General features: G+C 42.8%; 1 protein-coding gene across 1 annotated transcript; it reads right to left on the bottom strand.

The window, feature by feature from the left end:
• Positions 1 to 28126: 28126 nt before the first annotated feature.
• HUNK (hormonally up-regulated Neu-associated kinase) lies at positions 28127 to 116298 on the bottom strand. The gene is made up of 10 exons (XM_074970776.1): positions 116041 to 116298; positions 84750 to 85042; positions 75011 to 75066; positions 69241 to 69376; positions 64223 to 64350; positions 50570 to 50705; positions 44479 to 44647; positions 42158 to 42241; positions 35066 to 35246; positions 28127 to 31258 (listed from the first exon to the last, which is right to left on the bottom strand). The coding sequence occupies exons 1-10, from the start codon at positions 116296 to 116298 to the stop codon at positions 30591 to 30593; spliced, it is 2109 nt and encodes a 702-aa protein (XP_074826877.1). The 3' UTR covers positions 28127 to 30590.
• Positions 116299 to 144179: the final 27881 nt, after the last annotated feature.

Here is a 144179-nt window from a genome sequence, read left to right on the forward strand (position 1 = left end):
TTTCCCCTTTCGCGTGTTTTCCATAGAAGGGCATAATGATACTGATCCACCAAGCACTTAAGTACATGCTTAACTTTAAGTGTATGAGTGTAATGGGACAACTCACTGATTAAAGTAAAACAGTGATTTGCTTGATCAAAATCAATCTGGTCCTTAGCTAGTTTGTAAATGGCAGCATTATGCTGCTTAGGAGGATTTAGACCTCTCACGGGACATATTACAGACATGCACTAAGGTTTTACACTGTCCTCACTTTTTGCAGAATTTGAACAAAAAGCATGGTGCTGGGATGTGGCTCTTTCACTTCAAATTACTCAAAGATTGTTGCAACAGTTCTCAGGGTACCCAAGATTGTGAGTCATCTTGCTACCCCCTGCCTGCAGTGTGAGGGAGTCTTGCTTGTGGTAACTGAGTGTTAGCTCCCTAACATCACCAGCCTTGCAAACGTTCAAGCACTCTCCCCCCAGGCAGGGCGGGCAACAGGGAAAATGGCACCCTGGGTGAACTTGTATTTTGGCAACCCCCCCCATCCCTGGCCCCCATGGGCTCCCTGGGCTCCCTCCCCATCCGGGCCCTGCTGCTTCCCCCCGGTGCTTAATTTGTACTGAAAGAGGTGCCAGAGCTCCAGGGCCGTCCATAGCTATTCTGGGGCCTTACACAGCCCTCCCGCGGGAGGAGGGGGAGGGGCCTCTGTGGGGGAGGGAGGACTGGCCCCAGACCTCTGCGGGGGGAGGGGCAGGGCTGGCTTGGGGGATGGGGGGAACAACCCCCCACCACTCACCACTGGCGTGGCTGGGAATGGGCCGCTGCACTTCCCGCCACTGGTGAGTGCAGGCCCAGCCCTGCTGCACTCCTCAGGGGAGTGGGAGCAGGGCAGAGGTGGAGAAGGGGAGGGAAGAGACAGGGCTGGGGCGGAGCAGGGGCGGGGGCTCTGGGGAAGAGGTGGGGCAGGGGCTGAAGCAGCAGGCAGCCGCGCAGGGCACCAGGAAATTTGGTGCGCCAGATTTCCTGGTGCCCTACACAGCTGCATACTTTGCATATGGGTAAGGACAGCTGTGCAGAGTTCTGCCCCAGCACAAATTAAGCACTGGCTGGGCAGCCTGATAGCGACGGCTGCTGGCCAGGCGCCCAGCTCTGAGGGTATTGCCACTCTTACTTCTGCGCTGCTGATGTGGCTCATGGTGCCTAGCGCTCATCCTGTTGCTCAAGGCAGGCTTTGCACTGTCCCTTGGGGGGGGTGCATCTTGCCAAAGCCCATGGCCCTCCAGCCACTCCTGGCTCACCAGGAGCACCATTTCAGATTCTGGGGAGGTGAGGCGCAACTTTAACTGTGATTCCAGGGGGGCTACTTAGGCACCTGAAAACTCTAGGGTTTTTTTCTGCTAATAACTTAGGAATTAGCTGACTGTAGCTCTGTATCTAATTCCTATATAAAGAAATAAAAAGTATATACAAACTCCAATTAAAGCTACATTTTAAGTTTATATGTAAATTTAAAACAATCAGGAGATAATGTAACAAGATATTCCCAATCCCAAACCTTGAGGTATCACTTCTGGAGCTTTAACATAGATATCAGAAATAAAAGTTTGATACTTCGTACACTATGTTTAGTAGAGTGTTACCAGATTTGCCCGTTACTTCGGGGTACGCTCATTTATTAGGGTTACTCTTCTCGGGGGGGGAGGTCTGTAATTCTATCAACGTACTGCTTGTGTCACTTGTGTTCTCATGCAGAGCTCTACTTCTCCCTTCTGCAAGTTCCCTCCCAGTGGAGCTATCCTGTAGGACCTAGGTTCCCCAGGACTGCGTTCCTCCAGCCCCAGAATCAGACGAACCCACACACACATTAACAGAGCGCGTCTGAGAGGACCGGGTTAATCAGCACGCCCAGGCTGACCCGTTATATATCCCTGGACTCAGCCGGCTGGGTCAAGCAGCACCTCCACGCTGTCACCCTCATATGTCATGGGCACCGCACCAGAATAGAGTACACCTGAGCAGGCTGGGTCAAGCAGCACTTTCAAGCTGCCACCCTCGTATGCCCCTAACGCTAGATTTGTTTATGAGTAAACTGGTGGCTCAAGGGAGTATACCAAAGTTGTTTTGTTCAGGCTAGACAATGGGAGCTGATCATTCCTGGCTATGGGTGATGTTCGTTCGCGGGAGCTCACAGTGCAATTAGGCAGCTTCAGTATTTTGGATACCAATAAAGGATTTATTACTAGAATTGGTCTGATAACTACTGCCGGTGTGGGCTCGCTAACATCTGGAGCAGAGAGCAGTGCTTCCCTGCTTTTCCGGTCCCAGAGTTCAGTGCAGTTCTTGCCTTGGAATCTTTGTTCTCCATTCTGTACGCTAATGGAGATGCCTCCCTGTCCCATCTTTGATGCAAGTGAGGCTAGGGGAGTTGCCTTAATCCTGTCACCCTTGTCCGGAGGGGTTGAGGTGTGTCTCCTACTGCCTTTTCATTGCTTTTTGTAAGTCTTTCTTTTGAACGGCTTTGATTCAAGCAGAGACTGGGGGCAGGGGGAGCCAGGGAGGTCTTTTGTGAGTCAGACAGGCTGGGTACTGCAGCCTGGTTCCCCAAGAACACAGAGCTGATAGGTAACAAGCGATAAATAAAAATGAATAAAAACTGCTTACTTTTTCTAACAGACACACTCTGTGTTACTGTCATTATCTACTCTCTTTTAGTCGATTGTTTTTTACCACACTAAAAATGTATTTACTTAATTTTTTCTCTTTTATTAAGAATAGGAATTTATTTTTCTAATTATTTTGGCATTTATGTTTACCGATCACAATCATGTACGTGACTCACTAACATTTGACTCCGTCATTGCTATTAGTATCATACTTGGAACCACATTTATTTTCATACAAATTTTAAGTTAATTTACAGATATAACTTAAAATACAATTTGAAAATAAGCGACCTTCATCTGCACAGTGTGTAACGTTACGTGGTTTTTTTTTAAACTGGCACTGCTAAGGTAAGTACAAGCTAAATTTACATTCTAAAAGGATACTGTTATTTGATTGTACCATTTTAAATAATGAATGACAAAGCACAAGATGGTAATAAAAGTAATAATGATAATTACTCCAGCCAAGACAGGTTAAGCATTTTAGAACTCACTACTCAAGAATTAAATTTAAACGTAAGAGAGAAATAAAATTATGAAATGAGGGAGTGTGAGAGACACAGTGTGTGTGCTGGGGGAATGTGAGAGAGACAGAGTGCGAGTGTGTGTATGTGTGTGTGTGCGAGAGACAGAGAGAAAGAGAGTGGGTGTGTTGGGGGAGTGTGAGAGACAGCGCGCTCTCTTTAAGCATGGCAACACTAGTCTGAAGGCTTGTTCAGTCCAGCAGCACTGCCAGCTGCTCCCACTCGTGACCCAGAGGCAGCAGCACAGACTCTTGTCCCCTTACCCCAGTTCAGTGGTACACAGGTGGGGGGATGGGGATAAACCAACATCAGCCCCCGACCCAGCTCTGCACAGCAGACAGCAAGCTCCCGGGAGCAGCTTGGCCAGGGGCGACTCCAAGCTGGTGGGAAGGGGCAGGAGCAGCGGCTCCTGCAGATGGCCACAGAGCAGCGGTGGAAAGTGACAGGACACCCATGCTCCAGAGGTGCCCCCCTCAGCAAGGCACTCTGGGTGGTCATCCAGCCCATCCACCCCTAAGGCTGGCCCTGCCCCCCAGCTATGCCAGCCCTATCTTTGCCTTGCAGGTTAACAATAGCTGCACCCCAGTTCCTGAGTCTTTATGAAGCGTTCCCCTGTGGTATCCAACCCCTGACCCTGGCTACTTACAGAAATCCCAGATCCTCTGGCCCCAGAGATGCACTATACCCCAGTTTACTGGTTTTACCTAAAACTACTTTGGTCTCTATTCCTAGACAGGGCAATCCTCTGTCTCTTGAAATGGTCCTTGTTTACCTCCAAGTGGTTCTGATTGTTTGCTGTTGTCTTCGATGGTTTTCTCTTGACTTGTATGTAACAGGACAACAGTAGACAATTGAGCCTTGCATTACATCATCAGCTAACCAGGTAGGGGTGGCAACTCCCTCCTGCATGAGTAGGCCATCACCAAATATTATCACTTCCTGGTGACTCCTCTTAACCTTAAAACCATATGGACATAAGCTTCAATATAATTCCTTTATTTCTTAATATTACCCCTATATACATCACACCATGAATATGAACATCAATACATTTCCAGCTTTCAATAGAGACCATCAGGTTACCTTTTATGGACAAATATCCTGTAAGATGTGTTTGAGGTAATGAGTTTGTCAGGCCTAAGATGAGAGTTGTTTGCAAAGAACAAGGGATCCTTTGCCAAGGGGCCTATGTGTCACAGGTGTATCTCCCACCTGCAAATATGTGAGCATCTCAGGAAATTTACCATGAACCTGAGCAATAGATGATAAACAAGAAAGAAGAATCATTAAAATACTTAGCATTTCTGTAGGTAGCGCTTCACATCTATCTCCCAGGCATTGTACAAAGATTACTAATTTTCGCCATGAATTCGGAGGTAGGTGAGTATTATCATTATTCTCCAGATGAAAAAGCTGAGACACTCAGTGCCGATGCTAGCCCACTGGGGGCCCTAAGCAAGAATATTTTGAGGGGTCCCCAAAACAACACATACTAATAATTAATAGGGGACCCTCTTTAGCTGCTTGGGACCCTAAGCAGTTGCTAGTCTGCTCATGCCTAGCACTGGCTCTGACTGAAAGAGGTTAAAGGCTTGATTTTCAGAGTTGATGTGTGCCCAAAACTTCTCTTTAAGTCAACTGCTGGTCAACACCTTTGAAAAACAGCTCCTAAAGACCTGATCCAACGCCCAATGAAGTCAGTGGGGGATCAACTGGGTCAGATCCTAAGTGACTTGTACAAAACCAAACATGGAGCCACAGTGTTTCAAATGCGTTATAGCTGGCCTTAGGCAGCTTTAATAGCATGACCATTACCTACTCAGTATGTGGCCCTCAGCTTTGCTGTCCTTGTTCTTGAACAAATTCTAAAGAATGTTAGATACATAGCTTTTCTTTCCCATCAGCTACACGTGTCTTCCCCTTCAGTTTGCTTCAGCACAAATAGTTATTGTGGGCCTACAAGAGAACTCTGACTGTCTCTTAATGTTTAATAGAGCTGGTTGAAAATTTTCAAATGGAAGATTTTTCCATCAAAAAATACTATTTTATTAAATCAAAACATCTTGTGGAAACTTATCGATTTGGTTGAAATTTTGAATGGGAAATTATTGAAATGTTTCTTTTGGATAGGGCCAAACTATATTGTTTCAACTTTGTCATTTAAATTTTATATTGTATTATAATTTACAGTGTAACATAAAACCCTTAACAAATATATAATATAATAAGTCAAAATTATAATATTAAAACAAAATTTCTCAACTCAATTAAACCAAAACATTTCAATCAGGTCAAAATTTTGGAATATGATGTTATGAAAATAAGAATAAAATAAGAATAATAAAGGCAGAGATCTCTACTTTTCATCCAGATGCAGCATGAAATGAAATCTTGGAATTTCCCGCGGAATGGGAATTCCATTTTTTAAGACACTCTAATATTTAGGTTCCCTTATGTTCCCCTTATAGTATCCACAGAGTATGATGATGGAAAATAGATTCATGTATTTTATTTATTCATGTTTTAGGAGCCCTGGTGTTCGAAAGATCAGTGCCATGGAGTAGCTGAGAGTGTCAGGGAGAGTTGTTATCTGGGGAGTTGGAGTAATTTGCATTCCTCATTATGCAATCTCTGAGCATTTTACAAGTGTGATGAATATAATTGGCTGAATAACTGATTAATTCAAGTTCACAGGAAAATGAGCCAGAGGCCCCTCACACTGAAAATCACATACCTTTTGGCAATTCAGAGTCTCCTAGGCTTTCCCAGCAAATACTAAAACATATTTGTGGGGAATGGGATACTTAACACAATTTATTGTCATAGATCAGGAAATGAGGGTAAGCCAATTATTATTACCCTAGGCAAGCATTTACGGCCAGCTTGTCACAGGCCCTTACACAGATGCATGAGGGTGACAAGAAGTGGGGTGGGGGACAGATACAAGAAGTCTGTTCCCCTTGCACAGCCCATTCAAGCACCCATCTCAATAGCATCGCCGTGTGTGGTGGAGCACAGGAACTGCTCCTTTCGAGCACCCCAAAAGTGGGGGTGGGGAGGTGGCAGGGCCACAGCCTTGTCCCCCCTTCGCGTCAACCCATGGACTGGGCCTGTGCACAGCAAGGAGCAGGTTGCACCATCCAGAGACAGCCTGCGCACCAGGCTGCTAAGGGAGGGATAGTGACTCCCTGAGACCCAACCCCTTCCAGAGCCCCTCTTGGGGGTTGGGGCTGACACAGCTCCAAACTATGCCTCACTCAGACCAGAGCAGAAACAGCACAATATGGCCTATACATTTACCAAGCCTTCTTAGGCAGTGGGTATAAGAGGCCAGGGGAGGCTAAGCCTCCCCAAACAGTGGGCCCACTGCCTTTGGAACATGCCACCATTGAAAGGGTGGGCGTCCCAGCCATGGCCCTGCCCATGCTCCACCCCAAGGCCCCACTCCTGTTCATCCTCTTCTCCTTGAGACCCTGTCCTCCCTCCACCTCTTCCCATCCCCGCTCCGCCTGCATGGGGGCCTCAGGGAGGGGCGAAGAGGCGCAGGTGGGGGGGGCTTTGGGGAGGAGGCTGAGCGGAACTGGAGGTCGAGCGTGGGGAGGGCTTTGGTGAGGAGGAGGCCGAGTGGAGCGGGCCTTGGGGCAGGGCCACAGTCCGGGTGCACCCAGCCTCCCCAAATGAAGGAGTTACTTGCTACCCATGCCAGCCTTTTACAATCCTAGAAAAGCCACGCTCCTTGCCCAGAAGAGCATGCAAATCCATATAAGACAAAAGAAACAAACAAGACACAGGTCTAGGAGAGAGGGGCCTGAGGATGACTGATGAGGGGTGGGAGGGAGGAGGGATTGCTTGAAGAGGGAGGTATGACCTAATAGAACACAATGGGACAATTTTTTATCCATCTATGCTGCTGCTTTGCGTGACCTGTGGCAAATCCATTCAGCCCTGTCTGTGCCTCTGGAAAATGGGAATAACAATACATAGATGTCTGTGGAAACCTTGGTAATTCTCAGATGAAAGGTTCTCTGTTAGCATCAGTATCATCATTTATTGTTATTAGCATGGTAAGAAATCCATCACCTAGCAACAGAACAGTAACTCTCCTCTCCCTCCTCCACGCTCCCAAGTACTCGCCCTCATCTCAGCTTTCCAGCAATCTTTTCAGCTGGGGCAAGTTTGCAGCTCATGACTGTTGGTGATATTACCCCAAACCTACCCTGTCCTGGACATTCACAGCTGGTGCCATTTCACTCCCTTCCTCCTCCCCCACTCTCCCCCCGCATCATTGTTATCTTCTTGCAGTTCTTTCTTTCCCTTTTCCCTTTTCTCCTTCACTTCTCCCCTCCTCCATTTCCTGCTTTATCTCCCTTTGTTCCCAAGCAATTGTGCATTGAGGCTCATGACCCCCAAGTCCCAACCCTTTGGTTAGGTGGTGGGATTGTGACATCAATAGTCATTCAGCCAGTCACCACACACAACAGTTTTACGCAGTGTAGATGTAGCAGTATTGGTCCTAGGATATCAAAGAGACACAAGGTGGGTGCGGTAATATCTTTTATTGGACCAACTTCTGTTGGTGAGAGAGACAAGATTACGAACTGAAATTGGTCCAATAAAAGATACCCGCCTTGTCTCATACACAACAGCTGACATTTGATCCTGTTGGATAAAGTGCCAAAAATGTCTTCAATCTTTTTTTTTAATCAACTAAATCTGTGGTCCGAATTTTTTATTTTGCATGTATTTATTTTAGATTACAGGAACAGCTGCCAAAATATACTATTTAGGTGACATCTCACTCACCTAAATCCAATCAGATCTGTAGGAGTAGCTGGCTTCATATATGTGCAGTACATCCAGACAAACAGCTGGACATTATTTTTATAAGCTAGGGAAAAGATTTGTCTTTATTTTACAACTAGTGTCAGGATAGTCAAATTACTCATTATTATGATTTTGGCAATTCCATTAACCAGCATGGTGCTTTAGACATATACAAGGACAATGACCCTACTCTGCAGGAGCTCACAATGTAAATTAAACAGATAAAATATCAAATAATGACAACAGACCAAGGTCAAGGGAGAGAAGGAAGGAAAGGAGACAACCAAAAGACATGAATAAAGAGAAAACTACTCTTTATTTTACATGGTCAGCAATTCCTTGCATCTGTTCTTTTAGCAATGTACCTTTTATCTGTCTATTCTTGTATCTAATCTAGTTGGTTTCTTGTTTTGTTTCTTTAGGGGAGGGAACAAATCAGAACCTCATATCCCAGTCAAGCCCAGAATTTGGAGAAGTTTGGATTTTGTACTGATTCTGAATCCAAATGTTGAAATCCCAACCTATTTCTATGGGTAGATCCCCAGCACGTGTAAACCAGCATTGTTCCATTAAAGTCAATTGAAACAGCAATTGCCGCCTTGTGAAATAATGGGTGTCATTCCTTATGGACAGATTTTCAACTAGTGTAAACTGGGGTCATTCCATTGACTTCAATAGAGCAACACGAGTTTACACCAGCTGAGGATCTGGCTACAGTGTTTTTGTTACTTTAATTTTTTTGTAATGATCAGACACACACACACACAAACCCCAAAGCCTGATTTTAAGGAGGATGTACCTACAGTCTAAAAGAAAGAGAGTCCTGCTCTCTTGCTTGTTATTCCAAAATGCTGGAGGGAGCAAGGACTTGGACTCTTCTACTCTTTGGGAGAAGGTTTCTTTTGCTAGCTTTGGCTTCATTGCTGGAGAAGGGCAGCTCATCACCAATAAACCAGAATGGTCCCTATAACTTCTCTGCTGATGTGCGGAGGCTGACACTTGACAGGAGAATAATGCATAAACTGGACATTTATTGCACAGTAAAACCCATGCTGCTCCCTTAAATAGTCATTAAAGGGGGGATTGTTGGAAATCAGCATTCAATACATGTCCAGCCAGCCCCCACGTAAAGGACAGTGAGGGAGCAGTCATGCATTGCAAATGTTTCTTGGGCACAACACCATGAAGCAAACCCACCCTTTCTGCCACACAAATGATCTCTGGGGGGTGGAGGGGCAGGGAACACTCACAGAGCTACTGATGTATCTGTCCATTGTGAAAAATCTGTATAGAGAATGTTTTGTTTTATCCTTTCCAGGAAAAAATTTTCTTCCCTTTTGTTAATTATCCTGGTCACATGCAGGAAAACAGGCTCTTTATTTTATTTACATAGTTATATCAACATTTTTCAATATTTCCTTTCTATGTTCTTAGATGGCATCCATCAATCTTAAAGATATTACTGCTGTGCTGTATATCTTTGGTTAGAAGCCACGCTTGGTTAGTGGCTACACTCTTGTTTGGTGCTCTGGCAATGTCCAGATCCTCATCACATTCTTTCATCCCCACCTTCTGCATCAAATGTAATATCCCCCACTCCTCACCCTTACAACCCTCAACAGTTTAGCTCCAGTCTGTATTCACTCTTATCCCTTGTCACCATTACCCCACCCTCAGGTTCTTTGCTCCACCCAAGCCAGAGAATTACCCCCACCCCTCTCCACACACTCTCCTCCCTATATCCTTCCTTCTCAGACAATCCCCTTCCCTGAGCCTGTCTGTCATGCTTCTATCCACTTCTCCATGTCACAACTCAAAGGAGACTTCTCCCAGAAGACCTATAAACCCCAGCACCCCTTTTCCCTTACTCATCACCAGATAGATTATAGGAAATATTGCTGAAAAAAACCCAAATTGTGTAACGAGCAAGACTCATGCAAAGCTTCACTGCTTACTCACATTGCTCTTTCGTGCATCCCTTCCCATCATCTTCCATTCATACATTAAAAAAAAAAAAAAAAAAAAAAGAAAAGGAGTACTTGTGGCACCTTAGAGACTAACCAGTTTATTTGAGCATGAGCTTTCGTGAGCTACAGCTCACTTCATCCGATGAACCTCTGGGGTTGAGAAGAGGTGTTTGCCCTCCAGATAGTAAATCAAACCTGCAAAGGTGAAACTGGAGTAGAATCCAGGCCTTCAAAGGCAAAGTCAGCACCATAATGAACTCTCTTGGTGCAATATAGACCCAGCCCATGCAGAGTAGGTCTTTCTCAGTGTTAACAGGGTTGTCACTGAGTTGTATTTATCCACATGAAATCAAGTATTGCTGGGGGACGGGAAGACAAGTCTTGAGGGGCTTGAGGGAAGCTGAGGGAGAAGACAATTGTGACTCATTCGGGTGCCTGGAGTTAAAGGAGGTGGTTTTGAGACTTGAGAGTAGTGGTTGGAAGACTGGGAAATGCTGATGGTTGGTGATGAGAGCTAGAATTTGCACTTGGTTGATGGAAATTAATATATAATATTCTATGGTCATGGAAAGTGTGAGGAAGTGGAAATCAGGACCCACTGCATGGAGCCTGGTGAAGGAGGTGTGTGGGTGAGTATTGGTACCAGACTGAAAAATGCTGATGAAAGGAAATTGGGATTTGAAGGGTATCTGGAGAAGCATGGACTTTAGACTTGCCAGGAAAAGGGAATCAATCTGAACTGGGGTATGGGAAGTCCTGGGAGAATAGGTAGAGAGCCAGAAAGTTTGAAAATGTTTACTGATTGAAGCTTAAATGTGAATACAATATAAAAATAGTTGAAAACCTGCATGCTTGCACTTGGGTGACACACCAGCCATCTTGGGTGACACACCAAGGATTGAAGCAAGTATCTCCAGAGCCAAAAGCATGAATTGCTGTAGCTTGAGTTAAAGCTTGCTAGTTGGGGCTGCAGCTAGGGTTCCCAACCCCCCAGGATTGTCCTGGAGTCTCCAGGAGTTAAAGATTGCTCTTTAATTAAAGATTATACCAAGATTATATAGCGATTTTCTCAGTCCCTGGAAAAATCATGGAGCAGGTCCTCAAGGAATCAATTCTGAAGCACTTAGAGGAGAGGAAAGTGACCAGGAACAGTCAGCATGGATTCACCAAGGGCAAGTCATGCCTGACTAATCTAATTGCCTTCTATGACGAGATAACTGGCTCTCTGGATGAGGGGAAAGCAGTGGATGTATTGTTTCTTGACTTTAGCAAAGCTTTTGACACGGTCTCCCACAGTATTCTTGCCAGCAAGTTAAAGAAGTATGGGCTGGATGAATGCATTATAAGGTGAGTAGAAAATTGGCTAGATTGTCAGGCTCAACGGGTAGTGATCAATGGCTCCATGTCTAGTTGGCAGCCAGTATCAAGTGGAGTGCCCCAAGGGTCGGTCCTGGGCTGGTTTTGTTCAATATCTTCATTAATGATCTGGAGGATGGTGTGGATTGCACCCTCAGCAAGTTTGCAGATGACACTAAACTGGGAGGAGTGGTAGATACGCTGGAGGGTAGGGATAGGATACAGAGGGACCTAGACAAATTGGAGGATTGGGCCAAAAGAAATCTGATGACGTTCAAAAAGGACAAATGCAGAGTCCTGCACTTAGGATGGAAGAATCCCATGCACCGCGACAGGCTAGGGACCGACTGGCTAAGCAGCAGGTCTGCAGAAAAGGAACTAGGGGTTACAGTGGATGAGAAGCTGGATATGAGTCAACAGTGTGCCCTTAGCCAAGAAAGCTAACGGCATTTTGGGCTGTATAAGTAGGGGCATTGCCAGCAGATCGAGGGACATGATCGTTCCCCTCTATTTGACATTGGTGAGGCCTCATCTGGAGTACTGTGTCCAGTTTTGGGCCCCACACTACAAGAAGGATGTGAAAAAATTGGAAAGCGTCCAGCGGAGGGCAACAAAAATGATTAGGGGACTGGAACACATGACTTATGAGGAGAGGATGAGGGAACTGGGATTGTTTAGTCTGCAGAAGAGAAGATTGAGGGCAGATTTGATAGCTGCTTTCAACTACCTGAAAGGGGGTTCCAAAGAGGCTGGATCTAGACTGTTCTCAGTGGTAGCTGACAGAACAAGGAGTAATGGTCTCAAGTTGCAGTGTGGGAGGTTTAGGATGGATATTAGGAAAAGCTTTTTCACTAGGAGGGTGGTGAAGTGCTGGAATGCGTTACCTAGGGAGGTGGTGGAATCTCCTTTCTTTGAGGTTTTCAAGGTCAAGCTTGACAAAGCCCTGGCTGGGATGATTTAGTTGGGAACTGGTCCTGCTTTGAGCAGGGGGTTGGACTAGTTGACCTCCTGAGGTCCCTTCCAACCCTGATATTCTATGATTCTATGATCATGTGATGAAACCTCCAGGAATATGTCCAGCCAAAACTGGCAACTCTAGCTGCAGCATGCAGGGAGACCTCTAACACACTCTCACCAGTGGGTTACAGTAATATGTACCAAAAAAATGCCAGACAATCAATTGGGCTTTAGCATCATTGAAGCCATGGTAGCAGCTCCAATGTATCAATTACTTTGTCTTTAAAAGAACACAAACACACATTATCCTTCCAGCTAGCTATATGAACATAGGACCTGCCAGCATGTTGCTACATGGGAATCAGGAAGGACCAAGACACCAACAAGTCTGCTCTTATTTCCACCAAAAAATATAATCACAACAATAGACTTGTATAGTTTTGGAGAGATAAATTTTGATCTGAAAACCGATTTTGTTTAAATTCTCAGGGATTTATTAGTAAGAAAGCTTAGTGTAAAAACATTTAAAAGAGTATTTCAAGGATGTCAGTGTCCCTTTAACTAGAACCACAGTATAATCCTCTATAATCACAGTATAACCCACACTTCTACAGGGGAAGCACAAGTAACTAATTGGTTTTATAATCTGGCTGTATGCTGAGGATTTGATTTCTTCATACAAAAAGTGTCAAAGGTAACTGAATAAGGACTTAACTGGACTTATCAAAAATGACACTTTTCTAACAGGCTACATCCTAGAAGCCACAATTTGAGCCGAAATGGGAAATACTTAATCAAAATGTAGTGGAAGGCAGCTGTCAAAATAAGCAGACCCTATGCTTTCCCAGATAGTCCACAAAGATACAGATTTAAGATACTTCTTTGCTTTCTAACAGATCTCGTGGCTATTGATTTACTGTCCTTCAGTCATCTTAATGAAGTGCTCATCATAGCAAGACAAAACCACTAATTGACCAGTGGACCTAGGTGGGCTTCAAGCCCTTACTTTCTAGAATGAAGTTTAAACTTCTCCTTCAGTACCTGCTAGAAAGCCTAGTCTCTTCCTGAGTTGCCAGTCTCAGCCTTTTCATTACTGAATCTTTTGGTACAGGTACAGTAGACTTGAAAGATGGCTCAAGTGTCACCTTCTGTGACGTCAGTACCTCAAGGTGTGAAGAAAGTTTCCATGGCAGTGTCAGACTTTTTTTTTTTTAACACTTTGACAGTCTCCACCAAATTCAAGATGGACAAATCGAAGAAGAATGAAAATGAAATACAGTGTGATTCCACAAAGACTACAGAATGTCCTGTCTCTGACAGGGGGATACCCATCTCCAGATCTTTATATCCTAGGGTTGTACTCCGACTTTTTATTGACCTGTCCAAGTCATAATCCTCTGTTTGTGATATTTCAGTGAATTGCTATGGAGATTATTGCAATGTCACAAACAGAGGACAAGGGCTTCAACTTGCTAATACGCCGCCCAGAGGCGCTCTTAGGAAACAAGAATATTGCTTTCATGCAGGTGATCTTAGTAATAACAAATGAAGGGAGAAATTCTCTCTTCCCTTCCCCATCACCTTGAAAATATGTGCACAGGCAGAATCATTTCTGTGAGGCATTAGCGGCTCATTCAAGGCCTGATCTCAAATGGTGCAGAAGTCAGTGTGGGTTGGAAGTATGCAGCACTTCCCTGGATCTAGTTTAAAGTCCAAAATGCAAGGATACAATCTTTCCCTAGAAAAACACTGAGAAGGTTGGTCTCCTGGTTGTCTTTTACGCACATGACTGTACAGTCAGCACCATCCCATTTAAATTATAACTTCAGACCACCAGCTAGCCTACCTCTTAACTCAGGGGCTGGGGCAGGAACATCTTTTATCTCTCCACCTACAGCTAGGAGAATGAGTTTTCTCGTGAAAGGAATCTAAACTACAAAGCTTGATGTGAACATACTTTTGTATTACAGAGAACTGAGATTAGAATTTAACTTTGAAATTGACTTATTTCCTGCAGACTCAGCCTGAGCAATAAGTCAGCCTGTTGCCAATGAGTGCACACTGCAAAACAGTAATCAGCTCCAAGCAGTTTAAACTGTCCTTCTGGAGACTAAAGCTAAATGTGTCGTCTTTTCCATTTGGACAAGAAGGCTCATGTCTGAGCTAAAGAAAATGCTGAACATCCACAGGATTTACAAGATTAGTGACTTACTGTGCCAATAAATTTTAAACTTCATGCTAAACACACTAGGAAGTCCTCCACCTCCCCATCCCCCTCTATATAAGTAAATCTGACATATGACCCGCAGGAGTGGGAGAGCTCTAGATATGCATTACAGTGTATGAAAAGCAGATGAGTCCCCTCTGCACTACAGCAGTCTCTGAACAGCTGAAACTACAGTCTGACAGGCAAGGGTGATGAATAAATGCATCCAAAGGCCCCATGGCTATGTAAGTCAAACATTTCATAAGCAGGTGCTTCTGATTTAAAGCCATCATCACTATAACATATGGAACTTACAGCATTGTCAGCAATTGGGATACTTATCCAACCAGTTTAAAGATACAGAAGGGTCCAGATAAATTCAGGGATGCAATGTTTACATAGATTACTATGAAAGGGGCTATTGAAGTCTGTTAATGAACTAGCCTTATACTATTGAAGACACTGAGCCTCATTCAGCACATGGGCCTCATTCAATCCTTGGATAATTTCGCCACTGTAGAAGAATTTCCCCCAGTGTGGCAGAGACTCCACCATATCGACATATCAGCTTTGAATGTAAAGGGGCATGGTCAGAGCACTGCTGAGGTCTGGCTATGCTGAGCTCTGGTTGCTGTAAAGGCCCCTTGGGGCATATACAGCCAGGCACAAGTTAGAGCGGCCCCAAGGTGTCTCTAACTTGTGTAGGGGCTGAATCAGTCACTGGGCAATCCCAGACTAAAGTAAATGTAAAGGAGGTGTAAAACAACCTTTGCCTCCCATCCTTTTGGGTCCTGCATCAAGTTCAATGTGAGTCTACTAATGAAACTGGCCCATTGTCTTTATTCGGCAATAGGCAGCAAACCTCAACAGCTTTGATGGTTCAGAAGAGCACCCAAAATGTAGATGTTTATCCAGACTCTTATAATCTTGTGTGTCTGAAATATGACGTCCCACCCCTTCATGGTATTTGAACACTTCCTGCACATGCAGAGGCACAACATTAAAATCATCAACCGAACATTTTCAAATCTCAGAAGAGGTTAGGGTTGGAGCAGGTTGAAGATCTGGGTCGGTTCTGATTTTATCTGAGTCCCTTCACCCAAACTTGGTTTCAGTCCTACGGTAGGTCACCAACAAAAATAAGTTACGTAATAATTTTTGAATCCCTAGTCTATGCCACAAACTAGCCTAAATATAAAGGAATAATATGATCAACAGTCTTGGTTTAAGAGAAACTGAGGAAAAGGATAGCAGCGGGGCTGCAGGTGAAGATGGAGATCAACTTTCTTTCACTCTGTTATCTATATTGTGACACATGCAAACATGCATGTTTTCCATTTCTATTTGGCTTGTGGCCATTTTGGCTTAGCTCCTCAAGGTATTAGGTGCCTAAATCAATGGAAGTCAGGTGCCTAAATACCTTTGAGGTTCTGGGCCTTTATGCTTTCTTTATTCTGGTTGTACTGGGGTGGCAAACAGAATGATGTTGCCCATCTGAATTATAAGAAAGAGAATGATTAAACTGGAATATGGCCTAAAAAAAAATTCTGCGCTGGTTTACACCCCATGCATTTCCATTGACTACAGTGGAGCTGAACAATTTGTGAATCAGAGTGCAATTTGTTCCAGTGTCTTTATAATGGGGATCCTTTTCCTGTGCTGTGCTTAAAGTGGTCTGAAAAAGGTGGTAGGGCCTATCATAACCTGGAGGCAGCAACTTTGGTAAGAGAGTGCTTAAAGTGAGTCCTTGAGCAACCCAGCTTGATTTCTTTTCTGAGTCTGCAACCCCTTTCACTTTAAGCCCTGGGTTTTTCTCACAGTCTAAACATTAAATCCTTTCCCCTGTGCACAGCTCACCTAAGTGAACATATTTTGCACAGGGGAACTCTGTGGGTGAGAGGATTCCCAGTTGACGTCATTCTGCAGCCTCTATTACAGCCTCAGAACTCCCGTAATTTTAATGGCACCTATACTCCCTAATCTCACACATGGAAGATTTTTAGTCGGTGGAACTTCATAATTTCTGATCCATACCTTTACCCGGCCCTAAATCCGCCCCCCTCCTCATCCCATATTACTATACTTTTAGCATCAAATGAAGCACTGCTTCATTGCAGACAAGGTACGTGGATCCCTTTGCTCAGGCTGTCTCTGCTTCCTAACTCCCCAGCACAGTGGCTCCACATAGTTTTGCTACCTTTAGGGCCATGTGCACCCAGGCAGGGTTGGGCAAGATTTGCCCATAAGGCTGAACAATTGGTACTAAAATGAGCAATAATGACCCAGTGAGACAGCATTATCTGGAAGATAATGACTGGCTGGGAAAGTTCAATGCCCAAGGCAAAGCGGAGAAATCTTACCCAAACCACTTCTTAACTGTCAGGAAAACCGCAAATTGGAGGAGGCAAATCCCATAAAATATTATTTTCCTTTCTTCTATCTGTTGTTCTGACTGCTGCTGTGGATGTGAAGGGTTTCTCTGTTAATGACACCAATCTTTTTCTACAAATTAATAGCCAGTACAGTAAACAGTGGGAAAGCAGAACTTGCATCTTCTGCTGGGTTTATAATACAGTAACTCCCCACTTAACGTCCTCTCACTTAACGTTGTTTCGATTTTACATCCCGGCTCCCTTACAGAACATGTCCGTTTAAAGTTGTGCAATGCTCCCCGAGAATGTCGTTTGGCCTGCTTTGTCCACTGCTGGCAGCCCCCCCTATCAGCTCCACTATGCCCCCCCAGCATCTCCCGCCCTCCGGTGGACCCCGCGGATCAGCGCCTTCCCCCTGCTTCCCCTGCCTCCTGCCCACAGCAGTCAGCTGTCTTGCGGTGTTCAGGAGTCTGGGGGGAGAAGCGAGGATGCAGCGCGCAGCCTCCCCCCTCTCTCCCCTGCCCGCAGCAATCAGCTGGGTTGTGATGTTCAGGAGTGTGGAGGTGGGAGGAGCGAGGACGGGGCGTGTGGAGCAAAGGGGGAGGAGGTGGAGCGGGGGAGGAGAAGAGGCAGGGTAAGGGTGGGGGCTTGGGGGAAGGGGTGGAGCGGCTGGGCCGAGGGTTGAGCCCCCCCTGGCAAAGTCAGTGCTCTGCTTGGGAAGCTGCCGCTGCTGCTGCGCAAGGTGCTTCTCCGAGCCGATGGCACCTTCAGCCTCCTTGCCTGCCTCATCGTCTGCAGTGCCAGTGGGCGGTGCCTGTGTGGGGTAAGGCGAGGGCACCTCCCAACGATAGTACAGTACCTGTATTAAATTGCTCCTTTAAAATTGTTTAAAATGTATATAATGCCTTTTGTCTGGCAAAAAAAAAATTCCCTGGAACCTAACCCCCCCATTTACATTAATTCTTATGGGGAAATTGGATTCGCTTAACATCGTTTTGCTTAAAGTCGCATTTTTCAGGAACGTAACTACAATGTTAAGCGAGGAGTTACTGTATGCCTTAAGATGGATCCTGCTGTGCCTTTGATTTACGTAGCCACAACCAAGATATATGGACCTGCCCAGCAAAGCCTGTCATAGGATGGGTTAAAATTAGATCTTCCCACTTAGCACACAGAAAATAAGCCCAAACCAGACAGAGCTACTTCTCCCTTTGCTAATAAAGTCATCAACTAGCAGTGATCGCAGAGCAGGAGGTCATATCCTTATATCATTTACACTCAACAATAAATGAACAGGTTTTTTCTTTCCCCTTGAACACCTGCCTCTCTGGGAGGTGTTACTCATTAACTTTTCTCTGCTGGCCTCCATTTCTCCCTTAGGCAGTACTGATACTGTTAATGTGATGGGTGACTCTTGGTGAGTTACTGACAAGTATGCACACCGTGCCATCTGCTTAAAGTGTGGTTCTACTCTAGAAAGAGTCTGTAAAAACGGCACCTTCTTACTCATCAGATCAGCTCCTTTGTGTATTCAGAGTCATATGTGCTGCCTTCAGGGACAATTAAATGTTTACTCCCATTGAACTTGTAGAGCTAACTGCTAAGAGTGAGAGTTAGCTGGAGTCTAATCCTTATGTTGCATCATCAGTAAAATTGGCCCTGCCATTGGAATTGGGCAGCCCATTGAAGTCAAGGAGGTTGCTGCATAGATGTAAGAGCTTGGACTGAGGGACCTTTATTACTGCTGCTAATACATAAGGAGGAAAGAATTCAGTTGGACTTTCAGATTTCAGGCTGAGTTTGCAAGGCTGGCTGTACGGAAGTACATGTAAACAGTGCAGAGTTCGCATGGAAATTATTGAGATACATATATAAAACTTGCTTGCCACAATGCCAGTTTTAGTCACTGCACAGAGCACTAGAGATCACTGGTACCGACCACCACCCAACAGAACAAAACCTTCAGGTCACAATTGGACCTTGCCTCCAATCCAGCCTCCAACCTGATCTCAAATGGTCCAGGAACCCTGCCTGCATGAAGAACTAGCCCCACAGTCAGCTGAAAGCTAACCCCCCACCTAACAATAGAAGAGACACCTATTCTTTCTTCCTTCTCTCATTGCCAAATGGAGTTGATAAAACTAACAGCTGGGTAAGTTAGAATGTCGGTTGCAACCCCATCAACATCATCTAACAAAAAGGATTTAAAATAAAAGCTGGTTTTGTAACTTGTAATTTTGCTGAATGCCTAAGTTACCAAATAAGAAGGCTTATGTCATGCGTGTGGTTATTAAGAAGTTAAGCCTTAAACCGTAAGTAAAAAGCCTGAAGATTTTAGCAGTAGCCATGGGGTTCCAAGTAAAATCTAATTAATCCATAAATCACAGCAAATTGGTGGCTTCTACTGGGACAAGTGATTTAAGCAATTTACTTTTGGGGTGGCTGACTTCTCACTATGGAAAGCACGCTGTGAGAAAGTATGTGTTTCACTTCTATGAAACTGTTTTGCACTATTGTTTTTCTAACTTGGTCTTTGGAATGTGGTAATTGGTCAAGTGCGAGAAAGAAGCTGGGAGAGTGATGATGAAGGCCCTAATTAAAACATTAGCGTTGATGACTGTCCCATGTCCATTAAAATATTCTCTGGAGTTTATTCCATATAATCTTCATGGGACAGCTAGAATTCCAGTCTTCTATTTCCTGGGCTTTTAAAGGGACACTGCACCTATTTTCTTCAAACTAATATATTGATCTTTCAAATGAAAAAAAATACCTCGCAGTAGACTCTTTCTAACACCCATTGAAGTTACTTGGGAGTCTTTCTATAGACTGCAGCTGGTATTGGATCAGACTCAGTCAGATCAACTCAGAAATGGATTTGAAAACCCATTTGATCTAATCATTTGAAAAGTAATACTTCTCAAATGAGCAAAATCTCTTACCCAGTTTTCACTTAATTGTTTTCCACTACCATGTCAGAGATACCAAGAGAGAGGAAATTGTTTATCTTTAGGGCTGTCAATTAATCACAGTTAACTCACGCGATTAACTCAAAAAAAAATCACAGTTTTAATAGCACTGTTAAACAATAAAATACCAATTGAAATTTATTAAATATTTTGGATGTTTTTCTACATTTTCATATATATTGTATTCTGTGTTGTAATTGAAATCAAAGTGTATATTGTTTTTGATTATAAATATTTGCACTGTAAAAATGATAAACAAAAGAAATTGTATTTTTCAATTCGTCTCATACAAGTACTGCAGTGCACTCTCTTTGTCGTGAAAATGCAACTTACAAACGTAGATTTTTTTTTGGTTACATAACTACACTGAAAACCAAAACAATGTAAAACTTCAGAGCCTACAAGTCCACTCAGTCCTACTTCTTGTTCAGTCAATCACTAAGACAAACAGGTTTGTTTACATTTACAGGAGATAATGCTACCTACCCTCTTCTTATTTACAATGTCTCCAGAAAGTGAGAACAGGCATTTGCATGGCACTTTTGTAGCAGGCATTGCGAGGTATTTATGTGCCAGATGTGCTAAACATTTGTATGCCCCTTCATGCTTTGGCCACCATTCCAGAGGACATGCTTCCATGCTGATGACGCTCGTTAAAAAAATAATGCATTAATTAAATTTGCTACTGAACTTTCTGTGGGAGAATTGTATGTCCCCTGCTGTTTTACCTGCATTCTGCCATATATTTCATGTTACAGCACTCTCGGATGATGACCCAGCACATGTTGTTCATTTTTAAAAACACTTTCATTGCAGATTTGACAAAATGCAAAGAAGGTACCAAGGTGAGATTTCTAAAGATAGCTACAGCACTCGACCCAAGGTTTAAGAATCTGAAGTGCCTTCCAAAATTTGAGAGGGACAAGATGTGGAGCATGCTTTCAGAAGACTTAAAAAAGCAACACTCCAGTGTGGAAACTACAGAATCCGAGCCACCAAAAAAGAAAATCAACCTTCTGCTAGTGGCATCTGACGCAGATAATGAAAATGAGCATGCGTGGGTCCGCACTGCTTTGGATTGTTATTGAGCAGAACCAGTCATCAGCATGGACGCATCTCCCCTGGAATGGTGGTTGAAGCATGGAGGGACATATGAATTTTTAGCGCGTCTGGCATGTAAATATCTTGTGACACCAGCTACAACAGTGCCATGACAACACCTGTTCTCATATTCAGGTGACATCGTGAACAAGAAGCGGGCAGCATTATCTCCTGCAAATGTAAACAAACTTGTTTGTCTGAGTGATTGGCTGAACAAGAAGTAGGACTGAGTGGATTTGCAGGCTCTAAAATTTTACATTGTTTTATTTTTGAATGCAGGTTTATTTTATACATAATTCTACATTTGTAACTCAACTCTCATGATAAAGAGATTGCACTACAGTACTTGTATTAGGTGAATTTAAAAATACTATTTCTTTTGGGTTTTTACAGTGCAAATACTTGTAATCAAAAATAAATATAAAGTGAGCACTGTACACTTTGTATTCTGAAATCAATATATTTGAAAATGTAGGAATAAATTGTATTCTATTATTGTTTAACAGTGCAATTAATTGCAATTAATTTTTTTAATTGCTTGACAACCCTATTTATCTTACATATATGTGGGGATTGCTGCAGCATATACAATATTACATGCACACGCTCACACACAACCCCCTGTATTAAAAGAACACTATTAAGGTTGAAAAGTCAAGCACTCAAAAATTAGGAAATGCCAGAATTAAGATTGCCTGTACAACCTCAGTCCCCTTGTGTGTATGTATTATGGTACAGTCTTTAATTACATGATCACATACTATTTTTTCCACAGGACCCCTGCTTCATTCAGATTTTGATATTCAAATACAAATTTTGAAATATATTTCTTTATGAACTAAGTCTGCACAATCATTCTGGTACTGCTTAGGATCTTAACCTTATTTTCTTAAACAAGCTTTGCAGCTCACCTTTAATCAAGGCAGTTTTCCTTATTCCTTCTCTCGGGGGCATACCATTGCCAAAGCATTAGCAAGCCACAGCAGAGAAAGTCAAATTAATTGCTGGTCATATTTTGCATTCTATTCTTCTGTCCCTTGAAATTGTGTTAATTGTCTGTACCTAAATAATAGAATGTATAATATTAAAAGTTTCTTTTACTGCTAAATATTTAAAGGACTCCAAGTGATCTAACCTATCTCCCGCCCACTGTGAGTCTGCAAGTCATTATAGTGAAAGACAATTGTGTGTAATGAAACCATGTCCATGGAAAGATGTGCAAATGATAACCCATTTGTCTTTCAAATCAAATGCTTAAGAAGCTCTGTTGCAGAAAAACTGCTACAAATAATACACTCATTTACTGCTGAGGGAGCACGTTTTTCTCATTGAAAAGAGATATTAAATGAACCAGCTCCCAGGATTCCTCTGAATTATCCTTACTGAGTCATCAGTGTGAGAGAAGGAAAACAAATAGTATAAGCAGGGGGGACTTACAGACCATAGAAGTCACAAGTACTTTATGATTTTGCCACACATTGTTATATTTCTGCATACCAAGTGATTTATATGTTTTATTCCAAAGAACTATGATGACTGTTTAGTAGGAAAAACACGTGTCTGCAGTGTACTCAGTAGTTTCATTGTGCTCTGGAGTTGAGATGGGGGGAAGGAAAACTGACCAGATGAGGAAACTAAGCCCTGGTCTACACTAGGAGTTGAAGTCGAATTTAGCAGTGTTAAATCAATTTAACCCTGCACCCATCCACATGACGAAGCCCTTTTTTTCGACTTAAAGGGCTCTTAAAATCGATTTCCTTACTCCACCCCCAACAAAGGGATTAGCGCTGAAATTGGCCTTGCTTGGTCGAATTTGGGGTACTGTGGACGCAATTAGATGGTATTGGCCTCCGGGAGCTATCCCAGAGTGCTCCATTGTGACCGCTCTGGACAGCACTCTCAACTCAGATGCACTGGCCAGGTAGACAGGAAAAGGCCCGCGAACTTTTGAATTTCAATTTCCTGTTTGGCCAGCGTGGCAAGCTGCAGGTGACCATGCAGAGCTCATCAGCAGAGGTGACCATGATGGAGTCCCAGAATCGCAAAAGAGCTCCAGCCTGGACCAAATGGGAGGTACGGGATCTGATTGCTGTATGGGGAGAGGAATCCGTGCTATCAGAACTCCTTTCCAGTTTTCAAAATGCCAAAACATTTGTCAAAATCTCCCAGGGCATGAAGGACGGAGGCCATAACAGGGACCCGAAGCAGTGCCATGTGAAATTTAAGGAGCTGAGGCAAGCCTACCAGAAAACCAGAGAGGCAAACGGCCGCTCCCGGTCCGAGCCCCAAACATGCCGCTTCTATGATGAGCGGCATGCCATTTTAGGGGGTTCAGCCACCACTACCCCGGCCGTGTTGTTTGACTCCTTCAATGGAGATGGAGGCAACACCAGGTTTTGGGGACGAGGAAGATGATGATGATGGGGTTGTAGATAGCTCACAGCAAGCAAGGGGAGAAACCGGTTTTCCCAACAGTCAGGAACCACCCTGGACCTGGAGCCAGTACCCCCCGAACCCACCCAAGGCTGCCTCCCGGACCCACCAGGCAGAGAAGGGACCTCTGGTGAGTGTAGCTTTTAAAATACTATACATGGTTTAAAAGCAAGCATGTTTAATGATTAATTTGCCCTGGCATTCATGGCTCTCCTGGATATACTCCCAAAGCCTTTGCAAAAGGTTTCTGGGGAGGGCAGCCTTATTCCATCCACCATGGTAGGACACTTTACCACTCCAGGCCAGTAGCACGTACTCAGGAATCATTGTAGAACAAAGCATTGCAGTGTATGTTTGCTGGCGTTCAAACATCCGTTCTTTATCTCTGTGTTATCCTCAGGAGAGTGATATCATTCATGGTCACCTGGTTGAAATAGGGTGCTTTTCTTAAGGGGACATTCAGAGGTGCCCATTCCTGCTGGGCTGTTTGCCTGTGGCTGAACAGAAATGTTCCCCGCTGTTAGCCATGGGGAGGGGGTAGAGAGGAGGGGCTAGCCACACGCTGGGGGGAGGCAAAATGCGACCTTGTAACGAAAGCACATGTGCTATGTATGTAATGTTAACAGCAAGGTTTACCGTGAAAGAGTGTACACATTGTTCTATAAAATGTGTCTTTTTAAATACCACTGTCCCTTTTTTTCCCTCCACCAGCTGCATGTGTTTCAAGGATCACAGGATCTTCTCCTTCCCAGAGGCTAGTGAAGATTAGAAGGTGAAAAAAACACACTCGCGATGAAATGTTCTCTGAGCTCATGCTGTCCTCCCACACTGACAGAGCACCGTCGAATGCGTGGAGGCAGACAATGTCAGAGTGCAGGAAAGCACAAAATGACTGGGACAAGAGGTGGCGGGCTGAAGAGAGGGCTGAAGCTGAAAGGTGGCGGCAGCGTGATGAGAGGAGGCAGGATTCAATGCTGAGGCTGCTGGAGGATCAAACCCATATGCTCCAGCATATGGTTGACCTGCAGGAAAGGCAGCAGGAGCACAGACTGCCGCTACAGCTCCTGTGTAACCAACCGCCCTCCTCCCCAAGTTCCATAGCCTCCACACCCAGACGCCCAAGAATGCGGTGGGGGGGCCTCCGGCCACCCAGCCACTCCACCCCAGAGGATTGTCCAAGCAACAGAAGGCTGGCATTCAATAAGTTTTAAAGTTTTAAACTTTTAAAGTGCTGTGTGGCCTTGTCCTTCCCTCCTCCACCACTTCTCCCGGTGCTTCTCTCCTCCACCACCCCTCCTGGGCTACCTCCTGGTCTATTTGTGTGATGAATTAATAAAGAATGCATGAATGTGAAGCAACAACGACTTTATTGCCTCTGCAAGCGGTGATCGAAGGGAGGAGGGGAGGGTGGTTAGCTTACAGGGAAGTAGAGTGAACAAAGGGGAGGGGGGTTTCATCAAGGAGAAACAAACAGAACTTTCACACCGTAGCCTGGCCAGTCATGAAACTGGTTTTCAAAGCTTCTCTGATGCACACTGCACCCTCCTGTGCTCTTCTAACCGCCCTGGTGTCTGGCTGTGCATAACCAGCAGCCAGGCGATTTGCCTCAACCTCCCACCCTGCCATAAATGTCTCCCCCTTACTCTCACAGATATTGTGAAGCGCACAGCAAGCAGAAATAACAGTGAGAATATTGGTTTTGCTGAGGTCTAACCGAGTCAGTAAACTGCTCCAGCGTGCTTTCAAACGTCCAAATGCACATTCTTCCACCATTCTGCACTTGCTCAGCCTGTAGTTGAACAGCTCCTGACTACTGTCCAGGCTGCCTGTGTACGGCTTCATGAGCCATGGCATTAAGGGGTAGGCTGGGTCCCCAAGGATAACTATAGGCATTTCAACATCCCCAATGGTTATTTTCTGGTCTGGGAATAAAGTCCCTTCCTGCAGCTTTTGAAACAGACCAGAGTTCCTGAAGATGTGAGCGTCATGTACCTTTCCCGGCCATCCCACGTTGATGTTGGTAAAACGTCCCTTGTGATCCACCAGTGCTTGCAGCACTATTGAAAAATACCCCTTGTGGTTTATGTACTCGCCGGCTTGGTGCTCCGGTGCCAAGATAGGGATATGGGTTCCGTCTATGGCCCCACCACAGTTAGGGAATCCCATTGCAGCAAAGCCATCCACTATGACCTGCACATTTCCCAGGGTCACTATCCTTGATATCAGCAGATCTTTGATTGTGTTGGCTACTTGCATCACAGCAGCCCCCACAGTAGATTTGCCCACTCCAAATTGATTCCCAACTGACCGGTAGCTGTCTGGCATTGCAAGCTTCCACAGGGCTATTGCCACTCGCTTCTCAACTGTGAGGGCTGCTCTCATCTTGGTATTCATGCGCTTCAGGACAGGGCAAGTCACAAAGTTCCATGAAAGTGCCCTTACGCATGCGAAAGTTTCGCAGCGACTGGGAATCGTCCCAGACCTGCAACACTATGCGGTCCCACCAGTCTGTGCTTGTTTCCCGGGCCCAGAATTGGTGTTCCACCGCATGAACCTGCCCCATTAGCACCATGATGCCCACATTGGCAGGGCCCATGCTTTGACAGAAGTCTGTGTCCATGTCCTCATCACTCACGTGACCGCGCTGACGTCGCCTCCTCGCCCGGTATCGCTTTGCCAGGTTCTGGTGCTGCATATACTGCTGGATAATGCGTGTGGTGTTTAATGTGCTCCTAATTGCCAAAGTGATCTGAGCGGGCTCCATGCTTGCCGTGGTATGGCGTCTGCACAGAAAAAAGGCGCGGAACGATTGTCTGCCGTTGCCCTGACGGAGGGAGGGGCGACTGACGACATGGCTTACAGGGTTGGCTTACAGGGAATTAAAATCAACAAAGGGGGTGACTTTGCGAGAAACTGAATGGCCCCCTCAAGGATAGAACTCAAAACTGGGTTTAACAGGCTGTTGATTTCACAGAGGGAGGGAGGGAGGAGAAAATGAATACAAAACAAATCTGGTCTATTTCTTGTTTTGAGCCACTTAATCTATCTTTATACATCTTGCTGGCAGCAGACTGTGCAGTACGACTGCTAGCCATCGTCAACACCTGGGTGCTCGGCAGAAGACGGTGCAGTATGACTACTGGCCATAGTCTTCTGCTAGCTGCAGATTAAAAGACAGTGCACTGCCGGTAAGACTGAATCACCATGAGACAAAACAAGGGAAATGACCTGGCTGAGTCACTCCCATGTTTGCCCAGGCGCCCGGTTAAAAGAGCACCCAGGACTACGTCGACGACGGCTACCAGTCATACTGCACTGTCTGCTGCCAAAAGGCAATAAACTGCTGCTGTGTAGCAATGCAGTTGTCTGTGTCAAGGAGCTAGTTACAGCTCCCTGATCCTAAGTCACAGCTCCTGCCCCAATACGAGGAAGCAGCAATAAGATGTGACACTGACATTAGGTCTTTAATGGCCCCCATGCTAAGTGGAGGCCTAACATTGTGGAACTATGCTCTGCCCTACCCTGGCCTTACCCTTTTCCTCCACAAAAAGGCTCCCGTTACCAGCCATAGGTGCAGATCCTGCTGTGTGTTGGGAATCTGAAGGAAGATTACCTTAGTGGTGCACAAGGGCCATGACCTCTGGCCCACAGATTGAAATCATTCTTTTAATTTGCATTATGCCATATTATGTGAAGGATAAAGTCTGGAACATCAAGTGTGGAAGTATGGAGGCAATGTTGACTTTAACAGCAGCATTTCCTTTAGCACTCATGTTCCCTAGTATTTTACAATTCATTCCTGGGAGAAAGTGAAGACCAAGTCCCTTAGAAACAGATGCTAAACAGCCTTCTCTGCCTTGCCGAATAAATCTGACATTTATTGTTATAGGTTAGGCGAATCTGGACAAAGTCACCATACTGTATATTTTCAGCTATTGTGCCAGTTCATTATGGACTTGATGAAAATCCCTTTGAAGTCAATGGAAAGTTTTCAACTGATTTCAAAGGGCTCTGGATCAGGCCCTATGACAAAAAAAAAAATGTTGTGGGAATAACAACCAAAGAAATATTCTGAATGAAATACTAAGTTTGACAGCCAGGCTGTATGGACCAATCCAGCAAAGCATTAAGCTTACACTAACTTTAAGTATGTGAGTAATCCCACTTACTTACTGTCAATGACGCCATGCTCACAGTAGATGCTGATCCAGCAAAGTGGATCAGCACACATGCCTAAGTTTAAATCAACAAGACTACCTATGTCCTTCAAGTTAAGCATGTGCTTAATTCGCTTCTTAGTTGAATCAGGGCCTATACGCACCAGTCAACTGCAGGATTTAAAGCAACAGCTTTTGATGGGTGAAGTTAATGTAAGTGATAATCATCTAGATCCCTTCATTTTTTGTGTAGTGTAGACATTTGCAATGTAAACATTTAGGTACATATGCTGCTGGGTGGCCTGGCACACAAAATCAGCATTCCATTGAGATCTCATTTAAAAAGCACATATATTTAATAACGATAGTAAATACATTCTTTGCTAAAAAATGAGAAAATGGATCAGTTGTTTTTTCCTGGAATTTACACTACTATAGTTCTGTAACTTTCTTCTGTGGTTACTGCAGACTGATGGTAAATAGCTGCTGGCTAAATTGGATACATATTTATGCTTACCAATGTAATACTCATATATTCTATATAAATATAATAAAATAATAAAAAGATTTAACATTTTTTGTTTTCATTCTGTTACTTACATATATTTACTGTGAGTTCACAAAAATACACTTCTCTTTCCTGTCTCCCCCAATCTTCTATTGGGTACCAAAGAAACCTGAGTTTATAGTTCAAGTTAGTATTTGCAACATATTTAGGTACACAACTCTGAAGCATGCAAAGGATTCTTCTCACTACACTGGACTTGAATGCAAGCATTTTCATGTTCTTAGTGTAAGTATGTTGTTGTTGTTGTTTTTAAAAAAAGATACCTGATGGTTTACACAAATGGCAGCGGTAAAATGGACCCAGAAGATGCACAGGTGCTTGATGCAAATAAAATAGGACACTTTGAAACCCAAAAATGTGTAAAAATGTTTTTAGTTATATTTAAAAATACCATTTGAACTATTTGGGGGACATTATATATCTATATATTTTCTAGTGCTGGTCTGACAGCCCCAGAGACTTGAACCCTCTGTACATCAAACAGAGCAAGGCTCCCTATACTGACCTACCACATAACTTTAGCTGTGACCTGAACGGCTCATCTCCAGGGGTAAGAAGGTGTTTCCTCCTCCATGCCCATTCAAGTCCTGATCCTCTGTTGGCATTGCCAGCAATGGTTCCCAATGTGGGGATTATTTGAGTGAGAGGGCTATCTATCTCATCAGTAGCTGGACTAACCATTACCTCAGGTCACATAGGCCATCAAGCAGGAGTAATAATTTAGGAGGCAGTGTGGCCTAGAGAACAGGGTGCTGGGTTGGGTGTCAGGTCATCAGATTTCTACTCATGGCTGTCACTGACCTACTGTGTGACCGTGGGCAAGTCACTTCACCTCTCTGTGCTCCTATTTCCCCACCCGCCCTTTGTCTTTTCAATTTAGACCAAAAGCTCTTCAGAGCAGGTAAGGTTTCTTACTATGCTTTTGCACAGAATCTGACACCATGGGGCCCCAGTGTCAGCTGGGACCTCTAGTGCTACTGTAACACAAATAATAACTATGGCCAAGAAGATATGGGTTGGATTCAAAATGATGATCTTGAGATGAAGGTCCCCATATTTCATTACCAATCCCCTGAGCCATTTTTTTTTTGCTCTTTTTTCTGCCTTGTCTTTTAAAAAGGCATTAGAACCCATTGACTACATGTGGAGGGGGCGGGAGGAAGGAGAAGCACATACATAATTGGTGGTTACCTGCCACTGACCCAGGTTAGTGATAAAAGTTATCAAACAATCCTGTACACACAACTCATATGCCAGCACAGTACAGACAAACCACAAAATAGTCTTTGGTTAAACCGTCTAAGTTTATAGCAAATGGTTTGCAAAAAAATTAACCAAAAATGTTACCCCCTTTATTCAGATGTATTGTTTACTTAGGAAAAGAATGCCAGTGTGTAGAGTATGTTGCCTGTTAGGAAAGTTAATCTTCATATCTCAGAATACTACTAAATTTTTGGTAACCACTGCATTACCATCCTTGCAGTCTGAAATGGCACGGGTGTGTCCTTTTAACTCTTTTAAATTTACTGCAGTCTCTCAGAGAAGCCTTCTTGTATGGTCAATGCTATTTTGCTAAAACAGAGGTTAATGTAATTCTCCCATTATGTCTTCCACAGAATTAGTACAAATACAAAAGTCAGAGGTGACTGGATTGTTTAAACGACCAAGTTGCAGTTTTGACTATTATTTTAATCATCCACTTGCAGACCTGTCTTATGAGTTGAGCAGGAAAATGTCAATTTGACCAAACTAGTTTTAAAACAATGTTTCTTTTCCATAATACCTCCTATAAAATGAACATTTTCTTTAAGAAAAAAAATTCAACTATTATCTAGTTTGTAAGATTAACAGTAAAATCTGCTTTGACAATCAAAGCCTTCACTTGCTCTGAATGTCTAGAACTCATGCTGTTATCCAAGTTCCCACTGATCTGCTTTTCCTTCTTGGTGGAGCCTGTTCTTGAATTAGAAGCGTAGCTCTTGGTCTCAACAATACAATCTCTAGTGTTTTGCCTCTACTTCAGCCACATGAACAATACCTGTGTCAGTACGATACGAGACCGACTGCAGTCTCAAGCACAGTTCCTAGCTGGGACCAGCAGTCACGGCAGCAGAAAGCCAAGGGCAAGTTTATTAATGCAGGTAACACTGGTGAATCAAGCTGTTATGCTTGCTCTTCTTTTGATGCTAAAAATCTTAATGTAATACTAGATTATAGCATCTCCTTATGTAGATTTTCAGTAGATCTTTTAAGACGCATTTCACTGTAGAGTCAAACCAAATGAATGTCACCTTTGCTAAATTTTCTTAACAGCATAAGTTGGGCCCTCTTCTTTCAATTTCAATAACTAGAACCCATCAAAACATTACAAGTAGACCTTTGATTTGCCAGGCTGGCTGCTATAATATATTATATAGGGAGACCAACATGCCTGCAGTTTTCTCTTCTTCTATAACATTTGAATCCCTAGAAAGCAGCACTGCAAACCTGGCTTTCAAGAGCGTCAGATTAACACTGGCCGTTCACAGCATCTGCTGCATTAAATGAAATCTGTGCTGGGTTCATTTGCTGCAACTGAGGCATTCTTGCTTCCAGCGACTTGTCAGTGGTTGACTGCATTGTCTGATTCCTTTTCCGTAACATCTGTCCAATCCCCATCATGGGGAATCTGCCTCTGCTTTTAACACAGTTAGGGCTCCCCAAAGGATTGGAAAGATTATTTGAAGCTGGCTGAGTAGGAGACACGACTTCTTCTCTCAAAGGACTTGTCTTTTCTTCATATGTGAAAGAGACTTGAGTGCCATGAACTGGAGTTTTGGCAGGAGATGCGCTTCCAGGCTGGAGAAGTGGAGATAGTGTCCTTTCACTTGAGCTTTTATAACTAAAATTCACTGGTGAACTTAAAATTCTATACTGGTGAGAGGGGGAAATCTGATCTATTTGGTCCTCTCTATCAACAGATTCAAAAGAATGCACAATATTCAGGATCAAAGGAGCATCCTTTGTCTGACTTCTGATGCTTGTAGACTCTTGCTGAGGAGAATCTTGCCTCTTAAGGAGTCTAGGTGTCCTTGGAAGAGGTGGCTGGATTTCCAGATATTCCAGAGAACAGGAAGTGACACAGCCGGTCTTGGTTGCCATGGGTTCATGGTAAGGGCTTAAACCACCGGTAGAATCTATAGAACAAAAGGAAAAGAAATCAGAAAAGTGAATGACATTCTCTAATACTTGCTCTGGCCTAGGGCAGAGGGTGTTTGACCTCACATTCCACAGAAGTTTAGTCGGCAGGATGGATGCAGCATAAAAACCAAATGGCCTTGCAGCGTATACTCAGTGCAGTGACAAGGAGCTGATGCTTTGATTTTTATTTTATACTTACATGGTTGTTCTGTGGGTTTGTTACCTGCCAGTGATCTCAGTGGCAGGACAAGTGCATTGACTTAGTAAGAAGAGGGCTTGAAATATGCAACCGCATGCTGATGATGTCTTAATCGTTTGAATTTATCATGAACTTCTGAGCAAAGTCTAGGAAGTATGATATTTCCTTTTTATTTTTTTTTAAATCTTATTAGAGCATTGCATGATTCTCAGCAGGAACGGAACACTTTACCTATCGAATGCCTAGAGATACATGTAATAATAATGAGGTTAATCCTGAAGTATTTACTCCCATTGGATGAAATGTGTCCTCAGTTTCACAGGTCTACATATAGAATAACTGCATTCCAGATTTACACAGTTATAGCTGGAAGCAGAATTTCATTTGTTGACTTCAGAGGGAATTTTGCCTGAGAAAGGACTGAATTCAAATGGAATAAGGTTTTCATGATCTGGCCCAATAATAAAATAACAGTGCAATCATGAGATCTCCTTGGTTTTCGCTGAATGTTCGCATCTATCTACACCAAACTGATTGTAACTAGAATCAATGTGAGGCAACACAAATTTTTCTTGTGTTTGTGAAAATCAATCCACAGAGACTCTTTAGCTGGATTCCCCTTGATTTAGAGGAGAGAGGACTGGCAATAAAGCACTCTCCACAAGGATCCCATGCTTTAAAGTATCCATAGTCTGAAATAGCTCAGGTCTGCTGATCTTCAGGACACACTGCAAAGTTTATATCTATTTCTTTGGGATATTAGGAAGGAAGGAGTCTGGGCAGGGGGCTGAGATCTGTGGGTGGGTGTGAATGTTCATTACTTGTGTTGAGTTTAATCTGGAATACATTGATGGGGTTTTCTCTGATTGGTCTGCTTTCTGAAGCTGGTCAAAACGTTTTGTCAAAATATTTGTCTGGTGAGTAGAAAATTTTCATTCTTGTCAAAATCTGAAAGATTTTCAGATTTTAGTTTCAGAAAAGGGAGAAAGAGAAAGAATATAAATGGAAAAAATAATTTTATTTGCAAAAAAATCTATTAAAAATTTCAACAAAATTAAAATTTGCCATTACTTTTGAAATTTTTCATGGAAAATATGTACCATTTCTGACCAGCCCAATGGATTACTGTTACCTTATGGCAGACAGTGCCACGGCCTGATAATGCCCTTTATTGGACTTTTTTTTTTTTTTTTTTTTAGTTATGAAACCTAAATAATCAAATGAATAAAATGTCAGATTACTGGAAAGCGTATGATAAACACAGGTTTAAATTTATGTGTGTCTCCACAAACATCTGGGTCTAACCTCTCCCAAACAGATTATTTACTCCCTTCTCTCACTGCCACTCCCCCAAAGTCCTTGCTCCATATACACACTATCCCATTTTCCCTCTTGAATGCTCTTCGCTTCAATTCCTTTGTGTTGTCACACCCTGCAGTGCTCCCTCCCACCTATTCTCTCTCCGGCTTGCCTCCCCTCCAGCATGATTAACACTTTTTCTTACTTCTCTCCCTAGTCTTACATATTTTGCTTTCTCCCTTTGTTTTTGTTTCGAAGGTTTATTGTAGTTTGGGTTTTCATAGAATCATAGAATATCAGGGTTGGAAGGGACCCCAGAAGGTCATCTAGTCCAACCCCCTGCTCGAAGCAGGACCAATTCCCAGTTAAATCATCCCAGCCAGGGCTTTGTCAAGCCTGACCTTAAAAACCTCTAAGGAAGGAGATTCTACCACCTCCCTAGGTAACGCATTCCAGTGTTTCACCACCCTCTTAGTGAAAAAGTTTTTCCTAATATCCAATCTAAACCTCCCCCATTGCAACTTGAGACCATTACTCCTCGTTCTGTCATCTGCTACCATTGAGAACAGTCTAGAGCCATCCTCTTTGGAACCCCCTTTCAGGTAGTTGAAAGCAGCTATCAAATCCCCCCTCATTCTTCTCTTCTGCAGACTAAACAATCCCAGCTCCCTCAGCCTCTCCTCATAAGTCATGTGCTCTAGACCCCTAATCATTTTTGTTGCCCTTCGCTGGACTCTCTCCAATTTATCCACATCCTTCTTGTAGTGTGGGGCCCAAAACTGGACACAGTACTCCAGATGAGGCCTCACCAGTGTCGAATAGAGGGGAACGATCACATCCCTCGATCTGCTGGCTATGCCCCTACTTATACATCCCAAAATGCCATTGGCCTTCTTGGCAACAAGGGCACACTGTTGACTCATATCCAGCTTCTCGTCCACTGTCACCCCTAGGTCCTTTTCCGCAGAACTGCTGCCTAGCCATTCGGTCCCTAGTCTGTAGCGGTGCATTGGATTCTTCCATCCTAAGTGCAGGACCCTGCACTTATCCTTATTGAACCTCATCAGATTTCTTTTGGCCCAATCCTCCAATTTGTCTAGGTCCTTCTGTATCCTATCCCTCCCCTCCAGCGTATCTACCACTCCTCCCAGTTTAGTATCATCTGCAAATTTGCTGAGAGTGCAATCCACACCATCCTCCAGATCATTTATGAAGATATTGAACAAAACCGGCCCCAGGACCGACCCCTGGGGCACTCCACTTGACACCGGCTGCCAACTAGACATGGAGCCATTTATCACTACCCGTTGAGCCCGACAATCTAGCCAGCTTTCTACCCACCTTATAGTGCATTCATCCAGCCCATACTTCTTTAACTTGCTGACAAGAATACTGTGGGAGACCGTGTCAAAAGCTTTGCTAAAGTCAAGAAACAATACATCCACTGCTTTCCCTTCATCCACAGAACCAGTAATCTCATCATAAAAGGCGATTAGATTAGTCAGGCATGACCTTCCCTTGGTGAATCCATGCTGACTGTTCCTGATCACTTTCCTCTCATGTAAGTGCTTCAGGATTGATTCTTTGAGGACCTGCTCCATGATTTTTCCAGGGACTGAGGTGAGGCTGACCGGCCTGTAGTTCCCAGGATCCTCCTTCTTCCCTTTTTTAAAGATTGGCACTACATTAGCCTTTTTCCAGTCATCCGGGACTTCCCCCGTTCGCCACGAGTTTTCAAAGATAATGGCCAAGGGCTCTGCAATCACAGCCGCCAATTCCTTCATTTTTCCCTCCCCTTCCCTGTTGGCTGGCTGTTTATCTTTCCTTCATCACCCAATCATTCCCCTCTGTTTTCTCCAGCTGCTCTTGGTTACCGGAACTCTCCTCCTCTAGCTCAGTGGTTGCTTTCCTTGCTCCCTTTTACTCCACTCCTACTGCATTCCATGGGCAGCAAAAAGAAATCTCTTTGTCAGGTTCACTCATCTGCTGACCAAATCAGCAGGGTGCTGGGGAGGGTGCTGTTGCTTTTAAAGTGCTGGTATAAAATAAAGGTGATTTTGCATGCATTTGTGTGTGTAGAGGAAGGAAGACTTTAAACAAAGCCATGGCAACTCTATCACAAGGCAAATCAGAAGAGACACAAAACCAAGAGTTCATGATTATCCAAAATTGTCATTGTGTCTTTCAGAAATTGTGTTTAAGCATGATTTTTTTGTTCAATCCTCTCTTATTTACAACTTCCCTCTACGTGTGGTAGATAGCGCGCACACACACACCCATACCCACACAAAACTCTTTTACTAACCTTTCTCGGGAACACCAGTCTTGGTGATTTTTCGCTCTTTCAGCAGTGCCTTGGGGTTCTGTATCTGTGCAATAAGGCAGGAGGAGGGCTGTCTGTAAGAAGGTGAATTTTTCTCTGTTTTCTTTGGGAGTGGGCGGTGGAGAAGCTCCCCTTTCTTTTCTTGTTCTTTTTGCTTTTTGTCCTTTAAGTTATAAAACAAACAAAAATAGTTTGGTTTATTTTAGAAAGTTTATGTGCCCTAAGAACAAAACGAATTAAAAACACCGCTTATCTAGCTGAATTCAAAGATTTAACGGGAATACATCTGGCTACCCAAAATAACTAAATCTTCCGTGTAACATTTTCTTCTGATCTGTTAAACATGATTTCATGGCTCTCATCTACATTGAAAACTCATGCAGTGTGAAAACTGTTTTCAGAAACTCAAACAAAAGAAAAGCTCTTTCTTCAGAGGCCACTCAATCCTCTGACATTTTAAAAGGTGAGTTATGAAGCTTTAAAGAAGTTTAAACTCCCAAGTCATTTACAGTCTGTCTGGGCCCAGACCTGAAGAATGTGGACCTGATACTGCAGATTTAGGGCCTGATACTCCACAGTCTTGCACCTTGCATAGCCACATACACCTGTGAAAAATGAGTCCAACAGGATATAAAATACTGCCATTCAGATCTGGTAACATTTTAAAGCTGTTACGCAAAGGTGTCCACACAAGATGAACGAGAGTCGAGAATTAAGCCCGCAGGCTTCAATCCTGCCATGAACGCTGTGTGCCTGACTAGCACCCACTGCATGATTGGGGCTTTGCCCTTTAAACATGACAGAGCCATACATCTTAAAACAAACGATTTTATATCAACTGACAGTGGGGGGTGGGAAGCACATACTGAGCTTTAGGACTCAGAAGGTAAGTAAAAACACCCTAATTTTCAAAATTTTGTTTTAAAATGTAAATGAATTATCATTTTTTCTAACACAAGGGGCTTGATTCTGCAAGGCACAGAGAGCCTCCACTCCCTTGATTTTAGTGGAAGCTTCAGATGCTATTTTACCTTGGAAAAATCAGGCTCCAGATTTGCAATTCACATTTAGATTTAGTTGCTAGACTGCAAGAATCTTACACTTTCCTAGGAAGACTTTGCCTGGTCCAGTTTTGGACCTATCTGTTCTTTCTTTCTTTCTTTCTTTCTTTCTTTCTTTCTTTCGGGGGGAGGGGCTGAAAAAAAGTTGTGTGTTGTTTTTGAAGCAATGCTCTTCACGCTGTTATAAACTCTCTATTTAGCCACCTTTTTTGTTATATTCAATTGAAAAGTCTGTAAAACTACAAGTCTTTTTTTAAACAAATGCTTCAGAGCTCTTTCCCCCATTAAGTCTTTACGTATACATTTTGATAGATAAAATATTAACTAAAAGGAGCCCATCTTAAGATTTCATTATAAAAAAAAATCAATGGTACCAGCTGAGCACTCATTTCATTGCCATCCCTACAGTAACAAATCAGTACACACGTAATAGAGGAAAACCAGTTCGGATGAAGAAACAGACATTTGTTATAATAACCCCTAGAAGATTTGAAACTAACAACTTTAAGACCAACACATTAGGAAAATAGGTGGGCAAAGTCCATTTTAATCATTCCCATGGCTCAGGTACTTCATTGTTGCCATCCATGGACCAAGAAAAGGAGCTCTCAGATTTTTCCCCATGCTTGCTGCTCTTTGAACTTTGGAAGGTTAAATCCTCCTGAGGAAGGGCATCAGAGACTCACAGAAGAACAGCACTCTTTAGGCTTTATGACCTATTACAAAGCTGTAAAGGAGGAATTTTTAGGGCTGGCAAAGAGATCTTTCTTAGAATCTAAAGCATCTCTGAAAATCTCTACTGAGCAACAAAACCTCTTTCACACAGACTGTGGATTATGTGCAAACGATCAGATTAACTCCTACATGGATAATGCATTGCATGTGGTTTTAGCTGCACATCTCTCATTCGGTCTATTCTGTCAATTCTTTGAAGCAGATACCTGGCCTTCTTGCATATCTGCAAAATACCATGCACACACATGGCACTATATAAATAATAGATCATAAAAATAAAAAGTCAATGGGAGTTGTGCAGTTAATTCCCTGCACATCATGTTGAATAGTTACATGAGGCTCTGCAGCTATGATGCCAAGCCCAGCAGAAATTGGGGTTCTTTCAGAAGCATTTTTTTAAAGGTACTTGGGATGAGAGGACCAGATGGTGAAATATCAACACAAAAAGGCCATCAAGACTCTCAACAGCTATTTGGTATTTTGAGGGAAGGATTTGCATTGTGGTTGATACAGCCTCAGCGAGAACATTTCAATACGGCAATTATTTTTAGTCTAGTGGTACAACAGACAGAGCTAAACCAGAACTCTGCCCTACTCTGAAACACGTTCCAAGTGACCCTGACATTATATTACGTTCATGCTGCTGTAACATTTTCATGGAGCAGTAGCACAGCTGTCTTGTACAGACTCAAGTACCCATGTGAAAAGGAAATCCACGTATCCTGTGTTATCAGCGAGTTACTTCATCCTGGATACATGCTGGAAATGGTCTTTTAATTATTTTTAAAATTTATTAGGACTATTTCCTCTAAAAAGAAAAAAAAACCTGAGTCCCAAGGTGCCAAATGCCATTATATTTTGAAAAGGAAAGGAAGATTTTCTTTAGAGGAGCTATAAATGTTCAGCTTCAACATACTGTATACATCCAGCTCACACAATGAAAGAGCTGTACCAGTAAGCTATACTTGGGAATATTTGGCATTACCTCATTCTATGCTATTTCCTGTCCTGACCTCAACCCCAAAATCTACCCTAATCCCAGCAATAGATTTAAAAGGAAGATAACTGGTGTTTATATTGTCTTTGTCTGTTGTTATGATAGGACCACAGCACTAGCTCTCTGTGCTAGAATTCCTTCAGCTCCCTCCAAACCTGAATCTGACTCCGGCAGCTACTTTGCATGGGGAGCATCACACCCAATCCAGCCTCCAGGGATCCCGTACATGGGGCACTACTTTAGCACTACTGTTCCCAATCCCCCGAGTCCTCTCAACACCCCTTCTTGCTTGCCTACACACCTCTGCTAAATATAAATCGAAACAAGCCTTTAAAATACCCTATGTGGGTAGGGAACCTGTATCTCGGAGCTCTTTGCACCCCAGTTCACAGCTGTCTTAGCGACACCCCTGCAGAGCTTGCTGCTAACTTCCCCCTCCAGTGAGCCCTATGGGAAAGGGGACTTGCCATGCTAACAGCTACAGCCCTATTACAATACTTCCTCACTAGCAATATGGGGCACTACGAGCCACAACCACTATGGTCACAGTCACTTACATTTGCATTTTTTACATTGCTGCTAACATGATGTGGAAGAATTTCAGCCAGGTGCTGCAGAACCTTAGGAGACGTCTGCATGGCATCTCCATGGCAACACAGCTACATCATTTATCTAGGGACTAGTCTCCCATGTTTCTCTTTGGAGCTGAAAGGCAGACTGAGAGGGATGCTCATACTTGCAGCAGTGGTGGAAGAACACAGTCAAATTGGGAGATCCCAAATAGCCTAATAAAGGTTAGTTTGTAAGTAAACCTTTCCTTCTTGAGAGAATAAGGGGATGGACCCTGGAAATTTCCCAAAGAATCTGAAAAGACACCCAAAGGATGTCTCCATCACAAAGCATTTGTTAAGAGTCCCTATAGAAACAGGTTTAGTTATAGGCTAGAGATTATTTTTAGGTAGGTTACTTCTGAAGCATTTCTTTTTCTGTTTCAGTGTGCTAACAGTTCATCTTCTGTTTCAGAATTTTATTATTTATTTATATTGCTGCCCAAATGCCCCAGTCAGGATTGGGCCCTAGTATGCTAGGCACTGTACAAACACATAGAAAGTCTACCCAAGATTTTACAAGCTAACTTCAGTTTGTATAATCTGTCGTCTTGTACGTACCAAGGCCCTGCTCCTGCAGGATTTGAAGTTTATGGGATTACTCATGTGCTCAAAAGTAAACACGTACAGACATTTTTGCAGGCTTAGGCCCTTAGACAGTAATTTTTATGTTACAACTAAGCATATATTTGATATGTCTTTTTCCCTCATTATAAGACAGATTTTAATATTTATAAGGTACAGTAATTTAAGAAGGGAGAGAAGAAGGCTTCCATGTCCACCTTCAAAACATGTTGCAACAATATCATCGGGTTTGCCCACAAACAAAAGCTGTACTGTTTCAACTATCAAGGTACTGTAAATGCGATACAGCCCACCTAGTGTGGACACAGCTATAGTGTTATAAAGGTGTATATAGTTACTCCTGTGTGGGAAGGTGAAGAAGCTATATCAGTATAACTGCATCCACACTACTTGCTGTACCAGTATAGCTATTCCAGTAAAAAAAAAAAAAACAATCACCTAACCAAAATAGTGATACTGATATACATAAAACTTTGTCTCCAGACCAGGCTTCAGAGGGAATAAGCAGCGACCCCTTAGCCATGAGAATGTATACTGCCAAAATAGGCAATTGTGGTAGCACTGTCATTCGTTCTTAATTTTTCGTATAGACGTCATACATCAATTCTCTGGTGGCAATTGGCTTTTAGGGCTGCAGAAGCAAATGCACTTCCATTTTAAAAATAACACCAAAACAATCTGTGTGTTTCTATCGTTGCACTATTTGCCAAATAAGTTTTCTTTCACTTGTATTGTATAAGAACATACAACTTGTATTTCTACACATTACTATACATACACATATACACAATACACACATGTAAACAATAAGCTAACAGCTAAATTCACATCTCAGAAACACATAAGTGGCTCCCAGTGATTGTACTGGGAACCTATGTGTATACAGAGAAGAATTTGGCTCTAAAGAGCCCTCAGGCACATCTTGAAATATATTTGCTCAATCTATCCACAGCTGATATGTTTTAAATAAAGTATGTGCTCTTTATATAAATAAAATGCAGCACGTGCTTTGCCCTGATACTTCCATCTGGCTTGCAGTTCAACTTGTCTATTAAATTGGTAAATGCATTTTTAAAAAAAAACAAACAAAACAAGACACAATATAAATGTGCCCATGTAATTTTGGGCTTGGAAACCATTTTTAATAATATAGTGACCACCACCATCATAACTGTGAAAAGCAGCCTTAGAAAGAGGTGATCTTTTGGGAATACTGTAATTTATCATATGGTTGTTAGACGAAACCTGCACAATGCTTGCACCACTGTAATTCCTCCCTTCGGCAAAGAAAGGAAAGGAAAAGGAAATCCTAAAATCAAAGGGCCCCGATATCTGGAGTGGATTCCTTTAAAACCCAGGCAAAAAGGATAGAGACAGGCAACACAAAAGGCAACACCCTCTATCTAATGAATGAACGGTATCTTTGTAATCACTGAGAGGGAACCATTGACTGTAGGCACTCCTCATCAGTCAGCGTCCTAATTTACATGACCCATGTCTTCTGTCTCCAGACAGAACAGTACTAGCAGATTGCAGAACACAATAAAACCAGAGTGGCTTTTACCAATAGTGTTTTTTTACACTCCTAGGTCCCAACACAAGGATGAAGCACAGTTCTTGAGGGCAGAGAACATTTGTACAGTGCCTAGTACAATGACGTGACTAGGAATTCTAGGCACTACAGTAATACAAACAATAAATAATCATCAAAGCCACTGGTGTGCAATGATAGGCCCAGACAGGCATTTCTTACACAGAGCTCTCACTGAAGTTTGGATAGTAAGACTGGGCATATAACAGGCCAGCAGTGTTCCTGTGAAACAAGGACTGACCTGAGGGGCGGGCGATTTGGGCAGCCAACATCCAGGAGTGCCAAATCCCCATTTGTTGTCTTGTTCCTTTTGCTTGCATTTGTTTTGTGGGGAGGTGGGTGTGCAGAATGAAGTGATGAACACCACAGTTTTCTACCCCGGACCACAAAACACCTCGGGCCAGCCCTGCCTGAAACACTTCTCCTCAATGTTAATAAACATTGATGCAAAACCAAATATGTTCTGGGCTTGGGATGACATTTTTTGGCTTTTGCTTGACTAAAATGGCAAGTTTTCTAGTTTTTTTTTATCAAGTCTCGAAAAAATTGAAAAAAAAAAATCTTCACCAAAATTTTTCATTGGGAAAAATACCCATTTTTCAAACAGCTCTGCTCACAGCCTATCAATGAACCTGGGCTGAACACTGTCTAATTTTTGAGTTACATTGCTCAAATGCAGTGAAGGCTGTGACCGTGGGCAAGTTACTTAAGTTCTTGGTTCTTTGGTTTCCTATTTGTACAATGGGGATGATAATACTCCTTCTACCTCCCAGAGAGCTCTATTCTTCCTCAGAGAGATACATGCAACACTGATTGCCTTCAATCATGCAACACCAGTTGCCTTCAATGGGAGCTACTTGTATCTTGGAGTGGGAGACTAGCCCTCATAAATATTGTGAGGCTTAATTTATAAATTCTTGTGAAGTGCTTGGAGAGAATCAGCTAGAAGATGTTGTAGAGGAGCTACGGTGGTTTTTTTATATCCCTAAGAAAATTTCACACAGCCCCATGCAGCCTGTATTACAGCAGAACATATCTGAGGAGAAACACAATAGCTTTAGTGATTAGCAGTTATTATGAACTCATCAGTGATGGGAGTGTTCTCAAAGTCAAATTGTGGGGTTCAGAATACCTAGATGGACAAATGGAATTTGCTGTCTAGAACATTCGCATCTCTAACTTCTATTCTTCACTGTCACTGAGATTCACATTTAGGCTTACATGTTGGGGGTATTATTCTGATCCTTCTGTCCATTTGTTCTGTGCAAGCAGATCAGTCACTTCTTTTTTAAAGAAGATGCCCAAACCTCCCTGGCAATTCTTTTGAAATGAGTCGTTTGGTAACTTTCTCTCTTGTAAGCAAGTTTCCCTATTTCTCTGGGCTTGGAATTATTTCTGTTTTCCCCCCAGGGCCAGAAACCCATCAACTGTATTCACAATCAGTGGGAAATTCTTAAATTCAGTCCGGTATCAAAGTATCATTATAAAAGGCTCTACCTCATAGGCATCTTGGTTCACCTTGTATTTTTCTATCTGGTATAGCTGGTTCCTATAGCAAACGTTGTCATGGACATCTGACTTCTGTTGAAGAGGGGAAAAAATAATGTGAGATAATTTGAATCAACAAAACTGATAAACTACAACCTGCTGGGCCAAATTCACTGTGGCTTTCAACGGAGTTGCACCGGCTTATGGCAATGATGGATTTGACCCATTATATTTAAATATCATTCTTGCTCATCTGCAAATGGCCAGCGAGACATCATTATTAAAACATCTGAATGGTCTTTCTAATATAACTATGCTCTGAGGAGGAGTGAAGAATCCATGGCCATTCATCAGACAAGGAATCCCTCTGAGATAAAACAGAAACTAATAAGTTGAAAGGAAAAACCCATAAAACCCTGCCCCCTTATAAGCAGCCTTGTAGATGCTTACAGCTTCCTCACTATTTACATCTCAGACCCAGCTCGTGCCTCGCTATGCACAGATGCCAAGGGAGGACAGAGTACGAGGTGCCTCAGCCCCTTGCATGCCCCATACACTTGTACAGGGGCCACCCATTATGTCGCTAGAGAGCACGAAACTACCCGTACTGGCAGTGCTAGGCTCCCTTAAGCAGGCAAGGAGGGGTAAGCTGAGGTGAGGTGGGGGCAGGATGATGGCTCCCCCCCTCCTTAGCCAGCATAAAAGAGTGCACAGACTGTACTCGTTCAAAGAAGAGTGTTAGGATGGCTACTCCAGTGCATGCTTCCCCACTGTTATGGGCTCAAATCACAATTATGTGGACTACAGAGTTTTGCATTGTTTTGATGTGAAAACAGGAGAAATTTGCTGGTTTCAATGGCCCTTTGCTTTGAATCCAAACCTCAAAGTCAAACATGGGAAGGGGGGCAATGCAATGGAGAGGTAGAAGTGACCCTAAGGAGAAACTGCAGAACTGGAATTAATTTGCAAACTGGACACCATCAAATTAGGCCTGAATAAAGACTGGGAGTGGATGGGTCACTATAAAAACTAATTTTTCCCCCTGCTGATACCCACACCTTCTTGTCAACTGTTTGAAATGGGCCACCTTGATTACATTGAACTCATTAGCACTACAAAAGTGATTTTTCCTCCCTTCTTGTCAACTGTTGAGAATAGCCCACTTCCACCTTAATTGAATTGGCTCGTTAGCACTGACCCCCCACTTGGTAAGGCAACTCCCATCTTTTCATATGCTGTGTATTTATACCTCTCTACTGTATTTTCCACTCCATGCATCTGATGAAGTGGGTTTTAGCCCACGAAAGCTTCTGCCCAAATAAATTTGTTAGTCTCTAAGGTGCCAAAAGGACTCCTCGTTGTTTTTGCTGATACAGACTAACATGGCTACCATTCTGAAACCTAAGGAGACTGACACCAAAGAACAAAGAAAAGTGTTTGCAAGAACCCTTACAAAGTGAAACTGCCAAATTTCACATAACCCTAGTCATAATCTATGTGAGGGAGACCCTGGGGCTGCAACTGCACTGTCAGTCTCTTAAGTCACTTATTGCTCTTCTCATCCCCAGAGTAGACATCTGTTGATGCCAATGGGAGGTTTGTGCAGAAACTGAATGCAGAATATGCAATAACAATCTTCACTGCAAGAAACATGCAATGCAAATTGGACAGCAGGATTTTTGACCCAAGGTCATATGCAAGAGCTATTTGGTATTAATGCTTTGTGCCATGGGCCAAGAGGGTCAAAAACTAATCAACAAACTCTACATACATATTATTTTTAAGTACCACTTTTATCTTAAAGTTTTCACTTCACAACAAACACACACATTTTAATGGCTATTCCACTGTCCCACCTCTCCTGCCAAGAATCACATTACATTAACGAATGTTTCTTAATAACAGAATAATTGTATCTGAAGAGCATAAACCCGACACAACTCTAGGACAAAAATAAAGCCTTACATGGCAAGGATTTTGTTTCTGTAAGCCAAAAGCCTTCCCAGGAGCCTCTTTGTCCAATGCCTACATCTGAAAACCATGTACATACAATCTACAAGCAATTACTTCCCATGCATGGGAATTCTGATCTGAAATAATGTTATCTATTTACCAGCATTATCTCCCTTTCACAACTAATGTTATATGAACAGTGAATCTCAAGGGGCTACACTTCACTAAGTTAAAGACTCAGAATCAAATGTCAGTGCGTGGGAAAATTTTTGTATATTACAGCACTCTTTTTATATTTATTATATTGTTATTATTATTATTATTATTATTATTGTTGTTGTTGTCATCTTCAAGAATCAATATCAAGCAATACTTACTCTCAGGCCTGTCAAATAGCGCTCTAGTTTCTTATTAAGTAGAAAGTAGATGGCAAGAGTGTTGCTTGCCCTATTAGAGAGGACAGTGTTGATCACATCGCTGTTCTTGTAGCCCAGCTTTTCAGTCATATGGAGCAGCACACTTTGGCTGAGGTCTTCTAGGTGAATTCTACACAAAGAGAGACCGAACAAATTATTCTTACAACCCTCCAGATGAGACATTAGAATGCTTGTTAGCAATGAGGACACCTGCAGAGTATGCACTAGAGATCTGAAGGCCATTATATAGCTAAGTAATGTAAACATGACTAGCCTTATGTTCTTGTGAAGGTAGCTCTAGTTCAAAAAGCAGCCAAAAATTATTTTAGCGACAAAGAATACCTTCTGATACTTTAACTCAGCATACGCTCTGTACTCAGGGATTTTGGATACAGTTTTCTATGTGGCTTTCAGCCCTACCACCCTACACTGTGTTCCATTCAGATCTAACAAACTAAAAAAGGTCAAGGCTAGTTATTACTTGGATGGTAGATTGCCAAGGAACAGCTACAGTATGCGCTGTGGGAAGTGACATTGATCATTAAATAGATGGCATTCTTCCCTCTGAGTCAATCGTGAACCAATGGCCCAGCATGGTGTTAAGAGGCACTGCAGTGCTGCAGATGCCACAGTCTGATTAACACATAAAACTCAAGGTCTTGACCACTGTAGTCATTAAACATCCCATGGCTCCTTTTGGAGGAGAAGAGCTAAAATCCAACTCAGCTAGTTACGTTCTGCTTACCTATATGTTTCTGTTCTTTTCATTAGATATGGTACTTCTTCATCTGCAATCGTTAACTGTTGCTTGGGTGTTTCTCCTTGCATTAAGTAGCTAGCTAGAGTGTTTCATCCCACAGATCGGTATATTTCAACAGTAGGTGAAGTGAGCTATATGTAACATTTCTATAGCAGTTTGTTAAATCTGTAGAAGTGCTTTGAGGTGGAAGGCACTCTATAAAGCTAAGTTATACATAAAATATGTGTGTGTTTGCGCACGCTCTCAATAATGGACTTATCTGAGTTGAGGAATGGAGAGCAATAGCCTTGTGCAGTTATAACAGTGCCTTTAACAGTACATTGGAAGGTCAAATTTCCCAAAGAGCTCATTTAGGCTTCTAAATGAATTGGCCAGACTTCCAGGTGTGCCCAGCACCCAGTAGCTCCCATTATTTTCAAAAATAATTGTTTTTAAAAAAAGCTATTCCTTGTTCCAATAGCTATTTTAGCCACTTATTTAGGTGCCTTACTAAGGACTGCTGGGTGCTGAGCTTTTTAAAAAAATCTGACCTCTACTTTTAATAGGTTCATCATTTCCCATCTCACCCCCTGCACTGGTATTTTTAATGTCTGTTACATTCAGCTGTTACTGCACGTGAGATGGGGTTGGCCATAGCAGAACTCTAAATAATATTCAAAATCAAGTCTGGTAAATCTTGACTAGCAAATGTTTACTTTTGTTCAACGTGCTTATTAAAATTCATTTTGTACTTAGGGACTGCTTTTAGGATTTTTTTTAAAGAAGTTACTAGGCAAACTGTATCTGCTGCTGTATGGTAAGTAAGTCTGTCTTCAGATAGCAAAAAGAACCCAGGCAATTGTTGCTGGAAGTAGTCTGTAAAATGTAAAGTGTTTTTTGTCTTCAGAGAATTTCTTTAATAAACGCAAGCTTATAAAAAGCCAGGCAGAATTATTTTATGAGAAATCTCCTGCATCTCAGTTTTACATCCTCCCCCATCCACTCCTTCTACCAACTCCCTATCTAAGGAGCATTTAGTGATGCTCATAAAAGGGCAGAAGGGGTACCCGTGAGTACAATACATTGCTTTTTGTTAGTTCAATAAAAATAGTGGTTGGGATGAGAGTGGAGATTTCTTGGTGATTAAGTGGTGGATAAGAACTACGATATATTTCCTGCTCACACACTCTGGCATACATCCAGAGAAACTTTTTCAAAGTTGAATTTAATTGTGTTACTCCAAATTTACACCAATTTAAATGAAAGCAAAATACGGCCCTAAATATTTACAATCAAGAGGATTTTTCTTATCACACTATTGTATAGCAACTTGTAGGTAGGTGAAGTTTGGGACTTAAGCTAGCTAAAAACAAAAAAGCACTATAGCCCCAAAACTGAAAGGCAATAATCTACATGACTTTAATCTTATGGAACTCCACTGACTTCAGCACAAAATGTGGGTCAAAATACACAGGGGTCTAATTTTCTGATTTTCCAGAGATGCGAGTGATGAGAAAAACTGATTTTGTACATACAGTAGAACCTCAGAGTTACAAACACCTCGGGAATGGAGGTTGTTCGTAACTCTGAAATGTTTGTAACGCTGAACAAAACATTATGGTTGTTCTTTCAAAAGTTTTCAACTGAGCATTGACTTAATACAGCTTTGAAACTTTCCTATGAAGAATTAAAATGCTGCTTTCCCTTTTTTTTTTTTAAAGCAGTTTACGTTTAACTCAGTACTGTTCTGTATTTGCTTTTTTTTTTTTTTTTGGTCTCTGCTGCTGCCTGATTGCGCACTTCAGGTTCCAAATGAGGTGTGTGGTTGACTGGTTAGTTTGTAACTTTGAGGTTTTACTGTAATATTTATTGTAAGAGTGATTTTTCTAAAAAAGGGATATCCTTTTAAACTAGACTATGTACAATACTTCCCTTCCCAGCTAGTTCCTTTGCCTTCAAGACAGAATGATTAGTGGGCACTTGAGAAATAAAGGACATTGCACTGCTCTTTTCTTTAACATTTTAGACTCTAGCTTCCTTTACAAGTCACCTAAATAATTATACATACAATCAGTTACACTTGTGAGCAAACTCAGAAAGAACACTTCCAATACAATCTGACAAAGTGCAACTCAAGTGCATGCCAGGGATTTAAAAATATATATCAATATAAAAGTGCATCTTGCATGTGCAAATGGAAAAGAGTTTGAAATCAAATGTATTCCAAGCCGCCCTTGTGTTGTGTTTAGTGGAGATAAGACTAGGAGTGAGAGTATTAAGTTACCCACACAGCTCTCAGTTACAGTTACATTTGCTTAACAGATGCCATGTTTAGTAGATTGATTAGACTCATTATGACAGTGATTTAATTAGCATAATGACTCATTCAGTTTACACTTATTTTCCCTTTTTTAACACAAAATGTTCATATATACCATACTTTAGTACAGTCCAATGCACCAAGATTCCTCAGATCTGCTGTGTGTGTTTTGTGTTAGCTCAATTAGATTTGGTATTGGGACAAGAATGCTGAGACAATGACTCATCTCATTCTCTACCACATCCCTTGTAAACCAACCACTCTTATATTCCTTCTTTATAGTCCATCCATGAATGTAGCCAATCACGTTTCCCTGCACCACAACTCTGTGTTCCCCTGTATGCCAGCCTAACGATTCATTGTTTCACCAGCCTAACGATTCATTGTTTCACCAAATCTCTCTTATGAACTTCCATTCCAGAATAAAAGCCCTCAGTTCTCACTCAAGTTTGATCCTCCCATTTTCTGAGAACTAGAAGCTGCTATTCTCTATGTGACTCTAGGCTTGCAATCCCTGGGCATAAATAAGCCCACAGCTGGTGCTGAATTGCGTTTTACACAAAAGCTATTGCATTTTGACTAGTGGCTACATCCACAAAGGGGATTTAGACTCGTGATTGCAACACCTAATGTTTAGACGCCCTGCCACATAAAAGAATCCATAGGTCTGAGGTAAGTACCCAGGCTTCCAGTACAATGCATGCGAAGAGTTAGGCACCTAAGAATGGTATTCACAAAAGTCACCACGCTGAGCTGCTTAAGCAAGCCAGTAGGAAATGCTGAGAAGAAGGGTGTATGCCAGCCTAACGATTCATTGTTTCACCAGCCTAACGATTCATTGTTTCACCAAATCTCTCTTATGAACTTCCATTCCAGAATAAAAGCCCTCAGTTCTCACTCAAGTTTGATCCTCCCATTTTCTGAGAACTAGAAGCTGCTATTCTCTATGTGACTCTAGGCTTGCAATCCCTGGGCATAAATAAGCCCACAGCTGGTGCTGAATTGCGTTTTACACAAAAGCTATTGCATTTTGACTAGTGGCTACATCCACAAAGGGGATTTAGACTCGTGATTGCAACACCTAATGTTTAGACGCCCTGCCACATAAAAGAATCCATAGGTCTGAGGTAAGTACCCAGGCTTCCAGTACAATGCATGCGAAGAGTTAGGCACCTAAGAATGGTATTCACAAAAGTCACCACGCTGAGCTGCTTAAGCAAGCCAGTAGGAAATGCTGAGAAGAAGGGTGTGGCCAAGCCGCTCAAAATCAGATAGGTGCCTAACTGTAGGCTGGTGGGATCTGCCTGTCTCCACTCAGGATTCTCCCCATGATCCCTCTCCTGGAATTAGGCACCTAAACCAAAACCAGATCTGCTCTTTTCCACAAAAATAAGGAGGAGCCCCCTTATAGCCTTCACCCAGAATGTCAGAGAGCCAGATTCAAATCTTCCCCTCTGCCTGATCTGGAACGAAGGCCTGAGCTACACTTGGGCGGGGGGGGGGGGGGGGGGGGGAAGAATCGATCTAAGTTACACAACTCCAGTTATGTGAATAACATAGCTGAAGTCGACATACTTAGATCTACTCACCACGGTGTCTTCACTGCGCTGAGTTGACAGCTCATGCTCCCCCGTTGACTCCGCCTGCGCCTCTCGCTCCAGTGGAGTACCGGAGTCGACGGGAGAGCACTCGGCGGTCGATTTATCGCATCTAGACTAGACACGATAAATCGACCCCCCACTGGATCGATCGCTGCCCGTTGATCCTGCAGGTAATGTAGACAAGCCCAAAGACTTGAACCAGATTCTCACTGCTCTGGGAGGCAGGGGGAAGGGGCACAGCTAACCACTTAGCTACAGAGTCATTCTCAGTCTGTGCCTGGCCCAATGAATGTTTAAGTATATTGTACAAAAACTGAACAGCTTAAGCAAGAGAGAGCCCCACCAGGGAGTGGGGAGACCTGGGTTCAAATGCCCATTCCATATCAGGCAGAGCAGGGATGTGAATCTAGACCTCCCACACCCTAGGTGAACACATAAACCACTGAGCTATAAGGCACAAGGCAAAGGGGAGGGGAGGCGGGACACACACTACCCACTCCTCCTCTGATTGAATGCTTTGTGTGGGGCTCAATCCGACAGACAGCCTTTGGAAACACCTACTGCATCAGGCAGTATGTATTAGGTGAGAGCTAGACACCAAGCAACTCAGCAGTGTCAGGACGTAGCTGGCACTGCACATGTCCACTGGCCGAAACTTAGGTGCCATAGGAATTTAGGTGCCAACAGTGTAAGCAGAAGGGGTTTGAGGATGTAAATTTTGGACTTAGGTGCGTAAAGTGACATTTAAGCACCTAAATCCCTTGGTGGATCAAGCCCTAAGTGTACCAAAAATAGCACTCTTTTTTTCCTGGCTGCATATGCATTTTGCCATGCGATCTGTCATCCACCTGACCCTGGTCATATGTCTCTGTGTCTGTTGAGGTGTTCAAGATTAATACTCATCTAAGCAAGTTCATCTAACTCTGATCCTCGCCATAACAGTTACCATAATAATGTTGTATTTATCACACAGAATCTGAGCTGGAGTTTTAGAAAGGCAGTAACTTCCAGTGACATAGTAATATCACTCCAACGGCAAACAAAGGGGTGCCAAGACTGATGTACAGTGGGCTTCCCCCATCAATTCTGAGAAGATCGAGGAGTCAACTAAGTATGTGGTCTTGATCCTGGGTCACCATGCAGCACTATGGCATCTCTCTGCTAGTTTAAGGAAGTAATTTTGACTTTTGCACTAAGAACTCCCTCAAAACTGATACCATCTCCTATTTATTTCAGGCCCAGTCCTGAAATAAGCATAAGCAGTCCGTACTCATGTATGTAATCCCAGTGAGTTCAATGGGACTTTGTTATGTGAGTAAGGGTATACAGGATCAAGCCTCTAATGGTTTAATGTGTTCTCACATTTGCGAAGTATTGTATTAATTACAATACCTGTTTGGATACGTGACATTATGCGATGCTTTCCCAGGGTAATTCTCATTAAGCCAACGATTTGCTAAAGCTTGCTGGATGTTTGGTCTCTTTGCAGGATCTGGCTCTAGCAGAGATTGTAGAAAGTTTATGGCCGCTGTGAAGATATTAAGAAAAGACAACAGCTGTGTCATATGCTTTACAACTTAACTTAGCAACTGAGTTACTATGGTAAGTAACCTTACCAAAAATATACTATCAAGCAACGGTTTCCTTTATGATATGCTCTAATGTCACTGAGAAAATTATCAGCTAAGGAGTTAATCTATATGTAAAATAAATAATGTTTTATAGAATCATAAATGAGAAGAGGGAAAATTATCTGTGTGTGCTCTGAAGGTAACCTTCATGCTTCCAGGAAAAAAACCCAGCACGGTGAGAGGCATTTGTTCCAAATTATCCCCAGACCCTGACTCTGGTCAGATAATACTATTCTAGTCAGGAGGATCATAACATGCACCAGATCTGATTTTACATTTTAAAAAAAGGAAAAAATCTTTGATACAAATCTAATCTAGAGACTACCCTGTGCAACATATTTCAATAGCAAATTGTGTGGGACAAACAGTAAGAGAAATCATCTGGAATTTTACCTGTCTAGAGGTTCGGCCCAATATTAAACATGAGAGATGAGAGAACGTAGCCCCAGTTCAGTAAAACACTTTAGCACATACTTAAGTCCTATTTACTTCAATGGCACCTAAACACATTCTTAAGTGCTTTCCTGAATCAGGCCCTTAGCATTACAATCATTTCTTCATTATTTAAATGTTCCCTCGGCAACAACATAAGGGTTTCTTCCTTATACATCCCTTCAAAAATTCAGCAGAAGTATAAAGTTAGAGGCCCAAGGTGCAATCTGAAAAAGGAACTGCATGCCTCTGGAGCGGGGCTGAGCAGCCTCAACTCCCACTAACCTCCAATCAGCACCAGTGCTCAGTATCACACAGCATCAGGCCCAGGGGACCAAATTAGTTTCTCAGTTAAAATGGTGCATCCATACTGAAATCAATGATAGGACACGCTGACCCCAATTAAAATAGAGCAGCAAACTTAGTGGTCTCATTTCTATTTTCAGATATGAACCCCTGTATTTCCATTGACTGCAACAGAGTTGCAAAGGAGTATCTAAGGGCAGAAGTGGGCCTATGTGACTCCATTCCTTTCAAAGTTTTCCATAAAATAATCTCAAAGTGTTTTACAAACATTCGTTGACATCATGCCTTTAAGGTTCTTAGTTACAAGGAGAGAGAAAATGACTGGCCCAAGGCCACACAGGAAGCTGGAAACTTATCTCCATTTTGACTAGTCCTATATTTTAATCTCCAAACCATCATGACTAAAACCTGCCTTCTGCTGGTGCAATCTTAAGGAATTTAATATGCTCTCTACAATTCTTCATGGAACAGACACAGAACCCTAATGTTGGAGAAGTTTGGGGTTTTTTAAGATTTTGTACATGAGATCACCCAAATGCTTGCAGTCAGCCTCACATACGCAGAAATTAGACACATCATACACACCACAGAAGCCACCAAATATAATAATGTGGCTAGCACACATGGGCTACATACTAAGGAAAAAATAGTCAGCCAAGCTGCAAAAGAATTCTGGATGAATTCCATAGCAAACACCAAAAAAATGTACTCTCTTCTAGTTTATAGACCATTAATGTTGGGTCAGTGGATACCACCCAATTGTTTTATGCCATTTTTGTCTTTTACAACTGAATCCATCTTTGCACTAGAGTAGCAATGGCATATCCTCTTCACCATTGTCTCAAATGCTCTACATGGACTGCCATTTACACAGTAATCAATGGGCATCTCAGGGGCCAGAAACACAAATGATAGGCTTCGTTATTTCCGTACCCTCCCTTGTGTTTGGAGAGCAGCATGTTTGCTCTCTAGGCCGGGATGTAACCATTTGAAAAGGGCAAAAATGTTAACTAAAGATAAAGTGTACTTGCCTTTAAAAGGCTCAGGAAGTCACCATGAAGCCTGAAGCCTGAAGCCTGAAAAATGTTAACTAAAGATAAAGTGTACTTGCCTTTAAAAGGCTCAGGAAGTCACCATGAAGCCATGAAGCCTGGTCTATGTTGGGTCAGGAAGAGGAAGTGTGTGCCTATGTTCTAAAGCAGATCAGTGGACAATGTATGACTGAAGTGTGAATTTTCTGTCATATTTTTATGCATGGCAGTGACTTTCTTGACTTAGTATTGCTACCCAGGGGGTGCAGGAAGTTAAGATGCTCCTGGGCCATTGCAGGAGACATGAGGCATTTGGGATGATAGGAATGGCTCATTCAGCGCTGACTAGAACCAACCCATATCAAGGAAGGATCCAGAAAGACAACAGGAACCCCAGCTACTAAACAACTGACACTTAACAGTGGGAAACTTCAGCAGATGGAACATGTGAACTCAGCAACGCTCCCCAGGAGGAGGACAATGGACCAAAAGGTGTCAGATGTCTGCGTTAAGAGATGAGCTCACAGAGACACAGGAAGCTCTTGCCTGGGACTGAGAATGGACAAAGACAGAGAAAAGAAACCCTGATGGTTCCTATAGCAGGATGGCTCAAGGGAGCCTGGGTGTGGGCTCCTGTCTTAACCTTTGCTTCTCTGCCAGCTAAGGACTTCCCAGTGCTGCATTCCAGTTGACTGATAAACCCTAGTCTGTTTTGAAAAGACTGCCTGGTGTCACCGCAAATACTTGCAGAGGTGCACTGATCCCTGAAGAGGGTGCAACCCTCTCTGAATAGGAATCTTTCCCAGTTGGACTTGCTGGACAGAGCTCACAGTGAGAAGCAGGAGTGCTGGAGCCCAATGGTTAAGTCTCAGGCCTGGTCTACACTGTGGGGGGATCGATCTAAGTTACATAACTTCAGCTACTTAAATAACGTAGCTGAAGTCGATGTACTTAGATCTACTCACCGCGGTGTCTTCACTGCGGTGAGTCGACAGCTGACGCTCCCCCATCGACTCCGCCTCCGCTTCCGCTTCTCGCTCCGGTGGAGAACCGGAGTCGATGGGAGAGCACTCGGCAGTCCATTTATCGCGTCTAGACTAGACACAATAAATCGACTCCTACCAGATTGATTGCTGCCCGTCAATCCCGCGGGTAATGTAGACAAGCCCTTAGAGGCATTGAGGCCATGTGGTCTAGCACGTTGAATGGGGGAATGTTTAAAAGCTGGGCCACAGCACAAATCCTGTAGATTTGTGACACAAGGAAGGGAGAGATTTGTATTATATAAGTCAGGAGGAGGTTCTGTAGGTGCTGAGCCCTACCAACTTGAGGAGCCTCTGTGTTCAACATCCTACAGAAACCAAATATCTCCTGGACAGGGCCCTGAGAGACTATCCAATTTAGACAGGCCTACTGTCAAGAAGTTTACATTTGGCAGACAGAGAGAATTACGATTATGCAGTTAGCAGGTCACCTAAGCATGAACCAAATTTTTGTAGAGTTATTTCTATCTTCATAAATCATTAATTACCATGGGCTATTTTAGCTTAAATCTCTCCTGACTTTTCTGTATTTTCATACAGCAATAATATTGCAGTAACAGCAGGGAAAGATTGGAAATCTGTCCATAAATCTTTTGGAATTTGATGTTATAGCTGTTCCATGAGCGTCCTGCAAGCCCCATGTCACGTTTCTTAGATAAAGAATTCTCTATTGTCAAGAACAACAAATCCATTGTTCTTCTGTTTTGGCTTATGACTTTCCATTTTCCCATTTCCCCAATTATAAAATGCACCTCCCAACAGATTCTGAACACAGTTACAACAACAGTGCACAATGCTTATTGAAAGTGTTATGTAAATAAACTCAGTCTCCAAATGAGTTCAATTCCCTATACAAGCTCCCTTTTCCTCCAGCAAATGACTGACTAAGTGGATGAGACTTCTGCCATACTATAAAGATCAAAAGATTCAGGCTGAATGAAATGAATTCCAGAGCCAAGAACCCTCCACTGAGATTGCTCTGCATCTAGTATCTAGAAAAAGTACCTCAGCTGATCTTAAGTGTTGTGATGGCACAGATGGAGAGAGGCAGTTTCTCAGTTAGCCAGGATCCAAACCCTACAGGCATAAGTAGGGCCCTACCAAATTCACAGCCATGTAAAATGCATCATGGACCGTGAAACCTGGTCTCTTTGCATAAATCTGATTTTTTGTGTGTGCTTTTACCCTATACTATACAGATTTCATGGGGGAGCCCAGCGTTTCTCAAACTGGGGGTCCTGACCCAAAAGGGAGTTGCAGGAGGGTCACACGGTTATTTTAGGGGGATTGCGGCATTGCCACCGTTACTTCTGCACTGCCTTCAGAGCAGGGTGGCCAGAGAGCGGCGGCTGCTGACTGAGGGCCCAGCTCTGCAGGCAGCAGCACAGAAGCAAAGGTGGCAATACCCTACCAGGCCATTCTTACTTCTGTGCAGCTGCTGTGGCAGCGGCTCTGCCTTCAGAGCTGGGCTCCCAGGCAGCAGCTGCCGCTCTCCAGCTGCCTAGCTCTGAAGGCAGTGCCGCCGCCAGCAGAAGTAAGGGTAGCAGTAATGCAACCCCTCCACATAACCTTGTGACACCCCCCCACACCCACACACACTAACTCCTTTTTGGGTCGAGACCTCTACAATTACAACACCATGAAATTTGAGATTTAAATAGCTGAAATCATGAAATTTACGATTTTTAAAATCCTATGACCGTGAAATTGTCTAAAATGGAACGTGAATTTGGTAGGGCCCTAGGCATAAGACCTAACACCATGAATTGTTCGGAAAAGCAAACATGAAGCCAACAGATCAATCTTTGGAGGTGGAGCATGTTACATATGAAGTCAGATGCAAATAAAACTGTTATATCATTCCCTTGGTCCAACTCATTCCCTTGGTCCATGCTGAACAAAGTCGCTGAGCTAACAAAGGTATAACTGAATTATCCAGCCAACAGTTGTCTATATACACAAAGCTGGGGCTTCATCTATGAAATCAAGGATGGTGCTAATCTGGTTAGCCAATCACCTTACACTTGGCAGAATTTTCTTTCTGTGGTATAATTTTGGGATGTTTGTTCTCTCTACAGTTTCAAGACCAACATCACTGGAAATTTAGTTTCTCTTTAAATTTCATTCTGAGACCAAGCTCAGTTTTAAAAAGTTGTAAAACGAGTTTTATTAATAGGAATACAAACATTCTTCTGTGTTGACACTGAGAAGCCACATTCCTTGCAGTGGTCAGAAACAATTTGGTTTCTATTGTTTTTAGAGAATGCCGAATGTGAATGTCTGCCTGGTGAAATTATGCATAGAGTTGCTGTCTGTACTACTGACCACACGAAACAAGCTAAGGCAATTTCATACCACTGAGCCATAAGTTAGACCCAATTTTTAAAACCCCTTAAAACTGTATTAGCAATAGAGGTCATTACATGATGCAACTCATTTATGGAATTTTAACTGTCAGTTGCTCAGCCGTCATAAATGCTAACACCTCATTTTCTGCTTCACAGAGTTTGCTTAATGGCGCGTACGCTTACACACCCTGGAGATACTGTCTGATAGGCTTTACAAACAATCGTTGGGATGCAGTGATTAAAAGGTAAAATATCAGTGAATTTATGGACTATCAGCTGTGAAAAACTTAGAATTCTGTAACATAAATAAGTTGTAATAAGCAGAGAGAGGGAAAATAAAAGAAAATGAGATTAAACTTGAATGCTCTGCAGCCGTGGTTCCCAAACTATTTAGTACTGCAGTTTACTTACAGATATTTTAAAACTTGGTGGCTTCCCACAACCAAATACCTGTGTTTTTTAACCAACTCAGGACACTAGATTCAAGAGAGACACTACAGCCTGGACAGTTTGGGGACTTTATTCAACCACATACAGTTTGTTTAATGATATAATCAAATCTAATCCATGTTTTTAAAACTATAATTAAAAATATGGATTTTGGGTGTGTTTGGTCATAGTGCAAGATTTTAGTGAGAAGATTGGGTCTGTTTCAAGCTGCACAGTTGCATGATGTTTGGTTGACTCTCTGATGGCACCAGACATAAGTCATTTTTCAAATTTAAATTATTTCTGTGTTTAATTTTCACAGAAATCATTGCTGAAAGCTCAGACTCACCGAGTATGTTTACACTGCATTTAAACACCCACGGCTGGCCTGTGTCAGCTGAGTTGGGCTTGCGCAGCTCAAGTTGCGGGACTGTAAAAATTGAGGTGAGACGTTCAAGCTCTGGGACCCTCCCCCTTGTGGGGTCCCAGAACTTGGGCTCCAGACTGAGCCCAAATGTCTACACCACAATTTTAAAGCCCTGTAGCCCAAGCCCTGTGAGCCTGAGTCAGCTGACATGAGACAGGGTGTTTAATTGCAGTGTAGACGCACCCACAGAGATAAAAGGAAGTAGCACTTTTATAGCTTCTACTGAGTTTTTCATGCTCTCCTTTAACAGAATCCTTTGCTCTGTTAGATTTGAAAATGTGGTCTTCAGTGTGTGATCAGTTGTCCATTCCAAGAGATTTTCTTGAGCTCAGAAGCTTGAGGTTGGAATGGAGTCAACTGTTACTGAGAATGGAGTTTGAATCCAGTTGGTATCTGGAGATTCATGTTCAACTCCAGAAAAATATTAATCAAAAACGGAACACAATCCAGACACAATTTAATATCTGGTCTAAGAGGTTTTCATCACTTTCACTCTGTTCTTTTTAAAAGTCTGATAACACTGGAAACATCTTGGTAACTCCCTTTTAAATGTGGCATCTCCAAAGACAAAGCTTCAAGAATCCCCTGATTTTCTCTAGTATATTTTCTCAAATATATCTAGTATACTTGTATTCCTTCCTTGAAGTATTAGATTCAGTATATTCAATATGCCAGATATGCCCTCCAGGTAAACTAACATAGTCATGTCCATATTTATACATGTAATCTGCAAGGTCTGTTTTCCTAAGGAGGAAAATTCTGATTTTGTCACACAATTCAAGGATACATTGTAACATTTTCCCATGTGACAACCACCTAACTTCAGTGTAAAACCGAAGCTAAGTGTGGGCAGAGCTCTTTGTTTCAATATTCTGTGTGAAGCAATGTGTTCACTGCCCAGGATTTTATAAGTAGGGCCCTACCAAATTCATGGTCCATTTTGGTCAATTTCATGGCCACAGGATTTAAAAAATCATAAATTTCATGATTTCAGCTATTTAAATCTGAAATTTCATGGTGTAATTGTAGAGGTCCTGACCCAAAAAGGAGTTGTGGAGAGGGTGGTCATAAGGTTATTGTAGGGGGAGTTGTGCTATTACTACTCTTACTTCTGCGCTGCTGCTGGCGGCAGCGCTGCCTTCAGAGCTGAGCATCTGGAGAGCGGTGGCTGCTGGTCGGGTGCCAGCAGCAGCAGCGTAGAAGTAAGGGTGGCCTGGTATGGTATTGCCACCCTCACTTCTGTGCTGCTGCTGGCAGGGTGCTGCCTTCAGAGCTGGGCACTCGGCCAACAGCCGCCGCTCTCCAGCCACCCAGCGCTGAAGGCAGCGCAGAAGTAAGGGTGGCAATACTGTGACCGCCCTAAAATAATCTTATGACCCCCCCTGCAACTTCCTTTTGGGTCAGGATCCCCAATTTGAGGAACGCTGGTCTCCTCCCGTGAAATCTGTATAGCATAAGGTAAAAGCACACAAAAGACCAGATTTCACGGGAGGAGACCAGATTTCACAGTCCGTGATGTGTTTTTCATGGCCGTGAATTTAGTGGGGCCCTGCTTATAAGATTAACGATTTAAACATTGAGGGCCTCATGTACTTCAGGTTGCAACTTCTTTGAGCCAAAGTTTGGTGATGAATCATGCAGTGTGTCCAAATTGCTGCTTGTGTCACGTTCTTTACTTATGCTTCAAGCCCACTGTTCTTTCCAGTCATGGCTGCTGCCCCATCAGTGCATAGCCCCCCACACACAGACCAGTTGAGACCTTCATCTATGATGAATTAATTGAGGATTTTGAACATTTCTTCACCAGTTGTTCAGATTGGGATTTCTTTGAGGAAGAGAATTTCTTCAATACTGTACCTGCTTTGACAAATTTTCACATAACACTGAAGCTGAGCCTGAAGCTTGGCTATGTCTGCAGATTCATCAAGCTGCAATGCAAAATATTAACTCTTCTTTAACTTGTTCTATCAACTGGTCCTGGACATTCTCTGCAAGAGCATCAGTGGGTCGATGGATGGTATTATTTGGCATAGGAATGGTTTGCAGTGTCATGGCTGCATGTTCCCCAATCATAATTCTACACGTGTCTATTGCTGCTGGAAATCCATGGGACTTGCCAGTAGTGTGTGCTTGTTTGCATTTCGCAATTCACGTGGCCACACCAAAAGATGATTCTACGGCTTTCTGAGGAACAGTTGCTTCTTTAGACATTACTTTTTTTTTGGGCCACTTTAATTCTTCTGGTTTCTGAAGGAAAAAATCACAGCTCTTGTTTACATATTCTGGGTGTTTGGTTTCTAAATGTCTCTAGTTTCCCAGGCCTTGCACTCTTAGTTACAAACACTTGAAAACAAATGACACGCTGTGGCTGTGGATTTTCCACAGTAATAGCAAGACATAAAAATCCAAACATAATGTAACTTGTCATATTATCTACTTTGCTTCCTTTTCTGTTTAACTTTATGAAAATCATCTTCCTCTTCAGCCCAACGATTGTTACATATAGGCTGAGCATTTGGCAAAAATCATTCCATTATAAAGACGAGATGCACCTGTCTCTACCTCAGCCCCCTTACCCCATGTGCTAGGGCTGATGCTGCTGGCCTCTCTTTGTCCTCCGCTCCAACTGTAGGCTTTCAGCTGAGAGACTTCCAGCTGACTGACTCCTCCAGCAGGAAGTCTCTCTGCAGAAGGCTCCCTGCAGGAAAGAAGGGCACAGCGGGTGTGTCTATGCTACAGCTGGGACAGAGTCTCCCAGCCCAGGCAGACAGACTTGTGCTAACTTCGCTCCAGATAGCATGCTAAAAATAGTGATGCAGATGTTGCAGCATGGGCAGTTGCTCAGGTTTGCCACCTGAATCCAAGCCCACCTGATCACCTGATCGGGTGCTCGCCCAAGATGCCACCAATGCCACAACATCTACACTGCTATTTTTAATGTGCTAGCTTGAGTTTCCGCGAGCCTGTCTACCCAGGCTGCAAGGCTTGCTCCCAACTGTATTGTAGATATACACGGAGAGACTCCCAGGCCTGATAGCAGCATCAGCATAAGAAGCAGAACCCTTAGTTAAACCACAGGTGATTTTTAAGGCAAGTTTAATAGTCTCTTAACTAGAAAACAAAAAATGGGTGTAGCAATTCTATTTTTCTCCCAAACACTCATGGGATCCTCATGAATCCTTTGTGGCTCTCCAAGGGAAGTATGGCTCACAGTTTAGAAAGCACTGTGTTGATGAACATCCTTTTGGAAGTATTCCTATAGTCGTCACTTCATCTCTCTATTCCCAAACGAAAGTATCTGAGATACAGAAGAAGTAAAGAGAGAAGCCAAGAGTCTCTGTGAGGTTGCCGTCAAGCTCTTTACCAATGGAAATATTGTTCATCTAAAACCAATACCAGGATGGCTCTGTTGTCTAAGAGGCCGAATGAAAAAAGGATTCCTAGAAGGAAGATTGAACACCAACTTCAAATTCTGGCCCATTGTTGCCATATAGTTGCTTTGGGTGCTCATGGTCACTGAAAATTTTAATTTTTAGATAGATGATTTGTTATCTTTTGCAGATTAAAGTGGCTGCTTGTTTGATGTAACTGACTTTCTATTCACGAAATTATATGTTGACACAACATATACTGCACAGTTAAAGACAATCTTCTGCAAATAATTTCTCCTCAGACCTCTACATGCATCAGAAAAATACTCAAACCGTTCGTTACATGGCTAAAGAAAAAAGGCTGTCTCCCTAAAGAGTTAACAAATTCAACAATTTGCCAAGCAGAGGAGCAGAACAGCTGTTGTCTACTGACCCACAGCCTAATAGTGGCAAGAAAAATGTCATCTTAAATCACGGTTTGCCAAATCAGTGAATGTGCAGGTCCCCTGCCTTAAATCAAAAACTGAGGCATACCTTTATGGGTAAAGGTAAAGGGTAGGGTAAAGGCTAACAGATTTAAGTCTGTTCCATTAATCTTCTATCTCTGAAAGCTCAAAGTAACTACTGTAACTCCCACTGGATAAATGAAATGTTACTTTCACTGTAGAGACTCATGTCAGATAGCTACAAATTACACAAAGATGCAATTTTTGGAAGAATTCTGATCCTTACAATGAAAACGAATAATGGACAAAGCCCACTGGTCCAAGTACACCAGAAAATACCCAGTAAGAAACAGACCTGCATTGGCAGAGGCCTCTCTGAATCCCGGCTTTGTATGATTTTAGCTCCACATCCTGGTCCCACTGAGGTCAATAAGAGCTTTTGTCATTGACTTCAAGAGGATCAAGATTTGGGATCTCATCCAGTACAGCATAAAGCAGTTATTATAAACTTACTCATAATCCAAGTACTCAGTGGAGCTTTAGAAAGTGGACTAGGATATAAAAATGTCAATTTAATGCAACAGAATCCTACCAGGAAGACTCTGGAATGGAAATAGCAAACACTCTAATTGTATCAGATAGATACTGAGACTTGCAGCATCCCAGCTCACTCATAAAACACTAGCACATGAATCTTGGGAAGAAGAGGAGGGCCACACACAGGTGCGGGATGAACAAGGAGCAATGCTGACAGACTCCAAAGGGAGCCTTCTTTAATTCTCCTCAGTCAGAAGACAGAGGCTGGGATTCAGGGCCTGGAAAGCATGGATGGAAGGGATTTAATAGTAAACAACGGTAATAATACAGTATTTACCACTTCTACAAACTTGCAATAACTAGGGGGATTCTCGGGCACACAGAAATCTCCATAGGAGCAAAACACTTTTACAGTGAGTTTCTATAGTGAATGGGAAGTAAATGCTGTAAATGTAGTGCTTCCATGCAGACCCTATCTATGCCAATGGAGGGATTCTCCTAAGGGTGAAGGTGTCCACCTCCTCGAGAGGTGTGGATTTTTCACACACCCGAATGATGTAGTTATACTGACCTAATTTCCTAATGTAGACCAGGCCTAAGTGAAATTCACCTAAATATCTTCACCTATACACGTCTGATTGTGAACACGAAAAGTTCCAACCAACTGCACGTTATGAAGGAACAAGTACGATTACATTTGAAAAAGCAAAACGCATTCATACATTACACACGTTCATAGATTCCAGGCCAGAAGGGAACATTATGATCATCTAGTCTGGCCCCTGTATAACACAGGCCACTGAATTTTACCCAGTGATTCCTAAATGCAACAAATCATCTAAAATAATGGCTCAGTGATCGTGGGCACCTTCTACTGTGAGGAAGGGAACCAGTGGAAAATCCACACCTTACTTGTGCTTCCAACATGCTCTCTATCTGCATTCCTAATCCACCCTTGAATGTAGGACCTAGCTGCTCCACCTCTGCAACTGCCAACATGCCTTCTCTCCCCAACTCTACACAGATAACTGCAAAAGGAGCACCCACTCAACATGTCCCTAGATCAGGGCAGACTTTTTGGCCTGAGGGCCACATCGGGGTTCCAAAACTGTATGGAGGGCTGGGTAGGGAAGGCTGTGCCTCCCCAAATAGCCTGGCCCCTGCCCCCGACTGCCCCCCTCAGAACCCCGCACCCATCCAATCCCCACCCCCCGTTCCTTGGCCCCTGACCGCCCCCTCCCAGGACGCCCTGCCCCTAACCGCCCCACCGGGACCCCACCCCTTATCCAACCCCCCCGACTGCCCCGACTCCTATCCACACCCCCACCCCCTTATAGGCTCCCCGAGACTCCCACGCCTATCCAACCCACCCTGCTCCCTGACTGCCCTCCCAAACCTCTGCCCCATGCAACCCCCCTGCTCCCTGTCCCCCCCGACTTCTATCCACACCCCCGCCCTGACAGCCCCCACCCCCGGCATTCCCATGCCTATCCTACCCCCCTCCCCCCGTTCCCCATCCCCTGACTGCCCCCACCCCCAGAACCTCCGTCCCATCCAACCGCCCCCTGCGGGCTGTCCCCTGACTGCCCCTCTGGGACCCACTGCCCCTTATCCAACCCCCCCCACCCCACCTCCTTACCATGCCGCTCAGAGCAGCATGTCTGGCAGCCGTATCGCCCGGCCAGAGCCAGCCACGCCACCGCACTGCCCGGCAGGAGGCTGCGGGGGAAGGGGGACAGCAGGGGAGGGGCCGGGGGCTCCCCAGCTGGGAGCTCAGGGGCTGGGCAGGATGGTCCCGCGGGCCAGATGTGGCCCGTGGGCCGTAGTTTGCCCACCTCTGCCCTAGCTGGTATGCTGCTAATCTGTGGGAGGCAGTCCTTGCTTATAGCCCTCCCCGCTGTTCACCATTTTCCTGTCCCCTTCACCATTTTCTACCTTCATAGTCCCTCCAATGATCTGCACAGATTCAATAGTCCCCCTCCCAGCTGCAGCATCAGACCCACTTCCTGATCAGCAACCGATCCCCAATCAGGATTCTCCAACTGCATATCCTTACACTCTACCCACTACCCATCACCCAGCAACAATCCAGTACTACTCCCCCTCGGTACCATCACCCACTTCTCCCTAGTTAGTGTCTTGACTATCCTAACTCCCACACACAGAGTGCTGATCCTCCAATTTACAACTCAACGCTCCCAATCCCCACCACAACATTCCCATGCTGAGTGCTGGTGAAGGTTCAGCAAGTCCCTCTGTCCTCCAACCTGTCCCTCAACTAGCAAAGGTGGGCAGTACCTAATAAAAATATATAAAATGATGACTGATACAAAGAAGCAGGTTGGGAGCATCTGTTCTTCATCTCTGATATCTCAAGAACAAGGGGACATTCAATGAAATTAAAAGGCTGCAAACTCAGAGCTGATCAAATGAAATATTTTTTCCCACCATGCATATTTTGAATGTGGAACTCATTGTCACAGGAGGTTGAAAAAATTAAAATTCTGTCTCAAAATACATGTGTTTGGAGAATAAGAGGAAAGACCAAATTCTGTCCAGGCAAATAAAACCTAAGGAAAAAGCAGGGTTTTTGACACACGCTGACACAATTTGTATTGAAGGTTAGCAATGATACTGTTGCAAATGGCAAGGATCTACTGTGGGAACAAATATTTTATTATGATTATTAATAATAATAACAACTAATAATTTTGTAATCTAACTCATTTGAATCATTTGAAATGAAAAATAGACCAAACACACCAGAAAAAGCAGAGCAACTCCACAAATTCCTCTCCACAATATTGCAGCATGCTCATACCTCAGATTCACTGCAACATTGTCCCTCTCTACCTTGTGTTCAAAAAGCAAAGCACTATGTTATTGTGGGACATGCAGATCTTTCTTTAACTATAATGAAAAAAATACCTACATTCTTTCACAGTTAACATGTTATGCTAGTGCAAAATCTTGAAATCCACAGTTAAATGCGATGGTTCCACCTGAATGAATATGAATAGACTTGGGGATGCTGTGCTGATTACCTGTGGAGAGTTGGGCAGGGAAGGGGTTCATTTCTTTGTCCACCATTTTCTGGTACAAAGCTCTCAGACTGAATGGCTCCACAGTGAAAGGTAAAGTCCCAGTCAACATAGCATACATATTCACTCCACTGAAAAGAGAAGCAGAGAAGAAACAGTTAAGGAACTAAAAGTATGCCATCAGGAGTGGGGAAAGGCATGTAGAAAAGCATAGATGTTGTAGTTATCTGCAATACTTTCACTTTAATGGTCAACAACTGTAAAACTAATGTGCAACTTTCATTTCTCTAGGGTCCTTAGAACCTTGGAATAGGAACCTGATTTCACTGCTGCTCTGTATGTGGAATGGTCACTGATGTCAGTGGGAGTTTCATATAAAGGTCCCGATCCAGAGCCAATGCCAGTGAAAAGACTCCCATTGATTTTGGTAGACTTTGGATCAGGCCCACAAAGCAGCTATATAACAAGAGCTGAACAATTCTTGGTATTAACTCCCCAAAACTGGCCAGTTCACTGATGAAAACTCGGTTATGCTCCTTCTATTTCTCCTCACTCCTAAAAGGGCCTTTAAACTGAATTCCCTTGGAGAATTTACTTTTTCCATTTTGCTGGCAATCTTAGTAACTCATGCACAGCATAGAAATTAAGTCATAGAATCATAGAATATCAGGGTTGGAAGGGACCTCAGGAGGTCATCTAGTCCAACCCCCTGCTCAAAGCAGGACCAATCCCCAGTTAAATCATCCCAGCTAGGGCTTTGTCAAGCCTGACCTTAAAAACTTCTAAGGAAGGAGATTCCACCACCTCCCTAGGTAACGCATTCCAGTGCTTCACCACCCTCCTAGTGAAAAAGTTTTTCCTAATATCCAACCTAAACCTCCCCCACTGCAACTTGAGACCATTACTCCTTGTCCTGTCATCTTCTACCACTGAGAATAGTCTAGAACCATCCTCTTTGGAACCACCTCTCAGGTAGTTGAAAGCAGCTATCAAATCCCCCCTCATTCTTCTCTTCTGCAGACTAAACAATCCCAGTTCCCTCAGCCTCTCCTCATAAGTCATGTGTTCCAGACCCCTAATCATTTTTGTTGCCCTTCGCTGGACTCTCTCCAATTTTTCCACATCCTTCTTGTAGTGTGGGGCCCAAAACTGGACACAGTACTCCAGATGAGGCCTCACCAATGTCGAATAGAGGGGAACGATCACGTCCCTCGATCTGCTGGCTATGCCCCTACTTATACATCCCAAAATGCCATTGGCCTCCTTGGCAACAAGGGCACACTGTTGACTCATATCCAGCTTCTCGTCCACTGTCACCCCTAGGTCCTTTTCTGCAGAACTGCTGCCTAGCCATTCAGTCCCTAGTCTATAGCGGTGCATTGGATTCTTCCGTCCTAAGTGCAGGACCCTGCACTTATCCTTGTTGAACCTCATCAGATTTCTTTTGGCCCAATCCTCCAATTTGTCTAGGTCCCTCTGTATCCTATCCCTACCTGCCACCGTATCTACCACTCCTCCTAGTTTAGTATCATCCGCAAATTTGCTGAGAGTGCAATCCACACCATCCTCCAGATCATTTATGAAGATATTGAACAAAACCGGCCCCAGGACCGACCCTTGGGGCACTCCACTTGATACCGGCTGCCAACTAGACATGGAGCCATTGATCACTACCCGTTGAGCCCGACAATCTAGCCAACTTTCTACCCACTTTATAGTGCATTCATCCAGCCCATACTTCTTTAACTTGCTGACAAGAATACTGTGGGAGACCGTGTCAAAAGCTTTGCTAAAGTCAAGGAATAACACATCCACTGCTTTCCCTTCATCCACAGAACCAGTAAACTCATCATAGAAGGCGATTAGATTAGTCAGGCATGACCTTCCCTTGGTGAATCCATGCTGACTGTTCCTGATCACTTTCCTCTTGTGTAAGTGCTTCAGGATTGATTCCTTGAGGACCTGCTCCATGATTTTTCCGGGGACTGAGGTGAGGCTGACTGGCCTGTAGTTCCCAGGATCCTCCTTCTTCCCTTTTTTAAAGATGGGCACTACATTAGCCTTTTTCCAGTCGTCCGGGACTTCCCCCGATCACGAGGAGTTTTCAAAGATAATGGCCAATGGCTCTGCAATCACAGCCGCCAACTCCTTTAGCACTCTCGGATGCAGCGCATCCGGCCCCATGGACTTGTGCACGTCCAGCTTTTCTAAATAGTCCCTAACCACTTCTTTCGCCACAGAGGGCTGGCCACCTACTCCCCATGCTGTGTTGCCCAGCGCAGCAGTCTGGGAGCTGACCTTGTTCGTGAAGACAGAGGCAAAAAAAGCATTGAGTACATTAGCTTTTTCCACATCCTCTGTCACTAGGTTGCCTCCCGCATTCAGTAAGGGGCCCACACTTTCCTTGGCTTTCTTCTTGTTGCCAACATACCTGAAGAAACCCTTCTTGTTACTCTTAACATCTCTTGCTAGCTGCAGCTTCAGGTGCGATTTGGCCCTCCTGATTTCATTCCTACATGCCCGAGCAACATTTTTATACTCTTCCCTGGTCATCTGTCCAATCTTCCACATCTTGTAAGCTTCTTTTTTAATGTTTAAGATCCGCAAGTATTTCACTGTTAAGCCAAGCTGGTCGCCTGCCATATTTACTATTCTTTCGACACATCGGGATGGTTTGTCCCTGTAACCTCAATAGGGATTCTTTGAAATACAGCCAGCTCTCCTGGACTCCTTTCCCCCTCATGTTATTCCCCCAGGGGATCCTACCCATCAGTTCCCTGAGGGAGTCGAAGTCTGCTTTCCTGAAGTCCAGGGTCCGTATTCTGCTGCTTTCCTTTCTTCCCTGTGTCAGGATCCTGAACTCGACCAATTCATGGTCACTGCCTCCCAGATTCCCATCCACTTTTGCTTCCCCTACTAATTCTTCCCGGTTTGTGAGCAGCAGGTCAAGAAAAGCTCTCCCCCTAGTTGGCTTCTCCAGCACTTGCACCAGGAAATTGTCCCCTACATTTTCCAAAAACTTCCTGGATTGTCTGTGCACCGCTGTAGTGCTCTCCCAGCAGATATCAGGATGATTAAAGTAGCCCATGAGAACCAGGGCGTGCGATCTAGTAGCTTCTGCGAGTTGCCGGAAGAAAGCCTCATCCACCTCATCCCCCTGGTCCGGTGGTCTATAGCAGACTCCCACCACTACATCACTCTTGTTGCTCATACTTCTAAACTCAATCCAGAGACACTCAGGTTTTTCTGCAGTTTCATACCGGAGCTCTGAGCAGTCATACTGCTCCCTTACATACAGTGCTACTCCCCCACCTTTTCTGCCCTGCCTGTCCTTCCTGAACAGTTTATAACCATCCATGACATTACTCCAGTCATGTGATTTATCCCACCAAGTCTCTGTTATTCCAATCACGTCATAATTCCTTGCCTTCACCAGGACCTCCAGTTCTCCCTGCTTGTTTCCAAGGCTTTGTGTATTTGTATATAGGCACTTGAGATAACCTGCTGATCGCCCCTCATTCTCAGTATGAGGTAGGAGCCCTCCCCTCACAGACGTTAGTATATTATAGTCAGTACATTATAAGGTCAGTCACAGTCCCTAGCATTAGTGTGGTTAGATACAGGGAAGGCTAGGCACTAACTATATATATTTTTTAAATTAAAAAAAATATTGGCACAGGATATTTTTGCGGGTAAAGGTTAAGGGTTTAGAAGAATGGCAGCCTTCTGATTGTCTGCATTCCAATCACAGTAAGAGTTCCTGCATTCCTCAGTGCTGGTAACCCCCACCATCCCTGATGTAGACGGATGACCTTGTGCAGGAGTGAGAGATTAAGTAGCTGTATGATAGTTTAGTTCTGGATCTCCTCAGAGCAGGGACTACAAATTAGGCTCCAACTTGTAAAGCTCCTAAAAAGTGGTTAGTTGTAAAAAGATATGACTGGATCAAATTCAGCCCTGGTGCACTGACATCAATGGAGTTATATAAGAAATTAACCCCTTCTACCCATTGTACATAAGCATACATTTGACTATTTCTCTTACTGCTATGTATATCTACGGTATATCCCTCTTAGCAGTAATAATACCTAGATAATACTTTACATTTTCAAAGGGCTATAAAACATTAATTAATGAATGCTCACAGTTCAGGCATGTAAGTTTTATGATCCCCATTTTACTGACAGGGAACCTGAGTCACAGAGAGGTTAAATGGTTTGCCTGAAGCTGCACAGCCAGTCAGTAGCAGGGCAAGGCTAGAGCTCCAGACTTCTAGTGCTCAGAAAGGCACTACCTCATTAATGTTTGATCTTATGCCATTTTTTCCCACCTCTTCCTGCTCGCAGACTACAATTGTGTTTATTTCCAACCAGGAGAAAAAACAAAGTGTCTATATAGACAGCTGACACCACATACGGGCCAACAGGAGGGCAAACAGTACAAGCCTTTCCAGTAATGCAGACACATACATCGGCTCCAAAACATCCTTAGCATTCCCCTACCTCCGGCAATGGAGTCTTTTGTCTGCACTGCATGGACATTAAAAATCTCACAACATTTCTTGTATTTGTATGAGAAAAGGCTTGTCCAAGTTTCCTCAGCTGAAATGTCTTTTCTCTTTACTATTATGCTCTTTATACAGTGATCCGGGTAGCTTCCAGCCTTCATGCCAGAGCTGACTGTACACAATATATGGATTTAGTGGGAGCATTTGGAGATCCTTTGGTGTAAAAGGAACTACATACAGTAGATTCTATGGCCTTCAGTGTAGAAACCATATCTTCCTCTGTGTTTGGAAAGTTCTTAGCACATTTTCAGCTCCTCCAAATCTCAATAATAAATATAAAATATAATAGAGTCCATTTTCTAATCCAGACGTCCCCCAGGCCATAAAGCAGTGGGTCATGCTACTCCTAGAGAGTTTGGTTGATCACGGTAACCAAACACTTTAATATATCTGATATGAGCTACAGTAAAAAAATAAAAATAAAAAATTAGCTGTTACAAGCTACATAACTCACATGGACCAAACGTCTATTTTGGGACCATATTTTTTCCTTGCAAGAAGTTCTGGGGCTGCATAGGCCGGGCTGCCACACTGTGTGCTGAATGGATCAGAGTAACCCAAGATACCCGCACAGTTGCTCAAGCCGAAGTCTGTGAAAATGAAGGAAATACTAGATCATACACACACGTTCACACACATATGCACTGAAACATTAGTGAAAAGAGCACAGTTTTTCCAGACATATGCAGACTACTGCCATAAGAAGAAATCGTCCTGAAAAAGAAACTTTCAAGAGTTTGCTGTCTTTATGGATTGAAAGAGTAGAAGCTTTTGTCAAGTAATTTTTTAATTTATTGGAGAAACAAAACTTAGGATACTTTCTGTTGTCAGATGCACACTTGCAACTGCGTGATTTCAATGGGTATTGCATGAGCACAGCTGAGAGCAGAATTTGGCCTGTGTGTTCATGTGTCTGGGGCAGAAGATGACTTTAAGATTGTCCAATATTTTATATTATTGCAAAACGTTGCTAAAAGGCAAAGTCTAAATGTTACGGCTTCAAACTTTTCCACTAAATGGTGTAAATGAGCTGTCAACCTTAACAAGAGGTTTTGCTTTCTAGGGCTGTGGTGGTAATATATAAACACAAGGTTGCAGAGTCAGCACTCTGACTCTAAAATCGCAAATAGGGGAAAATATGGGTGGAAAAAAAATTGGGTTTTTTTTGTTTAGGTTTTTGTTTGTTTGAAGTAATGTATTTGTAGCCCTTAGTGATATGCGATCTATCCATGTAAAGTCTCCATTTCCAGTTGAGTGTTTTTATTTGATTCATGCTTCTTACAAATTCCCAGAATGCATACAACACATATGGATCTCAAGGTGATTTAAATGAAATCAATGTAGACAGGAAAACTGAATAATGCCTAGGAAAAAATAAAAGTATAAAGATTACCATGTGAGCTGAAGTGTCTAAGTGAATGCACATGAATACTTTCCACTTGACTGACTATTTGGGAGGAAGGCAAGCACAGAATGCAGGTACACTGCCCTACATTTGAGCATTCAAAATGTGCCGGAGGGAGTCTGCAGGAGCACATTGTTAAAACTGAAAGAAGGGTTGGCACTATTCCTTGCCTCTGATGGAATCCTACCCTGTCTGGATACTGATTAATCATCCCTGCCAGAGATGACTTATCCCTCGAGTTTATACAAATACTTCTGAATATTCTTGTTGTTGGTGTTATTATTTTGTGCATAGACTGGACCAGATTATTTCTGGTCTACATTTTTGAAGAAGCTCTTTGCTAAAATATTGGTAGTATATGCAGTGGGCTTTTAAATAAATATTTACTTTTGATCTTAATGAGAGAATGTAATTGGCACAAACACTGATAATTGTAATGCTGGTATTGTCTTTATCCAATATCTTTTGTAACCTTTGCTGTTTGCAGAATTAAGATCAAAGACCATGATTGGTTCCTCAAAGTAAATATTATGGCATGGTGAAACTCCCCCACTGTTCCTGTTAATGCTCAACCAGGGAACCATCACATTACACTTCTATGCTGTAACACCTTCAGGAACACAATACTGAGCTCAGCATATGGGCTACTGATTAAACTTAACTGTTACAGTGATGGGAATGTTACTAAATAACAGGGCCATTAGTACTCTCAGACATTTAATATAAGAACTTAAGGGATATTTCAGCTCTTGTGCAAGCAGGCAAAGCTGCAGCAACTTCAGTGGAGTTGCATCCACTTACACAAGAGCTGCTTTTGGCCCATTATTTCTTGAACAGAATGCCAACCTGTGATACCAAGAATGCCCCAAGCCCCACAACTCGCACTACGATTGTGTCTTTATCAGATACCTGTGATCAAGGGCTGCTGGCTACAGAGAAGCACATTTATTTCACCAAGACCTCAAAAACCCACTTCTCAGATCTGAGTCTTAGCAAGCAGCTGACAAGGGCGACACTTCATGCAATAAAAGGAATATATATAACAGAATATAACCAATGCACCTAATACAAATCACTAACAACTTACTTTAAATCATCTTAATACGGAGCAAAAAAGAACTGACAAAATCAGAAGCCATCATTTTGGCAGTGTGATGCAGAATAGGAGTCAGACTCAAGGAATTAAGCTCTCATTTGTATGCATGAGTAAGCAGAGGCGTTCTGTTACTGAGATAACTTGTATTAAGTTCCTTGGGGCAGGCACTGTCTTTGTCTGTGTTTTGTATAATGCCAAGCACACTGGCACCTAATACAGAATATGACTCTTATGTTGGTCAAAGTAAAAAAAAAAAAAATGTTTTGGTTAATTGAAGAGCAATGACCTAATACATTCATCTGACTTTGAAAGTTCCTGTTTACTCATGCATTCCAATGGGAACTGAATTCCCAGAGTCCTATTCCACATCAGACTGCAGTCCCTGCCCCAAGGAGCTTAACATAAGTTATCTCTGCATATTCATGCATACAAGGGAGAGCTTAATTCTCCAAATCAGACTCATTGCCACTCAGAAGCCCTTGCTGGGAGCCATCCATTCAATGACAGCCTCTGCTGAGAGACCTTCCATAGTTATGGAGATATAAAACATTTCATTATCATGTATCATCTAAATGAGAGAGTGCACAGGGGAGCCAGGAGGGGCAGATTCTCTTGTCCACTGTGGCCATTTTGTGCTGCACAAGCAACACACGTCAGCCTTCAACCAGCCAAAGACAGCTGGTGGAGAATTTCCCCTACACAGAAGAGTTCCTTTAAGGGAAATGTGAGGGCATGGCCGGGGCAGGACAGGGATCTCCACTACACTCAATCCTCCACTTGGTGTAAGTTAGAGCTGCCTCTGTGCCCTAACCTGGACCAGGGCCAGGGGTTCTGAATCAGGGAGCTGCAACCAGTTCCCGGTGGTCCCTTTCTTCTGTTCCACCCAAAACGTAGTTCCAATGGAATGACGAATCAAGGCCATAAGACAGTGGTTCTCAACCTTTCTTCATTTGTGGACCCCTAAAAAATTTCGAATGGAGGTGTGGACCCCTTTGGAAATCTTAGACATAGTGGGTCCGCAGACCACAGGTTAAAAACCACTGCCATAAGGGTTTCAGAACAAAATTTTCAGAAATACTTGTCTGCGTGTTGTAAGAGGTATGACAATTTCCTGCAATATCCAGGACTTACTGAATTAAGTTTAAGTAACTTAGGAGCTCATTGTATTAAAAACGTTTGTGTTGTTATGGGATTGTATGTAATTTGCCTAAGACACAGGACTAATCCAAACCTTGGGAAGCGTTATAAGCTTCAAAGGACTCTTGGGTTAAGACAAGAACGAGCTGTTAGTTGAGTAGGTTTCCTAGGAAATACTTGGGAGGAGGGAAATGCAAATGCCTACCTCCTGACCTGATCTTTTGAGTTTTACCATGGGGATGGGACCTGTGTCTACAAATCACCTATTCCCAGGATCAAAAGGCCCAAATGAAATAAAGGAGTAACTCACAGATTCATGGGAGTGCTTGTTCTGAGCTAAAGGAGTTATGAACGGGTAACCACAGGAAAACCCCGGGGTTAAGGTTTGAAGGACTGTTCACCAGCCAGAAGCCTTGTTAGAGTGAGGGGGTGATCTCTGGTAAGCTGATTAGTATGCATGTAGGTTCTTTTATTGTTTTTAATCCATTTTCTCTGTAGTGCTTTTACCTTAAGAGTAAATGTGCTTGATTAGAAAGAGCTGTGTGGTAACTAATGTGGCAATTACACTGTGTACTCTTTCTAAAGAGAAAAGTAAAGCAGGCTGGCTTAGACGCCTGACTTTGCTAGGGAATTTATAGTGAAGGCAGGGAGCTGTGTGGCCTGGAAATACCCTCGTCAAGAGGAAGAGAAACACATGTCTCCACCCAAGAGAGTCAACAGTTGGGGAGCCGGAAGCCTGAAAGTGGACGTCCTTGCTGGACGATAGAGGGGGAATACAAGTGCAGTTGCCCTGAACTGGTGTCACTAAGGTATCAGGACCAATCACTACAGGTGTCATATAAAGAATTGTTCAGAGGAGACACATTAGCCAACAAATTGTTGGATAACTTAAAAGATAACTCATATCTGTTTTGGATTGCTTCATCAAATGGTGGCCTTCTCAAGAAAATTAAATCCAAGGATTTCCTGATAGAAAAGGAGAACCTGAAACAAGAGCTGTTTGGATTGACCGTAAATCTGCTTTTACTTTTAGTCTAATAAACTATTAGTCTAATAAAAAGCTCTTTATGTTCTATAACGTATACAGTTGGACAATGGGATTTAATTGCCTTGTTTTAAAAACACATACTGAGCACAATCTGCTACTGTTAAGATGTTGTCAGTTGTGAGGACTAGAGGACAATTTACTTTAATGCTAGCTAGTCTAAGGAAGATCTAAACATCTCCTTCCCTATCCTTTCCACACCACCCACCTTACTTATGCAACTGAAGCAAGTAAGTCTGTGGAAACAGTTTGGAAAATTTTTCTTTTGTTTTGGCACACCAGTTTTATATTGTATATGAATCATCTGACTGTGTCTGTATTTGGATGTCAAGTGTATGTACTGTTGGGTAATCAAACACCGAATAACAAGAAAGTTATAGAAATTCTTTAAATCCATCAGATGTTCTCATTACAGTGTTACAAACCATCTGGTCTCACTTAGCTGCTAAACTGAGATAATGGGTGGTATCCATCATTACTGATGAATGATTCACGGTAACGTATCAATATCCTCTTGACCTGCAATTGAGGCAATGCAACATTTTGTTTTGCTATTATCTTTCCAGAGTTACTTGATTCACTAAAATGTAGTGACTAACCACTCATGGCCATTTTTCAAAACACCGAATTCCTAAGTGGATTTTGGATATTTTAAAATATCCCTTCTTGTTTGCACAGAGATGTGTATCATTCATCTAGATGACCTGGCGCACCTTTTGACCTAAGTTTAGTCAAAACTTTTCATCAAGTATGAGATGACGAAACCTCTCTTTCAAAGACAGGGTGAAAGAAAGAATCTAGCTTCTAAGCAGACAACTAAAGATACTGCTGCTGTAAAATGTGTAGGCATGGAAATAAATATAAACAGATGTTCTTTAATAAGGGGCATATTTTCCTTTCAATGCCCACATTAACATAAATGGGAGTTTCACACAGGCAGTGAGAAAAGAATATATTCATAGATGATTAATCTACAATGTCTGCAGGACTTGAATGAATTAAGCACTGCATACAATGGGTGCCCTAACACAATCAAGAGTCCATTGTTGATTTTATTTTTTTAAACACGCTTCTAAATCAATTTCTCATCTGATTTTGGAAATGAGTTTACTGTATATAAACAGATGACCAAATGTTGCCAGCTGCTGTGTGTGCGCACAGCTCCTGCTGACTTCAGCAGAAGCATGTGCATCTGGGGGCAGAATCCAGCACTTAATAAATATGAAATTAACAAGGTAAAACAAATGATTTTTGTGGGGTCTCTTCAGTAATCCTTATTCTGGCAATGCTCCCACTGATTTCAATAGCAGCTTTGCCTAAGTAAAGGCTGCCGGATCAGGCCTTTAATAAATAAATCTGAATTCACTGGAACGTTTTTCACGGGGTGCTTTCAGCAACAGCTTGGATGCTATTTGCACTCCCTCAGCATCTCTCTGTAACACCATTATGTGTTGTCACGTGGAGGATTGTAAGGACTCAAAAATTCCCTTTATATGATGGCACAGATTTCAATTATTGGAATGGTCAAAAGAGTTTCATACCAATAAGCTTGATATTGTTGTCTTCATCTAGCAGCAGATTTTCTATCTTCAAGTCTCTGAAAGAAATAAAATGTTTTGGGTGAGCGTCTGAAATGATGAAACAACTTTAGTCATTCTCAACTGTTTCCTTACAAGAGTCAGAAATAGTGATCGATGTTATGAAGTATGGAAGCAGTGGACATGGTTCCATGGTTAAAGTTGAGTTTAGTTTGACACTTAAAGCATTTTCTTACATAAAAAGAGGCCATTACCCTCTGATCCCACTGAGGGTTACCAAAAGAAACTATACCATCTGCTCAAGAAACTCCCTGAAAAAGCACAAGAACAAATCTGCACAGACACACCCCTAGAACTCCTAGCAGGGGTATTCTATCTGCTACCCAAGATCCATAAACCTGGAAATCCTGGACGCCCCATCATCTCAGGCATTGGCACCCTGACAGCAGGATTGTCTGGCTATGTAGACTCCCTCCTCAGGCCCTACGCTACCAGCACTCTCAGCTATCTTCCAGACACCACTGACTTCCTGAGAAAACTACAATCCATCGGTGATCTTCCTGAAAACACCATCCTGGCCACTATGGATGTAGAAGCCCTCTACACCAACATTCCACACAAAGATGGACTACAAGCCGTCAGGAACACTATCCCCGATAATGTCACGGCAAACCTGGTGGCTGAACTTTGTGACTTTGTCCTCAATCACAACTATTTCACATTTGGGGACAATGTATACCTTCAAGTCAGCGGCACTGCTATGGGTACCCGCATGGCCCCACCGTATGCCAACATTTTTATGGCTGACTTAGAACAACGCTTCCTCAGCTCTCGTCCCCTAATGCCCCTACTCTACTTGTGCTACATTGATGACATCTTCATCATCTGGACCCATGGAAAAGAAGCCCTTGAGGAATTCCACCATGATTTCAACAATTTCCATCCCACCATCAACCTCAGCCTGGACCAGTCCACCCAAGAGATCCACTTCCTGGACACTACGGTGCTAATAAGCGATGGTCACATAAACACCACCCTATACCAGAAACCTACTGACCGTTATTCCTACCTACATGCCTCCAGCTTTCACCCAGACCACACCACACGATCCATTGTCTACAGCCAAGCTCTACGATACAACCGCATTTGCTCCAACCCTTCAGACAGAGACAAACACCTACAAGATCTCTATCAAGCGTTCTTACAACTACAATACCCAACTGAAGTGAAGAAACAGACTGACAGAGCCAGAAGAGTATCCAGAAGTCACCTACTACAGGACAGGCCGAACAAAGAAAGTAACAGAACGCCACTAGCCATCACCTTCAGTCCCCAACTGAAACCTCTCCAGTGCATCATCAACGATCTACAACCTATCCTGAAGGACAATCCCTCACTCTCACAGATCTTGAGAGACCGACCAGTCCTCACTTACAGACAGCCCCCAACCTGAAGCAAATACTCACCAGCAACCACACACCACACAACAAAAACACTAACCCAGGAACCTATCCTTGCAACAAAGCCCGTTGCAAACTCTGTCCACATATCTATTCAAGGGACACCATCATAGGACCTAATCACATCAGCCACACTATCAGAGGCTCGTTCACCTGCACATCTACCAATGTGATATATCCTATCATGTGCCAGCAATGGCCCTCTGCCATGTACATTGGCCAAACCAGACAGTCTCTATGCAAAAGAATAAATGGACACAAATCAGATGTCAAGAATTGTAACATTCAAAAACCAGTTGGAGAACACTTCAACCTCCCTGGACACTCAATTACAGACCTAAAAGTCACAATTATTCAACAAAAAAACTTCGAAAACAGATTCCAACGAGAAACTGCAGAACTGGAATTAATTTCCAAACTGGACACCATTAAATTAGGCTTGAATAAAGACTGGAAGTGGATGAGTCATTACACAAACTAAAAACAATTTCTCCATGCTAACTTTCCCTGTACTGTTACTCACAACTTCTTGTCAACTGTTTGAAATGGGCCATCCTGATTATCACTACAAAAGTTTTTTTTCTCCTGCTGATAATAGCCCACCTTAATCGATTACTCTCATTAGTGTTGGTATGGCAACCCCCATTTTTTCATGTTCTCTGTATATATATATATCTTCCTACGGTATTTTCCACTGCATGCATCTGATGAAGTGGGCTTTAGCCCACGAAAGCTTATGCTAAAATAAATTTGTTCGTCTCTAAGGTGCCACAAGTACTCCTCGTTCTTTTTGCTGATGCAGACTAACACGGCTACCACTCTGAAACCTATAAAGAATACAGTGTCTCCTCTCCAAAATTATAGCCCTTACCCTTTGGGCCTTAGATATCTACATCTCATTTCTTCTTTGTCTGATAGCCTGTACACACAGACTTTCAGAGAGGCTGTCATATGCTTAACAACCAGGTAGATACTGACCACTGGGAATTAACAGGGGCAAAGCACCAGGAAAAAAGTTGATCTGGTATGAAATCAGCAGAAGCAAACAGAATTTCATGCAGTAAAGTGAATTGTCCAGTACTAGACAATACTACATCTCTGAACAGGGAGAGAAATGATTTGGAAGTTAAAAGGAAGTTTTAGGATTAAGACAAAGTATTAGCGAGAAAGAGGTAAGATTTTTAAAAAGGAGAGAAAATTGCTAGATGAAATGAAAGCTGAAAATCAGTGAAAAGCAGGCAAAACGCCCACAGAAGGAATAAAAAAGCCACAAAGGTAATTAGAATAATGAGATAAATGAGTGAAAGAATAGAAAGACTAAAAATACTTACAATTAAAGACATGTAAAAGAAATAAAGTTTAAGAAAAATAAAAACAGATAAAGTAAAAGTGTCATCGACAGAGAGAAAAATAAAGTAGCTCAAAATAGACAGGCTGTACCACAGAGTGCAGTCAGACCTGGTTAATCCATGCTGTTTACCCATATGTCTGCATTCTCAACAGATTTACTGGTAAATGGTAACTGATCTAGTAGTCCACATGTACCACTAATTTGTTAATCTGAAAGTTTTTTAAAATGCAGCACTGTGAACTAGATCAGTATATCTCTGCTTAGGGCTTGCCTACACTTTAAACGCTAGCGTTTGAAGTGTAGAAACTACCTACGGCGACTGGAGGGATTCTGCCATCACTGTAGTTAATCCACTTCCCCAAGAGCAATAGCTAGGTTGACGAAAGAATTTTTCCATTGACCTACCACTGCCTACATGGGGACTTAGGCTGGCTTACCTACATCGCTCAGGGGGGTGGATTTTTCGTATTCCTGAGTGACGAAGCTGGGTCAAACTAATTTTCTAGTGTAGACCGGCCCTTACCTGGTGAACAATTCAGCATTATGACAGTGGAAATGATTATTGCTTCTTTTATACCTGACAGCTGCTCTATTTCTTTTTAATCCTTCTTTGAAATAAAGAACAAAAACCCAAACCAGTAAAATCAGAAACCAAAGCAACACCCACCTCCCTGTCAAATCAAGCCAGACCCCCACAGTCATTTTTGCTTTCAGGGATGTGGACTCTGAGCATGTGAATGAGTAAGCCCACTTGGTGTACAATGACCCTGTTCAATATGCATGGAGGAGATGCATACACACCCTTGGCATCAGTCTTTTTGACAACAATATAGCAAATCTGGAGAGGGGTACGTTTGGAGAATATTTTAAAAGGAATATGGCCAATAGAAAGTGGTAGTAACTGAGGTAAGGTCCCCTTCTTGTCCCTATAGTCTGTTTATATTTCAAAGGGATAGTTCCCAACAAGGATTTTTTTCATTAATATTCCATTTTAGATTATTACAAGCATATCACTTTTAAAAAGTGATTGAACTGAGTGGGGTTTTACCAAAGGAAATGCTGGATCAGGCCCAGTGAGTGCATGTTTCTTTTTTTAACCTCAGTGGATGAACCCAAAATCAACAACAAAATGACTTTTAAAAACATCCAGCTTATTATCTACCAACAAGTGAACTTTGGCTCCAATTAGTTAGACACGCCTTTCCCATCAAGTAAATTATGTCTGAGGTGCTGCAGAAGCAAGCAGAGTACCCCAGAGGAGCCTTGTCTACACTATATCTTTTGGCTGGAAGATATCCCACCATTGCTTATGCTGTATGAGTGTTAGCATTAACATAGACAAGGCACCCGCCAGCATTTATACCACACAGACCTACTCTAAGCAGCTTTAGATAACATGGTGCTTAAGGCTCCAGGCAGTCTCTGGCATTTGACCTCTGATGCTTCAATGGAGCTGCAGTGGTGTTAGTAATGATGGGAAATTTTTCAGGAAAAGAGCCACACAGTCAGTGTGGGGCCCTTTCCTAGCAGACAGAGCACTTACAGAATAGAATATTAGTGAATGAATAGGTCAGTGCCTTGGGAGAGGTGGAGTTGACATGCTATTTATCTCTGTTTGATCACAGCTGGTTTTATGCCTGGCTTGGGCTCACCCTTCAGGAACAGGATTGACTGTTATTGCATTGAAGTTTCTGTATTGTTTTCTTTTGCTCTGCTCTGTTAATTCTGTTTTAAGTGAATGTGTGTGTCCAAATTATATCTTCAGCTGAGACGGTTCATGATAATTCATTTGAACTGAGGACACTCAAAGCTGTATTTGTAAGAGAGAGAGAGAGTAGGAAAACGTATTGTGCTGATTTACAGAAAGTAAAAAACAAAAATAAAAATAAACACACATCTAATCTACTCTGACCAAGGGTGCTTTTAAAATGGCCAAGACACACAGCGCATATACAACTTACGGAGGGACACAGAAACCAATCTGGCCCTGATTGAAATCAATGGGACTACCCAGCGTGTGTAAAGTTAAGCATGTGCAGAAATCTTTGCAAGATCAAGGTCAATGTTGCAATTTTTGCAACTTTTGCAATTTTGGCATGAGTTTCACGCTTTCTGGTGTGTTCCTTAAAGTCCAGGTTCCTGGAGTGGTGGCATAAGATTATGGGAAAATATCCGTTTTCATGTTTTGGTTTGTTTGTTTTTACACAAAAGTAAGTTTCCAGCCTTCATGAGTGAAAAGCTTGAACATATGGCCTGGGTGCACCCTCCAGGTTCAGAAACCAGGAGACTTAAGTAAAAGAACCCAGCATTCTTTTTTGAAATCTCCTGATTTTGCACGGGCTGAGACAACACTTGGTGCTGGCAATACTGCTAGTTACTAAGGTCTAGAAATGGTCAGACCTTCAGCACAGACCAAGCTCTGTTACTGTAATACCGAGAAACAGAGTATATTTATATTTTCCTGCGCTGTGAAACTACGAACATGCTGTCATCATTCCCTGTTTTTGAAAATACGTTTCCTTCTTTTGGTTTTTTTGTTTGTTTGTTTCTTGCATAACTTTAGGGCCAACTTCTGATAGCCTTATTCCAGCCAGTAGTTCAAGTCATTAGTTGGGCAGCTTAAAATAAGTTTATAAATATTTACTACCATTGCAGGTGTCACACAGCAAAACTCAGGCTTCTTTTGCATTTTATTTTTATGAGAGGTGGGGGGAAGAGAGTCAATGTTTTTATGAGAGGTGGGGGGAAGAGAGTCAATTGCTGGAAGCCAATGTTTTGTTATCAGCAGGCAGCTGCAAAGCAGTAGTAATGGTGTATGCATCCTGCATTACCTTCTCCATCACAAAATAAGAAAAGAACCAACCCAACACTAATCCACCCACCCTCAACCACTTTATAGCCACAAGAAGAGCTGGAGGTGAAATAGGCAGCAGACTGCATGGATCTGTGTCAGTTATAATGCTTATATACATTTCAAAGAGACCATTTTTGTTACCAAATAATATTCATTGTGCCCAAGACCATTGAAGTCAATGTGGCAGTATCAATGTAAGTGAAAGGGGAATTTGGACTAACATCCTTAAAGCAATGCTTAGTTTGTTAATGACATTGTGCTCCAACAGAGAATGACTAATGGCAACTTTGAAATATATCACAAAATAGAAAGACAAACCAGCTTTGCATTTCAAAAGGACACATTCTTTTCTAGTGCAAAGATTTGTCATAAATATTGCACCAGCCACCAGATTACTTGTACTTAAAATTAATAGGATGAAAGTTATAAAAGCTAACACATCAAGCAAGGGGTGTCAACGCACGAATCTTACGATGTCCTAAACAACCGAATCCTAGGACACTACCTCTACTCTTTCTCAATGTGCTTTTTTTTTGGGGGGGGGGCAGTGGATGAAAAAATATAGATACTCCACTCCCATCCATATATGTTTCTCTTGTCTTCAACAGTTCTGATCTTTTTAAATTGCACAATCCTAACAGAAGGTCTGAATATATTTCCATGAAGAAAAAAGATAGAAAAAACAGGGTATACAGAAAGCTATCTTTGCTCCCAGTACATTATTAAATTCCTTTCTTTGACATTCTGACAGTAATTGCACTGAATAGGATTGAATTTTGTTAAAATTACTTTTAAAAGGTTGTTGAGAATTTCCTGTGGGATGCTGTTGCAAGCACCCAGGCTTTCACTTCATTTTCTTTGTTGTCATTACGCTCCCAAGGGGCTTAATGTTCATCCTGGTTTTTGACAGCATGAAGGCCTGTGTAAACACCCTCTGAAAAGAGAAAGCTTCACCATATACTGCCATTTGGGTTTGTTTTCTTCTGTCAGAGGGAAAGATAAAGATTCCTATCTGAGTCATATTTGAGCTTGCTACTTGCACAATTTTAACAACCAACCAGCTCTTCTCATCATAACAATGATCCACAATTTTTTTACACAGTTATATTTAGGGTATATATTATCTTGTATTCCTGTAGCGGCTAGAGAGTTCTCAGTGCTGGGTACACCTTCAGGAAAAGACAGTCCCTGCACTGAGGAGTTTACCATCTACATCCTTCACAGTCAGTATTGGCCTCAGAAAGGTCTAGGAAGGCATGTGTCTATGGCAACACACATCACTTACAATACATATACACAAGCAATTTACTTATCTCTAAAATAAATGAGGTTGCTTGGAGTTTCTGAATTATAAACTGTTTGCATGTCACCATACTCTTAAAAGACACATTTCCTTTGAATTCAGGGTCCCATATCTGATCCTGAGATCAGTGATTTCTCACCCTACCGAGACTTTATCATAATCAGTGGAGCTGGGTAAATAATATCCATCAGATAGCTTAGCTGAGTTTCATTATAATATTTCAAATATGTTATTTAACTAATTTTTTTCACCCAGCTTACAGAACCGGGAAAATAGTTTGTGAATATATTCAGTAAATAATTTAGCTGACAAATTTGGTGAATTTTTGGAACAAAATATTCAACAATTTACTTATTTGCTTTAAATGCCCATCTCCATTCAAGAGGATGAATGATCAAAAGAACCAGTTCTGAAAGGGGCACCAACAATGTCAGCCCACATTAGATCCCAACGGCTGTGTTTTCTTTATCAAACAGGGAATGTGAACACCCACAGATCACAGAATAGATTTGAGTGCGGCTATTTTTGAAACAGTTTTAAAAATAACAACAACAACAAGAGAATATTGTCATTGCATTCAGGGTGAGAATGAATCAGACTTCTGCACTGATTCTTTCTTTCTTTCTTGCTTGCTTTTTTGATGCTTCTGATTGAGCAGTCTATTTTCAGAGCTTCTATAGCCCAAAGCCCAACAGGCTGAATGACAACTCCAGAGGCAGCTATTAGCATTTCTCTTTCTTATGCAAACAGAGATCCAATGCAACAAATTCTAATTATCCTTCCAGTGGGCTTTCTTGTCTCTTTATGATACTCCAAATATCACATTCTTAATGAAAGACAAGATATTGAATAGGTAAGCCTCAACAGAAAATACTTACAACTATACTGACTGTGATCCTGCCAAATTGTATCAGTTAAGCAGCTTTGGACTTGGTCACTACTTGGAGTACTTGGTCACTATTATAGGAGACTTCCAAGGAAAAGCTATGGGCAGTATATTGGTACTAGTCAGGCAGTAGGTGGCACTTTTTCTTCTAAGTAAACACTAGACTAATGTCATGGGACAGATTGTGCCCTCCTATAACTGCACGTCCATGCATGGAGCTCAGCCCCTCCATGTAGATGGGAATTTGGGTAGTTCCAGGGCAGCTCCCCCACTTTCCCTAGCTCCTCTGGAGAGTTCTCTGTGCAGAAGAGTCCTCCTCCTTTCAGTCCCATGAAACCTGTCTGGAAAAGTTAATATACCCCAGGTCATATCTCCCCTCTTTGGGGGCGCTGCAGCCAGATGGTGCATAGCAGCATGACTCCCTTTGATGTGTGCTGGTGAGGAGTTGAGAGAGGGGAGATGAGGCCAGAGCCACCACTGAGGCTCTTCATGGATAACCTTGGCCTCCCATGAATCCTTGAGATCAGCCAGGTTTTGGAGCAGGAGAGGGACACAAGGGGGACACAAGAGGACAGGAGGGGCACACAAACCCCTCCCCCTCAGAAAAAGATGACACAGGAATCTCAGTGAGGAAATCCTTGCAGTTTTCCTCGCCCAAAGCCCCCACTTGAGACTTTTATCCTTGAAGGGCACAATGTGGACCTCAATGTAGTGTGAAGGGACACTGTGCTGCCTCAATTCCTGCCTATACTTTTAGAAAAAAATTTAAAAAATCAAGGCCCAGACCAATTGTGGCACTTTTCACAAGGGCAAGGACAATACTCCATGTTATGGCTCTATTTCAACTTGAGTCAGTACATTCAATTTACCTAATTATTGCAATGGAACCAGTAGAGGAAATAACTTTTCCCACACTTATTTATATTACAGTAATGCTAGAAACTTCAGCTGAGATCAGCCCCATTGTGCCAAATGCTGTATACACACACCGTAAGCCCCAAAGAGACTGCAACACAAATAGACAGGACAGACAACAAGTGGAAGAAAGGAATTATATTTATCCCCCTTTTGACAGGTGGATAACTGAGACCTAGAAACACTAGGGCCCAGATCCTCTTAGAAGCTTATATACCTTGGAGGACCTGGGCCTAAGTGACTTGCCCATGGTCACACAGGAAATCTGATGCAGAGCCAAGAATTGAACCCATATGTATGTATATTTAACAAGATCATCCTTCCTCTCTAACAGCGCTCTGTTCAATTCTTTGCAATGCTCCTGCCATGCCAATTCTGGATTTATCCTCAGAAGAGATTGTGACATGGACTGAAATGTGCCAAATTCTGTTGTTTTTTTTTTATTTTTAAATCATGTGGAAGTTTTGGGAAGCAACACAATCTAATGGAGTGAGTAGAGAAGTAGGAACTACCATGTTCTAATTCAGTTTTAACTACTAGCTCAATGTGAGACTTTGGGCAAGTCAGTTGACCTCTCTGTGTTGCAGTATCTCCACCTTTAAAGTGAGACTATACCTACCTACCTCCAGGGATGGCTGGAAGACAAGTTATGTTTGTACAGTGCTTTGAAGATGCAAAGCTCGAGCTATAAAGAGTAGAAGTAGGGCCCTGCTTCAGCAAAGCACGTGCATAACTTTCAGTGTGTGAAATCAATGAGACTACTCGTGCTTACTTAAGTTGCACACATACTTAAGAACTTTGCTGGGGCTCAAGTGGGCAGATGCTCACTATTGTCTAGGATAAGAGGAACATCAAGATTAGCTACAAACCTGAACAGAAAATTTTATATCAAAGTTTAAAAAAAATAATAAATATATAAATCATCATTTAAATGCTCCTGGGTAATTCTAACAGGCAGCTATTTCTACCTTACCTGTGAACCACCCCGGCCCGATGAAGATGCTCCACTGCTAGAATAAGCTGCCTGATATATTTACGTGCTTCGTATTCTTCCAGTCTTTTTTTCTCATAGATCTTGTGCATTAGATTGCCCCCAGGGCACAGCTCCATGACAAGGTAGTAGCTGTTTTCAGTTTCCAATATATCCAGCAGCTGAGCTATGTTGGGATGTCGGATCATTTGCTGGATCTGCCCCTCACGTCTCAGATTCTTGGTGACGTAGGTATCCTTCTTGGCTCTCTTCTTGTCAATAACTTTCACTGCCACCTGATAAGAAACAAAGGAGGCATGGTTGACATCATACAGACCAACGATTTATTAGCTCTGACCTTGTACAAATAACCTCAAAATAAATCAAGGGATGTAAGTACCAACTGATAAGCTGTTTGGGGCACAACAGCCAAGCACAGAGAAATAGCTGTTCTTTTTTCCACTGAGACCTAATTGCTTTCCCAGCTCCTTTTATGGGATGACAGACAAAAGTTGATGCAAAAATATGGCTATCAAAGCGGCGAAAACACTTCTGTTAAGCAGACTTGAAAGCTTAGTCTGAACATGCTGTACTTAGTCTTCTTCTTGTCTATTTGCTCAGAAGTTTTTGAGGATCAGATTTACATGCAACCATGAATGTGACCTTTGTAAGTGATTTAGACACGCGTATGGCATTGGGCTTACGTTTTGAGATGTCACAATTCCAGCACAAGTTTCTTAAAAGTTAACCAAACAAGGAAAAGTAGCTGGTTATGTACTCCAAAATAAATATATAAATAAATAAAAATAAAAAAGAGCACCGCTTCCAGCCCCTGGTCAACCTTGACAATCTCTTTAAAAATATACACTTAAAACCATTCTCTCTATTACCTCCACAACACAATAACCACTTGTGTCTTCCACGAACAAAAGCCTTGGATGCATTCTATGATGCCATTGTTTTACACATTGAGAGGCACTGGTTCTATTTGTTGTGTTGGCAGGTTCATTAAACAGTTTGTTGTAAAAACCCAGTCACCCCTTTAGTTGCTTCGTGTTTTTAGATATTTATTTAATTCCTAAGCTTTCCCATTTAGACATGGGGCTGCAGACTTCCAGGTCATTAGCACCAGCCAATGATTAAACAACATATGTCAGCTGAACAACAAAAGGCTATGCTCAGTCCTTCCCTCATGTTCTACATTTCCTCTGCAACAACAGGAGTCCTTTTAACTCATGCACTGAAATCAAGTAGCTCACTAACCATTTCTACTGCAACACTTGTTAACTTTTCAGAAAAAAGAGCCTGGTGTTGTTGCATGACAACAAATTTTATACGTAGTTTATTTGAAAGGTTCCTGTCTACATAGGGCCAAATTCAGGCAAGCGTGTGGAATGTGGCATCTGTACCCTCAAAGTGGCATACACATGTGCTCCACAAACAGCATTATTGTGTGCCTGTATGAGAGTCACACGCACATCTTGTGTGCACTACCTTGCCTTGTCTATTCCTATTAAGAGCAGAAATAATCAATGCAGGACAAGTATCTGAGTTTTACTGGACTAGTCATTAATCCAGACAGTAATGGTAGTGAAAATGACCTTCCTTCTGCCTCCAGCTTAGCAGGCAACTATGTCCATCCCTCCTCCGGGATGATGATCTAGCCACAGTAATTCATACTTTCAACTGCCTGCCAACTAAACTATTATAACTCATGGTAGTTGGGGCTGATGATTAAGGCAACAAGTAAACTGTACCTTATACAGGTTTCAGAGTAGCAGCTGTGTTAGTCTGTATCCGCAAAAAGAAAAGGAGGACTCATGGCACCTTAGAGACTAACCAATTTATCTGAGCATAAGCTTTCGTGAGCTACAGCTCACTTCATCGGATGCATGCAGTGGAAAATACATGTTCTCTGTCTATATAAAATCTCCCTACTGTATTTTCCACTGCATGCATCCAATGAAGTGAGCTGTAGCTCACGAAAGGTTATGTTCAAATAAATCTATTAGTCTCTAAGGTGCCACAAGTACTCCTTTTCTTTGTACCTTATACACATCACATAAGATCACTTTCCTACCTGGAAACAGTGCCGAGAACATATCCTCCAGTGGCTCCAGGTTTGCTTCCAGTTTCAATACAAAGCCCTAGTACAAATATTCTCAACAGGCTTGGACCTTCCACAGAAGTCACCTTTCTGTTCTCAAACTACGAAGACAGCTGCATTCCTCTGAGATGATGCAGCTAACAAGCTAACCATGCCCAAAGTGAAGCTCTCAAGAGCTGAAAATAACATAGTCAAAGGGGTTCATTTGTGAAGCCAACTGCTGGAAGAGGTATGGATAAGCCAAAGTCTAACCATTGTTAGAGTATATTTCAAGATATGCAAGGGCATTTCTGCACTAACCAAAGACAGGGAATTACAACAAGATGGCACAAACTAGAAATATATACCATACCTGAGAGAGACAAATATTAAAGTCCACTAGGGACAAGTATGCAAATTTTAATTACTGTATTTGGCTGTCAGATACTATGATGATGGACCACCGAGAAATGCCTAAGATATCTTAAAACTTTCTTTCTCTGGATCAGCATATGGCTTATAATTTCAGCCAGTGGTTCCGTTGCTTCCCACAGTCAACCGCTATGTGTTCTGCTTGAGGGGAAAAGACTTCTCTGTATTGTTTTACTTAAGTATGTGTGTGATCCAGGGACCTCTGGGTGCCAACTGGCAGAGGGCATGGGGGTTATAGGGATTCCCTAGTATCTACATAGTAGTTCACCATAGAATGTCTCGTAAGGTCTCCAATGAAAGCCTGTGTCACACTGCTCCTCATAATCATTGTGAAATGTATGTACAGATAATATGTAAGGAGTTATGTCTATATACTGAACATTATGTTCTTAAGGTCTGTGACTTGGGGCTGGTCACCAAAAGGTGAGAAATAGGTTTTTTCAGGCAAGATGTGTTTATGTATCTGTCTACATGTAAATTGAGTATTGTATGCTTCACAATGAACACCGATTTACTGTCTGAGCAAAATGCTAATCAGGTGATTGCAAAGTCTCCAGGGGAGAGTCTAGACAGGCAAACACAAGCAACAGGGTATAACCCTGTTCGCAAGTAATGACAATGGATTTTTGGACTATAACTGTAGGGACAAAGACATATTCTGGATCTTTCCCTTGAGGAGGCAAGAGGACAACGTGCTTGTTTCATGAACAGAAGATCACAGCCAAGCCCGCCTGTAATACACTGGAAGGATTTTGGGTGAGCTTTTGCTCTCTATGACAGGACAATGTCTTGTTAGTTAAGTTCAGGCTCTAGAAAGCATGTTATGATTTGATTTTATAAAAAACTCTTTGTTTCTAATATTTCTGCTTGTAGAGGGTGGTCACCCACTCCTGCCCTAAAGGGCTTGAAATCAGGCCTGGGAGAGGGCTGTGGCTGGGAGCAAGCAGTTCCCAGGCTGATTGGGGGAAGCAGGCTCAGCTGTGGCCACGCCCCAATCAGGGCTCAGCTGGCCCTTATAAGAGGGCAGTGGGCCAGGAGCAGAGAGTTTCCTTTAGCTGTGGAGGGAGATGGGCTTGGCTGCTGGGGAGTGTACCAGAGTACCTGAGGTGGAGAAGGGCTGGGGAGCTCCAGCCTGGAAACCTTGCAGCCTAGTGTAAGGCCGGATAAGTACTGGGGTTACAGGGGGCAGCTCAAAGGTAGGCAGAGGCAGCAGGTCCAAACTCCCCTTGCCTGTGATGATTGGCTTATACAATGCAGTCCACCCCAGTGTGTGGGGGCTCAGTGGTGACTGGCATTAGCCAAAGACTGAGGTGGGGATAGTGGGTTGGGGTTCCCTGGGGAGGGGAGACCCAGAGACTGTGGGGGTACTGCTGGGGGCAGCACCCTGGGACAAAGGGGCACTGGGATCTGGGAGGGACATGGGGGCCAGTGGCAAGCAGGACACTGGCCTGCAGGAGCGCTCCAGAGGCTGGAAGAGCTAATTCCCTGAGAGACCAGCAGGAGGTGCTGCAGCAGTGAGTTGCCACACTGTCATTGCTTATCATTTGAATCTCTGTTCTTTATTAAATAAATGTATCCTTGCTTTCTCTATAATCAAATCTAAGTGCTGTGTGTTAAGTGGAGCCAGACTCTACCATGTAACTGGTAAGCTGTGGAGTACTGTACCTTTGGGAACAGAGGACCTGCACATATTGTGAGTGTTCTGGAGATCAGAGGCTGGCCACTCCAGGGAGATGCTCAGAGGACTCAGGGCTTGGAGTGTGCCTATTGTTGACCTGCGAAGAAAGGTCCAGAGGCCTGGAAGCCAGTGCTTGTGTTGACTGTGGCTGCTGAAGTTGAGGAACTGATCCACAGCAGGCACAGACAAAACTTCCTCACACAAAGGTCAGGTGGTAGTGATATGCCTCACACAACCCTGGGTATCCCCAAGAAGTATCACAAACACTTTCACAAATGCTTTCTCACTCGCTTGTGAAGATGGTATCTTGCCTGGAGCTCCAGAAAATATAACACAGCCTACATTACTTCCACATTAGGAGTGGGTGGTGGTAAGGTGTATGGGGAGGTGTTTGTAATTATTGTGGGTGGAATGCTTTATTGTTACAAGGGTTTTTTTTTCTCTGCATACTAGGACATATGTGGTGGGAACCATAGTGGCCTTCACACCATATAATAATTAATAATGGATATAAAAAATGCTTATTTCTATCTTGAAGAAAAAAATAGACCTAGAAATTTGCTTTCTGCCTTATTCAGAAAGTGCTCTAAGCCCACTTCTTAACCAACCTAGAGAACATTGGCTTTATCATTCTATGCTATGATAAATAAATGCTTTGAATTGTTAGATTAGAAACATGAAAATTGCTTGTAACTAGATTGAATCACATCACTAGGTATAACTAGCTTCACATTAATGAAATAAGCAGATAAAAGGTTAAATTCATGAACTTTTTTTGAGGGAGCAGAGGGGGAATGCTATGATCTGGGAGTTTTACAACAAAAATAGACCCAAAAAGGACCTGACTACTGTTCTCACAGCCAAAATTCCCATTTAATTCAAGTTCATAAGAAACTGAAGAATTAAGCACTAAGAGTTTGACTTAAACAGAAATAACTACTGACCTTAAATTATCTGGATAAATTATTCACGTAGGAGGCTGACTTTTTTTTAAAAAAAATAGTTGAATGCCTATAGTATAAAGATACAGTGAAGTGCTGCACAGGTGAAACGTACAGCCTAGGACTGTGGCAACACTCCCATAAGTGTCTGGAAGATACATTCCTGACACATTAACGTCAAATTAAAGAAAAATCATTTCATTGTAAGGTAACATAACAGGGAAATCAGATCTTAACAACTTTTAAAAGCCTGCGGTGATTCACCAAGAAATCAGCATGTTCTCTACCTAATGAGATAAGAGCAATAACGCAGACTAGTGTAAACTATTCAAACAGCAAACTACAAGAGTTAGTCAGCTAAGGACAAACAAATTCATTGATACAGAAAGATTATGTGCTGGTTTGTATCATACCAGCAGGAAACAACATCTGAAGAAGAAGAAAAGATGCTGGTATTTTTCATAATTGAAAGATACAAAGTATTAACCACATGGAACATAAATCTGTTGTCTGAGGCTATTGTGAATCATCTCTCACTCCTATCAAGTCATCCCTAATTCACTGAATATAAAGGCACATTGCTAGGCACATGTGTAACTCCCACATTCACTATATTTGCTATGGGGAGGCAGGGAAAGCCATGTGAAGGTGGGACTCCTAGACAGCAACTTGGCCATATTCTTTCACTTTTATCTAGGCATTTGGACCCTGATCCTGCACCATTAAAGTCAATAGGAGCTTTGCCACTGACTTCAGCAGGTGCTGGATCAGACCCTTGGTATGACTGCACATCACCTATTCAGACAGAATTGTAGGGTTGTTTTAGGCCCATCCCTTCATTCTGGGCCACCTTTCCCCACATTTAAGTTCTATCAGCTCCATCCCATCCACACTAGTTGCCCCCCTTGCATTTGGCCTATAATGTAAGAGTCTAACAGCCATGGCTGATGTAAAACAGACAAGGGAGGCACTGGCAGCTTTGTTTCAGCAACACCCCCACGCAAGTGAGAGAAAAAGAGAAAGGAATAAGTTAAGAATAAGGAGGACTGAGTCACGCAGCCCAGAGGAAACTACCAGTACTGTTTTCTCTCTTGGCTGGGGAGAGAGTGCATCCTCTTTCCTAGCACCAAGTTACTGCAAAGGGCACCAGAGAAATACCTACATATATGGTGCTTTTGCTATTAGATGCTTCCATTATTCTCCCTTGGTTTGGTTTGCCCCTGGCATAAGGCGTCCCTGCTAGCTCACTGTAAAGAACATTAGGCCAAGCAAGCCCCACGTGTTTTTCCCTCCCCTCTGCACTGCAGAAGTCCAGTCCACTCTAAACAGTGACACCCCTGCAAACCCTCTGCAGCCTGCTGCCCCACCCCAGCCACAGGCTGTTAGAATGCCTTCCTGTCCAGGGGCCAGCTTCTGAGCTCACGGCATACACCTACTTCAGCAGGGAGGTCAAAGAGAAGAGACACAGCACTGAGACACTCTGTAGAGGAAGTGGAAAACGGAGATGTGGGGAAGAGAGTCAAGAGAAAAGGAGACTCAGGATGGGAAAATGCAAATGGCACAGACTGCAGGGGAAGAAGGTGGCAGGATTTATGGCTCCGCGTGAAGAAGGAAAGAAGGCCCATAGGGTAAAATACACACAATCTGAGTGAACAGGCTTTGTGTCGCAAAGAGGGGTTGCAGGGACAGAATCTTTCTCTCTGCCAGTAGTGGTTCTGCAGCCCTTTTGCAGAAGCTATTACAACTCCTGGGCTGAAACAGGGGGCCCCCAATACCTACACAACCCCTACCTGGAGGGGTATGGCTAGTGCAGGAGTTCTCAAACTGGGGATCATGACCCCTCAGAGGGTCACAAGGTTTTTACATGGGGGGACGCAGGCTGTCAGCCTTCACTCCCAAGCCCTGCTTTGCCTCCAGCATTTATAATAGTGTTAAATTTTTAAAAAGTGCTTTTAATTTATAAGGGAGGGTGCACTCCTTTGTGGTTTGTGTGAAAGGGGTCACCAATACAAAAGTTTAAGAAACAGTGGGCTAGTGGATGTGTGTAACTGTGACCCCAGCAGCTCCACCCTGGCACCCACCACCTGAAAGGATACTTTTAAGATACATGTGTTAACATTTCCTAAAGATCCCCTGAAATGGGGTGAGAGCAGGACTGCTCAAACAGCCATTTGGAGGATACATATCTAACATCTGGAATCCAGTGCAGGCCATTGCCATTGGTCTGGGGAAGAGGCCCAAAATAAAATTTGACTTAATTTTATACAGTCATGATCTTGCATCAGCAACACCTGATTACATAGCGCCTCCCACTCTCACCTGTTTCCATGAACAGGGCAGGCCTGGCCAAAGGGCAACAAAATCTAACCAGCATTCACTGAAGTAACACATTTCAATCACTGCCACCAGAAGAGAGAGATGGAAAGAAATGGGGGAGCACTGAGCAGATACTGCAGGCAGTGATCAGCAGAAATGAAGCCAGCAACTGATGGAAGGGGGAAAAAAGAAATGACCATATGGACTGTTCAGAAACCTCTGTGTTTAAATAAGCCTGCACACACTTAAAAAGAAATAACAGAATAAAATACACACCTACCCTGGCATCTGGGTATTTTCCTATAAAAGTTCCAACTCTTTTGTCTCTCATTTCTGTCTAGCCCATTCCTTTTTTTTATTGCCTCTTTTTACTCTATTCTTTTTTCCTGTGTTGCTCTCCTTCCTGTGTTTCTTTCCTTTCCTCAATGAAATACCCCATTGGTGCAAGGGGTCAGCAAGGGTCCCCTCCCATGAGGTAGGTTGTTTTTGTTTTGATATTTTATATAGAGAACATACATGTTCCTCTCGCCCCCCGCATCCTCATTTTGGTCCTTCAATTTTCTTTTACATGGTATAATCTCTGCTCTTGGTTAAACTAGGGAGAATATGGAATTATCCTATTCACTACAATGGGGTTACTCCATATTTACCACAGTATAGATAAGTAGAATATGGCCCTACATATTCACTATACACCATTCCCTCCCTCCCCCCCCATGTTGCAAACCTCACCCACCTATAAAGGAAAAGGCATGTGCCACAGATATTAGCTAAATAACAAAACAAATTTAAGGTTTCAAAATCTACTCAGGGAAGGTCTTTTCATTTCATTTTATTTAATTTTATTTATTTGATCTCGCAAACCTTAGACTGGGAGCTCTCTGAAACACTGTCTTTGTGTTTGCACAGTGCCTAGAACAATGGAGCCCTGATCAGAGTCCTTAAGGTGTATCATGGCAGAAATAATAATAAATAATAAAGCAAGAGATTAAAGTGAATCGGTAGAAACAGTAGTTCTTGACATCCCACACTTTACTTCTGGTTAAATCTTTGCCATGTAAATAAACAAATGGTTTGGGTTACTGTGTGTTTTGAGATACACAGATGAGTAACAGGCCATATTTGGGTTTCAGTTTCTCAGAATTATATTGTTAGAATCACTCGCTTTCCTGAAGTTTGTTCTGTGCTGTGACACATCATATGAGTAAATTCTGCTTATCGGGATTGTGGCAATAAAATATTGTGGTGAGTGTGTATGGAGGACAGCGTGTAGTGGGAAAGGAAGGAGCCAAATTAATCCCTAGCTTAACTGGTCCTATTGAAGTCAATGGACTTATATCAGGGACAAACTTGGCCCAAAAGTTTTTTGTCAGAAATACTCCTCTTTGGTCATATCTAAATGCCATACAACAGTTGTTGTAAAGATAGCACTGAGTATGCCTGAAATGGAAGTGCTCTCACAGCTTCCTTTGTCTCCAGTGTATGTGTCTGGGGAGGAGAAGAGAGGCTTTTCTTTCCATCCTACCTTCTCCTTCCTCCCCACCCAATCTCCCAAAGTGTGGAATGCTTCTGGGGGAATGTCTTATCCTACAGATAGGTCTTGCATTTAGATTTGAAAGCAGTCAGGCTTCCTCTGATCTCACCTAATCAGGTGTTCCACATCCAGTGCCCAGCTGCTCAAAATGCCTTGCCCCTACATCAGAGCATCTTGTCTTGGCCCAGTCTAGAGTCCAACAAAAGAGTCTTATCCTGGGCCAGTCTCACTGTTTCCTGATTGAAATCCCAGCACAGAATCTACCAGGTTGTGAGGGAAGCACGCTGCCTGGATCAGGTACTGTCCTCTGACACCAACCCAAAGCCCAGCAGTTGAGCTATTACATAGTGTTTGGAGACGAGGAACTTCCACGTGCTCAATGGATGTATGCCAGAAAGTCGTTCCCTCTCCCCCACTTTCTGGGTGCGCCAGCCACTGTCATATCTGGCTGTTGTTTGCTCCCTTCTTTTTGAATCAAACAGTGAATTGGGGGAAAATGAGAGCCAAAAAGCTGTGCTTCTGTTTTTGAAGACAAATATTTTCTGGGACAGTACAAATGCACAGAGCTAATTAGGTATTTTCCTAACTGTTTATTAACTGTTCTATGCTAGCATGAAAGCAATATAGCTCTGTTAAACAAGGGGCTCAGTCTTATTTAGAGACAGATTTTTCTTTAAGCCAGTTCTATATAAACACCCCATGATGCTAGCAACTTGCTGCCAAAAAATTTGTATTCTTTATGCCTAAACCTCAGTCCTATTTCAATAAGTAATTCAAGTCATGACATCTGTGAAATGTCCTGCTGGTGGGAAACCAAATGTTGGACCCCATCACAAAGTAGGATGCTAACAAAAAAATTTTTTTTAAAAAAAAAAAAAAACAAGGAAGACAAGCTCACTGCAGAGTTGATCTCCAAATACATACAAAATTGCTAGAAGGCATTAGTATTTTTAGCAGCTAAAGCTTTATCTGAGATGTTTTTACACTAAAAATGCCAATTCCTCTACATAACTTTCCATGACAAGCCTCAAAGACTTGCTTCAGTTAAGACACTTATTCAGGTAGAATGAGAGTACGTGGAACCTCTTATAAAACATTCCAGTGGCTAGTCAGTAACACTCTGCACTAGTATATGGAAAAGCCAGGTTTGGTTGTCAGACAGGAAGGTGTAATGCACATCAATGGAAGCAAATTCTACTGGCTGCAGAACACGAAATCCCTGGAGGGACTGGCCCTGAGGCTGGGGTCAGGGTGTAGTGGATAGGGTCTGAGGTGAGATGCTTAAGAGTCTCCCCTCTACCAAAAGAAAAACAGTGGCACACTTAAGCCCTGATCCTGTAAAAACTTAAGCATATGTGTAACTTTACACTTGAGTAAAAGCAGGTTTCAGAGTAGCAGCTGTGTTAATCTCTATTCGCAAAAAGAAAAGGAATACTAGTGACAACTTAGAGACTAACCAATTTATTTGAGCATAAATTGGTTAGTCTCTAAGGTGCCACTAGTACTCCTTTTTCTTTTTGAGTAAAAGCGCGCACATGCATTTGCAGGCTAGGGGCCTAACAAAGTAAAGATAATTTTGAATGACTCTCCCCTTTATCCCAAATACTTTATCTTATAAGTTCAAATAAGAGTCAAATCTTGCAGTCCTTTACTGAGGCAGGACTCCCACAGAATTAAAAGGAGGTATGCCTTAGTAAGGGCCAAATAAGCATTGTAGGATTTGGCCCTAAGTAATAAATATAACTTGAGAGAAGAAACTTCATGGACTGCAGTTATGGGCTGATGTAGATGTAGCACGGCATCCCCGGATGGTTTATGAGAAGCAGAGAACTAGGTCCTCTAGATCTGAAAGTACGAACCTTTACTGACTGAGGTAAAATACGCAGCTCTATAGTGGCTGGACTTCTTAAGAGGTTTGAGTCAGTTTAGAGGGAAACAAAGAGGCCCACCGTGTAAGCATAGACTATATTACAAACATTTATGTAACTTCATCTCCATTTGTATTTTTTAAGATACACATAAAGCATGTCTTTGTGATGTATGCCCTTTTTTGCCCTGTGTATTTTCTTTGGGCTACATATTTTACATCACCTGTAGCTTTGCTTTATATTTAACACTACTTTAACTAAAAAAAATCTGACAAATTTTCAGGATTGACTAGTGATTTTTGGGTGTCCAACTTGAGACATGTTAAAAGGGCCAGATTTTTAGACTGTAGGATGCTCAGAGCTTTCTGAAAATCAGGCCTTTTTAAGGTATCTCAGGTTGGGCACCCAAACACTGAGGCACCCAAATTGACTAGTTGTCACTTTTGAAAATGTAGGTCTCTGTTACTCAGATTTTTCTTCAGTAAAATGGCTACTGCTTTCAACAAATGAATTAGAAGCATCGAAGGATTAGAAAATGTCAGATTCATTAAGTTTTGGGTCTTTACCATTTGTTCTAGTAGACTGTTCAGGCTCTGTGGTGTCTTTAGTTACTTGTTGCTAAATGTTGTCTTTCAGATAGGTGTGCAGATTCATGGATTTTTTTTTTCAAGCAAATCCATTACTGAAATTGACTGACATTGCCACTGTTTGAACAAAAAAGAAAATCCTTTCATGTAAGCTGCCAAAATGTGAAGAGTGTACATCCAGCTGTGACTGCTCTGTTCTCAAGAGATGGAATTCCGAGTTTTGCTGTATCATAGTAAGACTTCTTGCCTCAGGGCCCCAATTCAGTAAGGTACTTAAACACATGCCTAACTTTAAGCATGTGAATAGGCCCACTGAAATCAACAAGAATACTCATGTGCTTGAAGTCAGGCATGTACTTAAATACCCTGAGGTTTATAGCACCCAATTCATACAGCATTATTAACTATTTGTGTCTGTAAATTTTAAAGTGGCATATTTTGTGAATCCCTTTACTACAATTTTCTAAGGGATTTTTCGACCATCCTGTGTAACATCATATTTTTCCTAGCAACAAGTCTCCTAAATAAATGTTAGTGCTTTATGTTTTTATGCATCCTTCAAGTTATGATTTCTGAGGAAATTGCAGACAATCCTTAAAAGTATCAACAGAAAGTTAACCAACTCTTTATTCACCCTATTTACAGGTTAGCTGTTCATTTCAAGGAAAACAGAGATAAGCCAGGCCAACAGCAATCTGGAAAAGCAGACTTGTCCACAAGTATAATCACTGTCTGTTTCGCCTCCACTCTGATGGACTGACAAATATCTATGAATATGTGGATCCGATGCAGGAGCAATGAGTTGCAATATTTTGGTGTCACATAGCCAGTGTATGGCCCAGTAGACTGGAAAGCAGTATTTCGCACTGCTACATTGTAAACCTGGGTATGAGAGGGATGATGTGACTCTCCATGGACAAGTAGGATTTCAAGAATCATGGAAGAGATCTACTCAGTCTTAGACAGAAAGAAGGTCATTCCATTGACTTCTCAGTCTCTCCTGGTCAACCAATGAATGGGGTGGCCCTAATGGTGTCCCCAGTGACATCAGCAAATTTTCACCTCTTATGTATCTAAGGCTATATACAAGAAGACTAGGATTAGGCAGAGATGGATGGAGGTCAAGAAGGAAGAAGGCCAGAGACAAAAATAAATGATGGCTCCATAATGATGGTATAGACTGGACAGGAAATCCTTACTAGCCTGTCAAAACCAGCTTTAAGGCCTGGATTAGGCAAAGCAAGGAGAAAACACACACTTGAATGTCTGAAACAACATGATTTGCCTGGCAATTTAAAGTGTTCATCAAATATCACTCTCCAAATATTGAATATTTTTCAAAGAAAGATTTCTCCCCATACATAAGGTAAAGCTCACATTGCTATAATACTCTGTCACTCAGCAAGAAAACTAGTTGGAGCACAAAGTATAATCAAGTCAGAGGAAAGGAATTTTCAGGGGCTGTTACACAAATGAATGAGGAGTGATATGTGATCACCGTGGCAGATGGAAAACTTGTTAAGGCAAGTGTGGTCCCTATTCTGTGTTGACCAAACTGATTGCTACATATGACTGGTCATGGGGGAAGCCAGCGTGACAACTGTTACAAAACAGAGGTACTCCTGAGCTAAACCTGGCCCTTTTAAGTTGTAAGAACAACATAAAACAGCTATGTCTAAAATACAGCAAAGCGTCGTTTATGCCTCAGTCACAAATGAACCATATCCTACACAGCTGTTTCTGATAAAGTAAAACTTGCCTTTTTAATGCTGACAATTTTGTCTGTCATAGTGAGATGGATGAGGCTCTCAAGTTACATGTGGGGAAACAAAAATGGAGAACTGATACCAGATAATAATGTTGCGTTAACAGCAACCCTCGCATGAGAGCCCCTGCTTATGAATCTTCTAATATCCACATTCATGGACTTGTAATACATTACACATTAAACTGTCCCAGTTTCACATTTCAGTGATGAAATGCATAACTAGGTATGCAGAAAAGTCAGGGTCCCTCATATAATAAATGGTTTTAATACTGATGTAGCTTTATAGTTTTTCTAGAGGAAAACTTACACTTACCAGAGCAATAAATGCTTCTGCTTTTGATGCACAGAAGGTTTAAGTCTCAGCACCATTATTTGTGTGGTGTTATAACTTGAGTGACAGTAAGGTCACAAATGTTGAGAACCAAGAGAAGTGTTTCAAGGCAGCACAATGATTCCATATTCTGTCTCTCATAGCTCCCTGGATATCACACATAGAAAACTGAATATGGAAGATTTATATTTTAAAAAAAAAAAGCGGGGCAGATAGCCATGAAACTTTATTTATGTATTACTCTTTTCTAGTCTCTTCATTTGGAAACCTTTTCCAAAGCAATAACACTTCTGATCCTATACTAAAAGAAAGAACAGCATTACATGATCGAAAACTAAAAATCATTTCTAAGGACAGGGTAAGGGAGTGAAGCATTCATAAAAAAAGGATCTTTAGTAAGTGCAACTTCAGCTTTCTGTTTATTTTTTAACAGGTAGTCCTCTTCACAGGCCCTGTTAACCTCTCATAGGATCTTTACTGCATTAACCTCCCCTCTAGTGAAGGAAGGGCTAGACTCAGTTCCCTTCATTAAGGGCTGGTCCACACAGTTTTTGTATTGTTTTAGCTATATCAGTTTAGAACAGGTCTAATTAAATTAGTACAAACCCCTAGTGTGGACACACATTTTTACTGGTGCTCATACTGAGATCAGTGATTCCAGGAAATATACCAAAATAAGCATTTTCATTCACTTTATTGGCACTTCCTGAACCAGCCAGCTAGAAGAGTCATAGGCTGTAACCCACTGCCCACCAGCAGACAATGTTGTTTCAGAAAGCATTAGGGAAAGTGTTTGAGACACACTACAGTAGTTAGGAGATGGTTCCAACTCTAACCTTTATGACCATACAACCCTCAGCCTGTTCCTGAGGTTGCTACTGATGGGAGGGATAAGAAAGCCAATGTATTTATTTACACTGTCTATTTGAAATGTTTACCCTCAAAACATTAGATTTCAGCATCTCGATCTTGTTTGTGATTTGATTTCAAATATCAAAAAGTGTTCAATGGAGGTGGACAGAGGGTGTCCAATGCAGCTTTAAATAACCCTAGTACTGAATCTTCCACCACTTCCCATGGGAAACAGTTGGACAGACAAATAAATCGCGCTGTTAAGAAGTATTTTCTGAAGGCCAATGCAAGTTTTCCTTTGCTCTGTTGTATCCCTTTATTCCTACTGAAACACCCCAGACTACCCTGCATAATTCCTCTTCCACCTTGGCACTGACACGCTTCAGATAATTGTAGATATTCCCTTGAAAAACTTGGAGAAGGGTGTAATCAACATAATAACTAACAGTTCATTTTTTATATTGCTGTTTATACAACATGTAACTACTCAGTTTTAGATAGTCTATTACAATTCACTTGTTACAGGATGGTTTGTCACAACAGTTAAGTGGCTGCTTGACTTAGGAATTTACATCATCCCCCTAAATAAGATAAATGCTATACACTATTACCTTCCATTTTCCTGAGTTTGGGATAACCACACAACTTGCAAAGGGAAGGGGGAATATAAGTGAGTTGCTTTATGTCTTCTGAAATGTATGAAGATAAATAGTAGCATCCCATTATTCACCAGTGCAAAAGCAATCCTGGTATAACTTCAAGAGCATATATCAGGGATGAATAAGGTCCATTCTGAGACAAAGAGAGCAGGACACATTTTAATTAACAAGACATTTATATTTAACATATGCCACCAAAACCAGGCACACAGCTTTACACTTCATTAAAAATGTTAAAAATACAAAGCTTTCAAGAGCAAATACAAGGACCCAGATGTGAGAATCACACAAAAACTTACACCTGGTGTCAATTTAATCTCAACACTGGATATTACCCCCATTTGCCACCAATAACTAAAATTATGATGGTATATATGAAAAGCAAGCACTACTGACATGCACTGTTAGCGATGCCTTTAAAACTGCTGAATGTAAACTTGAAAGCAGATTATCTCAAGAGGATAAGCAACTGCCACATGTGCATCAATTCAGATCATTGCAGAACATGTGAGAGCTACAGCTGAAAAATATTAAAACAAGCTTCCTGGAAGACAGATTGGAATAGTGAGCAGCCTCTCTGACTATTAAAGACCATTTTACTTACTCCAAACATGAAACATAGAACAATAGGGGGTTAGAAGGAAGAGTTCAGCTTTGTAATAGGCTCCTGTTGAAACTAGTTATTTTCCAGATGAATCCATTGCAAGCAGTTGATTACATAAGAAATAATGAACAGGTGATTGAACATCAGCAGCCTGGTGTTTATCCTGCCTTATGTTAAAATCCTTAAATGCTTCATAACATGCGTTACGCCACACTGTGCTGACAAAGTGCCAAATCCTGCAGTCCTCATTCAAGCAAAACTCCTACTGAAGTTACTGTAACCTTGACTTAAAATCCTTCCAATTATATTCTAAATAAAATTTGATAAAGTATTTCACATTTACATAGGCATTTGTTCAATAATTTAAATAAAAATTACATACAAGAAAACTACATTAAAAGAACATTATTACAACTGCAAAGTCAAGCACTCAAAAGCTAAGCAGAATTAAAATTGTTGGTGAACATTAATTTGGCCCCCTTGTACATCTGTGTTATTATATGATCTTAAATTATACGATCACCTAGAATTTGTTCCACAGGACCTCTGCTTCATTCCATGCGCAGAATGGCCAGTCCTCACTTAAAGAGCAGCTCTTCAATATTTTGTTTTAGCCTCAAAGTTTAATGTATACGTGGCCCAACACCACAAATCTTGCTCTGACAACAGAATTATTAATTTCCTCATGGGTTTTTCTGTGGTGCTCATCACTGCAGTATCTGAGTGCTTCACAAACATTTATGTCAGGTATGTGATTTTTCCCATCTCCTGCCAAATTCCAAGTTCTTGCTCCAAAGAATGGGGGCACTAGAGCTTTTCAAAGAAAAGGTCACCATAATTTACTAACATGGGTGTGGCAAGCTGCTGGGAATACCCAGAGCTGTGAGACTCTGTGCTACCCCGCTCAGCCTCAGTAAGTGGGAGCTTTGTGGCACCTAAGCTATGTGACAACTGCCAGCTTGTCTGCCTTGCCAACAAACTCTTCAGGGCTCTCCCAGCCCAAACCTTGCCCAGCATATAACCATTAGTGAACTCCAGCCCCTGAGCTCCTCAGAGATGTCTCTCAGCAGTGCACAGCCCTTACCATGGTGCAATAACAAAAGCAATTAGGTTTGCTGCTCCTTTAAAGACATAAATAATGACTTGTTGCCTTGACCGGAATTAACAATCACTTCCATATAATCAAAGCACTGGGTTGGTCTAGATAAAAAGTAAAAAGGTTATTTAATTAAAAAGAGATTGGTTTTAAGGAAATTCAAATATACAGGATAAAGATAGAAGGGGTTAGAAAAAAACAGTAAAATACACTTTCTAATGGCTAAGAGCTAACTTAACAAGCTACATTCTTTATTCAAGCTGGTTTCCTCAGCAGTCTTCCTTTTCCAGCAATGGCTGATTAGCTTTTGATCAGGAGCCCCACAGGGATTCCCAAAGCACTAGTTTTCCATGTCTCCTCAGGTGAAGGATAACTTAGGGGAGGGTCACTCCCTCTCTTTTTATAGTCCCATAAACCTTCGAAATACATTCTTCTGAAATGTATCCCCAGATAAAGTTCCTTTCCCTCTATGAGTGTGGATGCCATGCTGTCTGGTGTATACTCCATGCTGTGTTCTCCCCCGCTGGTGAGCTGGGGTACATGAAGCCAGTCAGGCCAACTGATACTTACTACCAGAGACCAGGGAGGCAGTTGCCTCCTGATACACGGATGCTTTTAGGGTCACAATGGGGAAAATAACATTTTTTTCCTATCCCTGTTCTCAAACATCTGAATCATTTTGGCTGAAATTTCCTCTCAAAATATTATCCTCAGGCAGACACGCAGAATGGAAAAATTTCATCCCGAATGGTTAAAATAGCAATCCCCAAACTTTTGAGGGTCATTTTCCCCCTTACCTCTGTCCATGCCCCTCTCCTGCCCCCCCCCCCAGAGCCAGGAGCAGGGTCATGGCTCCAGGCGGGGGGAGATGCTGGACCTGGTCTCACTCCCCTGGACATTCCTCCATGCCCCCCCGGGGGGGGGGGGCGCATCCCATACTTTGGGGACCTCTGGATTAAAGTCTGGCAAAGTTCTACACAACTGAAAACAGCATCTCATAATGGAAAGCATTAGGGAAACGTAATATTAGGTAGCATTACCAGCTCTATCTACAATAAAGAATTAACCTGTCATGAACTGTTCCACCTTAGCAGCCCCACATCTTATTTTAGGTACTTCTTCTGTCTTTGTTATACTCCACTTAGGTTCTGATCCTGCAAACACACAATTGCTTAGTTTTACTCATGTGATAAGTTAACGGGACCACAAGGTACATAAAGTTGAGCACATGAATTTTTACACAATCAAGGCTTTAATTAAATGGTAAAGTCCTCAGGATAAGGAAATTTCTTTAATTACTATGTAAAACATCATGTACACCTATGGGGCTATATACACTGAACACTGTATATTTCCATTTATGAGATGGGGGAATTAAGTTTTGCTGCTTTAACTTAAGCTTTTACGAACGAAAAGGAAAGATTTCTCACAAGTGGTAGCTTTTAATGGAAAAAAGAGTTCCTGGAAGAAGGTCACTGTACCAATTTTACAGTAAGTATTTTTCAAAACAAGCTCTTCTACATCTATAAAATTTTAAAAATGTGAGAACCCAATGACAAATAAAGCCACTAATTGAATGTTCATGGTGAGAAACAGAATGCATCTAGAAAACTAACATTATACACGCAGCACTGTGGGGAAAAAGGCAAAAGAACAGGCCAAATTTCTAACTAAGGATCTGTGCCCTAATGCCATGAGTCACTAAAAGCAATGAGTCTTGCCAACTCTCACAATTTTCAGGCACACAATATCTGGGGGTTTTCTTAAAGCCCTGCCTCCAGGAGTCATGTGATTATATGTGTTCCTCAGTTTCATTTTTAAAAAGTAAGTTTCTAGCCTGAATGGTTGAGGAGAAAAGCTTGAAAATGTGACCTGAGTGCATCCTAAATGCTCAGAAACCAGAAGGCAAAGAAAAAGAACCCAAACCATATTTTAAAAAGCTCATGGTTTTTAAGCTAATCTCATGACTTGGGGGGCGGGGAGTCTGACTCTTTACTTTTGAACACTTAGGGTTGGCAATGACTCATTTGGGTGCACAGCACCTTGCTTGAAGCACTCAACACCTGTAAGAACCAAGCCCTAAATTTCTAAAAGATGGCAACAATGACTGGGGAGACAGTACAACTAGGAGATGCACTGACTCAGCACAGTTTCTGCTGGCAATACTCTTAGAGTCTTAGCCATCAATGAAAGTTCCCATCCTTTGGACGGAATTTCAAGACGTTGCAAGTAGTCAAAGAGTGACTCCACAACCACCCCTGCCTCTTTGAATTTCTCCTGCAGTGCAAGTGATCACATCCAGTGGGTCTGACCCAGCATGTTTAAAACTGAACCAAAAGTATTGATCTCTGAAGGACACTTGTAGTACAGAACAAACAGGTTAACAATCTAAATGTATAATATTTGTAGTATTTGACACAGAGTCACAATCTTTCGCTGGTGTAAACTGGTACAGTTCCATTGATGTCAATGGAGTTGTGCCAACTCACAGTAGCAGAGAATCTGACACACTGTATTTGCAGGTTTTGACATGTATGGTCTTCAACACAGAGGCAATGGTTTTGAGTATAATCTTAAATTCTCCAAGACAGAGATACTACGGTATCAGAACATGAGTGTGCACACTTTCCTTAGAAAGCTAGTGACCACAGGCCAGATTTCCCATTGCTTCCTGTTCTTGTGCGTAGGACAGCAACATGCATCTCCCATATTCTGACATCAGTCCCCAGTGCAATTTTACACCAGCCTGCAACAGCTGGGGTCCAGGATGTTTTGGCCAGGCCCATTCCCTCCACTGGCACACTCCCTAGATCATTTAAAAAGAAAATTGGTTCATACCTTTTTTTAGCATAACTTGCTGTTCTTTGGAATCTCATTACAAAGATGATTTTTTTAAACTGATATTTTAAGCAAGACCTGGGTGTTGTCAATTTAAAGATTTTAAATGATCTAATGGTTCATTCTGGCCTTTAATCTGACCTCCTATATAACACAGAGCACAGAATTTCACACATTTATCCCTGTATTGAGCCCAATAACTTGTGTTGGATTAAAGCATTTCTTCCAGAAAGGCATCCAGTGGAGACTTGAAGATTTAAAGATTTCAAGAGATGGATGATGCACCACATCCCTTAGTAGTTTGTTACAATGGTTAATCACCCTCACTGTTAAAATTTCTAATTTGAATTTTTCTGGCTTGAACTTCCAGCCATTGGTTCTTGTTATCTGTTTCTCTGGTGATGATCTGACATTTAATACAGGTCTATGCTACGATGTTTTGTCAGCATAGTCATGTTGGTCAGGGGTGTGAAAAAACCCACGTCAGCATGGTTCTTGTAATGGGAAATTATGCCTCACCAACCTCTTAGAATTCTTTGAGGAGGTCAACAAATATGTGGACGAGGATGATCCAGCTCAGTTAGTGTACTTGGACTTTCAGAAAACTTTTGATAAGGTCCCTCACCAAAGGCCCTTAAGCAAAGTAAGCTGTCATGGAATAAGAGGGAAGGTTCTCTTGGATCAGTAACTGGTTAAAAGATAGGAAACAAAGATAGGAATAAATGGTCAGTTTTCAGAGCAGAGAGGTGTAAACAGTAGGGTACCCCAAAGATCTGCACCAGGACCTGTACTGCACAACATATTCATAAATGAAAAAGGGGATGAACAGTGAACTGGCAAAATCTGCAGACGATACAAAATTACTCAAGATAATTAAGTCCAAAGCTGACTGACAAGAGTTACAAAGGGATCTCGCAAAACTGGGTACGAAAATGCAGATAAAATTCAGTGTTGGTAAGTACAAAGTAATGCACATTGGAAAACATAATCCCAAATCTAGATACAAAATGTTGGCCTAAATTAGCTGTTACCGCTCAAGAAAGAGATCTTGGGGTCATCATGTATTGTTCTCTGAAATCACCTGCTCAATATGCAGCGGCAATCAAAAAAGCTAACAGAACATTAGGAACCATTAGGAAAGGGATAGATCAGGGATCGGCAATGTTTGGCACGCAGCCTGCCAGGGTAAACCCCCTGTCAGGCTGGGACAGTTTGTTTACCTGCTGCATCCGCAGGTTCGGCTGATCGCAGCTCCCACTGGCTGCAGTTCGCCGTTACAGGCCGAAGGGGGCTGTGGGAAGTAATGTTATAGGTTATGAGGCTGCAAATGTGTCCTCATGGCTTAAAACAAGCCCAGGAAAAAACTCTCCAAGAGCAGAGGGGCAGTTCATGCCTCATCAGGGCATGTATGGGACAAACCCAGCCCAGCCTTACAGGAACAAAGGACGCTGGCCTAGGCAGCAACAAAGGATCTGCTGGACTCTCGAGAGATTCACCCCCCTTTCCTTGGTCAGTCAAGGACTACAATGAGATAATGTTCACCTGACCCTGAAGCGGGGAGGCAAAGCCAAGAGGGAAGAAAGAACACGATAAAAGGGAGAGATGTTTGCCATGCTCTTCCTTTCTCTTCCACCTCCATCTACAGACATCACCACCAAGCAACTGAAGCGCTGATCAAAGGGGAGAGCCTGGCTGAAGGGTAACCAGCCAGCCTGTGGTGAGAAGCATCTAGGTTTGTAAGGGCACTGAAAGTGTTAAGATCAGCTTAGAATGCGTTTTGCTTTTATTTCATTTCACCAAATCCGACTTGTTGTGCTTTGACTTATAATCACTTAAAATCTATCTTTTTGTAGTTAATAAATGTGTGTGTTTATTCTACCAGAAGCAGTGTGTTTGGTTTGAAGCATGTCAGACTCCCCTTGGGATAACAAGCCTGGTACATGTCAATTTCTTTGTTAAACTGATGAACTCATATAAACTTACAGCGTCCAGCGGGCATAATTGGACACTGCAAGACGGAGGTTCCTAGGGTTGTGTCTGAGGCAGGAGATATTGGCTAGTGTCATTCGGTTGCACAATCCAAGGAGCAGCTTACACGCCAGAGGCTGTGCATGAAAAGTCCAGGAGTAGGTGTTCTCACAGAAGAGCAGGGTAAGGCTGGTTCCCAAAGTCAAGGATTAGAGTGACCTAGCAGATCACCAGTCCAGATAACACCAGGGGAACATCACAGTGGCACAGTGAGCAGGGTGTATGTGTGGCTTGTTCCTCCAAGTGAAGTTCACACTTTAAGCACTGATATTTGTGATTTTAAGTGAGTCTTAAGTGCAATAGCTAAGAACAGTCAGGAAGAGGTCAAAGTTTTATTATTTTCTGTTTGTTTATTTCGGGTGAGGGAAATAAGCACAAGAAAGCAGAAAAACGACTACCAGTGAGTTAGCTACAAAACTAGAGCTGGCCAGACTGGAACCTGCAGAGAAGGAAAAGGATAGCAAGTTTCAAATGTGGCAGGCAGAAATGAGGCTCAAAGCAGCAGCTGTGGCCAGGGAAACTATGGAGGCGGAGGCAGCCAGAGAGGAGGCTACATACAGAAGGGCCATGGAAGAAAAAGGGAGTGAGCGGGAAGAAAAAGAGAGAGAGAGAGAGAGAGCGAAAACACCAACTGGACATGCTAGAGTTGCAGAACCAGAACCCCCCAATCGCAACAACTGCCATCACTCCAAAAATCAGAACACTTATGTCCTGCATACAGTGAGGACGACGATATTGCTGAATATCTGACTACCTTCGAAAGGCAGTGCGTAATACATGAAATCCCTGATGATAAGAGTTCCTACCCTGCTCGCTGCACCACTGTGACGTTCTCCTGGTGTTATCTGGACTGCTGATCTGCTACGTCACTCCAATCCTTGACTCTGGGAGCCAGCCTTACCCTGCTCTGCTGTGAGAACCCCCACTCCTGAACTGTTCACGCACAGACTAAATATAAGGGAGTAATTCTTCACACAATGCAGTCAACCTGTGGAAATAATTGCCAGGGGATATTGTGAAGGCCAAAACTATAAGTGGGTTCAAAAAATATAAGTTCCTGGAGGATAGGTCCATCAATGGCTATTAGCCATGATGGTCAGGGATGCAACTCCATGCTCTGGATGTCCCTAAACCTCCGACTACTAGAAGCATGGAGTGGACAACAGCAGATGGATCACTCAATAATTGCCCTGTCCTGTTCATTCCCTCTGACACATCTGACATTGGTCACTGTCGGACAACAGGATACTGGGTTAGATGTACGACTGATCAGACCCAGTATGGTCATTCTTATGTCTGTCTCACCCAGAAAAAGACTGGCTGCAATCTACAGCCTCTTCAAGTGTTTGCATATGGAACAGTAGGGTGGTGTTGGGATAGGTAGGTCATACGAGAGAGAGAGAGACTTATCCTCTTATATACTGAATCTCCCAACATCCTTAGGTTTCAGAGTAGCAGCTGTGTTAGTATCCACACACACTTAAATGTAAATGGATGTTAATATAGCAGCCTATGTCTTTTCAGTCACAGTGAATTCTTGGCACATGATTGCCTTGGCTGGTCTAGAACAGACAGTGTAACTGCCTCTCTGAGTGAGCCTCATTTAGACTCTATGGAAGCCAAATAGCACTTCTATGACTCAACACCTGCTGAGAAAATCTAGAGCCGCACTATTCCCTATACGCCTATTTCAATCATTCATAAGCACTTCAAAAGGTAAAGCAGGCCATGAAGTTCAAAAGAGAATGTGCCTGCTACAGTAGGATGTAATTTTGTAATCTGTATGCAGAGCAGTCTGTCATTGACAGGCGACAGATTCTACAGGACATGCTCTGCAGGTGCTTTTTACAAATACTTGCTTCATTCACGGAGTACCTGCTGAGGGTTAATAGGAGTTTCCAGCTCTCTACAGAGTGCTTGTTCTTCCCACATATCCCACCCCTGCATTTCCAGGATTCTAAAATACACAAGTTAGCATTTGTTTGCTACAAAAATGTATTCTGAAAACAGAACTTCCCGTGAAAAGGCCACCTCTAGTATTAGTCATTTTACCTCTATGGCAGAACCTAGAAAACTATATTTTTAGTAGCTACTTCCCACTGGGTAGTCAGCATTGTCATGCAAAACACTTGATTACCAGGACCTAAAAATGCACCTTTTTAAGATCAACAATATCTCTAAAGAAACCGATAAATAGGTTTTTCAGTGGGTTAGGAATCAAGCAACTCAATTTCTGCAACTATTTCTGTAGTGCCTAGACCTATCCCAGAATGAAATTAAATGTAATTTCAGCTCAAGTTCCTTTATATAACCTTCAGCACTAAAACATTCTCTAGCCCTAATATATTGTCATTCTGTGATATGACACAGAGGCTTCCATATATTTTATTAGAGTACATAATAGATCATCCAGCCTCCTCAATTTACTGAAAGTACAAACAGTCTCACTCAATTATATTCAAAGGGACATAGCCTTTTCTGTCTGCATTAATGCCATAAGGAATAATATCTTGTGAAATCTATTTCTGGCAAATTTTCATTGCTCAGTGGCTGGCCATTCTGAGTCTAAAGACACTGAGTTTGAGACTACCTCAGAAAATACCATGAGTGAGCCTCCTATCATTCATTGAATGACAATAGAGCTAACTCAACAAGGATTTCATCATCACAATTTAAGAATAAATCTAAATTAGCATGCTACCAAAAGAGAGACTGCTTCCTTAGAAGTAGCAAGAAAGATTGTCGGAACTGAGGAATCTTACAAATCAATCCTTTCCCCAAAAATTTTCAGATTGTAGGCTGTGATATTTTCATTTAAACAGCAATGGAAAAAAATAATCTGTTCAGTATTCTCCTGTGCTCAGCTTAAATGCATTTACTTGCATCAAGCATAACCAGTCCTTTTTCAAGACCAGAAAGTAATCACATGCCTGTTATTATGGAAACCTTAAACCACAAAAAGAACAGTAAAAGGTTTGACCTAAAACCCTCAAAAAGTAAAGACATTCATAGCTAAAGCTGTAAAATCTAACCTTAATTCACCCTGTTGTGCCTAGGCATTTGCAAGAAGTACAGGACCAAATCCAGGTTATTTTACTCACAAGTGTAGTCCCATTAGTTTCAGCAAGACTACTCTAGGGAGTAGGGTAACCAGGATTTGGCCCAAAGTAATAAAATATCACAGGCTGTCTGAAGGTCCCTGAAACACCTACCGATGATGGGGTGAGGTAACCACAGAGTTTTGGCATTTACTTTGTATTGCCTTGATCTTGTGCTATAACACAATTGCATCTGAACCTAGTTGGGGCCTCATTAATTCAAAAATGTAATGCCTAAGTACATACATTTATGAAACAATAATATGTATTAACTCCTCCAGAGCTATTGGGTCTCCTGCATCGTGCCTCTTTGGGTACCTTAATTTACTTGGAATTTGAAAGACTGTAATAGGTTCAGGTTGTGCCAAAGCAGCCACCAAATATTAGCACTAAGCCTTCACATTTTTACGGCATTTTTACTGAAATTAAGTCAGTGCCCTTGCTCAATAACTGCTTTAAAAAACAAAATCGACTGTCAATTTATTTTTCCTTTTTCTAAAATATATTAAGGGCACTAATCAGCATCATGGAATCATAGGCCTGAAAAATGTCAGTTTAGAAAAATACAGTAACTACCATGATCCTGCAAACTGTTCCACATGAGAAGACCTTTATTCCAGCAGGAGCCTCTCTGAAGTCAGTGGGACTCCACCTACAGGCACACGTGTCTGCCCACACAGATCAGCTTACAGCTTTGAGCCCTAAATTATTTCTTTTTTAAATCTACATGGGCTAAAAGGTTTTACACAATGGTCTTCTGGCCGAGTGAGAGGGCTGTGCACTGCCAGGTAGAATATCTGGATATTAGTCCAGACTCCAGACCCAGCTCAACATTCCCTCTTAACTGTACAATGAGACAAGTAAGATGTCACACCTAATGAACATTTCTTGCTAAGCAATCAGAAATGCAATTTGGAGGGGCAAGGGGAAATCAATAAAGTAACTGTCATATAGAGGCTGGTCATATGTGCCTTAAAATAGAGCTCCTATTAACTTCAATGTGGCTTTGGCTGTCTGATCTGTGTAAGGAGTGCAGTATTGAACCCTTAGTCATTTAGGGCAAGATTCTGGTACCCTTATGTTGAGTAGTACATTGCTCCTCAATTTGCCCCACTGCAGTCATTGAGAATTCTCAAGGAACTACTCAATATAAGGCTGGTAGATTCCAGCCCTAAAAAATTAAGGCTTGATGAATGAATAAATTAATCTGCCTCTTAATATATTACCAGGCACGTGGGGAAGGACATTGACATAGCAACAAACTACTTAAGTAAAACTTCCCTTTTTACTAACCCATCTCCTGTGCACTGGTGTCATTCCCTTCCCACTTTTATTTCTCCTCCCCAAGTGATACTCTCTTCCACTTTCATTCATGGAGGTGCTTGCTCTAATCTCCTCCCCAAAACCCCACACACCAAGCAAAGGAGTCCAGGAAAGCAGATGTTTGTCTTTCCCACCTCATGCTGCAGGCTGGGCTCTGTGTAAGCTGGCTGGAGGCTACATCAGAAGTTCAGTAGAGGAGTATGAACAGGAGAGCTGCGTGTTCATCAGCTCCATACAGGGGCTGAAGTTCAGGTCTGGGGTCATGCGTGCACCTGAAAGGGAACAGTGTTGCGGCTCTTTGTTCCCAGGGCAAACAGTAGATATGAGAAAACTGATCTGGCTAAAGTTCAACCTTTTGGGGGTTCAGAGAAGTTCAAGTAACTATCATTATTATTTATTATTTCCATACACTCCTGCTCTTCCTTAGTTTCAGCCAGAAATAAAAGTAGAAATGCCAAATATCACAGGAATTTTCCCTGTACTTCCAACTCCAGTATTCCAAAATGTACTCCAATTCTCACCAAAACATTCCAATTACTCAGGCAAAGAGGTTCGCGTGAGTTTTGGATAATAACTTTAGAGGCTTACTTGACACAAGCCAGCCAGGGCTTAGAATGCCAGGGAGGTGGAATACTCAGCCTCTAAAGAAAGATGGATGTCTTGAACACTCAACGTCAATGCTTCTGTCCAATCTGAGGGCAACACTGACAGGCTCAGAAGAAAGTCACATCTAGTTCTCTACAGTATGAAAGATGCTGATCCCAGAAAACAACTTGGGGACTGAAGGTTGGGGGCCCTGACAGGTGTAAAGCAACTTGCCTGTCCACAAATAAGGACACTAGCCCACATAACTGAAAAAGCTGTTTCTCCAACACCTTTCACTGTTTGTTTCTTTTGTTATAATTGCTGTTATTCAAGACAATAAAGAAACTGTGGGTCTGGAAACTGAGACAGCGGGGCCAATGGTGGGTCTCGCTTTTTTTTTTTTTCTTTTTTTTGTTAACACACTAAAGTAAATATAACAATCCAGAAAAGGGGAGGCGGGAAGGGCATGCATGCGTAGGTGTCTTTTATCAACCAGAGGATTAGATGTATTTGTTACTGAGGAGAAGCATGAGGTTGGTAACAGAAGAGAGCAGGGAAGGAATTTTTTTTGCACTCCTATAATATCATAATCACTAACCCTATTATTGTTCCCATGGTGAGTTTCAGGGCAAGTCTCATGTTAAATTTCAGCCCATAACAAATTTCTTTTACAACTGGAGTTAAAAACTTGAGCACAGGAATTTATAATGGAAATTATGACAATCTTAATGATAGCTGCATTTACAGTGCCACTAAAATTAGAGTACATTATACTCTTGTCATTTGCTTACCGTGATCTAACTGGTTAAAATAAGCTGTCAAACCCACTCTGAACAACTGTAGAGAAAACTCTCTTTAGGATTTTTTAATCCATTTTATTATTGTTTGTATTTGTTTGCATTACAGTAGCACTAAGAGGCACCAATGCAGGTTGGGGCCCCATTGCATGAAGCACCATACACAGTAAAACAGCCATTGCCCCAAAAGAGTATACAGTCTCAATAGACAGTCGAAGGCTAGGAAGTGAAAAAGAGGCTTACTGAGATGAAGTGACTTGCCCACAACCCCCAGTAGCAACGCTGGGACTAAAACCCACGTCTCCTGAAACCCCATGTAGTATGTTAGCCACTAGTTCTCAACCCATTTACCAGTATGGGCCGCATATGCAGCTCTCTGTGTATTATGGGGGCCACATCCACACAATATATATTATACCTGTATGGCCCTGAAGATGTCACATGGGTCGCAGCTGTGTGCTGATTGGGCCACGGGTTGAGAACCACTGCATTAGACCAATGTGTCTCCAAAGTAAGCCTCCATTTTTGTTACTTAACTATATTTCCATAGGCTGTGTGTAAAAATTAAAAAGATTTTAAAAGGCTTATATGAAAACCTTCCTTCGAAAGACGTTTCAGGTCGGTGTGGGACACCAACAGTCATTTTTTCATCACTTGTTGCACATAACTAGAAAGGCCAGATTATCTCAGAATTAATAGTTTTGCATTAGCTGGAAGGTGCTCCTTTTTTGGGTGTTTGCCGCCATATCCATTTTATCAGGACACATTTTATGCAATAGCCCAATACACCCATGATGAATAATTCCTTTGGCTTCATGGAGTTACGTCAGAAATAAATTCAGCTCAATAAGTCCAATAAGGTTTTAGTAATCACAAAGTGTCCTGCATTAGACAAGTCTGGGTGTTCTCCATTGACAAACTGGCTAGAAAAAGGCAGAGACTTATGGGCTCAGAAAAGGGCAGACTAATTGTATTGCACTTTGTCAACAAGCTGGTTTTCCTCCAATGCTCCTAGTACTGACAAACCAAGTAGTTACGTTCTTAATAATATTAGTGACCTCATGTTTGATTGCTGTAGGATCTGGAATTGGAAAAAGTACAAAGAAAGGCAACAAAAATTATTCAGTGTATGGAAGTGCTTCCATATGAGGAAATATTCAAAAAACTGGGACCATTCAGCATGAAAAAGAGATGAATAAGGGGGGATATGATAGAGGTCAATAAAATCATGTATGGTGTGAAGAAAATGAATAAGGAAGTTTACCCCTTCCCATAACATAAGAACCAGCGTTCACCCAATGAAATTAGTAGGCAACAGCTTTAAAAACAAACAAAAGGAAGTACTTCTTCACACAACACACAGTCAACCTGTGGAACTCACTGCCAGAGAACGTTACGAAGGCCAAAAGTATAACTGGGTTCAAAAAATAATTAGATAAGTTCCTAGAGTATAGGTCCACCAATGGCTATTAGCTAAGACAGCCAGGGACCCAACCGCCGTGCTCTGGGTATTCCTAAACCTTGGACTGCCAAAAGCTGGGACTGGATGACAGGAATGGATCGCTCAGTAATTGCCCTATTCATTCCCTCTGAAGCATGACACCAGCCACTGTCAGAAGACAGAATACTGAGCTACATGGATGATTGGTCAGACCCAGCAAGGCCATTCTTATATTCTTATGCTAAAAGATTCTCTATAAGATAGTAATAAACAAACAAAAGTGAGTCTCCATGAGATGACTTCACCTCTTACTAATGTCCTCTAAAAACTAAACTGCTACACCTTCCAGTGTGTGACAATGTCAACAACTTCTAATCATAAACACAGTCCACCCAAAAAACCCTAGCTCTCATTTCAATAAGCAAATAGTATCTGTCTTGCTTGCAGACACACGAAATTACACAGAGCGGCCAATATTGCGACAGTTTAAGAGGCTGTGTTCTTTATCACAATGTTTAAAGCATATTTATAACTAAAAGCAAAAGGGGAAGATAGAGAATTGAATAGTCTATATTGTATTATAGTGATTAAGACATTAAAAAAACCCAAAATCTATAATTATCAAAAATCTTCATTTATTGACAAACTGAAAATACTATTTTTGTGTTGAATGTTTAGAGAGTCAAACTAGTCACAAAGTTCAGTATACTATAAATTCAGATATTTTCTTTTCACTGTCATATAGAACCACATTTATTTTTTCTTAGGCATAAAATGCTATCTATCAATGGAAGTGACCCTCAGAGACCCCATGATTTTTCATTTTGCACCTCTGGGTGCTGGATTAATAGCCCTCCTGCAGACACAAGTACCCATCTATCTAAATAGTAGAGCACAGGCATAATGCCCAGCCAATGAGCCTCAATCCAGATAGAGGGACTGCCTCTAGCAAAAAGGACAATCTAATCAATTGCTGTCCTTTCAATCACAGGTAACTTCAGTCCTAGTGGGAGCATCTCTCTGCTGAGATTGCCAGCAATTATACCAATTGGGATGTGGGGAGGGAGTGGCGTGGCAGACCCTTATCTGCTCCCTGCAGAACTGGGAATACCAAATTCATTTCACATACCGCAACCAAATCCCAGGAACAAATACAATCTGCAAGAGAGCTGTCCACAACATGCCAGCAACAAGGAGAGGGGGAAGTTGCCTCAGTTCGCCATTAAATAAGTGGAGTTGACCCAAAACTCAAAATGGAAAAGTGCATTCTCCTTGTGAGCGGCTAGCAGGAGAGCTGCTCTCCAAGTGTGGAGGGAAGCTGCCCATGGGCGAGGTGGAGGGGGGAGTGAGGGGAGGAGAATTTAAACACAAATACAGTAACACTGCGGTATCACAGCTGTAAATGGAAGCCTCTGGGGCCATAGCTATAGGGAGACTGCAATACTCCTTGCCAGAAGAGGGGCTGGTTTAAGAGGGATCTTCTCCGGGGGGGGAGGGGGGAGAGTGAACTGGGGGAGCTGCCCCTTCTAGTAAGTCTGCGGGGAATGGAGGGGCGCCAGCCCTTGAAGCACACTGGAATGAGATGAGAGTGGGGAGTTGCCCTCGGGAGTCTAGTTGGTGGGGGTGCACAGAAGGGAGCTGTGCCTGTGCCCAGGGTGGGTGTGGCTGAGGAGGGACAGTGGGGAGCTGCCCCTGTGGTTGGGATGGGGTGTACAGCGGTGAGTTGCCCCGTGGTGGTGGTGCACAGTGGGGAGCTACCCAGTGGTTAGGGTGAGTGTGATGGATGGATAGTGGGAGCTGCCTCCGGGAACGGGGGTGCATAGTGTGGGGTAGCTCCCCTCGGGATCGGGGTGCAAGGCGGGGGGGACTACCCCCGTGGAGCGGGGTCGTGGGTGCATAGGGGGGGAGCTCCCCCCGGGATCGGGGTGCATGGCGGGGGGGAGCTGCACCCCGGGGAGCGGGGTCGAGGGTGCATAGTGTGGGGTAGCTCCCCTCGGGATCGGGGTGCAAGGCGGGGGGGGGATTACCCCCGTGGAGCGGGGTCGTGGGTGCATGGGGGGGAGCTCCCCCCGGGATCGGGGTGCATGGCGGGGGGGAGCTGCACCCCGGGGAGCGGGGTCGGGGGTGCATAGTGGGGGAGCTCCCCCCGGGATCGGGGTGCAAGGCGGGGGGAGCTGCCCGCCGGGGAGCGGGGTCGGGGTCCATGGGGGCAGCTGCCCCCCGGGGAGCGGGGTCGGGGTGCAGCTGCCCGCCGGGGAGCGGGTCGGGGGTGCACGGGGGGGAAGCTGCCCCCCGGGGAGCGGGGCCGGGGTGCATGGCGGGGGGAGCTGCCCCCCGGGGAGCGGGGCCGGGGTGCATGGCGGGGGGAGCGGCCGGGGCTGGGAAGGATGGGTAGCTGGAGGGAAGTGGCGGGGGAGCGGAGGGGTCGGTACCTTCTCGCCGGTCACCACATGCAGCCCCTCGCGCACTTTGGCGAAGGACCCCTCTCCCAGCTTCCTGCCGATGAGGTAGTTGCCGACGCGCTTGGTGTGCTGGAAGTCGCGGAGCCGCTCCCGCGCCCCGGCTGCGCTGACCCAGGCGGGCAGGAAACTTCCCTCCGAGCCCAGCGGCGGCTTCCTCGGCTCCCCGCCCTCGCCGAACCCCGCCGCCGGCGGCTCGCTCAGCAGCCCGTCGCCCGCCGCCGCCGGCATCCTCCCGCCCCGGCTGCGCCTCCGCCCTGCCCGCCGCCGCTACTGCCGCCGCCGCCGGGCACCTTCCCTCGGCATCGGGGCCAGTCCCGCGCCTGCAGAGTCCCCCCGCGGCCAGCGGCGGCCGGCGCCCGCTCCCAGCTCTGCGAGCCCAGCGGAGAGGCTGCGGCCAGGCGCTCGCCTCCCGAGCGCACGTGGGGCTGGCGGGATGCTGGGGGGGGGGGGCTGCTCAGGCGCCTGCCTGAGGCAAAGAGAAAAGTTCCTCCGACCAGCCGCGGGCTGGATTGGGGGGTAGGTGGGGCGGCCGCTCCAGCACGATCCTCTCCGGAGAGCGCCGGCAACAATGCAACGTGCAGCCAGCCCAGCAACTACTGAAGGCGAGCGTGCAAGGCTGGCGTACAGCGCATCACGTTGAAGAGCAAGCGAGAGCCAGCTCCCGCAGATCAATTGTCTCCAGTCCCCGTGCAAGCCGGTTTCCCTATTGGGTCCGTCTCGCTTTACCCCTCCCCTCTGTCTGTGTGTGTCTCCCTCCCTCGCTCTGTGCCGAGAGAGGTGCTTTCTCTTTGCTTGAGGCGCCCTCTCGGATGGGGGAGGGAGGGGAAGCCTAATTCCGTTTGAATGTGCAGTAATTTAATCCGATCGCACGCGGCGGGAACAGATGTGATCTAAACTCAGCACAGCAGCCTGAACATTTTCAAACCCTGGTCGCCCCTCCTTCCCCCTCTGCTAGTGCAGGGCTCTCAAAACAGAACACCCCCAAACCCCTCTCCCAGAGAGAAAAGCCACCTGAAAGTCATGACAGTGCACCTCTCTCTGTATAATTAGACTACAAATCCCAGCTCCCAGCCGGATACAGACATTCGATGTGGATCTTTTTCTGGACATGTATGTGTGTGGTTTTATTTTCTCCTTACGTTTTATTCTTGCTTGAGAATATTTGTATCCTGCGCCGCTTTCCCCACCTTTCTACTTGTGAACACTTCAGGGTGTGTGTGTTTTTCACTCCTTTGTTGGTGGAATGTGCTCCAGAGCTGAGATCGTGACAGCTCTGCTATTGAGTGCATGAATACCCCCCCCCCCACGACGTTGTTAAAAAATCCTGAGAGTGCCAATGTAGTTCGTATGCAGCTTTTCGATGTACCACCCTTTTGCTTCAGTTCAAATTATTACTTTATTTACAGGTGGGTTCTACATTTCTAAGTTCTCTACCCTGATTTTGTTTTTACCAATTAATTCAAAGTTGCATTTTACAACATAACTTTATTTGGTATAGTTTCTTTCCTATAAACTGTATCCTAAAATGTTTTACAGTGCTTCATAATACACCTGCCTGCAGTATTACGTAAAACAAGAGGGCAGACAGACATAGAGGCATGGGTTCTGATCCCCCTCCCCCTTAGTGGAGCGTGGAGAGAGGGCAATCCTTTCTGTACAGATCTTCCTCATTCCAGGCAAAGGGAGAAAACAAATCAGACTGTTCCATTCTCCTCCCTTCCCCTCTTTTGTACACAGTATGTGCAGGTATTTACAGATGCAATCAGGGACATATACAAGGGAGGATAATAGAATCTAGAGATTTAAAAGACCTATTCGATCAGCAGTGCACTGAGGTCCTGATCCTAAAGCTAAGCACCCCTCAACTTACACTGAAGTCCCTGGGAGTTGAGGACATTCAGTACCTCACTCAGGGACTGAATTCCTGTGTACACATAAAAGCCCTTCCTGAGCTGGCCCAGAAGGTCACTGACCTCTTCTCATTTAAATTCCTACCTAAACCTTCCCTGTACCATGACACCCACAAGAAAGCAAAGATGTTTCTCTTTATTTACCCTTAAAAAGTCAAAATAGTTTTGCTCCACCATGTACACTTTGCTAAGTAACTGAATAATCTTTTAGTTGTTACCCCAGTGCTTCCTCCAGTCCATTTACACCCTGCTGTTTTGCTGCCCCCTATGTTGTGTTATGTGTCTGAAACTGATTTGTAAGCTCTTTGCCTCAGAGTACAAGTAAGAAACTGCCCCAATTTAGCATAGTATTAGAGACTGTGAAATAATGAATACTGAGAAAACCCTTCCCCCTCTGTGTGCAGGGTAGAGTCATTCCCCCAACAAGGCTACATCAGGTATTATATTATTGGTGAAAAGATAAGTTTTCAGCTGAGATTTCAAATGAGATGGAAAAGTAATGAGGGGAAATATGGACAGGAACTGAACAGAAGGGTCTAACACCAATAGAGCTTATTTTGATGGTTTCCTTTTGGTTTTAAAATATACACACATCGCATGCTCTGGATACATTTACAGTATTACAATATACCCGAACAGAAAATAATAACCAAATTACCCACCAGCTCTCAATTCCCACCCCTTTTCCAGAACTATATCCTTCCCTTAAGGAAAAGTCTGGGAGAACAAATGGCTCTTTCAGCTTGTCCTGAAGTTTAACACTTTCAGGCTCTGGCATGCCAAACCAGGGAACAAATTCCACTGCTGATGATATCTCACCAAGATTGACCTGCTCATGCCCCCTTTCAGTTAAACCAAGAGAGACGATATCTTGAATGCAGCTGGTTAGCTCAACTGTGGTGGTATGAAATAGCAGAGAATCTGTGTGACAGTCCACAGAAGGTGTCAGTGCAAGATGAGCAGAAGGAGCAGAAAGGGAGTAGAGAGAAAGATAAAGTCCATGGAACAGGCAGCAGTAAGTTCATGGAGGGTTTTAAAAACAAGGAAGATTGATATTCTCTGCCCATGCAAATAATCTGGCCCTGACCAACTTTCCACACTTCAAACAAACCACACAGCACTCCCAGTTCCTCCCGACCCTAGCAAATCACATGGAGCTGATAAACTCCCTTTCCCCCTCCCCCACTTCAGATATAAGTGTTGTAGCTATTCCCTGACTTGGAGCAGAAAGTGGGAATGCTTCAGGACCATCCTCTTCATTTACACCAAAAGTGTTAAGCCCTGCGTGCTCCACCATTGGGAACAGATTGTCAGGAGGAGGGACACCTTCCGTGACTGACACCAGGTCTACACTAGAAACTTTTGCAGGTATAGCAATGTTGGCTGGAGCTGTGATTTTTTTGTGACATTTTTATATTGGCAAAAGCCAATGTGGATGTGGTTAGGCTGGCATAGAAGTCTTTTTGGCAGCATAGCTCATTTTATTTGGGCAGCTGTAATAAGGTATACCAGCAAAAGCAGTCCAGTGTAGATGAGGTTAGACAAGGCCTTAGGGACTTGCTGTGTTCAGGGAAATGGCCTTAGGAAACCACTTCCCAGCTGACAGCAGGCATCAGGAGAACTACCCACTATCTGAACATGTGAGGAGTACAGCTGGCCAAATAACTGATTTTTTAGTTTTCTGGCCGTTCTGAAACATCTAAAAAAAGTGGTTCCGTTTGGGTCGAATTGAAACCTTTCTGAATTTTCAGCAAATTGAAATGTCAGAAATTTTTCATTTGGGGTCAAACAAAACATTTTGTTTCAGGCATTTTTAACATAGGCAAAGGCAACGAACAACTACACACACAGAATTGGAAGAGGATGAAGAACCTCCCTCCTAACTTCTAGCCCAGTGGTTAGAGTACTCACCTGAGATTGTCACAGACCCAACCCAGAGCAGGAAGCAGAACCTAGATCTTACTACTACCAAGTGAATACTCTTACTACCAGGCTAGAGGGTATTCCAGAGTGAGGCTCACTCAGTCTCTCTTGTGGCAGCCGTTCCACTTGAATAGTGGAGTAGTCTTTGGGCCAGAAACAGGCAATTGCCAGGTGTTTAGAGCACTTACCTGGAAAGGTGAAGACCTAAGCTCTGCTCCAGAATGGGGATTTGAACCTGGGTCTACATCCCAGGTGAGTGCCCTAACCACTAAGCTAAAGATAATAAGGGTAGAACCTCTCCTTCCTCCTCAGTTTTGTAAATGGCACCTAAATCAATTTGTTAGTCTCTAAGGCAGTGGTTCTTAACCTTTACTGCAGCCTGCACCCCTTTGGTTCTCAAAATATGTTCTCGCACCCCTTATCAAAAACCAAATTTGTTCTTGCATCCCTTATCAAAAATCGTTGAAGTAGGTCAGTTCTTTAAACCTAGATATATTTTTGTTTGTATGTTGCAGTAATCGTTAAAAAATATATAATGTTAATAAATACATAGGTGTGATTAAACAAAGTAGTTGTACTTACGTGCCTGTGCTTAATTTGTGTTTTCGATGATTTACCTTCTAAAAAAATCTAGCATGTCTCGCACCCACAGAAAGGGCATCTTGCACCCCCGGGGGTGCATGGACCCTAGGTTAAGAACCATGGCTCTAAGGTGCCACAAGGACTCCACGTTATTTTTGCTGATACAGACTAAAACGGCTACCACTCTGAAACCTAAACCCCTTTGTGACTCTAGCCTAGAAAATCAAAGCATTTAGTTCTGGAAATTTATCAACATTTCTGAATTTTTTTTTTGTTTTGATTGAAACAATTTGCCAAAATCAACAAGAAATTGCAAAATGTTTCAGTTGACATGAATCTGCATTTTTTTGGCAAAAAAGGTTTCAGCCAAAAAATTTCACCCAGGTTTAGTCAGGAGCATAACAGGTGGAAAACCCATCTGGCCATTGGGATACACTTTAAGGAGGGGCATATATTACTGTGTTTGTACACACAAGATAAAGATACATGTCAGCTAACATGTATGTAGCTAACAAATGTAGTTTTGGTCACTGTGGATAGAGAGTTCAATAGATGTTAAGCATATACAGTCATTTAAACTTTCAAAAATATTTTTTTTAAATGAATGTTGCAGAGACCATGAGAGGAACCCTGAAAGGGCCTGGTGACTGTTTTTAAATTTTACTAAACTTGGGAACTAAATAGCTTGACAGTCTCTTTTTAAACAGGGAAGCCTCTCACCTCTCTCTGGTTTTTATCCTATCCAGCTGTGCCCATCAGGGTGCAGTCTGGATGTAAGGGGATTGCTGGGATCAAAGGCTGCATTTATTTCTGTCAGTGCTTTAATTTAAATTTAACTCCTGTGTGCTTCAATCTGAGCTGTAGTTGTCCTAGGTAATGACATTTTCTGACTAACTGTTGAAATTACTAATGAATTAAAGGTACCAGCGTAGTTACAGGTTGAAAAAGGTGTTATAACCAGCTACTAAAAATAAGTAAGATTCAGATTTCTTCCCACAAACGCAAAGAAATTCAAAGTTGTTTTGTTCTTCACTAACTTCATTGTTCTAAAATATTGCAGTAGAATATGTCTCAATCAGTGCTATGAGATCTTTATAACAGCTAGGAACAACTGGGTCATTTAGGCCTCGGTCCTGCAAAAGGAACTGCATGGGTCAGAGCAGACACCACTGCAGGGTCAAACCCTATGGGAACCTTAGCACAAAGTTTAATCATTAACCTCTTAGCTACTTCATTTTGCTACACTTGTAAAAGCAGCATTCTAAGCACTTTTATCTAGCAGTTGAAGCAGTAGATTGGATGCTGGGACATCTAGATTCTATTCCCAACTCTGCCACTGGTTCTTTCCATGACTTTGGCTAAGATATGTAGGCTTTCTGTGCCTCAGGGTATGTCTACACTGCAATATAAGCACAGGCTCAAACACAGGCTTGAGCCCAAACCCGCCCTTCTATCTACACAGAGCTCTGTATGACTTAGACCCTGACCCCAACAACGCGCAGGATGGGTGGGTTCAAGCATGGGTCCTGCTAGGACTCAGGCCCAAACTCTATTATTTTGCAGTGTGGATGCAGCTTGGGTCTATGCCCCCTGGACTCGGGCCCTAAGAGTCTGCCATTGCTATCCCACAATCCTACTGATTGTTGTTTGTCCTCTCTATTGCAAGGGTAGTCAATCAACTCCCAACAAATGGTAGCAAACCCCGCCCCCCCTTGTTCAAGTACAGTAGCGTCCATTTTATTCTGACCTCTGAACTGCAAACACAATGAACCTTCTCCTGCGTTTGAAATGGCCACCGACCAGAGGAAGACCTTTGCCAAGTGTGCTGCTTCCTGGTCATGGGGGTTATGGTGTATCTCTGGTGCGAGGCAAGCAACAAGCGTGATTTTACTAAGAGCACCAGGAATGACTACACATACCAAGAGACAGCAAAGAAGCTGGCAGTGTTGGCGATTCACTGGACCAATGCAGGAGGAGGATTAAGTGACTCAGGACTGACTACTGGAAAGTTAGAGATGAGAACTGCACTTCTAGGAACTCACCAGAATCCTGCCCCTTTTATGCAGCGTTTGACTGGGTGCTGGCTACCGCGCTCGGGCTGCCAATTTTGGTTGGATGTATTCCTGGAGACTTCATCACATGACATAATCTTTAATTAAAGAATAATCTTTACTCCTGGGGACTCCAGGCCAATCCTGTTGCTGTGGAGTTCTTTGCAAGTCCACATTAGCGTGTGTGTTTGCATGCAGTCATAAAATGCTCTATCAGAAGCCATGGGGAGGCAGTAATCCATGTGGACACTAACGGAGCATCCTGCTGATTCCTCCGGGAACTTTATCCCAATCCTGGGTGCTGACAACTGCAAACATATGCCCCTAGCAGGAACTCCAGAGAGATAGTCACATTTTAGGGAAGGGTGTATTTTCCAAGGCCACTGTGGTAGCTGGCCAGCCCTCTCCACTCGTAGTTGTGCTTTTCAGTTACCAAAAGTTTGAATATTTCGGTGGCATACATGGCTGGCTTGCCACCAGAAGCTGGAAATAAAGTCTCTCTTTGTCATTCAGGAACCACAAGAATTGTTATGTCCTCCAAAATGTGGAATGCCTGAAATGATAGAGAAGGCTTACATACTACACCACAGCCACCCACTTCCCCCAGAGCGGTCGCAATTTTTAAACAAAATTGTGATTTTTAACTTACCATTCTGTGGGCACTCTTTTCATTGTGATTAACCCAGTTCTGTTCACGGAGTTTTTGGGATCTGAAGCATTCCTCTGACAATACTGACATTCAGTTTTGCAAAGTATCATTTTTTGTCCCTGAGATTCTACAAGGATTGGCTTGTTGTTTTTTGTTTGGTTGGGGGAAAGCGGGTTGTGCTCTTGCACTGAACCATTTGTAAATAACTGAGACAATAATGCTCTGTTTTATGTCTGCTTGCAGGCACCTCTAGCTCTACTGGCCATTGTACCCAGTAGATCGCACATACACCAGCCAAGCCTGGGTCTCCATAGAGTTATGGACCAATCCAAGAGGAAGTGATTTCCATGATGAACTTAGGGTTGACATTCTGAACATGGCCAACAAGCATGTGCAATACCAGAAAGAAAAGGATTCATGGCAAGGGGAGAGGCAAGTAGAGAGGCACAGGCAGGCTGCAAAGCCTGAGGATAGAATTGCAGTGTGGAAACAGGTTTCAGAATAACAGCCGTGTTAGTCTGTATTCACAAAAAGAAAAGGAGTACTTGTGGCACCTTAGAGACTAACCAATTTATTTGAGCATAAGCTTTCGTGAGCTACAGCTCACTTCATCGGATGCATACTGTGGAAACTGCAGAAGACATTATATACACAGAGACCATGAAACAATACCTCCTCCCACCCCACTCTCCTGCTGGTAATAGCTTATCTAAAGTGATCACTCTCCTTACAATGTGTATGATAATCAAGTTGGGCCATTTCCAGCACAAATCCAGGTTTTCTCACCCTCCGCCCCCCCCCCCCCACACACACAAACTCACTCTCCTGCTGGTAATAGCCCATCCAAAGTGACCACTCTCTTTACAATGTGTATGAAAATCAAGGTGGGCCATTTCCAGCACAAATCCAGGTTTTCTCACCCCCCCCCCTTTTCCAAAAACCACACACACAAACCCACTCTCCTGCTGGTAATAGCATATCCAAAGTGACCACTCTCCTTACAATGTGTATGAAAATCAAGGTGGGCCATTTCCAGCACAAATCCAGGTTTTCTCACCCCCCCCCCCAAACACACACACACAAACTCACTCTCCTGCTGGTAATAGCTTATCCAAAGTGACCACTCTCCTTACAATGTGTATGAAAATCAAGGTGGGCCATTTCCAGCACAAATACAGGTTTTCTCACACCCCCCCCCAAACACACACACACAAACTCACTCTCCTGCTGGTAATAGCTCATCCAAACTGACCACTCTCCTTACAATGTGTATGATAATCAAGGTGGGCCATTTCAAGCATAAATCCAAGTTTAACCAGAACGTCTTGGGGGGGAGGGGGTAGGAAAAAACAAGGGGAAATAGGTTACCTTGCATAATGACTTAGCCACTCCCAGTCTCTATTTAAGCCTAAATTAATAGTATCCAATTTGCAAATGAATTCCAATTCAGCAGTTTCTCGCTGGAGTCTGGATTTGAAGTTTTTTTGTTGTAAGATAGCGACCTTCATGTCTGTAATTGCGTGACCAGAGAGATTGAAGTGTTCTCCGACTGGTTTATGAATGTTATAATTCTTGACGTCTGATTTGTGTCCATTTATTCTTTTACGTAGAGACTGTCCAGTTTGACCAATGTACATGGCAGAGGGGCATTGCTGGCACATGATGGCATATATCACATTGGTGGATGTGCAGGTGAACGGGCCTCTGATAGTGTGACTATGTTATTAGGCCCTGTGATGGTGTCCCCTGAATAGATATGTGGGCACAGTTGGCAACGGGCTTTGTTGCAAGGATAGGTTCCTGGGTTAGTGGTTCTGTTGTGTGGTGTGTGGTTGTTGGTGAGTATTTGCTTCAGGTTGGGGGGCTGTCTGTAAGCAAGGACTGGCCTGTCTCCCAAGATTTGTGAGAGTGTTGGGTCATCCTTCAGGATAGGTTGTAGATCCTTAATAATGCGTTGGAGGGGTTTTAGTTGGGGGCTGAAGGTGACGGCTAGTGGCGTTCTGTTATTTTCTTTGTTAGGCCTGTCCTGTAGTAGGTGACTTCTGGGAACTCTTCTGGCTCTATCAATCTGTTTCTTCACTTCCGCAGGTGGGTATTGTAGTTGTAAGAATGCTTGATAGAGATCTTGTAGGTGTTTGTCTCTGTCTGAGGGGTTGGAGCAAATGCGGTTGTATCGCAGAGCTTGGCTGTAGACGATGGATCGTGTGGTGTGGTCAGGGTGAAAGCTGGAGGCATGTAGGTAGGAATAGCGGTCAGTAGGTTTCCGGTATAGGGTGGTGTGTGTGACCATTGTTTATTAGCACTGTAGTGTCCAGGAAGTGGATCTCTTGTGTGGACTGGACCAGGCTGAGGTTGATGGTGGGATGGAAATTGTTGAAATCATGGTGGAATTCCTCAAGGGCTTCTTTTCCATGGGTCCAGATGATGAAGATGTCATCAATATAGCGCAAGTAGAGTAGGGGCATTAGGGGACGAGAGCTGAGGAAGCGTTGTTCTAAATCAGCCATAAAAATGTTGGCATACTGTGGGGCCATGCGGGTACCCATAGCAGTGCCGCTGATCTGAAGGTATACATTGTCCCCAAATGTAAAATAGTTATGGGTAAGGACAAAGTCACAAAGTTCAGCCACCAGGTTAGCCGTGACATTATCGGGGATAGTGTTCTTGACGGCTTGTAGTCCATCTTTGTGTGGAATGTTGGTGTAGAGGGCTTCTACATCCATAGTGGCCAGGATGGTGTTATCAGGAAGATCACCGATGGACTGTAGTTTCCTCAGGAAGTCAGTGGTGTCTCGAAGGTAGCTGGGAGTGCTGGTAGCGTAGGGCCTGAGGAGGGAGTCTACATAGCCAGACAATCCTGCTGTCAGGGTGCCGATGCCTGAGATGATGGGGCGCCCAGGATTTCCAGGTTTATGGATCTTGGGTAGTAGATAGAATATCCCAGGTCGGGGTTCCAGGGGTGTGTCTGTGCAGATTTGATCTTGTGCTTTTTCAGGAAGTTTCTTGAGCAAATGCTGTAGTTGCTTTTGGTAACTCTCAGTGGGATCATAGGGTAATGGCTTGTAGAAAGTGGTGTTGGAGAGCTGCCGAGCAGCCTCTTGTTCATATTCCGACCTATTCATGATGACAACAGCACCTCCTTTGTCAGCCTTTTTGATTATGATGTCAGAGTTGTTTCTGAGGCTGTGGATGGCATTGTGTTCTGCACAGCTGAGGTTATGGGGCAAGTGATGCTGCTTTTCCACAATTTCAGCCCGTGCACGTCGGTGGAAGCACTCTATGTAGAAGTCCAGTCTGCTGTTTCAACCTTCAGGAGGAGTCCACCTAGAATCCTTCTTTTTGTAATGTTGGAAAGTGTGGGAACAGACACTTCCATCGCCGTTCCAGGAACGTCGGTTGAGGGAAGATGACAGTGCAGCAGAAAGACCTGTTTGAACAGCTGTTTTTGCTAATGGCCACAAGAGTGCAGGCTCCAGCTGCCCCCACACTGTGGCCTGAGACTGAGTCACCTCCGCGGTACCATGTGCTGCATACCAGGAACACTCTGGACAATTCCATGTTTAGGTGGCCTATGCAACTGGGACTTAGCAGCTGGACAGGGCATATCTACCCCCCTGCATACTTCTACCCCTGCAATGACCCCCACTCTTCTGCATACTTCTATCCCATGCTGTCCCCTGCACCCAACTGCATGCATCCGCCCCGGCACAGACCCCTCCTCTGTGCAGTCCACAACCCCCCTGCAGGCCTCCAGACCCATGCAGCAGTGGTAAGTGCATGCTAAACACACAAGAAAGGGAAAGGAGAACATGCCAGGGGACACACCTAAAATTAGGGGATTTTTTGAAGGCATTGTTTGCCCTGATCAGTGTTTGGTTTATGCATTTTGTTTTATTACTAGTTGTGAAGTTGGTTTGTTACTGCTATTCCAGTGTTCTAGTGGCAGCTGGCCTGCCTGGCAATACTTTAATATCTTTATTTTTGTATACAAGTAAAAGCTTTTATTTTATTAAGAAAATTTGTTGCCATCTCTGCATCACATCTTATAATGTGTACTTTGAATAATAAAGATAAACACAGGATAAGGCACAATTGGCAAGTTGTATTCAACCACAATATCTCAGTACATCTATATTCGCAAAAAGAAAAGGAGCATGAAGTGAGCTGTAGCTCATGAAAGCTTATGCTCAAATAAATTTTTTAGTCTCTAAGGTGCCACAAGTCCTCCTGTTCTTTTTTCAGTACATCAGTCACTAATGAAAGTGCATTGGTCCCCCACCCTCATTACATTAACAGTCATATCATCCAAAATAAAAATGTGGGACAGTCACTGCCCCCCTAGTCTCTACGTACACTGACAGTACCCCTTCCCATTTCATTGCATGATGTGACAATACCTCATTTACTGTAAACATTGCTGTACAAAAACATTGACAAACATACTATTCTCCCTCTTCCATTGGCCCATTCAAGTCCATACTGTGGGAGCACAGAGCAACCTTGATGTCTGTTGCCCAGGTGCATCCTGTTCCAGCTATGATCAGTGCACTTTCTGGCTGAGTGTATCAGTTCAGCAATCCACTACTGTCATAGGATGATTCAGGGGCAAATGGCTCATCCTTGGCTTCACAAAGATTGCGAAGAGCACTGCAAGCCACAATAATGCAGACAGCACTGATAACGCTGGAATCCCAGTGGGATTTCAATCTGCCAAACGCACATTCATCCACCATTCTACACCTGCTGAGAGTGTAATTAAACTTTCTTTTGCCAGGGCCTTTGAGCTCAGGATGTAGTTTCAAAAGACAAAGCAAAAGGGGGTACATGGGATCCCCAGAATAACGATGGGGACAATAACTCCATTTATGACCATGTCATTTGGTGGGAATAGTTTCCCCAGCCTATCCATGAATGTGGACTGCCAACCAATGAAAAACTTCGGCATCATGAACCTTTCCAGTGCAGCCCACACTGATATCCATAAATCATCCACAAGGACCTGCATAATAATGGCATATCCTTTGTGGTCCATGTACTCATTTGCTCCCTGAGGAGGGCAAACTATGGGCACATGAGTTCCACCAGTGGCCCTGGTGTAGTTTGGAAAGCCCATTTTCTCAAAAGCAGCAATTACTTCAGGAATATTATTTATGCCCCCCATCACTGGGTACATCCCACACCTGTCCACTTCCATCTTTGCCACCACTTTATCCACAGTTGACTTTCCAACACCGAACTGATTAGCAACGGACCTGCAACAGTCTGGGATAGCTAGCTTCCAGACAGTTATAGCAACCTTCTTCTTAACTGATATGGCCACCCTCATGTGTATGCTGTGATGCTGGAAGGTTGGGGCAAGCAAGGCAGGTTCTGGACCCATGGATGGTCATCCTAGGTCCGTATGACAATGTGATCCCATCAGCCTACACTTATGACCCTGTTCCAGAAGTGCCAGTCAATGTAGGGGACATCAGCAGCTATATTGAGAGTCATGAGACACATCAGCCAGTTCAAGTCTTCCATCTGTATCATCTTCCTCCTCCTCTTTCTGTTTCATCATTAGCCATCACGGACTCGGTGGGTCAGAAAACACTGCCAAAGTGTCCACCAGTATCTCATGGAACCTCTCCCTGATTCCTGAAACAGGAGCAAAAGCCCAAGCAAGGGAAGTTCTTCCTCCATGTTGCTGGCTCCGGTTGCTGGGAGTGTTCAGACCAAAATGATGGCTCAGCAGAATGTGTTGGTTCTGCCACATTGAACCACAAACAAAGGGCGCCTACATCACCACATTTTGGGAGGGCAATAGGCAGTCTGGGATATGGTTAGTTGAACTTGGGTCTGCATACTGCAGTGGGGATGCTGAAGCACCAGTGTGGGGTGCAGACTTGAAAATACTTATCCGAGAGTAACCAATGAGTGTGGACGCTCAAGTCCTAGGCTTTCAAACCCAGGGTCTTCAGATTCAAATCCCATTAACTTTGAGCTTACATTGCAGTGTAGACATACCTTCAGTTTCCCCATCTGTAGACAAGGCATACAATAATAGCTCTTACTTGCCTTTCTAATCTGCTTTGAGATCTGAGAGTGAAGGAACCAAATACCTAAATCCCTTTGAGGATCTGTGCCTGTGAGTGCAGACAGTGAAATCCTGGCCCTATGGAAGTCAATGGGAATTTAACCATTGACTTCAATGGGACTAAGATTTCACCCCAAGTATTATTAAAGAGACACTCACTTCACTTCACTTCTTGACTCCTTTTCCCATTTACCTGGGGGCAGACGTGCCCACATTCTTCACCACTCCTCTGGTCCATGGACAGGTTCATAGATCTTTGAGATCCAGTCCTTTGCTCTTCAAACTTCTCTTGACAGAGAGTTTCCATTGTTTCCTTCCACATCCTTTCTTGCTGTCCCCTTCCTCCTATGCTTTTCTTTGCTAGCCATTCTTTCCCCATTTTTATCATATGTCCAGCCTGCCTGAAACATGCTCTCTCCAGCCTTTCTATCACTGAGAGTACCAAGTTCATTTTCCCTCTAATTTCTTCCATGCACACTCTGTCTACCCTCCACTTGCCGTCAATTCTCCACAGTATATTATTAGAGACATTGTCAAATTAAAAACTATATGCTGAAAACTTTACTGATATTACTAACATCTTATATTATTAAAAGAGGAAAGAAATTAAAGTCAAGTTGTCGTTGTTTGCTGTCTCTTTTATTTTTTTCAGCATGGACAATGAAAATCAATAAAGTCATTTTTGTTTATTGCTAATTTTTCTTTCAACTTTTCAGTGCCATACTGTTTGGGCTTCAAACACTGCAGGGGGAATGTTTATTTGTTTTGGAACAACTGTTTTCTTGAATTTTAAAAAACAATTTTGGAAATATTTTTGTTTGGGTTTAGGTTTTATAAAAGCTTGTTTTTACAGCATTTAAATTCTGATCTCTGGTCCAAGTTTAAGTTGATAGGATCCTCAACTTATTGACACTTCCTCAGTGACATACTAGGTGCATGGTGCAGCACCAGAGGTATTTTTGCCCCGCATATTGTGCCTAGTGAACTGGACAACAATGAAGAATTTAGCTCTTTTGGTATTTTATTGATGTCCAATATAAGATAAAGGTATTACCTGTATGCTCATACAGAAATGCATACGACAACAGTCCTCTGACATTTGATATGATATATTTACAAAGAGCCAGCTTTGAATACCCTTACTCAAATTGAATAGTACCTCACTCCTTGATTTCAGTGCTAATACATAAGGAATAAGGAACTTACTGTAAGTAAGGGTATTAGAATCTGTCCTGCAGATTCACACACACAGCCACATGTAATCCATAGCTTCAGAATCCATTCTTGCTTACTCCTTGTCACAGAACTGTGCTCCAGAAGTGAAATTTTAATTTGAAATATGTTATCAACCAGATTCTAATCCCATTTATGCCAGTGTAAATCTGAAGAAATTCCACATGAAGTGTGTGATGGGTTGGATCATAGAAACCCCTTTGGGGCTACCAAATACTGGACTACAGGACTACTTCTGACCCTGCTTTCCCTGCCAATTTGGGACTCCAGAGTCCTGCCTAGTTGTGCCAGACACACTTGCTGGCTACAAACACAGACCTAGGTCAGAACCACATCCCACAAACGACAGGCTTAACTGAAAGCAGTGTAAGAAATGTTCCTGTCTCTAACACTCAGATGCTGAACTCCCAATGGGGTACAATCCCAAAATAAATCCATTTTACCCTGTATAAAGCTTATACAGGGTAAACTCATAAAATGTTTGCCCTCTATAACGCTGATAGATATGCACAGCTGTTTGCCCTCTCCCCCAGGTATTAATACATACTCTGGGTTAATTAATAAGTAAAAAGTGATTTTATTAAATACAAAAAGTAGGATTTAAGTGGTTCCAAGTGATAACAGACAGAACAAAGTGAATTACCAAGCAAAATAAAATAGAACACGCAAGTCTATGCCTAATACAGTAAGAAAGCTGTATACAGATAAAACCTCACCCTCAGAGGTGTTCCAGTAAGCTTCCTTTTACAGACTAGTCTCCTTCTAGTCTGGGTCCAGCAATCACACTCACACCCCCTGTGGCTACTGTCCTTTGTTCCAGTTTCTTTCAGGTATCTTTGGGGGTGGAGAGGCTATCTCTTGAGCCAGCTGAAGACAAAATGGAGGGGTTTCCCAGGGGTTTAAATAGACTTTCTTTTGTGGGTGGACACCCCTCCCTCCCCCTGTGTAGAATCCAGCTACAAAATGGAGTTTTGGAGTCACATGGGCAAGTCACATGTCCATGCATGACTCAGAACTTACAGATAGCAGCCATTGTTCACATGCTTCCTTGAATGTCCTCAAGTAGACTTCTTATGTGGATTGGAGCCTTCCAAGATCCATTGTCCGTTAAGTGTTTCTTGATTGAGCACTTAATTTGCACATTCCTTTCTCAAGAAGCTGACCAAATGTTTTACTAAGGCTACTTAAAATCAAGCAAGTACACAGCCAATATTCATAACTTTGAGTACAAAAATGACACATGCATACAAATAGGATGAATATATTCAGTAGATCATAACCTTTACAGAAATATGTTACATGGCATATGTAGCATCAAACATATCCCAGTTATGTCATATATGCATTCATAAGCATATTCCCATAAAGCATTATGGGGTCCAACGTCACAAAGTGTATTTACACCAGGCTAAAAAATGAAAGGAAAAATCAGGCCCTGTGTTTCTAACCCTTATGGTTATGAAGAAAACCTTGAGCACACAGAGTGTAAAACGATACACTGTTTCCTTGCTGAGTTTGCAAATAGCTTGGAAAAAAATACCTGAGAGGTATGAAATGACCTATTCATCTCCATGGTTTGTTCATTCCAAAATCTCAAGATAACATTAAATGTAAACATTTTAAACCATTTGATGATGATTTTAACAGAAATCTCTAGGTAATGGGTTTACCCCACAATTCCACACAGCCTGACCAGGTGGCAAAAGCCCCAACTGTCCTTATGCAGCCACCAAAACCTCCAGCTCTCCCACACCCACAGCCCAATAACTTCAATGGTGCAATTATGCACTGTCAATACAAAAGACAACAGTATGTTGAAAACATGGAGACATTATAAAAACAAATCAAATTTAATATCAAAGTAAATAGCAGGGGGCTGCTGATTGCATTATTAATTTTCATATTTCATTAAGTTAAAGTATCTATGTAAACAGATGGCCAGGATCCCCTGGGGGACTAACATGAAGGGGAAGGGAGTCCAGGAGAGCTGGCTGTATTTCAAGGAATCCCTGTTGAGGTTACAGGGACAAACCATCCCGATGAGTCGAAAGAATAGTAAACATGGCAGGCGACCAGCTTGGCTTAATGGTGAAATCCTAGCGGATCTGAAACATAAAAAAGAAGCTTACAAGAAGTGGAAGGTTGGACATATGACCAGGGAAGAGTATAAAAATATTGCTCGGGCATGTAGGAAAGATATCAGGAGGGCCAAATCGCACCTGGAGCTGCAGCTAGCAAGAGATGTCAAGAGTAACAAGAAGGGTTTCTTCAGGTATGTTGGCAACAAGAAGAAAGCCAAGGAAAGTGTGGGCCCCTTACTGAATGAGGGAGGCAACCTAGTGACAGAGGATGTGGAAAAAGCTAATGTACTCAATGCTTTTTTTGCCTCTGTTTTCACTAACAAGGTCAGCTCCCAGACTGCTGCGCTGGGCATCACAAAATGGGGAAGAGATGGCCAGCCCTCTGTGGAGATAGAGGTGGTTCGGGACTATTTAGAAAAGCTGGACGTGCACAAGTCCATGGGGCCGGACGAGTTGCATCCGAGAGTGCTGAAGGAATTGGCGGCTGTGATTGCAGAGCCCTTGGCCATTATCTTTGAAAACTCGTGGCGAACGGGGGAAGTCCCGGATGACTGGAAAAAGGCTAATGTAGTGCCAATCTTTAAAAAAGGGAAGAAGGAGGATCCTGGGAACTACAGGCCAGTCAGCCTCACCTCAGTCCCTGGAAAAATCATGGAGCAGGTCCTCAAAGAATCAATCCTGAAGCACTTACATGAGAGGAAAGTGATCAGGAACAGTCAGCATGGATTCACCAAGGGAAGGTCATGCCTGACTAATCTAATCGCCTTTTATGATGAGATTACTGGTTCTGTGGATGAAGGGAAAGCAGTGGATGTATTGTTTCTTGACTTTAGCAAAGCTTTTGACACGGTCTCCCACAGTATTCTTGTCAGCAAGTTAAGGAAGTATGGGCTGGATGAATGCACTATAAGGTGGGTAGAAAGCTGGCTAGATTGTCGGGCTCAACGGGTAGTGATCAATGGCTCCATGTCTAGTTGGCAGCTGGTGTCAAGTGGAGTGCCCCAGGGGTCAGTCCTGGGGCCGGTTTTGTTCAATATCTTCATAAATGATCTGGAGGATGGTGTGGATTGCACTCTCAGCAAATTTGCGGATGATACTAAACTGGGAGGAGTGGTAGATACGCTGGAGGGGAGGGATAGGATACAGAAGGACCTAGACAAATTGGAGGATTGGGCCAAAAGAAATCTGATGAGGTTCAATAAGGATAAGTGCAGGGTCCTACACTTAGGATGGAAGAATCCAATGCACCGCTACAGACTAGGGACCGAATGGCTAGGCAGCAGTTCTGCGGAAAAGGACCTAGGGGTGACAGTGGACGAGAAGCTGGATATGAGTCAGCAGTGTGCCCTTGTTGCCAAGAAGGCCAATGGCATTTTGGGATGTATAAGTAGGGGCATAGCGAGCAGATCGAGGGATGTGATCGTTCCCCTCTATTCGACACTGGTGAGGCCTCATCTGGAGTACTGTGTCCAGTTTTGGGCCCCACACTACAAGAAGGATGTGGATAAATTGGAGAGAGTCCAGCGAAGGGCAACAAAAATGATTAGGGGTCTGGAACACATGACTTATGAGGAGAGGCTGAGGGAGCTGGGATTGTTTAGTCTGCAGAAGAGAAGAATGAGGGGGGATTTGATAGCTGCTTTCAACTACCTGAAAGGGGGTTCCAAAGAGGATGGCTCTAGACTGTTCTCAATGGTAGCAGATGACAGAACGAGGAGTAATGGTCTCAAGTTGCAATGGGGGAGGTTTAGATTGGATATTAGGAAAAACTTTTTCACTAAGAGGGTGGTGAAACACTGGAATGCGTTACCTAGGGAGGTGGTAGAATCTCCTTCCTTAGAGGTTTTTAAGGTCAGGCTTGACAAAGCCCTGGCTGGGATGATTTGATTGGGGATTGGTCCTGCTTTGAGCAGGGGGTTGGACTAGATGACCTTCTGGGGTCCCTTCCAACCCTGATATTCTATGATTCTATGATTTAAATTAAGCTGCTGCAAAACCTCTAGTCTGATGCATCAGAGTATCATAGAATACAAGGACCTTGAATTTAAGTTCCATTAGCCAGAGAGTAATTTGTATAATTATGCATATACGTGTACATTTCATGATTTTGGAAAGCCCTTACATATTGGACACCATATAAGAAACAAAGGAGACCTTAAATGTTATGGCTCATTAGAAATTTTTATATTTAACTTATAATAAGTTTTATAATAGTATTAAAGAAAAATAATCTCTCACTCAAGTCCAGGAAAGTTGACACAACAAACTAATCTGACATAAATATCAGAAATTTAAAAACATGGATGGGCAAATTCTGCTCTCAGTCACACAGTGACCTTGCTGAAGTCAATGGAGTTGCGCTGGGAAAAGTGTGAGGAGCGTTTGGGCAGTGTTATGTATGCAGACAAAGCCATTCCAGTTTATTTTCTGGGTCAATTCATGTTGTGGTACTTACACATTGGTAATGTAGATATAGGAGCATAGGAGCTGACTCTGTGGGTGCGCCAGTGCTGGAGCACCCAAGGGGAAAAATTAGTGGGTGCTCTGCACCCACCTGCAGCCAAGCTCCCCTCCCCCCGCCCCACCTTCTCCTCCCCCCAGTGCACTGCGTCTCCCCTCCTCCGCCTACCTCCCAGCATTTCCCGCCCAGCCGCTGCCAAACACCTGTTTGGCAGCATTAGCAAGCTCCGGAGGTGGAGGGGAGCAGCGGGAACATGGCGTGCTCAGGGGAGGAGGCGGGGAAGAGGCGTGGCCAGGATGGGGATTTGGGGAAGGAGTTGGAATAGGGGCTGGGAGGGGGCGGAGTTGGGGCGGGGACTATGGGGAAGGGGTTGGAATGGGGGTGGGGAACGGGTGAGAAGAGGTGGGGCAGGAGCGGAGCCTCATGGAAGGGGTGGAGTGGGGGCAAGATGGAGGCAGGGCAGGGGCAAGCACCCAGGGAAAAGAGGGGAAGTCAGCGCCTATGTATAGGAGTATATTACTAATATAGATATATGGGCATATTTAAACACACCAGAAAGCTAAGGAGGAGCAGATATTTGAAAAAAAGCTTTGGGTTTAATGCTGGTGCTGAACTGAAGTCTAAGTGGTTCTGTACAACTTATCTCTTAAAAATATATTCATGGGTCAGAGGACATGCAAGTGGCAGACCCACCACAACACAGTGTCACTGAAACATGAATGCCTGGGGTTTTTTTTGTTTGTTTGCTTTGATTTGTAAATCAAAAAAAGATCCCAGCCTAATACACCTTTTCAGGACCTAGTTTGGGTTTGTTGACTCAGTATTTGGGCTGAGCCACAACCAGGAGGCATCTTTCATATTCCTGTACCCACAGTCACATCTGATCTTTGAATGTCAGTACTTCAGCCATTTAAATGCTTTTTCTAACAAATTTCCCAAACCCATAGTTTACATAGGGGAAAAAAATCTGTAAGCAAACCAAGTGATTCGTTCCTAGGCTAAGGATCTACATGCTTCATTTAAAGCCTGAAGCAAACTTTTGTAACTGAATTATAAACTCTTGGAAAACAGAGTTTTATAATGGAATTGCAGCTAGATCCTAGTATATTTGAGCTGTGTAAAGGCAGTTACTTCGGCGGTGGGCATGTAGAATTAAATGCTTAACTCAAAAATGGATGCATGACAGCTGGTCTGGAGTATCTCCACTTTAGCCCTGCTGCATACCCTTCTCTACCTGTTTCCTTTTCTGCAGGCAATAGCAGCCAGGTGATTCATGTACCGCATGCCTGTAAAACTAAGCTGGCTCTTTATTAAGAGAACTATTTACACAGAGGCTGCAACTTGTGCCATGTGCATACAGACTAACTTCCTGGTGCCTAATCCAAACACTTCCCTCCTGTGCTCTTCCATTCAAGTTCCATATAGGTTGCTGTACCAGGAGTGTACAGAAGGAGTGAACAGGTGCTATCCAACCTAGGGCAGAATGTAGCACAGCCAGTGTGCTATAGTTGGTTGCCTGCTTTCATATTGGGAATTATGGACCAAGAGATCACTAGGGTGCACAACAAGTAGGTCTGCATGTCCCTGTGCAGGACTGGGCTCTCCCCAAGTTTTATAGTGGTGCAGGAGTGCCATTTATTCATTGTTTACCATCAACAGACATTTGGATTCTTGTTGGCTCATAATAAATCAGATTTGTTGTCTGTCAGCCAGGAAGACAGCACCTTATCCATGAAATTATATTTAAATCAGCTAACACTACAGATTTCTATCTGGTATGAAAAAACAGTAAATAATATTTAGCTAATCATTGGTTTGATTGTTTTGCACAAATTCCAAAATATAAATAATATATATCTATACAAATCCTATTAATAAATTCAGTGTTAAGTGAGAATTTAGGACACATTATAGTTTTTAATCAGATTATAGCCCTTGAAAGGAATGCAATCTTGTTCTAAGCTATGAAAATTCATCTTGGTGCTTTGAAACAGAAAACATTAATTTTCTCTGCGTCTTCTTTTGTATACAGATAGACTTCCTGCACGATTATTGTTAAATCTCATTTGCAAGTCACGGTTAACTTGCTGCAGTCATGTCTCTCTATGCAATTCTCCCAGGTACTGAAACCACGAGAAAAATTTGGAGATGAGGGATTCAATTATGAAGTGCACGGTTGATTTTCAGATGTGAATATTTCTGCATGCACATGGGACTCTGCCTGCTTTGAAGCCATATTTTACAAATGACATTGGCTTATTAACAAAGAATGTAAGGCAAGATTTAAAATATGAATCATTTCCATGTGATTCAACTAGGTGCTGAAATAGTTTAATTTAGATGGGATTTGGTATATTCAGTTTATGTTCCTAATAATTTACAGTTAACAAACATGACAGTAGGGGACTATTATTAATTACTTATATAACACAGGAGTGTATGGTGCTTTACAAATATAAAGTTAGATGTGGGGCCAAATCTCAATTTCTTTATTAATGAGATTATTCTTACTGGCTTTCATAGAGTTACTGTGTGCAAGTAAAAGGGAAAAGTTTTGGCCTGTTCCCTGCTCCAAGTAGTTATGCAAGGAGGAATTAAAGGAGGAAAGTAGGAGCAGGCAGAGGCATAGTTGATCAGCAGTGGGAGTCTGGACAAATGTAGTACATTTTAAAAGAGGATTTGATGAAAGAGAGATGCCACACAGGAAGAAGGAGGCTGTGCCAAGTACAGGGGGTGACATGAAGGAAGGCACGAAGACAAGAGCAGAGGAAGTAGACAAGTGAGATCTCCAAGGATCTGTAACAGCTTTCAGGATGGGCCACACTGAGCTTCCTATAGGATCTGGAGTTCCTCTTGGAGATGTTCTGAGAGCAGAAAGACATCCTCCACATTCCCAAGAGACTTTGGGTCCCTTAAAAATGTTTCCACTAGTGAAGTGATATCTGTTTATTCCATCACCTTCCATTCATACTATAGAGAGCCCATGTGTGGGGACATCTTGATACCAGGCTTGCTGTTTTCTCCATCCATTGCCTTAAAGGGAGACTAACTAGAATGACCTTGAAAAGAGAAAAAACGTTTGACAAGAAGTCCTTTATTTGGCCAATGTGCTTCTATATTCCCTTAAAATTATATTTTGTTTTACTAAGGGCTTCCTACCACAGAGGCAAACTCTACTGTTTAATGATTCAGTGATGGTATAATCCTGAGCATATACTATATCACAGTCTGTTGTCATGGAAGTGATTGTGAGATGGTTTCTCTGCAGCATCAAGAGAAGATGGTCTAGGAGGAATCAAAATTCTTGTCTAAGTATAAACAACACCAGGATAATTAGCATACACACTAAAATCATTGTGAAACGTAAGGTAAAAGAATTTTATTTTTAAATGTATTTCTCAGACACTCTGAGTACCCGTACATAGTTTAAAAATAAGATACACAATGTACTGACCAAAGTCAGTCTTAAATAGATTCCCTGAGAACAAGCTACATATAAGCATCGCTGCCAGCCCCTCAGGCAAAGCCCTGAGAAAACAGATAGGCCTTATACTGTGCCCTGACAGTCAATAAACCAATGGGAGAAGTAAATTCCAGAGCTGAGTATTCTCCACCAAGAATGCACTGCTTCCATTCACCAGATGTTCAAATGCAGGGCATGTCAACAAAAGCACCCTGACAGGTCTCAGCTGTCATGATTGTCCACAATGGCAGAGGCAATTCCTTAGGCAGATAGGACTCAAACCGCATAGGGGTTCAGCAGTCAAAATCAGTACCCAAAATTGCTCCCAGAACCAAACAGGAAGTCAAGGTAGATTTTGGAGGAAAATTTTAATGTACTCTCTGTGGCTAGCATTACTAAATAAACAGGGTATCAGCATTCTGCACTATATATATAGCTTAGAAGTGGTGCTCCTGGGTAACTCCATTTAGATACAAATTTGATATATCTGAAAGTTTTCTCCAGTATGAAAATCCTTTTTTAAAGTATCCCTTTTTTTACAATAGCTCAGACAGACCATTTAAAGTACTTTCTCACAGAGCTTGTTGGCATCCTGCTCAGAGCTGCCAATGGTCAAGTCACATTGTGGTCTGCATAGGGATCTTTTAACGTTTGATGATTTTCTTTTATATACAGCCACCAGTCTACTCAAACTCTAGCTTTCTGGCATCAGTGACTAAGACTGCCACAGTGTGGTAGCAGCAAGATTGTGAAGCTACTCATGATTTCACTACAGCAAAACCTGGCCAAAACCACGTTAACTCATCCCTTGTTTGCCACTTACTCAGCAGAAAGTTTACTCCCATCTGCGCTCTGGCTCTCGTCAGGTTGTTTGTTTGTTTTTTATTTTATCCCCTGAAGTAGTAGCTATAAACTTCATTCTCTCTAGAAATCCAGAAATTCTCAAATACTGTAATTATCCCATTCAGTTTTTAGAGAGACCAACGGCACCAGAAATTAAAACCTGTGGGACAATATACAATTTAGAATGTTTGGCCACTGTCTCCACCTCCATAACCCAAGGTTGGTTAAGGAACCCTTTCCCCAAGGTTTTGTTAGCATCTCTCTCATTTTTACAAGTAGAAAGAGATGGGTTTTCCTAACCTTGTCTTCCTTTTTGTCCCGTGCGGCCACTCGGCCCTTTCCTACCCACATGGGGCAAGAGCGGGATTTCTGCTGAACGCTCCTAGGAGAGGGTGAAGAAGAGTCACTCAATGCTGGCAGCATGGAAGTTGAATGGACGTTAAAATGGATGGCAGAAAACCAGACCCAGCAGAAGCAACAACAGTTTCTTCAATGGTTGGCTGCCCAGCTGCAACAGCAGCAGCCAATTGCAGCAGCAGCCATGGAAAACAGCTGGTACAGCAAGCGGCTGCCGCAAGGGCAGGCTGCAGTCCTAGATGCCACAGACCCATAAGTACTACCAGATGTGTCTTGCTGGCCACCTAAACAGCGGGCAATCCAGCAGGCTTCATATCTGATGGGGTAGCCCAGGCTTGGAAGCTGCTGTTGCTATTCTGGACCGCCAAATATCAATGAAGAAATGTACTGAGATGTTTTTGCAAGCAGAAATATCTGCCTAGAGTCTGTTGCTATGTGGTGGCCCAGAAGCTACAAGGTAAAATGTTCAGAACCATCAAACTCCCCATTTTCAAAAGTGACCGGTACATCGTAGCCTAACTCTCACTGAAAATCAATATAAATGAGGCTCCCACCTACCTAACTGACTTTTGAAAATGGGACTTAGGCTTCTAAGTGACTTAGGTGCTTTTGAAATTTTTACCACAGAAACTATGTTGGTGCTTGCTAACACCTGAGCATGCAGAAGTGATTACGGTGGAATAATGGTTCACATGGATTATTTCCATCAAGAGGAAGTGACTGGATCTACAGGCATCAAGCAAGCAAACATCACCTTGGAAAGTGGGGGAAGTTATGTTTATAGATCCTTCCCCAGCCAAACTGGAGTTGGGGTTAGAAATAACTACTGCTCTGATAGTAGGAGAAAACCTAATCCCTGAGCAGAAAGCCAAGACTGTCCAATTAATGGCAAAACTTTTTCACTGTGTTTTTGGCACTGATAGGATGATCACATGAAATAAATCACCTTATTGAAAAAGACTGTGTAAAGGAGCTTATCACTTCTCATGGAAAATGCAGGAGTTTGCAAAAGAACTCCAAAAAATTCCTGAGTCAGAAGTCACTGAGACAGGTCATAGCAAATGGTAAAGCTCCATGGTCCTCATCCCACAAACCTCATGGGTCCAGGAGGTTCTGCATCACCTTCCCCCACATTCCTCCAGTGCTGATCTGTGGCATGTCTTCCTCTGGCATTCTGTTGTGGCCACCTAGCCCCCTCCCACTGTGATGCCCTGAAAGATGCTTCATATTAACACTACCTTGCATTGCCAGCTGCACGCATTCAAAAATCATGAGTCAGGGCTCCCAAAATCATGGGATTGGCTTAAAACTGTAGATGTTTAAAAATTATAAATGTTGGGTTGTTTTTATTTGACTTCTGGATTTCTGAGCATTTAAGGTACACTTGGGTTTGTGGCTAGAAACTAGAAAGAAAAGAAAGAAAGAAAGAAGTTTGCATGTGGAAATGAAGCTTTGAGAAAACCACCAAATAACACAAAACTTGCAACAATATTGTGAATATTGGCAATAGTCCTTAGCCCTCCTATTGTTTCATATCTCAGGGTTAGATACTCAACGTTCAGAAAGAAAGTTAATTTCCTTGCATTAACTGCAGTGTCTCCATGTTTAGAAACCTACATTTGCTATGAGTCAATGACCCTATAAATTTTTTTTTCTTCATTTTAGGGTAAAAGGTCATTGTACAGAATAATATTTGATTATTACACAGCCTCTTATCTCTTGAAACATCCCAGGGCACAGTCCAAAGCAATGAATTAACATGATATTAAAAACAAAGAGGATATGAATGAGTTTTCTATGTCTAAATTTGTATGCCCATCTGTTTCTACATATTACATCAAATCAGCTGGTGACAAATTTACACCTTTTCTAACTACACCTATGTTCAATAGATCTGATTCATGTGGATTCTCCTTTTAAGAACAGGTTAGACAAACATCTGTTAGGAATGGTCTAGGTAATACTTAGTCCTGCCATGAGTGCCGGGGACTGGACTAGATGACCTCTCAAGGTCCCTTACAATCCAATGATTCTGTGATTCAGTAACTTGTCAAAAAATACTCATTTTCCAGCATTAAAATATTGTGTCTGTTATTTACATTAGAAGTTTAAAGATGGATAATTAAATGCAAAAGTTTACATGAATGCAGCTTAAAGTTGGGGATTTAAATGCAGAAAAATCAGGAAACAAAAAGATAAAGTTCTCACAGAAAATTTACTTCTGACCCATTGCACATATGTCATATGTAGTATTTGGATTGTTGTTCATGCCATTAAATGTGGTCCATGATATATATGATCCTGCAAACATTTGTTCACATAAGTCCTTACTCATGAGTATGCCTGTCAAACTTAATTGCGCTATTCATGTGAGTGAGGTTTTGCAAAATCAGGCCCTAAATATGTACAGTATGACCAAATTAATGTTAATGTGGAACCTTAATTTCTAAATTTCCTGACTTCTGTACATTCAAGTCATGACCCAAAGCCCACAGAAGTCAGTGGAAAGACTCCAACTGGCATTGAATAAGGCCCTTAAATTGTCAACCTAATTATTACAAGGAGGCTTTTTAAAATTTGATTTGCCTTTTTTAAAAAAATAAGAGCCACAAAAGAGGAGAGAGGCAGAATAAAAGAGAGAAGGAGAAGAGAACTGTGCTGTGTTTGTGTATGTATTTGACTGCAAAGGCATATTTGGATATGTGGAGACATCCGGTTGGTTGTTATAATGCCCATAGATAAGGGTATTATTATAATTCCTGCACCTGATCCTGTAGAAAATGTACTCTTCCCCAGGCAAAAGCACTGATGGATTGGTGGGCTCTGAGGTATCATGAAAGGTTTGGCAGATGAGAGGTATTAGCCACAAAACCTTTGGCTTTGTCATCACTGCAAAAAAGCATGTTCTTAACTCAAGCTAACTCTATTTTATTTTCTGTAGTGAAGACAAGAGGGGAAGTCAGGAGGGTGGCTTATGATGGAAAGGGATTAGGAGGCTGGTCATGGTCCCATCAATAGATTCACAGAGGGAGGGGATCAGTCTTGTAATTGAAGTTAAGAAGTTGGTACTGTAAGAAGAGGTTGGTAACTGTAGTGAGGACAAGTGGGGTGCGGTTGGGTTTCTTTGATGGTATGACCCTAAGAACCCCTCAGTGCCAACTGGCAATGGGTTCACTGACAGGTCTGACAAACTCACTGCCCCTAGCTCCCTGCTTTCTACTTAACAAACCATACTTGGTTTAAGATGAAGTTGCATACCACATTTCTAGTAACACTGCTGACCAAATTCTCAAGTCCAATGGCTATTTCTTGTATCTTTTTAGGTGAAAAGAGAGAGAAGAGGATAGGGAGAGATAACTTGGGGTGTTTTTGCCCCTCACATTTATAGCCCAGTCCCCCTTTGAGATATGTTTTCCTGAAGGTTACTCCTCAAAGCAAAGTTTATTCAAACAATAAAGGCGGCAATGTTGTCTGGTAGTGAAAAAGGATGTACGCTGTTTCTTCTCACCTCTGTTTGCTGAAGTAAAGATTTTCTTCTTCTCTTGTCTTCCCCCGTTAGCTATCTGAGGACCCTGTTTACAACTTATATGTAAACTGAGGTAAACACACATTCCTTTGCTCAAGACCTGCTTAACCAGTTCTGCCTAATCGGTACTACATGGGTTTGAACTTGTGCCATCAACATCATTCAGGGAACATTCAAAATTTTACATATAATGTTGCTACATACATTTCATCATGATATTATTGACTAGTGAATGATTAGTTTTCAAATGACACCTCTCAAGGCATATTTTGTACTACGACTATTACAATAGTGTGTAGGGTTTGATTGTAGGGGTGCATTCGGTCACAGTGGCTAATAGGCTGGTGTTATCAGGGAGCAGACACCCAGTTAAGCATCAGCAAGTCTCTTTTGCAGGAGGCAGGGGGACAACAAGGTGACTCACAGGCCTGGGCACCCTGAGAACCATCACAGATTGGTCTGAACATATTGGTGTATTTGAATATCCAGTCAATAGGTACACAAGTTCTTGTTCTAGATGACCCAAAATATGATGAGCCGTTATAAGTGTGTGAAACTTTGAATAGATATTTGGGGAAAAGTGGGGAAGGCTAGATCAGCCTGGCTTCTTCTGAAAGAAGGAAGATATATGGAAGATAACAGTTCTAACCCTCCTTCCCACAACCCTTCACCCCATATGCACACCGCTCACATGGCAACTGAAGGAGCCGAGCAGATTTGGTGGAATTTCTGCTCACCATCTCAGCCAAGTAATTCAAATTTCACACATTCTTAGGTGCAATGCATTCTGTAATACAAATCATCAGAGCAAGTAAAATTTTAGTTGAACGTGCAATATGATGATCATCAGTTTATAAACAGACCAGAAGGAGTGATGGCTAGCCATGGTGTGAGGCAGGTCTTGTTTTTCAAGGCAGATGCTTCCAGATAAATGCATTGTATCATGCAAAACTA

Source organism: Natator depressus, chromosome 1 (genome assembly GCF_965152275.1).
Source record: "Natator depressus isolate rNatDep1 chromosome 1, rNatDep2.hap1, whole genome shotgun sequence".
NCBI classification, from domain to species: domain Eukaryota; kingdom Metazoa; phylum Chordata; order Testudines; family Cheloniidae; genus Natator; species Natator depressus.

Coding starts and splice junctions, on each gene's coding strand:
- HUNK (XM_074970776.1), bottom strand. CDS start 116,298: ATGCCGGCGGCGGCGGGCGACGGGCTGCTGAGCGAGCCGCCGGCGGCG. Junction 85,043..116,040: donor ATGTGGTGACCGGCGAGAAG/GTACCGACCCCT, acceptor GTTTCTTATCAG/GTGGCAGTGAAAGTTATTGA. Junction 50,706..64,222: donor CCCTGCCCAACTCTCCACAG/GTAATCAGCACA, acceptor ATATCTTCACAG/CGGCCATAAACTTTCTACAA.